Below are 144,179 nucleotides of genomic sequence, written 5' to 3' on the forward strand. Positions count from 1 at the left end.
AAACAATAAAAACAAAAATACATAATTATCCTCTAATTCAAGTATGTTTAAAATGAGGGCACTAGCACTGTGTAAGAATGGGGAAGACTGATTATTAAGTATAGACATATCTTTGTTCTAATTTATTTACTGATGTGTACATGTTTCACATTCTTCAATAAAGAAATTTAAAAAAAAAAAAATGGGGAAGACTGTGACATGCAGCATCTCACATAGAAAACACATAGACAACATCAACAAGGTTAGCTTTTGTCTTTTATCTTAATATGAGTGTAGTTGAATTGCCACTTATATATAAGTGGCAATTAACCAGTATACAATGAATACTAACTCCAGTGCTTTTTTATTTATTTAAATATTTGACTTCAGTTTAACATTTATGGTAATACTGTATCTATATTGAGGCAACTTTAAAAAAAAAATAAAGAATGTGTGTTTCAAATAAAAGAAAGAAAACACAGATAAATGGGACATGTTCACATGCTCATTGGAGCCTGACTGTCGTTTCATACTTCTTCTACTTCTGTACAATGGACTGCACTGAGCTCTGAGAGATATTCAATGTCTTTACAAAGGATGTGCACTATTGCAGAGGTTTGTGACTTTCTATAACCATGTATGACTTGTTTAGAATGCTCTTTCTACGTCATTTGACAAAGTTTCCTTTTTTTAACATCTTTGCTATATGACATCACAGAGAGAGAGATATTTATATTTACAATATAAATTGACAGCAAGTGATCCACTAATTCCTTACACAATTGGAGTCAATTAACTAGTTGTGTGACTTTTCAGACAATGCTTTGCACCTGTGTAAATGTGAGCTTGCAATTATGTAAGGTGTATGAATACTTTTTTAAAATGTAATCATTACTAGTTTTAATTTTATGTAATTTGCGTAAATGTTTTGGATTATTTCTTTAGATTTAACATAATACTTAATGCATTGTGAATTAGTGCCACATATCGTCTTCCAGATTCAGAATCTGCAAATAATGTGAAAAATAAATTGAGAGCTGAATACTTTTTCATGACATTGTGTGTATTTACTGTATGTCATTTTTGTATATAATGTATAAAGTATTATGTGTTTCTTTATTGTACATTTTATACATTATGTGTTGGTAATTATATATCTAGCTGTATTGATAATTTGTAATATAACACTGATACAAATTTTAAATGACCCATTATTATAGAAGTAGTAAGCAGATTACCTTTAACATCATTGTATGGAACATATATAGAAGATAGACTGTTTTCTAATGACATTATAGTACAGTGACTAGTATTCATAAATGACTGCAGGACAAGATCTAATCACAAGGCATTAGGACCAATCATTGTATTTACCAGGTTTGTCTTTCTATTGTTTGATGCCAGTTATGTGATTAATGTATTGGAGAAAGCAGAGAGTTTAAAACATTATCTTTCTTTATAGTGAACTGTTTTGGTTTATACTCCTAAATTACCTATTATTAAAGCAAACACATTGACATGTTTTGTGTGTTTTTATATGATAAATACTTTGACCTATACTTTAAATACCTTTAACCATAGTTTATTGGTACATCCTTAAATATTGGTTTCTGGTTTGAAACCAGAAAACAGAGAATATCAATGTAAATACCTATGTATATGGACACTCTAGTTATGCCACTGTGTTTCATTGTATCATCATCATCATCGACATTTATATAGCACCAGCCTATTTTGTAGCAATTTGTATATCATTTATACTCTCTACTGGTCTGTATCATAAGCTACTTACTAATATTTATGTGTACTTTGAAAAACATCATATGTTCTAGCATTCCAATTTCTACTATATGGTATCATATATTAATAAAAGGGTCCTAAAAGAAATTTGGCAATACGGTAGAGATGTTTTGTTGCTGTAAGTGGTTCCTGTGCAATCACCTGATGGAAATTACTTTTTGATTGAACAAACCTTTTTTAAAAAATAAATAAATAAATGGTACAGTATTTTTATCACATTACATCATTATCAAGAAAAAGGAAATGTAAATGATAAATCATGTGTACATAAAAGGTGTTCTAAAAACACTTAAAAAGGTATAAAATTGTTAAAGTCACAAAAGGTCTAAATCTATCAGTTAGCCCTTTAATTAAATTCTCAGAAGTAATCAGATGCAGAATGAAAAATAGCTGAGAGCACTGCTGAATAATTTTAACATTTATACCTGTAACTGTCAATCTTTGAAACGCTTTTTTAAATATGTCACCTAAATCATATGAGCTGGTACTTCTTCCAGTGATTCATGTAAGCTGTGTTCTAAGATTTACTGTGGAATGGTTCCTCTTCTCTTTCAGGAAATTTCTTGATCTCTTCTCTGTGATTAATTTCTCAGGATTGAACGATCATAGCTTTTTACATGAGTGAATATCACAATTCTTCTGAATATAAATTTTTCAAGTTATTTTTTTATACATATGTTTTTTTTAATGTGCTAACAAAAAGACACCCATTAATTTAAAATCTTGCATATATATTTTCTAACAGTTACTCACAATATATTATCAAAGTCTGTCCTTGCAGAATAAATTACTGATTGTGTGACTAGACACTGTGAAATAGAGAAATGATGAGAATAGATCTGGCTGTAGGCAAATAGGGGACATAATGACACTTTTTTCTCGGATTGAGAAAGCTGTTTTGAGTGATAAGTATTTTAGATCTGAACTTAAATTTTTTTGGAAGTGATGTCCTGTATCATATGATGTACTAACTATCCTTATTATATTTTTTTATTTTATTTATATACATAAATGTTTTTGTATAAAACCAAACAGATACAAAAATATTGAGTTTATGCAATACTGGGTAAATTGGGCAAAATTACTATAAAACACACTCTTATGCACATTTGATTAATCATTCTGAGACAGTTAATATAATAAATGGTTAATATAGTAGATTGACTTGTTCAGTAGAGATTATAGTGATACATTTCTCAAATGTACTTATGATTTTTTGTGAATGCTATCAAGTTCCTAAAGACGACAGGAGCTGCAGGCAGGTAGATGTTATATAAACTCTACTAGATAGTAATAATAGCAAATACTTAAATATAGGATAGTTGTTGTATATGTTCAAAATAGACCCTTTGGGGCTCATTTATAGATATATATGCATCTAGGTTTCTTTTTTGTAAAACATACATATTTATGTACAAATAAGTACATTTGTGCCCACCGCTAAATCATCATCATTTATTTATTTAACGCCAGAAAATTCCATAGTGCTTTAAATTAAATGAACCATTTGTGTCTATTTTCCACAATTAGCCCTTTAGAAAAAAAAGTCCATGAGCACTGACTTAGCCTTTAATTTTGTGTGTTGTTCCATACTTTGCTAAATTCTATTGACACATGTACATACAATACATGAGTTACTACTAAAATAACACTATTATAAGCTATCATACTAAGGGAAGAATCCATTCAGTCACCTTATAATAGTCAGAGGTTTTTGAATTATGAGACGCTACTTTCTAACAGATGAATATTTTCCCATGGGTCTGCTTGAGTACAGCAGAAAATACCTAGATGTCATAAGGTTCATGAGTGGGACACCAGATCCAGAATCAGACTTTCTTTCAGATATTAAAAATAAAAATACTGGTGTAAAAATTATAGTGTCATACTACACTATTATTCGGTTCACAAGCTTTGAACTGCATAAAATTATCACATCTGTTCATAAGTTTTTTATTTTTATTTTATGTGAATTTCTTGTTGCAACTGACAAATGTTTCAAATTGTTTTCATTAGCTCATTTGTGTTGGTCACCCATGGCATTTAATTCTTCAGTTTTGGAACCTTCATTTGTTATACCACATGGGATAATTGCGTTGATATTTGTAACACTCTATTTTCACAATACTTGTAAATAAGACATCACAGCCTATTTGTATACAAATGTATTTGCAAAGCATTTGTGTACAAAAGTCAAGGTATACAAACACAAAGAGGCTCAAAGCATATAAAACAAAGGGAAAGGATACTATTCCTAGACTGCTTTGTTTTTTGCATGGAAAACAAAAGAGACAAGCAATGTTTGCTAGAGCATAACATTATTTATAGGTCAAAATTCATATTGTGGTGTCATTGGATTTCAAATGCAATAAATATGTTCTTAAATCTCAAAAATGTTTGATTTGAAATGAACACGTGTCCCAGAAGTTAAGACTGACCTTCTGTATTGAACCTGCCTAGACTTCTGAATCGTGATTCAGTGTACTTTGCATACAAGTAAACTTTGGCTTGTAAGCTCGGTGGTGCCTGTACCTGTTACTGCCACTTTCTGCATTGCTAGATAGTGCCTGGGGCTTTTGAGCCTTGAGGCTGCCGAATATTGGTAAGCATTTACCATTATCAAGCTTTTAGAAGTGATGGGCTGTAGACGCCTTGTCTCTGGTTTTCACAACTGCGTTTTTGGGCACAGACTGCCATATAAAATCCTTGAGGGTTTCATTAAAAAACTTGCAGAAAAATAGATTTGCATTAGCCCATGTGCAGCATCATTAGAGATAGATGTTTCTTCTGCACATTTTGTGGTCAGCAGGAAGGGAACGCCTCACTATTGAAGTAAATTACAACTTTTTATAGTAACACTTGACATTGAGAAGACATTCAGTTCCTTACAGTGAGGCTATACTGTTATTAACCTCATGTATTTTGGTATAAGGTGATCTTTTATCAAAACTATTAGGGTAGTGAATGGGACCAGTGCAGATAAAGTACTCTATGATGTACACAAACAAGCTTGGTGGTTTGTATAAATGTTATTAAGCAGCACAGTTAACTTAAATGGTAGCTTGGAAAGTCATCTACTCCATTGTGGGTTAGTACTAAAAATACACATATTGTTTTTGCAAAACTAAGAATTTGATATGGTTGCCAAAGTCTGAATAAAGGTCCTGTCCTCTGTCAGTTCTATTACCACTAAATCCAGGGGAGGGCTGGCAAATTTTAGTCCAGTGGGGCACAGGGGCGGATCTAGGCAACTGCTCTACCCGGGGCGATTTTAAGGGGGGGTGATTTAGGCCCTGCCCCCTTTCTAATTTCTAAAGCTGCTGACGGCTGCACAGTATGTGCAGGTCCGTTCAGCAGTGGCAGTGTGCTGTCCCGCTGCTCTGATTGTGTTTAAAACACAATCAGAGGAGCCGGGCAGCACACTGTCAATGCTGAACGGACCTGCACAGTGTGCAGCCATCAGCAGCAAGCCCCTGCTAGGGGGGGTGATTGCCCCTGATCGACCCCCCCTGGATCCGCCACTGCTGGGGCAAGACTGAACTCAGCAGCCTATTATGAACATTTTAAACTAAAAATATGCAGGTGGCCCAGTGCCCCAGCCTACGGTAGCTCACTATGGGACCAGCCTGGGGGGCAGATGCCCCCTTGCCCCCCAGCCCAGTCTGCCCCTAACTAACTCCCTGCAACTATGGCCAAGGCTTAAATTAAAACTTTACTTTCAACTCCTCATTTTGGAAACAGTGCCTTAGCCCAGGAATTCATGATTTAAGCTTTCGGTAGTGAGCCCATCCTAAAGTCAGAACTATGACCTTCATCCATTATTAAGAGATCTAATAATATGTGTATATTGTTATATATATAAAACAAGAGACCAACAAACATCCTCTTTGATTAGTTAATAATTTCCACAAACTACGATATCTGTGACTTCAATCTAAACCTGGAAGACCTTTACAAAAGGAGGTTGTGTCAGCAGAACCCAGGCATAAGTCAGGTGGCCTAACTTGTTCCTTTATGGCTGTTCTTTTAGAATTGTATATTTATTACATTGCAAATTGTCCTATTATTATACATATGCTTTGTGATTGGCTGCAAAATGAGACATCTACATTCTTACCCTAACCTCTTCGACACTTTTGAATATTTCACTGATAGTGATAATCTAGTGTAGCCCAATCTCATGGTGTCATCTAATGAAAGTAGAAGATTGCATCAGTTTTATGGACTCATTTAGGGCCTGATTTGGAGTCAGATTCAAGTCCAACTGAACAGAGCAAATAGCACGTTTAGCCAAGGATCCGTCTCAGTTTTACATTCTGACTGAGACGGATCTCCCTCTTGCACCTACCTGCGCTTAGAGACGCCGAACGGGGAGGTTAGTGGGTGAACCTAGCAATGTATAGGCGTGTTCACGTACTTTACATGCTAAGCTGAGATGAAACCAGCCGCAGATAGGTCTCTAGGAGAGATAACTTTTGTGGGTGCTTTCTACTGGTGCAACAGAAAAAAAAAATTAAAAAAATGTTTAACCTTAAAAAAAATGTTTGCACCCTCTTCCAGAAGGTTAACCAACTCTAGTGCTGTTTGTGGGGGCAAAAGCACAAATTCTCTTTTTACATGAATTTCTTTATTCATTCATCTGCTCTACAGGGCCGCTGTGACTGATACACTTAAGTGTATCATCCGCACCAGCTCATAAGGCAGATAAAAAGGTGTGTTTGTGAAATTTGCATAGTATTCTGAGTTGCACAGATCTAAAGATCCATGTGACTTGGAATACTGTGTAAATTACTGGAGGCAATTTACACTTACAATTTAAATCAGACCCTCAGACTTAGGAGCAAATTCAGATAAATGTGCTAATTTGGACAAACCATGTTGCGATAAAAGTGATGCATATGTATTTTTTGTTTTGATGCAGGAAAAGTAATGTCTGCCTTTAGCGCACAAATAATTGACAAATTTACTTTTACACTGTGAATGAACCTACCACCTAACTCTATCTCTGTCTGCACTTTTTCATTTCCTCCTTCCCCATTGGGCTCTTAGTGGTTTCACCTTCTTTCTGGGTTTATTCCTAAATATATATAAGGACCTGAGGCGCTCAGATAGAGTTGAAAACATTTGAGTCCACAATGTTAGCAGGAAAAGGTGCATGCATGAAAAAGCACATTTACGTTATATGCTTAGTCAGACGCCTCTCACGGTACAACCAGTCCACAACACCAACATATGCACCAGGATTATGAAAGGAGCAACAAGTGCAACATAGAGAAAACATAGAGATGTGACTTGACAATCTTAGACGTAAATGCGCATGTTGCATTTCTATATATGTGCTGAATATAATAATTGTGGAAGTCTGATAATTGGATGAAGTAAACTAAATTAATATTGTTTTACCATGCGATTGTGACTAGTATACCACATGTAATGACGCAATCGCACTGATTAATTACATACACAATTACATTCACACTTACACTTGTAAATAATACACATATATTATGGTTCCAATCCACATTTATTTATTAGTAAAATGTTCTAGAGATTATTTATACATAAATAAAACTATAGTTAGTGTATTTATGGTTCAGGTCCTCTAAAAGGTAAAGAGTTTGTCTCATTTTAAAGCTTATTTCACCAGCATTAACCCGGTTTTGACAGAGTACCGATCGAATCTAGCGTTCAAAAGTATTAAGCAATATGAGATACTCAAAAGTACTTTGTTTGTGGGTCAGTTTGAACTGGTTATTCGGCGGGAAGACATGTAGACAACAATTGGGGGAAGTTGCCCCCCGCCCTTTGTTGAAGATCAAATGAACTCACCTATGAACAGTAGACAACTGATACATTGTTAACCCTGGGCCAATGAAGACCTCTCTGAGTGTTATCTGTGTAAATAGGGACATCATCAGTGTTTTTTTATCAACTGAAACTGCATATAAGAAATCTTCCCTGGGCCATTGTTCTCTTGTTTACTGACTGCAAAACTACATGGGCCTGGACCCAGGTGAAGCTCTAGCGAAACTGTAATGTATTCGGTTTTTAAACTTTCCTGTCTATTATAATATATTTTATGCATCATAATGGCTTGCTGATATATTTTGTAATTGAATCTCTTTGTGCCCTGGAACCACAATAATTGCGTTGGACAATGTTTATTGGTAGCGATAAAATGAACATAACAATTTGGGGGCTCAAAAAGGTACTACACTGCTCAAAGATTCACAAAACCTATGGATTTCAGTTTACAACAAAGGGTGTTAGACACGTCATATACAGGTGAGAAAGCAAATAGTTTTATGCCTTCATAACATCCAGTGTTGTCAAACCGAATATCTGTTTTGTGTAAATATGAGATGCTGGTGAGGACTTAGGGACAAGATAGAAAAAATTGTTTCTTTTTCATATCATTTTGCAATATAAACGTGGTTTGTTTGCTTAGTGTATTCATATGCTTCCCTGTATTGCCACATGTTTTACAATTGTATTGATAGATAGTCCTGTTGTATTTTATAGTGAAATGAATTGTTAAAACCTATGAGAAATTAATTCCACCAATTGGGAAAGTATTTTTCTGCGCGGAAAACAAAGGTGTATGTGTATGTGAATTGTGTGATTGTGAAAGTACTGTTTAAGACAGAGGTTCTGCTGAGGAAACAGGGTATGAAAAATGACCTCTGAGACACTGTGTTGAGAAGACAGTGTTTAAAAGTTGATGTTGTGGTATACGTACGTGGTTGGGTTTTCGTCAAAATCCCAATTGTGATTTCATAAGTTTGCAGATAATTAGTACCTGAAGGCTATGCGATCGGGCCGCATGTTTGGCATATGCACGTGATTGTGAAATTGTGGATGGTGAATAGTAAATTCGGTGGAAAGACTGATGTTCTTCAATATTCAGTTCTCCCAGTTCTAAAGTATTTGAACAGGTGTGCTGATAAGGCAGGATATTGCAAGGCTGATATATTGTCATGATCTGCCTACAGCGTATGCATTACATGCTGCTTTGCATGGCAGCTCCTGCCTTTTTGTCATTTTATTATTTGTATTTCTATTTTGTGTTCCAGCAGTACCATTTTTCCCCAGAGGTGCTGCTATTGTGCATTATTCTTGTGCTTAAGGAGTTAACCTGTATGTTCACTAATTATCTCATGCACCTGGGTGTGTCTCATTCCCCTTATATATACCTGTTCCTCCCAGCAGTCATTGCTGGTTATTGTTGTCATCCTGATGTCATATCCTGTGGTTCCACCTTGTGATTCTTTCTCCTACCCTGCTCCTGTGATTGTATGCTGCATTGGGATCTATCTCAGCATACTATCTGCTGACCTGTTCCTTATTTGTACCTGGGACTTATCCGTGTATTTCCCTGTGCATGCTGTCTGGAATATTACCTCACCTCCTATTTACCTGCATCAGCTGTATATCTGGTAAACTCTGCAAGATATTATCTCATCAACTGTTCACCAGCAATAAACATTGTTTGTTTTCTCCACCTATCCATGACTCCTCAGCTGTATTTCTACTCTGATTCGTGACAGTATAACCAGCCCAAAAAACAGCTTTGGAGTCAGGTGAAAGTTTTGTTTTATTCTGGGACCTTTTTTTTGCTGCAATCAAGTTTTCATTTGTCTTTTGCAACATGTCTGTTTTACCAATCATGGAATTGCCCCTGCTACAAACCTTACAAATGGACATTATATTGTTGCGCTCCCAGCTGGCCGGATTTTCCGCTTTGCTTTTGGACCCACTCAGGAGACTATCAGAGACGGTTTCACTGAAATCTAATGCTGTTGATTTGACCCAGCCAACTCTGTCTGCTGCTGAATCCGTGCCGCCAACACCTTGCAATAATACCATGTCAAATTTGCATTTAACTAACAACTGCAGTTTAACTAATGCCCGGTTCACAAGTGGGCCACGCCCCCATCTGACCGAAGTGGAGCGACAGCGCAGAGTAACCAACAAACTGTGTCTCTACTGTGCCAGCAATGCACATTTCTTGCAGGACTGTCCTGTCCGTAGACCACGTCAGCTTACTGAACCATCTCCTGTTGTTTCCTCTCGGCACTCCAAATCTGTTTATGCTCCAGCATTCCTGTTCTCTGCGAAGAGACCCAATCTGCCAGCTCCAGCCACCTGTCCTGAGGCACCCATTCCCTCTGTCTCCTGTGCCGAGGTGCCAGCCTCTGTCTCCTGTGCCGAGGTGCCAGCCTCTGTCTCCTGTGCCGAGGTGCCAGCCTCTGTCTCCTGTGCCGAGGTGCCAGCCTCTGTCTCCTGTGCCGAGGTGCCAGCCTCTGTCTCCTGTGCCGAGGTGCCAGCCTCTGTCTCCTGTGCCGAGGTGCCAGCCTCTGTCTCCTGTGCCGAGGTGCCAGCCTCTGTCTCCTGTGCCGAGGTGCCAGCCTCTGTCTCCTGTGCCGAGGTGCCAGCCTCTGCCTCCAGCTCTGAGGTCACATCATCTGCCTCCAGCTCTGAGGTCACATCATCTGCCTCCAGCTCTGAGGTCACATCATCTGCCTCCAGCTCTGAGGTCACATCATCTGCCTCCAGCTCTGAGGTCACATCATCTGCCTCCAGCTCTGAGGTCACATCATCTGCCTCCAGCTCTGAGGTCACATCATCTGCCTCCAGCTTGGAGCCTGCTGCCACTGTGTCCGGTTTCGAGTCTCCTGCCACTGTGTCCGGTTTCGAGTCTCCTGCCACTGTGTCCGGTTTCGAGTCTCCTGCCACTGTGTCCAGTTCCGAGTCTCCTGCCACTGTGTCCGGTTCCGAGTCTCCTGCCACTGTGTCCAGTTTTGAGTCTTCAGCCGCTGTCTCTGTTCCTGAGCTCCAGTCTGCTCCAGAGGGGGCGCTGCCCTTCCAGTCTGCTCCAGAGGGGGCGCTGCCCTTCCAGTCTGCTCCAGAGGGGGCGCTGCCCTTCCAGTCTGCTCCAGAGGGGCCGCTGCCCTTCCAGTCTGCTCCAGAGGGGGCGCTGCCCTTCCAGTCTGCTCCAGAGGGGGCGCTGCCCTTCCAGTCTGCTCCAGAGGGGGCGCTGCCCTTCCAGTCTGCTCCAGAGGGGGCGCTGCCCTTCCAGTCTGCTCCAGAGGGGGCGCTGCCCTTCCAGTCTGCTCCAGAGGGGGCGCTGCCCTTACCGTCTGCTCCAGAGGGGGCGCTGCCCTTACCGTCTGCTCCAGAGGGGGCGCTGCCCTTACCGTCTGCTCCAGAGGGGGCGCTGCCCTTATCGACTGTTCCAGAGGGGGCGCTGCTCTTACCGTCTGCTCCAGAGGGGGTTCTGTCCCTCCAGCCCGAGTTGCCAGTCCATGGGGTCCAGCCCGAGTTGCCAGTCCATGCGGTCCAGCCCGAGTTGCCAGTCCATGCGGTCCAGCCCGAGTTGCCAGTCCATGCGGTCCAGCCCGAGTTGCCAGTCCATGCGGTCCAGCCCGAGTTGCCAGTCCATGCGGTCCAGCCCGAGTTGCCAGTCCATGCGGTCCAGCCCGAGTTGCCAGTCCATGCGGTCCAGCCCGAGTTGCCAGTCCATGCGGTCCAGCCCGAGTTGCCAGTCCATGCGGTCCAGCCCGAGTTGCCAGTCCATGCGGTTCAGCCCGAGTTGCCAGTCCATGCGGTTCAGCCCGAGTTACCACTTGGTGCTGTCTGCCCTCAGGCTTCTCAAAGTGCTGTCTGCCCTCAGGCTTCTCAAAGTGCTGTCTGCCCTCAGGCTTCTCAAAGTGCTGTCTGCCCTCAGGCTTCTCAAAGTGCTGTCTGCCCTCAGGCTTCTCAAAGCGCTGTCTGCCCTCAGGCTTCTCAAAGCGCTGTCTGCCCTCAGGCTTCTCAAAGCGCTGTCTGCCCTCAGGCTTCTCAAAGCGCTGTCTGCCCTCAGGCTTCTCAAAGCGCTGTCCCTGGCAAGCCTTCTGCCCAGTCCGGGCCTGCTGGCAAGCCTTCTGCCCAGTCCGGGCCTGCTGACAAGCCTTCTGCCCAGTCCGGGCCTGCTCCCAAGTCTGCCGCCCAGTCCGGGCCTGCTCCCAAGTCTGCCGCCCAGTCCGGGCCTGCTCCCAAGTCTGCCGCCCAGTCCGGGCCTGCTCCCAAGTCTGCCGCCCAGTCCGGGCCTGCTCCCAAGTCTGCCGCCCAGTCCGGGCCTGCTCCCAAGTCTGCCGCCCAGTCCGGGCCTGCTGTCAAGCCTGCCACCCAGTCCGGGTCTCCTGTCAAGCCTGCTGCCAAGTCCGAACCATCCGTTGCCAAGGGTGCCAAGTGTGAGCTGTCATCTACCTTTGAGGGGCACCTTTCTCAATTTAGTGCTCTACTGAGGTTTTGTGCTTCTTATTTCCCCTCAGTACCTAGCCTTGCCAGTGACCCAAAGAGGCAAGTTTTGTTTTTGTTAACACATTTTAGAGGAGAGGCTATGGAACGGGCAAACCCTTTTGTTGAGTCTGATCACCCCATTCTTTCTGACTTACAACTATTTGTCGAGGCAGTGATCAACAAGTTTTCACCAACACCTCCCGCTATGCCTTGTTACGGGGCCTCTGTATTGTCAGCAGGTCCACCCATCTCACCTGCCCTAGAGATTTCTTTGTGCTCCACCCAATTGGTTCAAACTGCTGTTCCAGGGAATTCTCGCAAAAAGAGAAAGCGAAAGAAGAGAGCAAGGTCTACAGAGCTTGAACTGGCAGCTGGCATAGTCTCCTTTGCCCATCCACCCATGGACGAGGACTTTTCTGCCGGGCCCCCAATTCTGGACTATGATTCCGATGAATTCAGACATTTTTGGTAATTGGGCGTCTGGAATCCGCCCTTAAGGGAGGGGATACTGTCATGATCTGCCTACAGCGTATGCATTACATGCTGCTTTGCATGGCAGCTCCTGCCTTTTTGTCATTTTATTATTTGTATTTCTATTTTGTGTTCCAGCAGTACCTCTTTTCCCCAGAGGTGCTGCTATTGTGCCTTATTCTTGTGCTTAAGGAGTTAACCTGTATGTTCACTAATTATCTCATGCACCTGGGTGTGTCTCATTCCCCTTATATATACCTGTTCCTCCCAGCAGTCATTGCTGGTTATTGTTGTCATCCTGATGTCATATCCTGTGGTTCCACCTTGTGATTCTTTCTCCTACCCTGCTCCTGTGATTGTATGCTGCATTGGGATCTATCTCAGCATACTATCTGCTGACCTGTTCCTTATTTGTACCTGGGACTTATCCGTGTATTTCCCTGTGCATGCTGTCTGGAATATTACCTCACCTCCTATTTACCTGCATCAGCTGTATATCTGGTAAACTCTGCAAGATATTATCTCATCAACTGTTCACCAGCAATAAACATTGTTTGTTTTCTCCACCTATCCATGACTCCTCAGCTGTATTTCTACTCTGATTCGTGACATATATATGTTCTCCCAGTTTCTGTGTTAGGGGTCTTTGCTGTGTACGTCTGGCATTGCATAAGGTGTTAAGCTGTACCCAGTTGAGAAGAAGTTATGAGGATTCCGGTTCCACACAGGCACTAAACAAATGTGTGAGATGGCCAATATGACCGATGTACAGGTCAAAGTAGGCCGGATAGGGTCTGTGTTTGTGAGAAGAGACTGTTAGGTAAGTATGCAACGGCATGCTGTAAAGGTAAGTATGCAATGACATACAGTAAAGGTAAGTATGCAATGGCATAATGTGATCAGTGGTTCAAGATGTCCGGTGAATGTGTGAAACCCTTTCCCATGGTTGGTAATGTTGATCAAGAGGTACTGAGTATATTTAGAGATTAAAAAAATGTTTGTGAAAGCTAAGAGTTAAACTGACTGTTTAAAACTGTGGCAATAGGAAGGGAGCATGTAGCAGGATAGCGTGTGCCCAGCGGAAAAGAAGCAAGCACAAATGGTGAAAGTATAAACCGAATAAAAAAAATAAATAGCAAATGTAACTGATATTCTGTATTAAGTATGTAACTGTTCAGAGGAGGATGAGCTTTTTTCTTTTGTGTTTGTTTATGTTTGTGTGATTGAATCTAGAGAAAAAAACCTGCAATAGAAGTACAGGAAAAAAAAAAGGAAAGGCAGTAATTTAATCTAGTGAGACCAGTTTTTCAAACAGTTTGGAGAGAGGCTTCTATTTCATTCATTGGCAAGTTCAATATGTAAAGCGACATACCCCACCTTATGTGGATAATTACTAAAGTGCAGCCAGGGAAAAGAAGTGTGTCATGTATTAATATTAAAAAAAGAAGTTTGTTGTGTTCCTGAAATGGCTTAGATTCAGAAATCCTAAAAAGGAGAAAATAAGGTTTCACATGTATGTGCTATTAGTAGGTGAGAGATATCCATTGTGTAGAGACAAAGACAATGAGGCCATAGAGTTAGAACAATACAAAAGACTAGAGATAACAGTTGCTAGGGAATTATCTTGCATATGAAACAGTTGTTGCCAACGAGTGGATACAGTCTAAGGTGTTTTTTTTTTCCTTTTGTTTTGTGTTTGTTTTCCTGTTGTTGGTTGATAATAAGGATTGAAAGTAAAGAAATTAAAATGTTTGTTTGTTTTCTAATACTAACTAAGCGTTGTTTTGTTTTTTCTCTTCTTTAGACAAGGACAGTCAGAGAAATATATTTAGTAATTATGCGGATTGCAGGAGAAATGCAAAATTTTCCCTTAAAAGACAAGTTAACATTGGGTCATTGTAACACACTTTCTTCTTCTAGAGTGGCTCATGATAACTTATTTGGTTGAGATTTATTATTTAAAATGAAGTGTGTATATACTCTGCTTCTAATGTTGTTTTTATGTATTCCAGGAAGACACACATGGGAGACACAGAGTATGCGTTACAAGGGTTATTTTTGCCCTATTATAGCCACAAGTCCATCACAGGTTGTATAGTTATTGTGATCAGAGATACCGGGTTTCATACGAACTAAAGATGGATGACACAGGATTGGGTGGGTGGTGTAACTCCTTGTTAAATTTAAAAAGAATGGGGGAGGGGTCATAGATTAGTTAAGAGTCAAGAGGATTAGTGAAATAGTCGAGAGTCAATTCCCCGTAGTGTCCAATCTATCTGTCATCTTGCTGTAAATCTCCTTTTCTGCTTTCCTGCTATTCTGTAAATCACTTCATTAGTATTATTCTTTGCTGTCTTATTTTCGATTCATTATACTCCACTTCTAACCGTCAATACCCCAGTCTACTCTTATAAAGAGGTACAAAATACACAGCCACTGTACCAAAGGGTTATAGGCATAGACAATATCAGGACACAGGCCTGGAGTGTCTGTTTTCAATTTTCCAACTAAATAAGTATGAAAAATAGTTATGCTGTGTCCTGATTTTTTCATTTCTCGGTAACAGCACATGAAGTTGCAAAAAGGATGGATCACAGCCATGCAGACAAAGACATTTTTGACAATGGACATAATTAGGGGTACACACACAACACTGGCACGAAGGTAGCTAAGGGTTGAGTTTTTATGCTTACAGGAGCTGCTGATTTTTAGGCAGGAGTTTTGATGTGGAAATATGATTCAAGTTTTTTAGTTTGCATGCGGTATCTGCCCTCCCAAGTTCTGCCTAAACTACATATGTCTCCTGTGCAAAGTGTACAATGTGTGCCTCTAGATGCACAAAGGGTAGAAGGAGACAGGAGACTAGCTGAAAGTAAATTAAGCAGACATACAGATATGCATGACTGTGTGGAACAATAGAATAAAACTTTTGCCACAAGACCTGACATAAGTGAAAATGTAACATTTGCAAGTTTTTATATTTTTCATAGTCAGACAGACATGTACTGGATATTGTAATTACGAAGGTTCTATAAAAATTGACCCCTTCGCCCTCCTCACTTAGCTAAGTAGCTGAATTTGTGGGTTAGAAAATGTCATGTGAGTTGGCAGAGGGTAAATCAGTTGATATACACTGGTTTTAAGTACTTTTCTAGGATAGGGGGTGACGTTGAGATGACAGAGGAACTTTTATGACAATAGCAGGACATGAGTAGTGCATGAAGGACTTGTGACAGTGACACAGTTACCAAATGAAGTAGCTGTTATTTAATTTAAAGCCCATACATATGACTGTAATAACAGGGCGGATGAAGCTGTCAAGTGGGCAGCGGATTTAAATATGACAAATCCCACAAATTAAATATGACAAATCCCACAAATCAATGTTTTTTTGTTTTTTTCTAAATTATAACACATAAGAATGAGTTAAAATGTAAGATTTGTGTTCCCTGCAGTAAAAGGAAGTCTGGAAGGCAAAGGGATGTGGTCATAAGTCCTCTGGACTCTGGAGAGATGGACGAGGTAGGCCGTGGCTCCCAGAACATATCTTTCAGGACTAGCTGAAACAACACATGGTCTGACTCATCTGGGTAGAGAAGGTATGTGTAAGAGCATACTGGTGTGCACCAGACTTTTCTTCTCAGGCTAGTAGGAAGGCAATGTCCTGTCTTACTTGAGTGAGGAAAAATGTTGGGAAGACAATACCAATAGAGCCATCCCATACCCCTCCTACAGATGGACTTTTTCCAGGTAAAACAAATCAACTTCATCCAATTGCCACCTTGCAGGATTCTCAAGTATATACTGGTGTACTAGTGTAATCTATATCTGGTTAAAGGTTCATTCCAATATTTCTAATATTGCTGTGATTTTTTCTTAGTAGATATGGTATCCATAGAGTTATATAGAAAGTGATATGGGTATTCTTTCTTACTGGTAATAACTTTTAGGTAATGAGTCCATCGTATGGGCATTGATAGTAAGTTACATACTCTTTATCAGTCACAAGCAGTGGGAAAATAGAGTAAACAGTACTACAACAAATTGAATACAGTGATAGTTGAAACTAGATTGGAGAGGCCGGAAGCTTGGCCCACTAGTCCTCCCCACTATCAGAACCACTCCTAAGTCACCTTTTAAGCTATCACCAATTGAAATAGTTTTGACTTTTCCTGAGATGAGTTTATAATGGAGGGACTGTTCAAGATCTGGTAAAGAAAAGCAGATAGTGAGACAGCAACAAAGGATATTCAAAACACTGTCTCTTGATATGTTACACTAACTGTCATGATGTTGTACTGGGAGAGTATGTTATGGACTATAATTTCCTATGCTGAAGTTGTTTGACAGACAGGTACCAAGTGTTGATGACCAGCATCACATCCCTAGGAGTAGCAGAGAGACACTTGGACCCATTCCACCCACTGCAGAGTAGTCAACACCCGAACAAGGTTCAAATTAAAGCCGAGAATGACACTCATGAATCTGCGCATGGAGCAGTTAATAACACCTGAGCCAAGGACTTTCAAAGACTGATATCCCATCATGGAGCTGTGGTTTTCCTGTTTTTCCCTTTCCACTGTTTCTCTCATCCTTATCCTCTTTCTATTCAATTCAGAGGTAAAGAACAGCTTTGCTAACCTTGGAGCTCGGAGATAGTGTGAGGGGCTATTGTCTGTGGAGTATTGTGTCTGTAAGTACTGTGACCCCATAGTTGAAGAGAGGTGCATCCAGCGATGCCAGTCCAGTAGTAATTTGGACTTGATCGGGCATCCATGAGAATGACTATCATTCTTTGGTGGGTAATGTTTTAGACCAAACAGATTGCTGGGTATGCTATGACGTGTCTCAGATACTATATTAAGTAGGACTAGTTCTCTTTCCATTAAATATTTCTGAGGTACTCGAATTATGGGGTGGGGAGCCAGTAGAGGGAATATAATACAGCTAGGTTCCTTAGTTTGAAGTCTCCCTATATTTGGCAGACCGATCACTGTTTTACGTACAAAGAAACTTGAGTATTGGGAGACTGGACAGAATGAACAGACAATAGCCCTCCCCACTAGTGTTGATGAAAAACCTGTTGATGTTATTAGAGTGTATTTAACTAAAAAGGCTGAAGGAAAATGTAGATAAGATTATGCTAACAGACATAGGATGATGCTATTGGTGAAAAATTATTGTTTAAATGTCATATAAGCTAAAACATGCTTTGGACAGATAGACATGCTAGGCATAGGAACTTTATTAGAAAATTCTATATACACTTCCAGATAATGTATTACATATGTGGGTGAAGAGCATACAAAACTCCGAGATCCAAAGGTATATGTTCCATAGGAAACAGGTTTCTAGAATTTTGACTCTCTATAATGGTAACCTGATGAATATCCACAGACAGTGTGGTTGTACTAGAGGTGACATACATTACAGAGAATGAAACGTACTACTGAGATCCTGCAATACAATTTTAAGGTGATAGTTTTGTGCACTATCAAAGGGTGGCCGGTGGAAGGCAAATAATTGAATGAAGTAAACTAATTTAATAAATATTGTTTTACCGTGCGATTGTGATTAGTACACAACATGTAATGACGCAATCGCACGGATTAATAACACACATTTACATCCACACTTACCCTTGTAAATAATACACATATATTACAGTTCCAATCCACATTTATTTATTAGTAAAATGTATTAGAGATTATTTATACATAGATAAAACTATAGTTAGGGTATTTATGGTTCAGGTCATCTAAAAGGTAAAGAGTTTGGTCTAATTTTAAAGCTTATTTCACCAGCATTAACCCGGTTTTGACAGAGTAGCGATTGCATCTAGCGGTTGCAAGTTATAGGCAATATGAGAGTAATAATCTCCGTTTAAAATTTGATGAGTATCGGCGAATTGGAGGTTAACACTAGAGATGCGCAGGCTTGGTTTTTGTAAAATAGAGCCTCCTCAAACTTTGTAAATCTAATTACCGAGCCGAGCCAGCTCGGTAAATCTCCCGCTTCCTCGGATCTGACAATGAGGCAAAATGTCAATGTTGCATCATCAGATCTCGCAGGTTTTGGATTACATATAAATAACTCCTTCACCAGGAGATCCGGAGCCATTGCTCACACAGACACAGGAGGGGTAGTATTGGTCTTGTTACTCTCCAGACTCAAATCTCATTATTTCTATCCTGCAACACAACACATAAATCACTGATTTGCAGTATGTACTCTACTCACTTGTCATTTGCTGAAAAAAGCAATTATTTTATATTTTATCCAAATTGCACGCTGTTATTGTGTGTGTATCTGACACCGTTGTTCACAAAATTCACTGATTCTCAGTGTGTACTCAACTAAGTTGTCATTTGCTGAAAAAAAACCAGTTAGGCAGTAGAACACACTGTGTGCTCGGAAACGTCACAAATCACTGAGGAGAGTCTATCCACAAGTGGTATGTATGAGCCTAACCTTTCTGATACTGTACTCATAAAGAATCCTCCTTGCATCATTTCTGCAAAAGTGTGGATGAGCAGTTCTTGCCAGTAATAAGAAGAAGGCCATTGTCATACCTGGGCATAAGACAAACAAACTCAACGTCTTATGTGTGGAATTAATCCTGACAACAGTTGTCTATCCATTTGTAGCATTTTTAAAGACAAAGTCAGTAGAGGTATGGATTTTAACCATCTAGGAATATCATCCACGTTACAGCATTTGAAGTTCATGGCAAGCTTTTGGAAAAATCAGAAACTAAAGCAATAACAACAATCAGTCCAGCATCAGTTAGCTCCCTTCTCTCAGCAAGATCCCAGCATCTGCAATCTACACTGCCAACACCTTAATCATTAATATCCTCACTAGTGAATGGACAGTCCTGCATCCAAGTTGCTAAGGCTAGATGACTCTTCCCCTATCCAGGAATCCTCAGAAAAATCCTTGATCATTAGGCTGCGCTGCTGATCTTCAGCATAACAGCGGGGTGAATTCCATCACATTCCAACACAATCAACTTGTTGGTACAGAGCTTTTTAAAAAATGACAGGGACATGCAGGAGATGCTGTGTGTCGCCTGAAAAATTTCAGGACATTTTTGGTAATCAGTAACAGCATATAGGAGATTGCAGCAGCTGCAAGAAGAAATGAATTTGCCCTGCCACCAACTGAAGCAAGAGGTGGTGACAAGGTGGAATTCCACCCTTTAAATGCTTCAGAGGTTAAAGGAACAGTGAAAAGCCATCCATGCTTACTCCACAAGCCATGACATTGGGAAAGGAGGGGGAATGTACTTTAGTCCAGCACAGTGGAGAATACTTTCTGTGTTGTGCAAGGTGCTGGAATGATTTGAAATTTTCACCTGTGAAGTGAGTTCAGATTCTGCTAGCTTGAGTCAAGTGATTCCCCTAGTTAGACTTTTGGAAAAGCAGTTTGAGAAATTGAAGGAGGAGATGAAACAAAGCAATTCTGCTAAGTATGATGACTTGTAGATCAAGTACTTTATTCCCTTTGCCAGCATCCAAGAGTTGTCAACACATTGAAATCGGATCACTACATTTTGGCGACTGTGCTTGATCCTAGGTTTAAAAGCTATGTCTTCTCTTTCTTTCCAACTGACACAGATCTCAAGAGATGCAATGAGCTACTGGTGAGCAAGTTGACGGCTCCTCTTTCAGTTTCTCTGGCACCTGCTGCTAGGAAAAAACTTACTGTATATACTCGAGTATAAGTCGACCCGAATATAAGCCAAGGCACCTAATTATACCACAAAAAACTGGGAAAACTTATTGACTCGAGTATAAGCCTAGGGTAGAGAGAGAGTTTAATGAACAGTGAAGTAAAACATGAAGCTGTGGTCAGAGGGAAGGAAATCTCCCAGACATGGCATGAAGTCCCATTAATCCAAGAGGATGTTTTCCTTTCAGTTAACCATAGGAAAGAGGGCATTATCAGACCTACTCAGAGAAGTGTTGGGTTTTGCAAATAACCGCACCTGTGGTTGGAGAAATATATGGAGTTTTGTTCTTTTTGCTTTCTCAAGTTTGCTGTCTCCAATTGAAACTCCCCACAAAACAGTTATCTGAGTGAGTGCTCTCACTGTATTGCGTTTGGAATTGGAAGTGGAACAAGTGCGTTAATCCCCTCAGTGTGAGGAGAGGCAAAAACATGGAAAGTTCAGCTCAACATAAAGAGCGCACACAGCCCACCCCACATGCCACATTTACTGCTTACCCGGCAGCCATAGGATGTTCTTAGTACACTTGTTTTTTTTATCATGTCCAACTTCAACCCGAGGGGGGAGGGGAGGGGGATAGGGAGAGAGAGTTCATCCTTTTACTTACCTCTGCAGAGACTAGGTCAGTCAGGGTTCGTGTGCGCGGAGACTAGGTCAGTCAGGGTTCCACCTCCACAGTGGAACGCATGTTCGTTCCACTGCGGAACTTACGGCAACAAGCACCAAACTCTTGTAAGTTGATTTTTTCTTTCTCTTTCTCTTCAGCCCTTAAGCGGAACTTAAGGGCTGAAGCTATGGAGGCAGGCACCACCCTTGTTATGGCCGTGCATTGTGGTCCTGGAGTATCACTCGAGTATAAGCCGAGGGGGAGCTTTTCCAGCACAAAAAATGTGCTGAAAAACTCGGCTTATACTCGAGTATATACGGTAGCTTTCCCAAGAGACCCAGTGGTGATCAGGGGAGAACTGTCAAATTTTAGCCTGGGGGGCAAGACTAGACTCAGCAACCTATCAAGAACATTTTAAAGTAAAAAATGCAGGTGGCCCAATGACGAAGCCCAGGGTAGCTCAGTATGGGACCAGCCTGGGAGGCAGACATCTCCCTGCCCTCCAGCCCAGTCTGTCACTGGTAGTGATGCAGATAAGTCAGCACAACTTTTTGACATCTGGTCTGGTCTAAAAGAATTGCTCGAAATTCATGACACTTCTTTTGTAACTCCATTTGATCGAACTATCAACATCCAAAGAATGGTGGAGGATATTTTAATGACATTGTACAAATAGACATGTCAGACAGTCGCTTTACATGCTGGGAGAAAAAAAGGCAATTTGGAGACCATGTACAAACTCACTTTGCAATACGTAATCTGCTCACCATCCAGTGTGTATTCAGAAACACTTTTCAGAACAGCCGGAAACCTTGTCAGTGATCAGCGTAGGAGGCTACTTCCTAAAAATATAGAAAAGATGACGTTCATCAAAATGAACCACAATGTCCATGAGGAGGCCCTTTACCGGCAATTACATGAGATTTCTGTAATGGTGGATTCCAGCGGGGATGACTTAATATTGTTTGAGGATGATGTACATACTGATGAGGGTAAGGATGATGACAACAACATCTTGCCACTGTAGAGCTCATTGATAGCACTGTTAGCTTAGCTGCCTTAAGCCCATTAGTAGCTTGTTTTGTGGGGGCCCAAACAAACCAAGCACTTCAGTGTTTGGTTTGGTTTGTTAAACTGTACATGTCCTTTTTAATATTCAACAAAAGAGTGGGTTTGAGGGCCGAAGGACAATTTTATCTTGCACCACTTTTCTTTTCTGCCACTGCTGTGTGGCAATGTTTTATAGATGTGCCATAAACTGCCGTGTGTTTGTGCAGTTGCTCTTTCACTTAGCATCCAGCCAGATTGCTGCAGTTTTTGGCCTAAACTGGATGAAAATAATTTTGTGACCTGTGAAGTGGTCAAAATTGATTAGAAATGACTGGAATTAATGTTATTGAGGTTAATAATAATGCAGGAACAAGAAAATAGCCAAATAGCCAAAGTATTTGGCGTACAGATCCAAAACCAAAACACGTGAGGGTGGTTTTGGCAAAACCAAAATCAAAATACATAGTTAATACAGATCCAAAACCACAACCAAAATACGGGGGCCAGTGAACATATCTAGTTAATACATTTACCCCCAGGTCTACTTCAATTTCAATTATATAAATACGCCCTTACTGTAGTGTGCCAATGCTCACTCCCCCTTTCTGCCTCTCCAGTCTTTGCAAGTTTAAAATGCAACCAAATCTACATATGGACATATGCATATGATTTTTTTTTATTGCGCATGCACTACATGGATATACATATTTTAGGCAAATAAAATAAACGTATGCCTTACTCTACATGAGGCCCCTGGTGTGTATACTTTCCATTCATTACTTGGTCTGCAGCTGATAAAAGCTCTATTTAGGAAGATCTTTTCCACAAAAAACAAATGGTGTGAGAAGAAAATGGAAATATATTCTTTTTCCATTGCCAGTAGAAGTAGTGTTAATTGGACTGTATTCTTTTTTTCTCATTACGGATTAAGACACACGATATCAATGCTCGCAACTGGGGTTTTTTTTAAGTTCTTATAGAGGATTAAGGCACATAGACATTCAATACCAGAAACTGCTAACAGGTACACAAACACAGTAAAAGCATATCTATGCCAGCAGCTGTATTAAAAGTTATTATAGGTTGCAAGACTACATTATCTGCAATTTACAATGACACTGACATTTCCTTTTTGTATTTGTGCATATCAATGTCTTATGCATGTCCAATTAGATTAGCTGAGTGCATACTATTTGTGAAAACTAATACTAATATGAAACATTATGGAACCGAGGCAGCGGAAGACAGCTAATTTGATAACAAATTTATATTGTATTAGTGCCTAGGTGTAGTTTCTCTCCATTGTGAATTATTTAACACATCTGCATTGATATAATTCAAAAATATATTTCAGTTTTCACCTCAAATAATTTGTATGTATCTATATGAGAACTGCTTGCCAAGAGGACAAGCAGTCCATGAAAATTTACTTTAAAAACAGTTACTCAAAATAAAAAGTATTTCCAAGTAATCCAAAGTTATTATTACACAAGGAAATATACAAACATGAAGTGCACTATGGGCTAATATTGGGATGAAACACAATGACTAGCAATAACACTATAAATGAACCCCAAACTAAACTGATTTAGTAAGGTACGATAATAAAAAAAAGAAAAATGTACTTACCTCTGCTCCCTTGATCCTCTGTTCCGGTGGAGTACCTGAGAACATTTTTCCTGTTTGGGGCATGTGTTTTTCAATTCCTAACAGCATTTACAAGTCCCTTCTCAATTGTGCTTGGTATTCATCCCAGTGAATGGGGAAAATGGTAGACTTGTTCAAAAATGTATAATATTCATTATTACTGTACTTTATAGCACTAACACCTCCAGCAGCACTATACAACATAGACAAAAATTTATGGGCCTGATACATCAAGGCATGTATACTGAGCACAATCTGCGTTTGTTTTAAAATGTATGGAATTCAGGCAAATGAATGCCCGAATTCAGCCAGGAGCAAATCTGAAGATACATGCGCTGATGAATTTGGGTGTATGTCGGCTCAGCTCTACTACACAAAACCCTGCAGGATACGTCCAATACTTATATGGAATATAAATTTGCATAAGAACATGCAGAAAAAAAATGTCACCTGTTAATAATATAGGCATTAGCGATAAAACAGCTAAAAAAGTTCTTTATATACATATTTTTTTCCATGAAATACATTTATTAGGCTGTCCTTAATGTTTACTGAACATAAAATACATTTTTACAGTTGTTCCTGATTGCAAACACATGTTATAGCATACATAAGCAACTGTTGTTACTAGTAATCAGAGCTTAGACTAGCACTGTAGCTAGAGCAAGAGGTACAAAAGAAAATCAAGTACCTTTGAGATGGTCAAAGCTTGAATCGAACATCGCTGCATGTGCTTAAGTTTCTGACGCTCTTACTGTACATTGAGTACAGGCGAACGCCCCTTCTCCATCCCATTCCCTTCCTGAAATTGTAAGCTGTAGCAAGTGTCCTTTGTGCAGGGAGATGGATTGAATGTTGCTGCCTTTAGTTACATATGGTCTAATGTTTTGGAATGGGGCATAGCTTAGAACAGTTGAAGCCCCTTTCCTAATTTTAATAATCAGGCCCTATGTGTCATAACATTGATAAAAACATTATAGCAATGAAGTAATGAAGGAATAAGCAAATCTTTACATTTTATGACGATAGTGCGATTGGATGTGCACTGTAAAGTTTATAGCGTTAGTGAGGGAAAGTGATGAAGTAAGTGAATCATCAACCCTTACCCTTACGTGATGATTTTCAGGAAACTTATCAAAGTTTGGAGACTCTGAGTGTCTGAATGCATCAGGAAGATAGTTCCCAAAGGTAGGTGCAGCATGAAATAAAGGCTGGTCAAAATCTAATATCATATCTCCATTTGAAGAGCAAGATTTAAATAAATTCAAATGTAGTATGTAGCATTTTATTAAAAACATAGGAACGTTGTTTGTGGAGGTGCAAAGTGTGGAAGGCAATGTATTTCACACTGAAGAAATGTGACAATTTATCCTGTTTAGGTACGCATAGGTGCAAATCCACATTCTGATTGTAGGAAATGCCTTTGTAAAGTTAATATAAATATTGTTAGACTGACTTGAAATGCACATGGTACAAAGAGTAACAAGTTACTTAAAAGTCTACTTACACTTTAAGACCAGCTCCTTCATTAAATTAAACCTTTTTATTTCCCCCCATAAATAAGCTAGTTCTTGCTTAATTAATTAATTTTTTTATTTAACTGACTGACAGAATGAGGTGATGCTGGGAATGTGTATTTGTATACTGGGAACACCAATGTAAGTTCACGTTCTTCACCATTTGATTCTCTTGCTTACCTTATCCTAAAAAACTTTCTACATTTAACTAGGAACATCCCAATCCTCCTAGATTCGCCCATTAGAAGGCTCAACATTTTGCATCTACCTCTGAGACCATCATGCTAATATAGTTTAGGTTGCTAGTCCCTGGGCGCATGAACAGTAATAACATGTAAAAATCAAAGACTATTTATTGGATAATACATTGCAACTGTCATATACAGCTGAACTAATACACAAAAACCAGTGTTAGGTCGTTAGCAGCACAATGCATATAACAGGCATAAAAAACAAACATATGTGAACAATAATTGGGGCCAAATGGCATAAATAGTCCTAATGGTGCTAGTAGATCACCTGATAGTTAGTCTGATTGATCATGCGTGTGACAAGACTGGGTGATCAGCCCACAGGTCAAACACACACTCGTGGATATTAATAAGCAATGTCCAATGGTGAATCTCATGAATCCATTTCTCCTGGGTGAGGATATGCAGCAAATGGAATATTGCAGACAGTTGAATGTCCCCAAGTGTAAAATGGATATGTTCCAAAGATAAATCCTGGTTTAAAATTGGTGATTAATTGCAGACAGGTCCATCAGGTGAGCCCAAATGCGGAGACTGGTTAACAGACTTACCCTTAGTGAAGCAGAATGCAGTTCACATACACGTAGTTAGTCCGTAACCTAAAGCGCTCCCTTATGTTCTTGGGCCCGTTGACGTGGAGATGTTCTCGCGTCCTGCTGCCTGACGTAAGTGTCTTGGTAGATGGTATTGCGCATGCGGCCGTGATGCCGTCGCTCGTAGCGGCGGATTTGAATTGGGTTGTTCTCAAAGCAAACTTCAAAGAGCTGTATAGATGTGCAGATTCAATCCTACGCGTTTCACCTTGGGGCTTCCTCAGGGTCCCACGAGGCTGCAGTTTCCACATTTCAGACTTGTAGGGAGCGCTGAATCACCATCCGTTCTATCCATCATGCTAATATGCATATCAAATAATTTCCAATAATATCAGGCACAATTGTGCGCAGGAAATTACATTTATTTTTTTATGTATCAATATGTATTCATATAGCACCAACATATTTTCCAATGCTTTATCATTGGGAACACAGTAATAAAATACAGACTGGGCATTAACAGACAAATAGGTAAAAGATCTTGTAATGTATAGAAATGCTGTCAGTTTTTATGCTATATCTTTGGATAAGTACAATTCTGTGGTAGACAGTAAGTTTGTTTACACATATGGGAAGGTATCCTCTGTGATCCATTCTGTTGCCTTCACCTCTTTTGTGTAAAAATATAAATACACCATTAAACCCCAGCCACGTGCTAGCCTGGAATGTCTTCCATTACAATTGAGAGATCATGAGCCAGGGATCTTCCTTTTATAGTGAAAATCAGCCCCAGGCTTATCAGCAAAAGGGGCAATGCATCATTAAAAGGGTGCAAAACAGAATGCCCCCACCCCCCTCTTCCAGAGGACACTGGCCTCATGCTAAAAGTTCTAGGGCTCTTCCTGACTCTCATGGACTGTGGGGGTGGATTAAATAGTGTTACCAATATAATGGATTGTGGTGATTTATCACAAAAGAGTAAACAAAGAAACTCATGAACAATTTTCAAGTAAACATTAACTTGAATAAAACACTCCCCAATCTCACTCATCACTTTATTAAATATAAGATAAAACACTATTTTTCTCCTTGCTTCATCCATTATAGTCCATATGGACAAAAAATATTTTATTCTGTCTTCAATCTGAAAAATATGCATATAATTTCAACCCATCCATACACTTGCACTGACCACAATAAAATGATAAAGCAGGGGGTTCCCGTGACCCATTTTCAAGCAAATCAAACTTGGTCATTTGTAATTGGCTGCTGGTGATGGGGAGTCATTGGGAATCCTGACATTTATCATTTTACTGTGGTATATAGTAAACAATGATATGAGTAATGACAAGCAGGGCTGCCAAGAGGAATTCAGGGCCCCGGTACAACAAATTTGTGGGGCCCCCCCTTATAGTTGAGCATGCAAAAAAATTTTGCGCCGCCTCATGGCGGCGCAAATTTTTTCAAGGTTGTAGTTAGGCATTTGGGGGCGTGGCTAACATCAAAATCACTAGGCACTCAATTCGCCGGAGCGTCACATATGTCCAAGCACTCCTGACTTTCAGGACATCTACCACCACAGTGTAGTATACAAAGAATGCAGTGTGTACACAAACAGTTCAGTCTTGGCCTGCACCTAACATTGGGCACAACACTCACCAAAAATTGGTATTGTCCCTACTAGAATCACAACATTTCACACACTCTGCTGCTCTCTCCTACCTGTTCTTCTCACTTTCTCCACCTGTGGCTGCTGGTTTCTTTAGTTGTGGCTTGTCTGGATCCTGGAATGTTGAAGGACCTATTTGGAAAAAAAAATGGCTACACTTAGAAAATTACAGCCAGCCCCGGCGTTAAATCAATAGCACCCACAATTAATAATTAGGCATTCCTCCAGCCCCAACATTAAAATAATAGTATTCACATTTAATAAATAAACCTATTCCCTTCCTGCAAACAGCAATACCTATTTCCCGCAACCATCACTGCCATTAAATAACTCATAGTCACATTTAATAAATAGACCTCATTCTCCCCAAACTCATCCCCACATTCAATAGCCCCCAAACCACCCCATCTTAAATTAAGTCCCCACTATTAAATTGCCTCCCCATCACCCTACAAACAAAATAGCACCCATTAATTTGCCACCATCTACCTCACACTCACTACATTGCAACAAGCCCCCTGTGCACATTACTGTGCCCCTTCATCACTACACTGTGCCCCCTTATGTTCACACTGCGCCCTCCATGCTGCTTCCCCTCTTTTTTATTCACTCTGTACATTTCTCCCACTTTTTTTTCATTCTGTACATCTCTCCCCACTTTTTTTTCATTCTGTACATCTCTCCCTGCTTTTTTTTCATTCTGTACATCTCTCCCCACTTTTTTTTTCATTCTGTACATCTCTCCCCACTTTTTTTTCATTCTGTACATCTCTCCCCACTTTTTTTTTCATTCTGTACATCTTTCCCCACTTTTTTTTTCATTCTGTACATCTTTCCCCACTTTTTTTTTCATTCTGTACATCTCTCCCCCTTCTTTGTCACACTCTCCCTTTCTACTTTCCTTCCCTTGACTCTCTGTTCTTTACTTACTTGTTAGTTTCTTTCTTTTCTTCTGTGTTCTCTTCTTTCTTCTTGCTTGGTCCCCTCTGCGACGTTCCTCACTGACTGTCGGGCGTGACTTGATGACGTCACGCCCGACAGTCAGTGTGAAACGAGCAGAGAGGAGGGAGGGCGGCGCGATCAGGTGAATATGTAAATTTTTTTTTTTTTTAACTATCTAGCTCCCCCCACCAACGGACGGGTCGGACACCCCAAGCCCCCCCCCCCCCCCCTCCCCGGGAAAAAAAAAAAAAAAAAGAAGACAAAAATAAAAAAAAATTGCAATAAAGAAAAGTGTAAAAAATAAAATAAAATTCAGCGGTGGGGGCCCGGTCCGGGCCCCCTGGCATGGCCGGGCCCGGGTAAATAGTACCCGCTCCCCCCCCCTCTCGGCGGCCCTGATGACAAGTACAAAATGAATGAATTGTGTTTATATTACAGTATTGAAGGACTAATTAAGCAGGATGTAAAAATAAACAACAAAAAAATAAGCAATGCTATATAATGTGCACCTAGTGTGCACATAATATGTACATAGGAAAATGTCAGAGGCCAGGCCATAAAATATACACAACTCGCAGCACAACCACAGATGGTAGTATTAACAGATATTTTCTCCTACAGCAATCCAGTAAGAATGACTACAAGAGATGTTGTATGCTTCCTTTATAAGAGCTTAGACATGTGACAGACATGAGCCCCTATGATGATCCTTGATGATATTAAACAAATCCCACCAGGTGCTTGTTTAATACTTGACCATCCTGATCAATCCTGTTCACTGGAGTCCTTCCACTAAGATAAAATCCGACTGGATTGTAAAGCTAAGACAGACTTCTGTTTGTTTGTTTTCCAACACATTCTAAACTATACAATGAGCACTAAAACATTAGTAAATATGTTAGTAAAAATGCAAATCAAACAATATAGAACAAGTTTACTTTTGATATGTAATTTTACTAGCATGACAGTATGTATTTGTTATATATTATTCACAAACCAATCACAACAATGTATACTTCATTCACTTTATTTAAAAATAGGTTTGATATGTTTAGGAAATTTGCAAAGGCCTATATGTGTTTTTTTATACTAAAAACAAAATGAATCCTAGGTACTTAACAGATACAGATTTTGACATATGTGCATTTTCAACACTGAAAAAAAACAAAAAACCTAAAAGTTTTGTAACCTATTTTATCATTAATAATGACATTGAAAAAATGATTCATTTACACTTAATCTAATTTAATTATCTTACATTATACCGAAAAATAAAGCTAGATCTATTTTCATGTATTTAGAGTCACATATAGTATAATAGTTTAATTTGAGTTTTGACATTTGAAATACTTTATATTGTACTGTACCTCTTGACATTAGGTGTGTTTAATTAACCAGTTATATTGTACTTGTTTCTTGATTTATTTTCAGCACGACATCGTTTGGAAACAATCTATAATGCCACAGAGTTAAGTGAATATCGGATTTTATAATAGAATTTGATTTAATTCTGGCCACAGCAGTGTACGGATCATCCAAAACAAGATGGAATGAAATCAAATTATCAACTTGGCTTATAAAACAATTCTATGAATATTGACAAATTCGTCTATTGGTTTTGTACGGCATCAATTCATATTTTAACGCTCTGTCACCTAACTGGAGCATCCTCTACCGTTCCTGACAGTTCCTTAAAACTAACATGCTGTATGTCTTAGTAAATAGTGTGCAAACGCCGTTAATGAAACATAAACAAGTTGTCAAATGTAATGCTCACATAGATTATCTGCAGGTGCAATGCTAAACAATAAAACATATGAATGTTTGACAGAAGGGATACAGCAGATGCCTTTTGCTAAACAATTTTCATATTTCAATGTGACAAAATAGATGAAACACATAAAGACTAATTCAGTTGCAGATTGGACTCTAGAATGTATTCCAGGACAGTAAACAATTAGCTGCTTTATTTTCTTTCTAATAAGTCTAAATTACCAGATAATATCTACTGGCATCAACTTGGCTAATAAAAATGTGTTGATTGGATTTGCTATTTATCCAATTGCTATCAGGATCGACTTTGCATTTTGATTATCTCTAAACTTTACTTCATTTCTCATAAAAAAGCTCTTGTTGGTAATTGCCTTAACATTTATTTCAGGTCAAGTGGTTAACTGTGAATAATGATGTGTCAAAAATGTACAGTACTGCTGTCAATAGAGCAATTACGATTTAACTAGAGATTATTACTGCACCAGAGGACGTATGCTGGACACAAACCATAGAACAACAAAGGAAGAGGGGGAAAGGGTGCAATTGTTGGCTAAATGTATCAACATGAGTACTTGTGTGCAATATCAGTTACAATAACACAAATAAATAGAATTAGCTATTCCTCTGACATTCTGTCAGAAGCATGGATCATTATCTTCAACACATGTACATTTATTATATATTATATACATTTATCATGTACTCTCTTTGATTGATAGAGTAATAGCAAAACATAATTTTTTAAAGTTTATTACTATACCATGCAACGTATTATATTTGTGGTTTTTTTAAGTTATTTTTCTAGGTTATGTTTTAAATAACCTTTTTCATGATGTGTCACTCATTATACATGACACAACACATCTGAAATTTTATAGAGTGGTAATCATATTTCTGATGCAAATAATACCAACGCAAAGAATACTGACACTAAAATAATGCAGAGTAGGAACTAACCAACATTGTAAACACTGACATGCAAAAAATCCTGACAGCCTAAACACCTACATGTAAAAAATCCTGACACATACAAAATACTGACAGTGTGATTGCCGACAGTGAAAATGCCGACAATTACACTGCCGACATTAAGAGGGCAATGCGAGCGGATCTGGCGGCTATGCCGATACCGGACCTGCCGGCTGTATACTGTAAAAATTAGAGTAATTAGAAAAAGAAAAAGCATGGCGCCCCCCCCATAAACACTATTAACCCTAGTGCTACCAGGCTACTGTTAGCTTCCATGAAATCAGGAGGAAAAAAGGAGTGGGGTCCCCCCGATTTCATGAAAACCAGCTAACATTCCATACCCCACCTGTAGTGACAAGAAAAGGGTGGAACCATGTCCACATTTTGCTAACAGGGGTTACTACTGCTCTACTAGAATGTCCATCACGGTAATGCATTTTCTGTAACTTCTTATGCACCGCTTTCACAGTCACATCAGTGCATGAAAAGAACACTGAGACTGAAGAACAATTTGGGTGTTCACAGAATCCTGAGGAGAGTCTAAGTGTATCCATGAATACTATATGTGAGTCTGACATTTAGGATTCTGACACTGTAATTACAGAGCAGCCTCATTCCAATGCCTGAACCATTTGGAAATGTGAGGATGAGTAGTAGTAATGATGATGACTTATACATAGTTATTGAGGATGCTACTTTGGAACTTGCTAATGTGCAGCAAGATAAAGGGGATATTTGTGGATTTGATAATGATAAATGTGCTGTAGTTGATAATGAGGAGTAAGATAATGATAATGTCCAAGTAGGTCAGCCACCAATGGCACCACCTCATGCCCATGATAAGCGCATTGTCATGCCTTGGAAACAGTCCAAAAAATCCTCTTCTTGCCTATGGAAATATTTTTATTCCTACCCAGAAAGACATCTGTAGCCTTGGTGATGTCACAATAAGATGATCTAGGGACATTGACCATCTAGGCACCTCATCCCTGTTACGTAATTTACAGCAAGTTCATTCATAGTATGCAAATAGTTTATCAAAAGCAGGAAAATGATGTATAGTAACAAGAAGTCCAGCATCAGCTAGCAACAGAATGGATAGACACATGCAATTTTCCGAGTCAACACCTTATTCATCAACCTCGTCATTATTAGTATGTAGTCCAGAATCCAATTTTCAAATGCAAACTGACTCCTCTAAAGCAATCGATGAATCCAAAAAGGCATTCTTGTATGTTATAGCTGCAGCTGTTGCTGGGGGTGAAACTTCTATGCAGAAGAGGACCAATAAGAGTAAGCAAAGTTTGAAAAAACAATTGTCTGTGAAGCAAGCGTTTGCAAGAGGAACCAACTAAGACAGCCTGCATCCAGTTGCACAGCGGATCACTAAAGCCATGACAGCTATGTTAGCATTGGATGTGCATCCAAATTCCGCCATCAATGCATTGGGGGTTAACAGATTAGTTGAGGTCATGTGTCCATACTACTTTATTCCATCTCGATTATAGTTCTCCAGAACAGCAGAAAATGTCACTAAGTATCTACTAAATAGTTCAGTTCACTTCATGTCAGTGATAGTGCCCTCCACACAATTGCATTTAGATTAAAACACTTGGGAATTTAAAACAAAGAATTATATTTTGGGGTGTGCAACTCGGAGTCAAAGAGCACCCTGTGTTCTTGTTCACTAAATAGTTCAGATGTCAGTTGTACTGCCCCTCGCTGACCCACTGTTTAGCTTTGTGCAATAAAATAACAGCTATTTTAAAATACATTGCCTCTCTCACTGTGTACAACCCTCAATAACCCAGTTTATGAGTACACAATTACAGAAACTAGCCTCCCCACATGCTATAATTTGTAAAATGACAGCTGAGGACAGAAAGGAGGGCTATATATAGAAGATATTGGACCAAAACTCTTGCAGTTTTTACAAAAACGACATTTACCTTAATTACAGATCTGATGACTTGGTTGGACTCGATACACCAATATTAGGTTTGATTTTTTTTTTAACTCATAATTATTTGATAATGTAATACTACACCATAAGCACTTTCTTGTTTTCTAACTTGATATATATGACTTAATAATTTTGAGTAAGAGGATAGATATCGATATATGGTGTGGCACAGTGAGATGACACAATAAAACGAGGCCAGGGATATTTACAAATGTGCCTCTTTGTGTCAGTCAGAGAATGGAGTATTATGTGGAGTTGTTCCAATATTTGCAAAGAAAATTGCACAGAAAGCTGAGATATATGGATATAGTGATAAGTATAGTGATAAATACTCATAAACAGATTGGAGCTGAGCACCATATGGTGCTTGAGACTGACTGCTCAGTGAGGCCAATAAATGCAGAATCTGGTGTCTTTTGATTAAGGTTAAATATTTGTTATTACAAAACAAATAACAGATGAATGTTTTGTATTGAAAAAATTGCGCACTTCATCAGGAGTTACTGCTATTGAAAGGATGTGGGATCTCAAAGGGTTTAGAATAATATAACATTCTGAGGTGCTTCACTCTTCTCCCTTTTATGGATTTAATTACTCAAACAGTAATTTTTGCTGGAAAATTCCGTTGAACTGTGTTTTGGGAGCACACTGTGGACCCCATTGGATAATGGGCTGATAATATCTATCAATACAATGGGGACCCTTCAATTTTTTTTAATAGACATTCACTGAAGTAGTACTACAAGTGCCACATGAAATCTGATCTAAAGTTGAAAGTTCAGTGTGAAGTCAATTAATGGGATTGAAGAAGTTTTTGGGATGGATAAAGACTGACTGGAATGTAAAATTCACCTAAAGAATAAGTGGTATAACATTCAGCAACAAGTCCATATGAAAAGTTGGCAAAAATACATATTAAAGCTTATTCCAGTTATATGTATGTAAATGTAATTAATGTATAATTTTTTATAAAATTACTAGATAATGTTTATTAGAGTGAGTTAAAATAGTTCCTTAAAATGAATACAAATACTATAACAGACATAATAGTGATGAGCAAATTTGGAATTTCAAAGGATATATGTGAAGAATTTTAAACAAAAGAAAGTTATGTCAATTGGTTCACAGAGAAAAAGCATCCAGTCAGAAGATAGGAATTCATGAAATAGCTCATACTTCAATAACCTCTTGCATTAAGAAATATTGCTATTCTACTATACAAAAATTACAGGAATGCTCTTTTTTAGTTGTGCTAGAAAATCTCAATACAGCAGGTTTTTGGTCACATAAACAAAACACTCATGTGGCAAACTAGAGGGTGGGGATAAGGTTAGGGCTTGGTAAATTAGGGCAAGGGGTGAGGAAATCTGAAAGGCCTAACCTTGCTCCTTGTAGACATTTCTAGTAAAATGAGCTGCAAATTGATTTAATTTTTAAAAGCAAGTCTTCTTTTCAATCAAAGACAGTTTGTAACTTTTCTGTTAAGTAGAGATTCGAGCGATTTTACTCTGGCTATACAGACATGGCCTCCTTTAACTACCCTCAAATTCTCATGATACGTTCTTGCACAATGCTGTCACCCTTACATCAATCTGAATACATCATGCATCTGATGCATTTCCTACATGCCACCGTCATTTTGTGCAGTACATTGTTTTCAATCTTGGGTGTGTAACAGTCTATGAATCACATCCTTTTTGTGCCATGATTCTAAACTAATAGCAATAACCCATAAGAGGGTTGGCAGAGACTGTTAGTGCAAAGTAGAATAAATAAGTTTAAAAATGAGCAGCATGTTTATTCTCTATCCCCATGTTCTTAACCAGAATGGAATGAAGCCTCAGGTATATGGAGATTCAGGAACTGAATGGATGCTGTGCGATGATCAGCAGTATAGCCACGACTCTAGACAGTTGAATAGGCTGAGCAGGTAGTACTGTGAAGTGATGAACTGCTGGACTCAGAAGGACCAGGATAAACACTGGTGTAGAAATTCAGGAACAGGTGCTGAGTGATGCAGTATAGTCACAGGTCTTCACAGCAGAATAAGCTGAACGATGATGCTGTGAAATGATGAGCTGCAGGACTCAGAAGGACTGAAGTATACGCTAGTGTAGTAATTCAGGAACAGGACGAATGCTGAGTGAAGCCCAATAGTTACTGGTCTTAGCAGCGGGTAAGGCTGAACAGGCGTAGTTATGAAGTGATGAGCTGCGGAGAGCAGAAGTGCTGAGATCCACACAGGTGTAAAAACTCTGGAACAGGACCAATAATGAGTGAAGCTGCGCATGCGCAGCCCTTTCCATACCTCCAGTGTATGTTCCTTTAACTAAATTGGCAGATCAGGCAACCTCCCTATATTAAGCACCTGTGGTCAACACCACGTTGCCTGATCTTGGAGTCTCATTCCCCATGAGTCTCTGAAGGTGTTCCTGTGTTTCCTCGTTTATTCAGCCCAGCTGATTCCTGTGGTTTCCAAACCACTTCTACCGCTGTGGTTTCCAAACCACTTCTACTACTGTGGTTCCCATACCACTTCTACCATCTACTGTGTTTCATCGTGACTGTTGAGCTGATTCCTATCCGCTGCCTCCGTGCACTACAGTCTTCTAAGCACTTCAACTCTACCATGTATCATTGGGACTGTTAGCTGATGCCTATCCGCTGCCTCCGTGCACTACAGTCTTTCATTCACATCCACTCACCTGTTCATGATTGTGACTGCCAGCTGATTCCTATCCGCTGCCTCCGTGCACTACAGGCTTCAACCTGCAACTCGTCTGTGTTTCATCATCGTGACTGTTTGGCTGATTCCTATCCCCTGCCTCCGGGCACTACAGTCTTCAACCTGCAACTCGTCTGTGTTTCATCATCGTGACTGCTAGCTGATTCCTATCCGCTGCCTCCGTGCACTACAGTCTTCAACCTGCAACCCGTCTGTGTTTCATCGTGACTGTTTGGCTGATTCCTATCCGCTGCCTCTGTGCGCTTCAGTCTTCAGCCCTTGTCAACTCTCCCGTGTTTCCTTGAGTCTGCTCCCACTATTGCTACCCGCTACTCTCCGTGACCAACTGTTCCAGTTCAACTCTGCTCCGGTGTCCCATCGTTTCTGCACCTACTGGTTGCTATTGGCTACCTCCGTGTTCCCGCAGAGACCCGCTGCTGTTACTTCTCAGCGCTACTCATCCATCTACTACTGATCCGCTCTCCACGCCTTCCTGTGTTCCCTGCTGGTCTACCTACCTGTGCGCTGCACCTGCTAGACCACCGCTTCACCCATCCAGGGACTTTGGATCCTGCCGGCCTCCTGCCCTTCAGGTATCTCTGCACTCCTGTCTGACTGCCTTCTCCTGAACCACGGTATGCATACTTCCCATTGACTGTGCTGTGTATTGCATACCTTGCTGGACTGTGTTGGTTCTCCTCTGGAGTGTACTATCCGCTGAGTCTATTGCCATCATTGACTGTGTTGGTTCTCCTCTGGAGTGTACTATCTGCTGACTCTATTGCCATCATTGACTGTGTTATCTCATGCTGGATTACTTCAAGAGACTTTCTACATTGGCAGTGTTGTTCAGTCATTTATACATTTATATTGTGCATATTACTGTGAATCAAAGTCAAGGTGCCCGTGTATATATTGTGTTGCAGTCTCTCCCCGTGCACCTCCTCACATATATATTCAGTGGTACAACTTGCTAGTAGCAGACCACTGACTCCTGTTTACAGTTTCACCCGTTCCAGTATCCTCTCACATAGCAGTGGTACAACTTGCTAACGCAGACCACTGACTCCCCGGATACCTCCACTTGGATTCCATTCCTTCACTCAGACAGCGGTACAACTTGCTATCCGCAGACCGCTGACTCTCATCACCTCCTCGTTTCTGTTGGACATTCCTCCTCACTATAGCAGTGGTACAACTTGCTACCGCAGACCACTGACTACCTTCACGTGTCCTTTGTCCATACAGTTCCTCGTGTATTACTACTTCCATATTGCCAGTGCTGCTAGTCATAGACTTTCCTGAGCATCTCATCATCTGCTATTTCCTGTTCCGTGATCACCCTGCTACCAGAGTACCATATTACCACCTATACTGCTCTGGTAAGCCTATCACCTGGTGATCCCTGGGTAAAGACTCCTAGTGCCCGTGACATCCACCCTGTGACATAGTGAGATAAAAGCATCAAGTGTTGTGGGTAATTCCTGGGATGCCAATACATCTTTGATTCTTCAGTGAGACCTTGCCAGAAGGTGGCTACTAAGGCCTCATTGTTTCATTTAAGTTCCAATGACTGAGTTCTGAACTGGATTACATATTGTGTGAGGGGTTTAGAACCCTGACGCAGTCTGAGGAGACTAGAGGTGGCCACAGAGAAACAACCTGGTTCATGATTTTTTTTTCTAAATGCAGACATGAAGGTGGCAGCATCTTGCAGGATGGAATCATTCCTTTCCCAGAGGGACGAAGCCCATGCAAGAGCTTGTCCTGACAAAAGGGATATAATAAGAGCGACTTTAGAGCGATCCGTGGGAAAGTTTTGAGGAAGTAGCTCAAATTGGATTGATCAGTTATTCAAGAATCCCCAACAATCTCTGGGTTTACCATTACATTTTTGGGGAGTTGGCAACCGCACGGAAGAAGTAGGGCCGACAGCAACCGTGGGCTCAACCTTGGCTGAAGTAACAGCTCGAGGAGCTGGTAATGATGACAGTAGTGAGTCCAGATGTGAAGCTAAAGGTTGAAGGCATTGGAGAGTTTGTATTTGAGTGGTGTACTGGCGTTCGATACGATCCATCAAATGCTGCAACAAGTCCTTGGCTGATGGTTCTTGATCAGGATCCATTCCTATTGGTCAGATCATACTGTCACGAAAGCCAGATAGTGAGAATGGTCTTGATCTCTGCTTGAGTGGCAGTTTACCTCCAGAGAGGTGCAGAGTCTAACGGAAGAGAGGTATTCACCAGGGATTCCCACAAGTGAATATGGTCTTAGCTGCTCTCAACCGCAGGTCGCAGTCCTCTAGGGGGCTCAGAGCAAATAATTTGGAGAACCACAAAGTATTTGTAAAGCAGAATGGAATGTAGCCTCAGGTATATGGAAATTCAGGAACTGGACGGATGTTGTGTGATGATCAGCAGTATAGCCACGAGTCTCGACATTGGGATAGGCTGAGTAGGTAGTACTGTGAAGCGATGAGCTGCCGGACTCAGAAGGACCAGGATAAACACTGGTGTAGAAATTCAGGAACAGGTCAGATGCTGAGCAATGCAGTATAGTCACAGATCTTAACAACAGAATAAGCTGAACAATGATGCTGTGCAGCGATGAGCTGCAGGACTGGGATATGGGATACTGGTGCTGGTTGGAGAAGGAGCACTCTGCCCATTTTTTTATTTATTTTTTGTCATTGACACCCTTCCTATGAGGCACTGTTATTGTGTTTAAAAGAATGACACTCATTGGAGATATTTCAGGCACTGTCATGGACCCAAGATTGATAGCAAAGTACCCTATAAAATAACAGCATTATATAGGCAACATAGGCACTCTGTCCGTCTTGTTCAATTTTTTTATTTAATAAAAATAAATAGCACAAATATGTTTTCTTTATCTGGGGCTCAAATATACAGTTATGCTGGTGATGTCATTGGAGACAAAGAACCACTAAAAAGATTATGCAAATTGTACTCTTTACAAACACACAACACTATTTGTCTGTGTTTCCAGAAGAAACAGGAATATTAATAGAACATATCAATGTGAGTTTCTTTAAACATAGAAATAGGCACACACTCTGACTATTAATTTCAACATACAGAGGGTAATTGAATATGCAGCTATCAGCGCTAAATTACTTAAACATTTCCAGCATCACTGATTAGTTGGTTTGTCCATTTAGTCTGGGAGTCAATGACAATCACCATGTAATTTGTATAGCACCATCCTGCACTAGTGATTTGCTTGTGTGGCTGGCGTTTTTTTTTACTTTTTTCTCTTTTCTCTTTTTTTGCAAAATATGAAGCCAGAGGAGCAGGACAGTCACTTTACTAGAAACTGGGCAGCACCACCCCTCTCATACACCTTTGCAATGGTAAACGGATAAATCAAACAAATGTCACTGCAGACACATATAAACCAGGCATTCATCAATTGAACTATGGGGCTTTCAGATGAATAAAAAATAAATCATAAAACTTTATTAAGTTGCTTGGACATTTATAGAAAAACAGGAGCAAAACAGTGACAAAAACAGTTTGTCTGCAGGATTATTACTATTATTATTATTATCATTATTTAATCCACTTGATAAATGCCAAATTCACTATTATGTATTTTTTTCAGTCTGTAAATTAATGATAATTTAATATCATGCATGTATATTATATTCTAGCAAAGCATATGTATGGAAAACCAAACCATTGGATCTTCCAGGACCTTTTATATATACGTGTATATAAATATATATATATATATATATATATATATATATATATATATATATATACACATATACATATATATATATATATATATATATATATATACACACATATATTTTTATTTTATTTTTTTTTCCTGACAACATGAGTGTGTCTGCTATCAGAAACAAATATGTTGCTTAATGTCTCAAAGGGGAAGCTATAAAATCAACTGATTGCTTCATTATTATGTACTTCTCACTTGTAAATTGAAATGTTATGTTCTAGAAGGTCATGTCATATGCTGAAAGACATATGATACATTCTGAGATGCACTTCTTTTAAATGTATCAGATATTCACATAAATATTAGAAAATTGAGCATTCCTGCTCCTTTCTCAACTTTCAGTATTCTTTAAAAATCCCTTCATTTAGCAGATCTATGCATTTTTAAACCAAGGACACAATGTCAAATATATATTAGCAAAAATGAATCAAATAGGAATCTGATTAAAGGTTCTTAGCACAAAATGGAATTGAGAATAAGTATTTACTGAGCAGAAATATATTATCTGAAATAGTTGTTAGCAATCTATTGGGATACTTTTGGTTTATTGTAGGTATACCAACATCTTAATGTTAACAGGAAAGTGAACCTGCAAATATCTTTCTCTATATAAAGCCATCATGACACATATAGGATATTACAGATACTACCATTCTAGATTACCATGGAGCCAAAAAAAAATCTACCTATTTCTACACTTTGATTTAGATACAACAGTTTAAAAAACACAATAGGTCTGATGACATTTTACACGAATGCAACTGAGGCAGATCAGTATGGGGACACATATACAACAATCAAGAGCTGTATTATTAGCACCTACTAGAGAACAGGATAATTGCGAATTCACTTCTGAAGCTTGTAAATGCTTTCTTTACTCATCATGCATAAGACTTTGTGGGTATAATTGAATTTTTTTCTGCTACTTTAATTCATACTCAGTAGGGAATATTATATCTGCTGTATAATTTTAATGTGTTTTTCGGTATCAAAACAACCAAACATATTTTTGCTGATGACCTGTTTGTGTTTATCCATATGTGGGTGCATGTATGCCTGGTGTAAAGCTAGAGCATATGCTATAGATGCAGAGCTTGACTCATTTCAGGCACCTCCTATTCAGCATATGGGTGTAAATATGCTAGTTTCAAGGCCATCTTTTTTAAGCAGAAGTTATGTCCTACTTGTGTCCAAATCAGCATCAGGCCACATCTGACACTACTTACTCTCTACTTCTCCCCAACAGAACCTTTCAACTTATATCCCCGGAACCCAGCCTCTTTTTCTTTTCCTTTGAAGGACACAATATGGACCTGAGTCATTAATGAATGTATCTGCCACTTTTGTGTTTATCTCTCTCTCTACACAAAACACTCACTTCAGCCCTAAGCAATGCAGTCCCAGCCACCACATATAGTCTCTGACAGCCTGTAACTCAACTATGGCACACCAAGCAATTGGTGACTGTAAAAATGTCCCCTTGGTTCTGAGCCACATTGGAGGAAGTCTTACTCCTATGCCAACTTCATCCACTTGAAATTCATCCTATCATCTTACAATGTCGTCCTTTCACTTTCCAAGCATATATAGTTTATTTCTCTAATATCCACCCAATCTTCTAACCCTTCACCAATTTTCCACTTTCAATCCGCTTCTCTGCCCACCTGCACCCCTTCTCCCTATCTCCCTCACAGTCTCCATATTCATCCTCCTGGACCTCCCTGTTGATTTTGACATTGTTAATCACCCTCTTCTACTGCACACTCTTCATTCCATTTGCCTTCATGACACAGTTCTTTCCTGGTTCACCTACTATGTGTCAATCTGCTCCATTAGAGTCACTACCTCTGACACATCCTCTTCTCCACTCTCTTTATCTGTTGGGGTCCTTCATAAAAATGTATGCAAGCAGTTATCTAATAAACCTATGCAATAGTATAGGTTTATAGTGATGAGCTGGTTCATACAAATGATATACTAAAGACTAGTACCTTGAATCAACAGTGTGATTACCAAATAAAAAATGGTAAGAGAATATAAAAGACACAATATTTAGGTACTATACAAAATAATCAGCAGTTTAGGATAATCATTAAACAGGCTAAGGTCCGTGCAGATGAAAGACAAGAATGGTCCATAAGGAAGCAGGTTAAAATCCAATATACAACAAAATAGATTCAGCAAGCTAACACTAAAACAGGAATGAGAGTATACTACTGACAGCCTTATAAGGCCAATTGGAACATTTCCCAATAAGTCAGCCCATCCTTCACAATGTTCTCCAGTGATACTAAGCACCTGAATGTCAGGGAAGTTTAAGTAATTTCAAAGCAACCAGTAAAAACAGTGGAAATAGGCAACCTCTGTTCATAATATTGACACTCAGGAAATTGTTTTTAGCCCTCTGTCTCTGGGCCCTTTTCTTGGCTCCACTGTACACCTCTTCTCTTGGGGAACTAATTTTCTCATTTGACCTCCAATACCACTTTAGGCACCTAAATATCTAACCTTCTCTATTATGTCATGTAACCAACTGTCTCTCTGCCATTGCAATATGTATGTCCTAACAGAATCTAAAGCTGACATGCCTAAAACAGAGTTTATCATCTTACCTTGTCCTATAGCCATCAGTCCCCTCAAAAACCCCTCGCAGCCAATAAGATCACAATTTCCCCAGTCTCCCAAGCCTGCTAACTTAGTGTCACTCAGACCTGTAGCCTCCACTTTAGAAGTACAGCCAGAATTTGCCCTTTTATTACCCAAGATACAATCAAAAATTCTTATCCAGTTGCTCGTCAGATTCCACCTTGTCTCCTGCAACCTCCTTCTATCAGGCATTCCACTCACCCAACTATCCCTACTTTAACCAATCTTAAATGTCACAGCAAGACTGAAAATACTTTCTCGCCACTCCACATATGCTGCAAATCCCTACTCTGACTCCTCCAAAATCCAATTCAAATGAATCACCCTTACTTAAAAAAAAACCTTCATCAACACCACCACTTAATACATCTCAAATATCATCTCAAAATACTCTCCCTATCACCATCTACCTCTGACCTGTCCCATGCCTCATGTCTGATAACTGCCACTACCCACTTATGAATCCCCTGCCATGCCCGATCACACTCTCCCATGACATAATAGCTTTAAATGCATTCTTAAAACTCATCTTTTTATTATAATGTACCCTACTCACACTAAAGCACATTAACATCTGTTTCAAACTCCAATCTGAGCCACACACACTCTTCCTGTGATAAATGTGTCATCTTCCAATTAAAATGTAAGCTATCTCATTAAGAGGGACCTCCCTTTCCTTTTTTTTCCATATCTACATCTCGTAGTACTTTGTTTTATGTATCTCCTGTTGTCACACTGTCTGGCACTGAGGAGCACTGTGTTGCCTTACAAATCAATGATCAATGATCCCTAATACATTACATAATACATGATTTACAAAATAATTCAAAGACTAGACGTGCTGATTAAACAAATTACACACAGATAGCGCAGTAATGTAGATCAAGTTATTTACAGGACAGTGAGTGTAAGTGATGATAATGTCCAATGTGACGTTTAGATGGCCTGGGTTCAAGAAGAGAATGCTAAGGAAGCAGGCCTAGAGGTACAGAGAGTGAAATAGTAGAAGAAGAACGTGAAGATAGATGGCCCTGCTAGTGAGTGCTTACATCCTAAAGGAATGATATGACACAACTAGAGTGGTATCGATCCAGGAATTGAAGGTGATAGCTGAGGAAAAGGAGCTAGGAGGAGGACCAATAGATTTGAGTAAAAAGTGTGTTTTAAAGGCATTCTTAAAGCCTTTAAAGATACCTGAAAGGGCGTGTGAGAACATGCCACAGCAGGAGAGTAACCCGAAAAGTCCTTGGTCCAGCCCACTAATCTGAAAGCCATACAAAGTTTCTTGGGCTTTGCAAATTACTATTGAAGGTTTATTTGGACCTTCTTTGCTCTTGTGGTATCGCCCTTACCTGTCTTTGAGTCTCTGAGGCTCGCCTTCATATAAGCCGGTCCTTAGACATTCTAACCCGTAGCTATGGTTTGTAGTTAAGGTAGACGCCTCCTAAGGCACGGGAGTGATCCTGTTCCAAAAAGACCTCCATGACCAATGCCTTCATCTATGTGCTTACCTGTCCCATAAGTTCTTGCCTGCAGTGTCCAATTATGATGTCGGCAAACAGGAGCTCTTGGCTATCAAGTGGACAGTCAAAGAATGATATCACTGGCTTGAGGGTGTTACATACATCATCTTAGTATTTACCAACCACAACAATCTCTTGTATATTGAGTAAACCAATAGGTTGAATTTGAGGCAAGCACGGTGGTGACTCTTCTTCACCTGCTTTAGGCTTATTATCACTTTCTGACCGGGCTCAAGAAATATCAAGACTGTCTTGCAGCTTTTTCTCTCAATATTCTCCTGCTTCAGAATCTCTTCCAAATTTTCCTGCTTCTACCATTCTTGCTACTTTAGCCCAAGATCTGGGTAAGACTATTCATCAACTTCAAGACCAGGCACCTCCGGAGACACCAGCTGACAAGCTTTTTGTCCCTGATTATGTAAGGAAGGAAGTAATCTCTGAGTCGCATGACAATAAGATTTCCGGACATTATTTTACTACTTAGACCATTGAAAATTGTCTTGTGTTGTATGGAGGCAATCTTTGTCTGCCGACATCAGGGAAGTCATCCCCTCCTGTAAGGACTGCTCCAAAAATAAATCTTCTAGAAGACTTTCTTATGGTCCATTAGTGTCTTTACCCATTGCAGTCAAACCTTAGTCTTCGGGATATAATACTATCTTTATAACAGTTGACCGGTTCAGTAAGATTACTCACTTTGTCCCTCTATACAAACTTCCTTGTGCCCGTACCTTGGCATGCTTGTTCGTTCAGCACATTTTACGGCTTCATGGTCTGCCCATCGATGTGGTCTCTGACCGAGGCTCTCAGTTCGTCGCTGTCTTCTGGTAGTCCTTCTGTACCCTGCTTGGAATCAACGTCAGTCTCTCTTCAGCATACCAGGACAAACTGAAAGGTTAAATCAATCTGTTGAACAGTTCCTTCATTTATACATCTCAAAAAGTCATGATGACTGGGCCACTCTTCTTCCTTGGGCAGAGTTTGCCTACAACAATTTCTGTCACTCCTCCACTCAGGTGACTACATTCTTCTACAACCTTGGTCTTCACAACAGGGCTAATACCTTATCCTCTATGTTTTTGACTGCTCTACTTGACGTTCGCTATACTGATGCTCGTCTTAAAAAGGCTATGTCGCACACCCTGCTCTTTTAAAGTTGGCAACAGGGTGTAACTTTCCACATGGAACATTAGACTTCGGCAGCCTTGCAGAAAGTTTGGGCCTATGTGTCAAACATTGCACCAGCTAAACTCTCATTCTGGCTGCTTTGAACTGAGTATGCGCACACCTGGACTTTTCTAATCTTCCTACACTCACTTGATTGGCTAAGTACCTGTCAGCCTGTCTATATAAAGCACCTGCCTTTTTACTAATGTTGCCAGGTCTTCTTCCTTATCTGTTAGGACATCTCTTCCTCTGGCTCATGTTTATTGCTTCCACCTCATTGTATTCTAGATTTGGCAACTACACTGAGGACTATTGCTCTCCTCTGTATACCTGTATCACCTCCGCAGTCAAGATTCTTTGCTTCTCCTCTGATCCTGCTCCAGGGCTCCCAGCTCATCAGGACCTCAGCGCTTCATCAGCCTGCAGTCTATTGGTCTCTTCTATTAACTTCCTCTTACCTGCTGGAAATGCTTCCAGCATTCTGACATATCCTTACTTTAACCATTTTTTCCTGAACCTCCATCTAGTCTCGCTCATCGCCCCCTAGATGTCCGCGACCTTCGGTTAGAGAGCTGGTAAGCCCATATTCCCTTGCGGGGATCCCTGGTGAAAACCTCTCTTTCCGTTAGACTCCACACTTGTCTGGGGGTAATATCCATCTGAGCAGACTTCGAGGCCCATCCTGACTTTGATTTTGTGACACTAGGTTTATTGGACCCTTTAGCATCACTAGACAAGTCAATTCCATAACTTTCAGAATGAAGCTTCCTAGGTTCTTGAAAATACCTAATTCCTTCCATTGCTCTCTTCTAAAACCTGCCATCACTTCAAGCAAGTTTAGACCTCGTTAACCACTGAGACCTCAGCCTATCAAGGTTGACGGATGTCAGGAATTTTGTGGTGAAAAAGATTCTTGACTCTAAAAATTTCCAAGGGCAGATTCATTTCCTGGTGCATTGGAAGTGCTACGGTCCAGAGGAATGCTCCTGGGTTCCGAGGAGGCACTTACACACTGACCAACTTATCAAAGACTTCTTCAAGCAGATTCCTAAGAAGCCCAGGTGAATGAGTTCCTTCACCCGTTACTGTAACAAGCCACAGCGCTATTCGCAATGGCTCAGCTTCTCTCCCTCTGACCACAACATCACTTCTGGCCAGGGTGTCCCGGTCATATAGGCAATGGCCGGGATACTTCTTCTCTACTGCCAGCAAACGTGGCAAGCTGTCAGATAGCCAAGTGTGCATGCAAAGTTTAAACTAATTAATTATCAGCCAGCTGAGCCTGATTGTGACCACTAGGTTGCCCCATTCTGATGTGCCCTTTCCAGTATATATGGCAGGGACTGCTTTGCCTCCCTGACGTTTACAGGTTCTGTGTTACACGTTCCAGACCTGCTCCAGGGTTACCTGTTATGTTCTCTGCACTTTTGGACTGATTTCTTTTGTGACCTCGGCTAGTATATCGGATTTCTCTTGCCTGCTTCCTGCCTCGACCCTTGGCCTGCTCCTGTTTGCTCTGCTTGCTATGGACCCACGACCCTTTGATTGTTCCTGGATTTTGTCTCATTTGGAGGATTAACTGGAGTTACTCCTCCAACCACCTGTGCCAAAGTCTCCAAACACAAGCTCCTACTACCTAAGAGTGAAGTTCTGGGGGCCTCTGAGTGCCTGTGAGCAATACTCGCTCTATAGGAAAGGCAGCTGCTACATTTGAAGACCTCTATCGCTAGTCCTAGGAGTTCCAGTAGTTTGATTAGGGGTATGAATTGACACCGGCAATTGCAGTTTCTGAGCTCATTTCATTTGTTATAATTTCAAATGGTTTAAATAGCTTGCATAATACTGAAAGGATTTTCCAGTGTGCTGGAGTAAGGTAACATGCCCTAAGCCTATTTAATGGCTTAATGTGTAGTTCTTGATGGCTTGTCAGCCTCCATTCACTGAGGAACAGCAACAAGCTGAAATTCCACCTCGTTGCTACATCTTTCTTCAGTTGCTGGCATGATAGATCATATAATATTTGTTGATGCTGCAATGTTCTACATGCAGTCACTGAATGCTGAAAATGCCCAGAAATGTATAAGCCCATCATATCCTGCACTGACTCCTTATTTAGGAAACTCTGAACCACCAAGTTTATCATGTGTGCAAAGCATGGTATGTGTAGAATTTCACCCAGTTGTAATGCATACAATGTTCGCTTCGTTATTGACAATGAGGAATCCTGAGGAGTTTTAGCAAGGTGAACCATTTTGTTATGATATTCTTATGTGTTTTCTAACAGAATGACACTGGTTTTGCTTCTTAGTAAAGTTAGTGATACAGAGACTAGCTTGCCTGTTAATAACCTAGGACTGTTGCTAGCACTACTATGGTGAAATGATGAGAAGGAGGATGATGATGCTACCAGCGTTGCTGCTGGAGGCAATATCTACCCAGTTGGTTATCACGGTTATGTCATTTTTAGATTGACCAGCACCGTTTGTCCACATATCTGTAGTTAAGTGGATAGTTGGTACTGTTGAATTACTTTGTTCTTAACCTCCCTACAGCTGAAGAATTGCTTTTTGTAAAATGTAATCAAGATGGAATTTGGTAGCATGGACACATGATTTAGTAATTTGCTAAACCCTGATGCATTAATGGCAGAACTTGGACTTACATCTAATGCTAATATAGCTGTCATGGCTTTAGTGATCCACTAGGCATATCTGGTTCCTCTTTCAAACAATTTTTTCACAGACAATTTTTGTTTATGCTTAGTGGCTCTTGTGCACAATGATTCTTCTTGGGAATCATTACTTACATTAAGGAAGCCCATTTGTATTTGCAAACCCAGACAACAAATGTTCAGATTTTCCCCCTTTTTTTCTTTTTTTTGCGGCGGGGGGGAAGGACTCGGTCGTTGGTGGGGGGAGCAGGGTAGTTTAAAAAAAAAAAGCATACACACGTGATCGCGGTGCCGGCGTCCCTCCTCTCTGCTGCTCTGTGCTCCATTCAGACTGTCTGAATACCGGGTGTGACGTCATCATGTCATGCCCAGCATTCAGTCAGTCTGGAGCAATGGAGCACAGAGCAGCAGAGAAGATCAAGAAAGAAGAGAGAAGAAAAGGTAAGTGAAGGGAGGAATACGGGGGGCAGAGAGGGGTTAAAAAACGGGGGGAGGGCACAGAGGGATTAAAAATTGGGGGGCACAGAGGGGTTAACAAACGGAGGGGGCAGCATGACAGAGGGGTTAAAAAATGAGGGGGGCACAGAGGGGTTAAAAAAACGGGGGCAGCATGACATAGAGGGGTTAAAAAATAGGGGGGGCAGCATGGCACAGAGGGATTAAAAAACGGGGCGGCAGCATGGCACAGAGGGGTTATAAAATGGGGGGGCAGCATGGCACTGAGGGGTTAAAAAACGGGTGGGGGGGCAGCATGACACAGAGGAGTTAAAAAACAGGGGGGCAGCATGGCACAGAGGGGTTAATAAATGGGGGGGGGGGCACAGAGGGGTTAAAAAATGAGGGGGGGCATGGCACAGAGGGGTTAAAAAATGAGGGGGGCATGGCACAGAGGGGTTAAAAAATGAGGGGGGCAGCATGGCACAATGGGGTTAAAAAACAGGGGGGCAGCATGGCACAGTGGGGTTAAAAAACAGGGGTCAGCATGGCACAGTGGGGTTAAAAAAACAGGAGGCAGCATGGCACAGTGGAGTTAAAAAGGGGGAGAGGCATGGCACAGTGGGGTTAAAAAACAGGGCAGCATGGCACAGTGGGGTTAAAAATGGGGGGCAGCATGACACAGTGGGGTTAAAAAATTGGGGGTATAGCACAGTGGGGTTAAAAAATGGGGCAGCATGGCACAGTGGGGTTAATAAGGGGGGGAGGCATGGCACAGTGGGATTGAAAAAGGGGAGGGGGAGCAGCATAGTATAGTATGATAAAGGGGGCAAAAGCAGCATGGAGGGCGCAGTGTGATCATAAGGCATGGCGATGATGAAGGGGCACATTATTGTAATGTTGGAGCTGGAGGAAGGCCTAATTATTAATCGTGGGTGGCATAAATTTAACGCTAGGGTTGTTTGGAATTATCTAAATGTAGCCATTTTTCTCCAAATAGGGCCCCCAGCATTCCAGAAACCAGACAAGCCGCAAATAAAGAAACATGCAGCCACAGGTGGTGAAAGTAAGAAGAACAGGTAAGAGAGAGCAGGACAGTATGTGAAATGTTGTGATTCTAGTAGGGACAATGGCAATTTTTGGTGAGTGTTGTGCCCAATGTAAGGTGCAGGCCAAGACTGAACTGTTTGTGTACACACTGCATTCTTTCTATACTACACTGTGGTGCTAGATGTCCTAAAAGTCAGGAGTGCTTGGACATATGTGACGCTCCGGCGAATTGAGAGCCTAGTGATTTTGATGTGTTAGCCACGCCCCCATGGCACATTTGCCACGCCCCCAAATGCATGACCACAGCTCCGAAAAATTACGGCGGCGCAATTTTTTTTAGCATACTCGACTATAAGGGGGGCCCCATAAATTTGTTGTACCGGGGCCCTGAATTCCTCTTGGCAGCCCTGATTGTATAGAAGTACTAAACAGAAATGCATAAGCAGGTATTAGATCAAATTATTCTCATTTTTTAAGGAGTGATTAAAAATGCCCTTACAGAATAAACAGTATAAATCTTAACTAAGGATAGAATATAAATGATGTATGGGCTAAAAGTTCTGCACAGGTCCAAGGTTAAATCATTAGAAAAATTGTAAATATTCCCCGCACATGGAAATTATTAATGAATTACATACATACATACATACATACTTTTTAACAAATAAACTAGCAAACTAATCTCAGAACACTAAAGAGATATAAACAATAAAATATAGAAGACCGCATAGGTGTGAGATAAAAGTTTAGTGGGATGATTCCTTAAGGAATGTAAATGTCGATATGTACCGTATTTGGCGTTAAATTGTACTGTGTACGTCCAGAAACGGACTATACGCCAGTGAACACAAGTGCATCCAATTAGTCTTCGAACGCAAAGAGCACTTCTGACAGTCTACGATTTCATAGGTGGCATGGAGAGGGGAAAGGGCATATGCATGTAGTCAATGTACAGTAAGGGCGTGCCAGGGTTGATCGCATGCAACACATGCGATCACTCAGATACAGGTTTTTCAGTTGTATCACTTGTATCAGCTAAAGGTCAGAAGTAAGTGCCGATGATAGTGATGACAGTCACGTATACATGCTTGAACATGTATTTGAAATCAAGAACAACTGTAGTAATTCCTTTTATTTACAGCAGACATTAATAACATCTCGATAAATGTATTTAATGGGAAATAAGACACTTTTTTATGTTTTTCCATAATGACTATATTATTAAAAGGTGAAAATAACGGATATGTATCCTGCTGTGTGTTGAGTCTATTTCAATACGGCAAGTGCTGTATATGCAGAGTGTACCTACACCTGTATTCAACAAGAGATATTTCTTCAAATACGTGTCTGGTTTAATACGGTTATGTGTATGCCCAAATTAAACTCTTTTTTTTAAAAACACACAATATGCTCATTTTGCCTGCCTTAATGGATCAGGCCCTAAATGTTAAATTACTAGATATGTAAAATAAAAACAAGAGAACAAGTTTGTAGAAAGTAGTGTCCTATAAATAGGAACGTAAATCCATAAAATATATTTTTAAGTAACACTTTAATGTATTGTGAGGCATTAGAGGTCAGAGAATATATTCCCTCTATAATAGGGCACCTTGGTGGGTTCACTAGAGATTTATGTATCTTTGGGAAATAATAAAAGGTGTATGATTAGATGTAGTTGAAAGATGTATTAGTATTCATGTCAATTGATTACCTATATTTCTAAAGCCTCATTTAATAATTTTCTAGGGGAGTTATTAAAACTATCAGTAAAATCTTTATCTAAGACTATATAGGAATTCTTGAGAGGGTGTTTGACTGCACCAAATGTACCATTCATTAACCTCCACCACTTATATAATTCCCCTTAACACCAATATTGGTGTGAAAATTTATTGAGGAGGGGTGCACCCGGTCATATAAATGGATAACCTTAATGAACAGAGAAAAGAGACAATGACCTTAAGAGGCACTCATGAATGGGTATAAACAACATATATATCAGTATTATATTAATATGTTAACATTATTAAAATCATTCTTTATTGTGTATTGTGTTTGGAACGTACAATACACATACAATTTACAAATATTTACCATCACCTATGCTTCCAGACCAAATTCTGGACAGGAGAGACTTAGGGCGTTGAATATATGCCTGTATGTGTAGCGCAAATTGCATGATTTGCATTCTGCAAATGCCATAAAAAAACACAATTACCATCTCCTATGCAGAAAGGCAAACATCCACACTTATCATCATTATCACCATTTATTTATATAACGCCACTGATTCCGCAGCTTATGACTGCAGGCGTCTGAAGAGGTGTGATAGGGAGGACAGAGCGTTCTAATGTTCATGGAATTGCAAGCTGATGCACACCTGAACATAGGTTTGTCCTTTACAGCTGTATTACGCCAGTGGCCAGCACTAGCTCACTCTGCTTCTTTTTGCCTGATTGCGATTTCACCTCTGAAGCTGCTGGGTCGTTTCTTCATTGGTTTTGCATATGTTATAGGATGTTTTGAGTCTATTTACAAAAAAAGTTGTTACTTTCATGTGTACGTAAGAAGGAAGATTATATCTGCTGTATTATATGAAACTTAATAGCAAATGTACTTTTCCCTATGAAAATAAATATTTACAACTTTTTATTGCACTTATGATGTGGTTCTGTGTATGTGTTGGTGTAAATACTCCTGCTGTAAACCTGGCACATATGCTACAGAGCTGGACACATCTTCAGAAGCTTCCGACTCAGCATATGGGCTTATATAGTCTTGTTGTGTGTGCAAAAGTTTTGGGTTGGAAATTATGCCCAAGTTGTGTTCATCTCTGCATTGGGGTCTTAGATTTTTTAGATTTACCCTGAGATCTAGCCAACTCTGTTATATAGGGATTTCCCCAAATCTCTTACATTGTAAGCTCTTTTGACTCTCAGTGCCATCTTTATATTTTATTTCATGTGATTGTATTGTTAAGAAATAGGATCTCATCTGTATACCTGATCTGTATCTGCATTGCTTCCCTGTCACTTAACAAAGCCTGGGCTCTCATATGTGCTGCATATTCAATCTCTTGCTGGTATCTCCACATACTCAGCTGGCGTCTCATTCATTCAGCTGGTTGCTATGTAAATAGCAACCAGCATCCCTTCAGGTTTCACTTACTGCATAAGCTGTACAATCACTGCTTCAATCATGCAGCCTATATTCCAGCAACCTCTGGTTGGTTTTACTGGATTTATAAACTGCTTCCTGTTGTCGATCCAATGCTTGTAATAGTTCCTGCCTAACTTAGTGTGCATTGTATTCTGACCTGTTCTGTGCTAAGTATTTGACCCAGATTGTTCTAATTCCTTTCTTTTTCATATAACACTTTTTGATAAGTTTGGTTTTTTTACTTTACTACTGTTTAAGTAGTGGCTTTTATTATACTATACTGATAAAAGTGCCATTGTCTACTTATATTCTAATGGTGTTCTGATTTTCTTTCCTGCTTCAAGATGGTAGAGGCAATGTATCATTAAAGTGGATTTTGTGTGTCTTCACTTTGTGTATATTTGTCTAACACTGTAGGAATTCACACTGGAAAGTTCATGCATGGCTGTAATGGGTTGGGTTGGGTACGACCTGTCAATGCTGAACCTGACATCAGCCAGACTTTTGACACCAAAATATAGACAGCTGGAAATGGCGACCAGTCCAGTGTGTCTACGTGGTTAAAATTTTGACATAGTGACAGTCAACTGGTAGTGAAGTCAACAGTTCTAAGGATCCTCTATTTTCTCCTGCTCCTGACCTTGGCTTGTTAAATGAATTTGCTCTCATATCTCTACCTGCCCTAACCTCTGGCTTGTTTTAAAGAAACTGCTAATTTCTTCTGCTCTTGACCTAAACCTGTATGTTACTCTGCATTAACCCTTGCCAGTCTAGCTCTAATGATTTCATCACATATACTGATATCTACCACTCCTAGTGAAATGCTCTGGACACTGCTAAACAAACCTACTTCCAATCTCTCATCCATGCTCAGGCTTTTAACCCCGCAACCAAGATATTAACAGCAGAACTCAGAGCTATCATCATCATCATCAACATTTATTTATATAGCGCCAGCAAATTCCGTAGCGCTTTACAATTGGGAACAAACATTGATAAGACAATATTGGGTAATACACACAGACAGAGAGGTAAGAGAACCCTGCTAGCAAGCTTACAATCTATAGGAAAATGGGAGTTTGAAACACAAGGGCATGTGCTACATAATATTGCACAATGGACCAGCTAGAATGCAAAGGTAAAAGTATTGAGTGGGCTGTGTGTGTGGCAATGTTGGTCAGAGGGTTGCTGTCTTGCGTGCGCTGTATAGAGGATGGTAATAGGGTAATCTAGGGAAATTAAGATGGTGGTTGAGGAATATCATAACCTTGTCTGAAGAGGTGGGTTTTCAGAGAACGCTTGAAGGTTTAAAGACTAGAGAAAAGTCTTACTGTGCGAGGGAGGAAACTACAAAGTGGGTGCAGCCCGGAAAAAAACCTGTAACCGAGAATGGGAGGATGTGATGAGAGTGGAAGAGAGAGACGTAGATCTTGTGCAGAACGGAGGTGTCGAGTTGGGAGATATTTTGAGACAAGTGAGGAAATGTATGTCGGTGCAATTTTGTTGACGGCCTTATATGTTATTAGAAGAATTTTATATTGGATTTGTTGAAATACAGGCAGCCAATGACAGAGTGGCTCAGCAGAGGAAGGACGGTTTGCAAGGAAAATCAATACAGCCGCTCCATGCAAAATAGATTGAAAGGGTTCAAGTCTGACTTTGGGAAGAGCAGTAATAAGGGAATTTCAATAGTCGATGCAGGAGATGATGCGTGCATGAACTAAGGTTTTTGCGATGTCTTGTGTGAGATATGTGCGTATTCTGGAAATATTCTTTAAGTGTATGTAACATGATTTAGATATAGAGTTGATGTGGGGAATAAACGTCAGTTGTGAGTCAAGGATTACACCTAGTCAATGAGCTTGCGGGGTGAGATTTAGGGTCATGTTATCAACAGAAATAGAAATATCAGGCAGGAAGCTTCTGTTTTTGGGTGGGAATATTATTAATTCCGTTTTTGAAAGATTGAGTTTGAGTTGGCGAGAAGACATCCAAGATGAAATGGCAGAAAGACAGTCAGTAACGCGAGACAACACAGATGGTGAAAGATCAGGAGAGGATAGATAGATTTGTGTATAATCCACATAGAGATGGTACTGAAATCCAAAGGAGCTTATTAATTTTCCAAGAGAAGTGGTGTTGATAGAGAATAGCAGAGGACCTAGTACTGAGCCTTGTGGTACTCCAACTGATAAAGGAAGCGGAGCAGAGGTGGATCCAGAGAAATTAACACTGAAGGAGCGATGAGATAGGTAGGATGAGAACCAGGATAGGACAGTACCTTCAAGACCTAGGGATTGTAGCGTTTGTATGAGGAGAGAGTGGTCAACAGTGTCAAATGCAGCAGAAAGATCCAGGAGAATTAGAAGAGAGTAATGGTTATTACTTTTTGCTGTGATGAAATCATTGACAACCTTGGTCAGCGTAGTCTCTGCGGAGTGTTGAGAGCGAAAGCCTGACTGAAGAGGATCCAATAGGTTTTTTGCTGTAAGAAAGTGTGGAAATTCTCTCGAGAAGCTTGGAGGGGCATTGGAGCTGAGATATGGGGCGGTAATTTGCGAGAGAGTTTGGGTCAGAATTTTGTTTTTTAAAAATGGGAGTAAATCACTGCATGCTTGAATAGTGATGTAAAAATACCAGTAGGAAGAGATAGATTACAGATTTAGTTAGAGGGGGACTGAGCACAGGAGACAGGGACCTACCAATTTATGAGGGAATGGGATCAAGAGGACAGGAGGTAGAGTAGAAAGATGAGAAGAGAGCAGAAACTTCCTCTTCATTTGTGGGATCAAATGAAGAGAGAGTGTCAGAGGGTGCTACAAAGGATTTGAGCTGATTGCTTGTCGAGGGAGATGACACCATTTCAAGTCTGTTCTTATCTATTTTGTCCTTGAAAAAATATGTGTTTCACAACTACATTTAATTCACTTAGTTTCAAGCGGAATATTCTCCAAATGAGAAGAAATTCGGTCTTTTCAATACATCTTTCCAAGTGATAGAATCCAGGAAAAAAAAAGGAACAGACCCTACACACGGTTTTTCCTCAGATAAAATGATGCTTTTTGATAGAAAGTTTGCGCTAGTCGGTGTGTGTGAGTAAAACATGTACTTTTTGCATTTGCTAGTCAGCATATTTGCATGTTGTACTTACATTTGCTCAGAACTTAGCGACTATTTGACAGTTATTGAGGGGTTTTCCTGATATTTCATGATCATTTTCAGAGGTGGTTGCTCCAGTTTTTGGCACTATTTACTATGGTTTGCATTTTGTCAGCAGTTCTGAAAGCAGTCTGTCCCTGCGTAGTGCACTCTCCCCAGTGATACCTTCAGCTGCAACAGAGGAAGACTTTATTTCCTTCTTTGGTTATCGAACATCTATTGCGCATGTGCGGCTAAAGAGTTGCGCAGTTTCACACTATAGAGATATTACACTCTAGGGCGGCCATAAAATAATGTAGGATATGATTAACACCATGTTCAGATAGTGTTAGCATTTTGCACGAAATAACAGTTTTTCACAGCTTTGTAAATAGCTGTCCCCATAGAGATCTATGGGAACAGCAGTACTAAGTGCTAAGTTAGTGAATCTATGATTTCTTCGGCATTACTAATTTGATCATTTGACCCGGAACTTAAAATAGCCTTTTTACTGAAAAAAGTAGCATTATTGCAATTATTAAGGTTTTATAAATAGCCCCATTAGAGACAAATCCATGTTCAGAGTGTAACTAGATTGTCAGTGGCATTTATCTTACATGCTCCTTCCACCTAATATGTTCTTTTGTGGTCAGTTCTCCTTACATCTCAATATGGTAGGGCTCTGATAAATAGTAAAGATAAATTACTAAACACACTGAGTTAAGTTGACACTCACTCTTTCTAGATAATATGGATATTTTACAGTGCGTTGTTATTGTTATGCTGGGATTTGATGGATGTATATATACACTTTTTTCCCTTAATGTTTTCCTTTCTTTTCCATATAACACTTCTTGAGAAGTTAGATTTTTACTTTACTACTGTTTAAGTAGTGGCTTTTATTATACTACAAGTGCCATTGTCTACTTATATTCTAATGGTGTTCTGACTTTCTTTCCCGCTTCAAGTTGCTTTACATAGGGCGTATGTGTAAATCATGTGAGCAGAGGATGTATGTGTATGTAAAGCATATGGGCAGAGGGGGTATGTGTGTGTAAAGCATGTGTGCAGAGTGGGCATGTGTGTGTAAAGCCTGTGGGCAAAGTGGACATGTGTGTGTAAAGCTACTTGGCACAGTGGGTATGTGGGTGTAAATCTGGTGGCAGAGGAGGTATGTTGGTGTAAAGCATGTGGGCAGAGGTGGCATGTTTGAGTAAAGCATGTGGGCAGAGGAGGGCTAGTGTGCGTAATGTTGCTGGGCATTTCTGTAATGACAGTGCTACAGGGCCCCTTCCCTAGACTACAGGAGCCTTGTAGCATCAAATTATTGTATCCTCTAATGAGAATATATTAAATTTTTCCTTGCCTTGCACTTTTTACCCCCTAGGCATTCCCCCAATGACGCATAGTCACACCCCCAATGATATTTCCACACTCTTTTGGTGGTGCGCCACAGTGGCGGCACATAGCTTTCCCTTTCAGTGGACTATAGGGGGTTCCCATGAAGTTACTGTACTGGGACCCAAAATTTCTCTTGGCAGCCCTGGGGAAAACCCCAGGGAGTAAATATATCAAGGTGCGATTTTACAAATCCAGCGATTTTCTCGGGAGAGTTGAAACTCGCAGATGTATGAGATTTCATATAAAACATCACATCACTGTTACACTGCCCTGTCATACTGCCGGAGCTCCGGCAGCTGCCAAAACAGTTAAGAATAGATACAATTTTAAAAAAAAAAGTGTGGGATCTTAACCCTAGTGCTGCCAGACTACTGCTGTTTCCGTGAAAATCTGAGAAAAATTTTGTGTGGGGTCCCCCCGATTATCATGGAACCAGCACTAAGCAAACCAGCCGCCGTTGGTGGCACTATACCAGGGGGACATGTGACAGGGGTCCCCCTGCCATAGAGATTAACCAACCCCAGGCTGTTCAGCGCTGGGCTGGATTCCCTAGGGAGTGGGGTCTGCGGAAAAAAAATGAGCGGGCCTCACACTAGGGAGACCCAGCCCAGTGCCGATAGCACTAGGGTTCTTCCTACACCCCTGTTAAGAAAACAAACAGACACCATTTTGTTTTGTGGAACTACAAGTCCCTGCCAGCCAGGTTGCCCTAAATAGTGTGGGCATGCTGCTACTTGTATAACTACAAGCACCAGCATATCTACGGCAGTCAGGGCATGTTGGCACTTGGAGAACCACAAGTGCCAACATGCCCTGATACCCACGGCTGTCTGGGACCTGTAGTTCCACAAACCAAAATGTTAACAAAATCACAACTCGCGCATTACAACCAATAACATTTATTAAAAATAATAAACACACAATAAATACAGTAAACACCCTCTTTTACACCACATATTTTTATTAAAAATAATAAATCCCCAATATACTCACCAATGAAGTTTGCTTCTGTTGTCAGCAGGTTTCAATCCAAAAATGACTCACCGAAGTCCAAAATAAATTTGTATCCAAAGTCCATGCTTGACCATGTCCAAAATAAATTTGTAATTCCAAAAGTCCTGCTTGTAATGTCTTTTGTTCTTCTGCCCAGGGGGGGCATTAGGATGCTGAAAAAAATTGGATCTTGATACATTTACCCCCAGGTTTTAAATAAAGTTAGCGGCTGCAATTCTCTCATTACGCAGCGGGACTCACGTTAAAAGCTGTTTCTCTAACAATGTGATCACTTCAGATATAATTACTATTGGGTGTGCCATTAAATGTGGCTGTAACATTACTAGTGTTGGGTTGTGCATGTAGCCATCTTAAAATTTGGAGGTGGAAGTAATTAGGCACTTGGACCAAGTGCCCATTTATCCTGCTCAGAACTAGGCCAACAGATCTAAACATTCTTCATGATACTGCCCAGTTCAGTAACATCAACAGCTTATGTTGTTGGCTTACAGAATTTCAAACAATTAATTAAAATGATTTTCAGATCAAGTCATGGCAGTCTCGCTCATCCATCTCCACACATGAGCTGTCTACTGACAAATAGATAACTGTGTTAAGTTTGAATGTAATTTTGTATTTCATTGTTTATTTGCCTTTATTTTGCCATCAATGTAATATGTTGCAAATTCAACAACAGAATATTGTTATACAGGTGAAGAATCTATTCTACTGAAAGACAATAGTTGTTAAAGTCAACAACTCTATTGATAGCCTGTTATCCCTCTGACAGCCATTATAAAATAGATTGTGGAATGCACCCATCATTTATAGTAAAGAAACAGGAACTCTAAGTAGTGTTTGCTGAACAGTAATCATTTTCTGTAGTTCACAGAATAAATATATGTTTCAGTGATAGGGAGACATTCTCAACATACAATATACAAAGGTTAACAATAGGTATAAACTGGCATTTTACTCACAAAGCATAATAATTTTAAGAAAGAATTTCATTTTTCATTTCTGCGACATATAGTATAAAAAGTGTTTATTCCTCTCTTTCGCTGTATATTCTTTTTACTTTATATTCCAGACTACTTTTACTACAAAGAAAGCTTAATTTTTCCAAAACAAAAGGTTATTAGCATTGCTAAAGATATTTTCCTTTATTTGTCATTTGTAGTTTGTGTTAATACTCAACATATATATTTATATGGACACAGTAGTAGTGAAGCAGTATATAAATACGTTGTCAACGTACAGTAACCTATGAAAACTATTTATAAGTAATTTTGGTTGGTCCAGTGAAAGCAAAAAGATAATTAAAAATAAAGGTCTGGAATGGATTACTTGTAGGTGTTTAACCACTTGTGAGGTGTGTGCAGAGTATCTCTGATTCTTTTTTTTTTTTTTTTAATACAATGTGGGAAACCCCCTCTTGCACCTCGGTCTGTACATGGTGAGTCTTATTCATTAATAAACGCAAAATGAACATAATGTGCACTTTATTAAAATCGCACATGTATCGGTTACAGGCACATCCATATTCAGCAAGACACTGTAGGATATGTCCAATACCGAAGTCATAAAAGAACACACCGTAAAAAAAATATCAATAAATGTCACCTTATAATATTATAGTCATTAATAAAAAAAAATTACAAAATTCAAAATGTTGGTTTTTTGGGTTGTTTTTTTAAGAAAGTACATTTATTAGAGTGTTCTTAAAGTCTACTATACATAAAATATAATTTTACAATTGCTCCTGATGGCAAACACATGTTCTAGCATGCATACACAGCCGTCATCACTATTAATCAGCATTTACACCAGACTTGTAGTTGGTGCAAGTGATACAACTAAAAATCATGTACCTTAGAGATGTCAAAAGCTTGGCACGCCCTTACTGTATATTGTCTACGTGCATACGCCCACCCTCCCCCACCGTTCCTGAGATCGTAGGCTTTAGTAAGGGTGCCTTGCACTCAAAGGTGATTTGGACATGTCTGTCTTCTCTGGCATAAGATCTGGTTCGGGGCATGTGCAGAGTTACTGTGCACACAATACGCAACGTATTGCCATTTACTCTGCTCACTGTGACAGGCCCAGTGAGTGCAAAGGTACAATGTCTATATATATATATATATATATATATATATATATATATATATATATATAATTTAATAGCTGTTAAAGCATACATATCCCGAGCCCTCTAAACCCAAGAAAAATTTGTCTCTTGTTGCAAACCCAACCTAGGGTGCCATCCCTTGCTTGTAAAAATGGAATTATATCTAAAAGATTAGGTGCTGCTTCTGTGTTTTTAGACCTTTTGTCGGATGTTGCTATGGTATACTGAAGTAAAACTGCAAGTATTTCATAAGTGTCAAATTCTTTTATTGACAATTACATTAAGTCTATGCAAAGAGTCAATATTTACAGTGCTGACCCTTCTTTTTGAAGACCAATTCGGACTGGCATGCTGTCAATCAACTTCTGGGCCACATACTGACTGATGGTCACCCATTCTTGCCTAATCAATACTTGGAGTTTGTCAGAATTTGTGGGTTTTTGTTTGTCCACCTGCCTCCAGGATGTGGACCCAAAATTTCAATGTTTTTATCCCCGAGCCACTTAGTTATCACTTTTTCCTTAAGGCAATGTTTTCCATCATGCTGGAAAAGGCATTGTTCATCACCAATCTGTTCTTGGATGGTTGGAAAAGTTTCTCTTAGAGGATGTTTTGGCACCATGCTCCAAAAGTTTTTGTCTCACTGTGCGTGCAGATGCAACCGCACCTGCTTGTTGCGATTCCTGAGCAAGCTCTGCCCTGGTGGTGCCCCAATCCTGCAGCTAAATAAACTTTAAGAGAGGGTCCTGGCGCTTTCTGGACGTTTTTAGGCACTCTGAAGCCTTCTTCACAACTATTGAAGCTCTCTCCTTGACTTTCCGATAAATGGTTGATTTAGGTGTAATCTTAGCAGCAATATCCTTGCCTGTGAAGCCCTTTTTGTGCAAAGCAATGATGACTGCACATGTTTCCTTGCAGATAGCCATGGTCACAGAGAAGAACAATCATTTCAAGCACCACTCTCCTTTTAAAGCTTCCAGTCTGTTAATCTAACTCAATCAGCATGACAGAGTGATCTCCAGCCTTGTTCTTGTCAGCACTATCGCCTGTGTCAACAAGAGAATCACTGACCTGATGTCAGCTGGTCCTTTTATGGCAGGGCTGAAATGCAGTGGAAATGTTGTTTTTGGGATAAAATTCATTGTCATGGCAAATAGGAACTTTGAAATGAATTGCAATTCATCTGATCAATCTTCATGACATTCTGGAGTATATACAAATTGTCATAATAAAAACTGAGGCAGCAGACTTTGTGAAAAATAATATGTGTGTCATTCTCAAAACTTTTGGCCAATACTGTAATACTGTCTACATTTCAATTGTCAACCTAATAATACTTTTAACCATGTGAAGTGTAAACCTAATTTTGTGAACTTACTTACCATATACACAGCTGCAATTGTTTTTTTTGTGAACTTCCTCAATGCCTACCAAATGAATTTTGCCCAAATACCCTCTTGCTGTAATAAGTAGCATGACAGGTCATTTTGTTATTAGCTGCAGCAATGATCTACATGTGGTCACTGAATGCCAAAAATGCACAGAAATGTTATGGGCCACAGACAACATCTCCTGTATCGACCTCTTATTTTTTATGAAAATTTGAATAACCAAGTTTGCATGCAAAACATACTACAATCCTTATTAAAAATAGTGGCAAAGCACTGGATGATACGATGGTTATTTTAGATAGTTGAAGGTTATCTTTGATAAAGTCACAGAGGTGTGACGAAATGCGTCAGCGCGGGGTATTATTGATATATGAATGTGTGGAAATGCAGCCTGAGGTAGTCTTTTATATTTAACCCTTGATTGATGTGGACATTTTTCATAGAGAGATACACACACATACGGATAAGTGATTACACAGCCTTTACTTACCTGATTGATTACTGCATTTGGAAAGGATATGCTAAATGGGAGATCTGGTGTGAGAGGCATCTATTTTATTCGGCTATCTGTTTGCACGGAAGGATGCACAGTCCTGAAGTCAGCTGTGCACAGTGTGTGCTGATGAAATTTTCATAAACCATCAGCGTCCTAATGTGGAAAAATACACAGATGACCGTGATCGGTCCTGTCAAGTACTGTATGTCATTCTATTTACAAATTTTGGCTTGCTTTAAGAAGTTATATTTAGAGTTTGGACACTTCAGCCTGCATATTACAGTCTATCACATAACAAGTGATTTAGTTAGAGAAGGGGGCGAGCTGGCCACTCAACCCCTCCAGATACTGTTTGAATTGCTAACAATGTCCAGATCGTACTGATATTAGTATATATAATATATATAAAATAGATGTGATTTTTTTATTAGACTTGATTATCTAGTAATTGTTGTTCTAACCATCTTGGATAACCCCATCATCATATACATTTGTCTACATATTCTATATGTGATAGCAATATTAAATAAGTTTGTAAATATTAACAATATAGCTATACACAATATATTTTATTGATATTATGTTAAATAAATGTTTTTTATGATTATCAGGAATCTGAGTGTATTCTGCCATATCTGATTAATTTTTATTTGCTATAACCAAGGTGTCTGTTGCTCCTTATTGTGGTTTTTTATTAGATAGATCAAGGTGGGTTGCACCCAGAATGAAAAATATTGAGAGAAATAATAATAGCAATATTTTTAATGTTAGACAGCATGCATCATGGAATGTGAAGAGGTAGTAGTCAGAGGTCATTAGGTCATTAGTAACATCAGTAGAGATTTAGACAAATAGATAGCTGTAGTTGGGCTATCCCTAACCATACCTCTAACCCTAACCCTATCTTTAACCCTAACCACTAACCATATAATACCATATAATACTATTGACATTTGAATTGTCGACCAATTAATATTGTCAACCATGTGAATTGTCGTACTTAGAATAGTGTCGACACCTGAGGTGTCCAACCCAATGCAAATTGCTTTTTACCCTGTCCAACCCTCTACAATTGATTTTCTGGGCTGGAAATTACGTTTTTCCTCAATTACAGATACAAATTTGTTGTGCTTTGTTTGACTCTGACCCGCAAAATTTGGATCTGTCAAATCTCTACTCTGCTCATCTCTACTTTATGTTATAATGTTTTGTTGGTGAAGTTTCGGTTTATAGCTATTATTATCCTATGTATATTTTACAGTGAGTATGTCTTCCTATCACTGATACCAATCTTCGAATGGGGTACTTTTACTGTCCTGAAATTCAAAAAGACACAGCGCTAGAATATTATTTAGTTGATAAATTGTATGGCAAAAAACCAGGGCAGAAACCAAAAATTTATAAAAAGTGAGTGCAAATTAATACACAAAATACATAATTAAAACAATGACGCTGGTATAAGCTCTATAGACAAAAACCTCCTATATATAAGTAATAGTGAAAGAAAGTCACCCTTTCAGACTAAAATAGGACCTGTTATCGCTTATATGTGTGGACACATAAATCACATAATTCGATGTCCGAAATAAACATCATGCATGAAGATTCTCCTTATAAGTATTAGCAGCACTAAGATCGTACATATAATGATGGCTGTAAGAGACGATTATAAGATTAATCCGGATTCACAAGCCTATTGATTGTCCCGGAAAGTGTAGGGATAGGTGGTTAATCAACCCCGTTAGTACTCATGGTCTCCCTCCTAGTTCTCTGTTTTTGCAGTTCTCCGGTCTTCGCTTGTCCGCGACTCTTTGCTGTAGATCTATCCAAGATGTAATACGTGAGCAAAGAGAAACCTGCCCAGGCATAAACTCAGTATGAATTGGTATGTTCCTTATAGTAGATACAGTCCACGCATGTGTCCTCAGTGCGCACAATATTCCAGGTCTGTAGGGTAACTGACTGACGCATTTCATCTCTGTAGTGAGACTTTTTCAAAGCATAAAAGTGAATGTGTGCTCATTGTAAGGGCTCTCTCTTAAATAGAGGAAGAAAGTTGTAGCGGACATCAATCAATTGATTAATTAGCTCCCAGCTTTGTTAACAACCAGTCTTAAAATATGATTCACAGGTACGAACATAGATATAAGTATGTATATAAAACACACCTTATAATGCAATTCACAAGTATATATTGGTTTAAATAAATATGTAACAAAAGAGAAGAGAAGGGCAACCATCCATAACCATACTAAACACAATTCTACATACCCATCAATTATATTAAAGGGATGTATGCCAAAACACAATCATTTATATCATATATTCAATTTTGACCGTTTAGTACGACCTTTATATAACAGTAAATTAATAAATGAAAGAAAAAAATTATAAAAATAGAAATGTAATACAATAAAATAACAATACTATTTTTATTTTTGCTATTTTTTTTATTTATATCATATATTCAATTTTGACCTTTTATTTTGGCCTATGTATAACTGTAATTGTAATGTAAATTGATGAACACAGAAAAAAAAAGAAAGGGGAGGGGAGGGGAGAGGGAAAAAGTGGGCCATCCAAGATATCTGATCATACATACATCATGAACTCTAATAGTCAGAAAGAATATTATTGATCAAAAAAAATCCAATTTACTGTCCTGCCTGCCATTTACCATCTGCATGGGATGGTAGATCTCCAACAGTAGGTTGGAGGTCAGTTTTTGCATCTGCTGCTAATGATCTCAAGTTGGTTTAGAGCCACCAGAGCTAGATTGGCGGCAAATCAACTGTCCTTCAATTCACCTGACTTTCTTTTTTACCTGCCACCTATCACTCAAGTGCAAACAGATTTGCTCTCCCAGCAATAGGTTTGGGACTATTAAATTCGACTTTAGCAGCTGCTACCTCTGTAGTTTTGCTACTGTCTGTGTCCCTTTTGGTCTTAAGGGTCCTTGAAATATAGTCCCCAGAACTTGACTAGGAACTATTTAAAATGTTCCTCTCACACAACACAAAGCACAAAGTTAGTAGCTTTGATTTTTTTTCCAGAGTGAGTGCTCGGACCAAAGCCACAGAGAAAAAGTGGTCAGATGGTTTTAAAATAGGAACAATGAGAATTACTAACTAAAATTGTTCAAATAACTAAACTGGCACCAGAGCAATAACACCAATCATTAGACAGATACAAGCTACTATATATTGGAAGCTTGTGAGCAGATCCATCTTTTTTATTTATCTGTCTTTTACTGTCCAGTCTTGTTTTATTACTGTGTTTATTGTCAAAAGCTATAGTGTATGCTGGTACTATATTAATACATGTTAATAAACATTAAATTAGTAAATGTTGACTGATTACAAGCTTACATAGTATCTAAGGTTGAACAAAGACATAGTCCCATCATTTTTCATAGATTCTCATCATCATCATTTATTTATAATTTATTTACAATTCTAATTGTGTTGATCCAAACAAAGACATAACAAAAAAACACAGTTGTTTCCAATTTAGAAAGCCCATTCAGCCTATAACGACCTCTATTAATTATAGCTACAGATCAGAGGTATTATAAAAATCAAAATAAGGTATTTAACTAAAGAGTAAGCTTCATCCTATGCTGATAGTGAAACAATTTTCTTCCATCTATAATTGATGACCCATGTCTTCTGTACAATCCTTGGTACAAAAAGTTTGTTAGGCACATTTCCATATTGAGGTAATTATGTTTATATGTATTGATTAAATTAGCCCTAAGGTACCCTTTTAGCAAAGAAAAAAATTTTTTTTTTTGCAAAATTACTTTGTAATGCAAAATTTCCATTCATTTTATTACTATGATTGTCCTCCTCTGAACCCTCTTGAGTTCTGTTATGTCCTCCATAGAGTGAGGTACCCAAAACTGTATCCCATATTTAAAATGTGATCCCACCAGTAACTTAGAAAATGATAATGCTGTTTTATGCCACACTAGCTAATGTACCGGGTGTTGCCAGGGGTTTAAATATTCATGTTATTAAGTTATTAATGAGTTGGATGTAACTGTCAAACTTTTAAAAATAATTAGCAGTTTAGCAGCTCTTCCAACACACCTATGATGTGGCTGCCCAGCGGCACTTTTGTTGTTATTTTAAATGTCATCCAAATCCATCCAGTGGAAGGCCAAAAACAGGCTCCCTGGGTCAAGGTTCTGCCTGGCCAGGATCCAACTGGACCACCTCACATTGTTTTCATCACAATCAGTGCCATTGTACAGTGGCTACATGGTCTTTGGGCTGCTGTCACTGCCTGCACCCACTATCATGTCAGTGCAAGCACAGGAAGGCTTACTGTATCTCATTTCTCACACTATATTTTTTATCCCTGGTCCTCTCATAAAGTAGGTGATTCTCCTTCACTTTAGAACTGAATTCTCCTGAGGTGAGTGAGTAGTGAGTACAGATTAGTCTTTACACTCATTTTTTTAAATCATATTTATTATAATAATTTCATACTAACCCTTTCTATGATGCTGTATGTATGCTGTTGCATAATATTGCACGATATGTAAAAAGCATATATGATGATAGTGGGAGAATGGCTGTGCTGCTATATACTGTGTGAGGAAAGGAAATGATCATCACCCAGATAAACTGTACCTAGCTCATCACACAAACAGGGGATTTGTTACTATACTTTTTATCCCTGCACCGCCCATGACACACTTCATTGTGACTTAAAATGTGTTATAGTTAATACCCAGTCAACAGGGTCAAATGTATTTCATATATATAGTTATGTTTCAAATGTTCCTTCATTATGGTACAAATGTATATGAGTATACATTTTTGGTAACAAAAAAATACAAACACAACGATATATTTTAAACAAATAACTTTATTTATATAGGAAATTTAGGGTAAAATATAAACATTCTAAAATAATAAAAATACAACTTTTTTACATTTTTAAAAAATATTTTTTAATAATACAGTGGCAAAGGGGATGTCAACTGGGATTGGGGGAATGTCAACTGGGGTTGGGAGAATGTCAACTGGGGCTGGGGGGATGTCAACTGGGGCTAGGGGGGTGTCAACTGGGGCTGGGGGGGTGTCAACTGGGGCTGGGAGAATGTCAACTGGGGCTGGGGGGATGTCAACTGGGGCAGGGGGATGTCAACTGGGGCAGGGGGATGTCAACTGGTGCTAGGGGATGACAACTGGGACTGGGTGTCTTGAATTCCTCGCCAGCCCAAAAAAAAAGGAAAAAAAGTCTGCAAAGCTTCATGTTATGCTGAACACAGTTGTAGCCAGAGGACAGCATTTTGGAGAAACATACAGATATATTGTGAGTGGGGATTGCTTGGCAACAAACACTTATTAGGCCCATGATGTCAGACACTTGTTGAATTGCCAACTTCTTCTAGGCCTAGGGAAAATCACATTTGGGAAATAAATGCTTTCTGAGGACTACGCTTTTCAACTGCAAAACAAATTAATTTATATTAGACCACATAATATCAATATATTTACATTCTACTGCACAGGCCTGGGATTGGTTCCCTGCCTCCTCCACTTCAGCCTCCTGGTCCTCCTCCACAAGGCCCTCATCCATGGCATCTTCCGCCTCGGTGTCCTTTGCTCTATCCAGGGATTGCTCCCAGGATCAATCCCTGGACTCATCCTCCTGGAGTGGGGAAAGGGACACTTACTTCTGAGCCTCCTCCCTGCCCACATCCTTGACCTCCTCCATTGCCTGCATATGTTCCCGTCATAGGTGGTGTTGGTATAGGCCTAGACATTTTGCTGGAAGAAATATGACACATTAGTTTATTTCTAAAAGTTATCTCTGTCTCACACATACATACAGAGATCCAGATAATGCTAGATTACTATGTGAAATATGCAATACCACACATGGACCATCATCAGGCCCGGCGCTCCCATTAGGCAATGTTAGGCAGTTGCCTAGGGCGCCGGGCTCTGGAGGGCGGCACTGAAGCGGGGGACCCAGTAATAATTTATAAATAAATGCTCCCGCACGCTCGCCCGCCCCGCTCGCCCGCCCGCTCGCCCGCCCGCCCACTCGCTCACCCACTCGCTATAATGCGGTGCTGCACTGTAGCAGCACCGCATTTTCAAATTTACCCGGCGCCTGGCAGCGTCGTGACGTCACGACGCACGACGCTGCCAGTGTAGAGGAGACAGAGAAAGAAGACAGAAGCGAGGAAGAAGAGAAAGGAAGGAAAATGAAGAAGTTAAGGTGAGTACAGGAAAGAGGAGGCTACAAATAACAGGAGGGGGCGGGGGACGGATGCTATACATAGGGGGAGAGCGGAGGCTACAGAAAGAGGGTGGAATGGAAGTTACAGTAAGGAGGGAGAATGGAGGCTATACAAAGGGGGGAGAATGGAGGCTTCAGAAAGAGGGGGGAATGGAAGCTACAGTAAGGAGGGAGAATGGGGGCTATACAAAGGGGGGAGAATGGAGGCTATACAAAGGGGAAGAATGGAGGCTACAGAAAGAGGGGGGAATGGAAGCTACAGTAAGGGGGGAGAATGGAGGCTATACAAAGGGGGAGAGAGAATGGAGGCTATACAAAGGGGGTGAGAATGGAGGCTATACAAAGGGGGGGGGAATGGAGGCTACAGAAAGGGGGGGGAGAATGGATGCTACAGAAAATTGGGGGAAAGGAGGAGGCTGGAGAAAATAGGGAGACGGGGGATTACACTTAGAAATGTCCTTAAGTTAGAGACTATGGTGTCTTTGTACTAAAATAGTGCCGTGACAAAATGCAGCTATGCATAATGAAGCACAGCTTTAATTCACCTTGCTGGGGCTACTCTAGGATAGTTAAGGAACCATTTATGTGTTTTAGTATTTGCCCTCTATTTCGCTCTCCTTTATTGCCCTCTATTAGTATAATTAATTTTACATCTGCAGAATACATTAACAAATGCAAATAAAATAGAACGGTCTAGATTATCTGTCATTTAGATTACCTTTCTCTATTTGCATGTGTTAGTATATTTAATATATCATCTACAGAATACATTAATAGACAGCAACAGAGGAGAGCCAAGTAGTGGGCAGGGGGGCATGTGAGTAAAGCTGGTGTTATGTGGCTGGCATATGTGACACAAGCTGATGGGCAAGGGGTGACATATGTGAGAACAGCTAGTGGGCAGATGGGCATGTGTGAGTGAAGTTGGTGGGCAGGGTGGTACATGTCAGTGTGTAACAGGTGAGTGATGTCATGTTTTCTTTTCTTATGTTTGTTTTGTTCTGAAGTCTAGTATTTGGAGCCTCCCCTCTAGATATCCTGTGTTTGCTCCTGGGCAGCAGTGAAGCCTGGACTGCATTCTGCATCAGACATCAGTGCTGCGTCAGACATCTGGACTGCATTGTAGCCAGCCAAGAGGAGGTAAGAGTTATTATTTTTAAGTGTGTTAGTGGCTGGGAAATTAGATTTGTTTTTTATTGGGCGCGGGGGATGGGGGGGGGGCGGCAAACTCCCCGCTTTGCCTAGGGTGCCGGGCAACCTTGCACCGGCCCTGACCATCATGGACCAAATAAACACACCTCTACACCACTTTCATATGAACTTCCCCTGGGAGGTTTATATTTATCACATACGGATTCAGAAACATTACTATTACATAGCAGGTCGTGTACTTTGTCCAGTGCAGATTATTACAAGCCATATTGCTTTGTAATGGATCAGATATAATAGAAATTTTAGCTTGAAAGATATTTAAAAAAATGAATATGAATTGTGAACTTACGTCTCGCAATTTTAGCCCTCAAATCGGAGAGGAGCTCTGGCTGCCTTCTCCTCAGGTCTCTCTTCATTGCATATGTACCGAGCGATTGGTCTAAAGCAGCAGTCCATATTTGCTGTCGGTACCCCACAGTTCAACACGGGAGTATGTAGTAGCCTGCGTGTTTGCAAGTGAATGAGACTTTTCAACATTTTCATCACTGATTGGTTCTCAGGCCAAGTATGGGCACAGACATGTCAGTCATGGATCCCTTCTATAGCATATTTAAAATAGCTGACTTTCATTTTGTCAATTAATCTTAATAATCATTTGTATCCAGGGAATTAGGGGAGTGAGATTGCCTAGCCGTTCATACACAGGCAATCACAGGAGAACGCAACTGTTTACCCTACATAACAGCTAGAGCACAGCCCTGCCATTTTGTGATCTAGGATATCAGAGTAGAGGTTCTAAATTATTGGTATAGATTTTTCAGGCATAACATGGATTTCCACTTGTGTAATATTGGTGAGTACATGGCCATATGTGAGACAGTTTAGAGGACATTTAATGCTTTTTACTAATATCTGCCTTTTTGCCCCTGTTTAGAAATCAACACTTTCTCCTGAAATGTGCCTTGTTACTTGGATTGCAACTTGTGTAATATTGTTGAGAACATGGCCATATGTGTGATAGTTTTATAGGACCTATAATGCTTTTTACTAATGCCTGACTTTTTACCCCTGTTTAGAATAATGGCAGAGCCACAGAAACCAGGGCCAAGTTAGGGCTCTGGCTCCTACACTTGGGCGTCAAAGTGGAGGCAGTCAAATTTTAATCAAGAGTTGAAAGTGCTGGTACATCTGGTGGCAGAGAGGCTGTACTCTACCAACTGGCAGCTCTCCTTCCAAGCAAAATTGAGAATCTAGGAGGACATCACTATGCAGGTAGCTCTAATTTACAGAATGGGGACTTAGGTAAAAAAATTGTAATGTTTTATTTTTGGGACCCAAATTTGTTTTACCGTTTTTTTAAACTTGAGCAATCTTAAAATCATTGCCCAGGGTATGACAAACCAACATGTTTACGAACTTTAAAAATGTGTACATTATCTTTTCTACTTTTCTACCTGTTTTTAAAGTCTTCAAATTAAGTATTAGCAAGCACTGGGTAACTTTCTGTTATTAGTCTTTGACCTCTATAGACAATACATTTAGATCTATATCTATGTCTGCACAAGTCTTTGGAAAATATTTTGGATTCTATACATTGCAACATTCTTATCTTTCTACATTTCACAGAGTTGGCAAAACTTTTAAGTGTCGCCTGAAGGACAAACTCAGAAACCACCGCAGGGGACAGGAGGCCAGCAGCCTTAGACCTCAGTCCCTTGGAGACCACGGCATAGTCCTCCATAGATGAACAGTTGGTGCAGGGCGTGTGCAGGATTAACACTGGAGCTAGCCCACCTCTAACCACAACATTATCCCCCAGAGGTAATTTACAGATCACAATATCAATGACAAATGTTTTGTTTACAGAAATCTAAACGCACCCAACAACAATAGCTGTTTTTCAAACAAAAATAGACAGTTCACATTTTAGCACTTGTCAATTTTAAATAAAACTCCTAAATACTTGCCACTTATAGGGCCACCTAGCAAGCCTATTGTAGAATCTGACTATGGTCTTCAAGATTACTGAGTATTTTTAAAGAATATCACTTAGAGATTTCAAAAGGATGCCAAGGTAACATTCCACTCAAGACACTTATATGCTGGTTTTTAAATTTATATGTTATCAGATCTTTTAATATTTTTCTTTAGAAAAGATGACCCCCTATAAACACCGACTTACATCTAATAATAATGTTTTGATATCTACTAATATAATGCAAAAACGTGGATGTTATTCAGTCGAACATTGATGTTTATGATTTTCTTTTTCATTCCATTATGATAACTGAAGATGCAGATACAGTGGAAGAAGAGGAGGACCTGGTAGAGATGATCCATGATATGGAAAAGCCTCAGACGAAAGAGGAAGCAGAGGGCAGTGAACAATCTTTACACCTCCAGGAGTTTTTCAATAGAATGCACAACTCTAACTAAGCCCTAGAAAGCACCACTCATGACATAAGCACAAATGGTTCCTAATAACCACGTGTCACCATGTGGCCTTGCAGATTTTGTAATCTCCTTGTACATCATATAGTATAGACATACTTACAAGTAGCATAGCTCTATTCCCAAAGTTTATGTAAAAAAGTAAAAAAAAATCTAACAGTAAGCATGAGATGAAAGTTATGAAAAAAATGTAACTAATAAACTGATACTACATAGGCATACAGAGAAGACGACATAGACAACATTTTTTTGAAAATATTTAAAGCACACAAACACAATGCATGTGTATGCAAGCATGTCGGAACTATACAACACGCACATACCATTTAAAACAGGCAAGCATTGGTAATGTTCAGACTCAGGTGTTAAAAATGTAAAATATGTATTAAAAAAAAGAAAAAGCATTGACAATATGAACATTCGCACAAGTAGGAAGTGCTTGTAAAATATAAAATAATGCACCTACCTCTTTGGTATAGAACAATGCTGTACTTCTTAGCAAACTCTAGTAAAAGGCAATCCTTTTAACAATATAGCACCATAGTCAACTCCCTCTGGCAGTTCTGGTGTATAACGGGATGAGTGTGTGCAGGTGTGCAAGTATGCAGGTGAATAGCTTATTCTCCCAATGGATGGCGATGTTGTGACAGCTGTGTTTGGTAATCACTATCATCCGTGAGTTAGACATGATCCCAAGCAAATGCAAAACTTATGTCTGAAAAACAGCGCAATGCTGAACACGTCGAAGCTTGAATCGTAGGGAATGACTTTATTGTCTATTGGCTATGTGCATCCACCCTTCCCCACCCCGTTCCCTCCATGAAATTGTAATCCATCGTAAGTGTCCTTTGTGCTTGTAGGTAAATCAGACGCTGCTGCATTCTGTGGCGTTTGGCCGGGTTCTGTGCATGAGCAGAGTAATTGTGCGCATTATACACAAGGAATCACCAGTTACACTCCTTAATGAATTAGGCTCCTCGACAGCAACCTCAGCACACTTGCACAAATTGAGTCTCACTGCGGGTCCAAAGCTGGTTTTGTACTGATCAACAAACAAGTTGACCTTCATTCTTTCACAAGTTAGAGGCAATATGGTGGTTAAGAGCATATAATATTACCGGTAAGCTAGCTAAAAATCCTTTATGTGATCAGAAAACATTGTTGTCTGTAGTATACTACATTATATTATAAATCACAAAACATTGTATATTTTTAATATAAAAATAGCAAGCAATAGAGAATAATAGGTGAGTTGTTCTGGGGCAAATGGAAGCAAACACTTTTTTCCACTATGGGTAGTCTTGATGAACACATTTGTACTAAACATACATATTTACATAAACATTCTTATTTGAAATGTGCAAATGGAAATTATGCATTAAATAATCACTTAACAGAAAACTGGGATCTAAGACTACCAAAACAAGATGAAACAACGAAAAACATCATCATTCTCTTTCTGCTAATATGTCAACTATTTTCTGTTTTTATGAGTTTCATTGTCTCATTGACCATAATCCAGTTTATACTCCTCACTTTACTTACATCAATGAAGGAGATTTCCATGCCCTGGCTAGTGGGTGTCTGGTGCTTGGAAAATAGACTGTATTAATTTCTGCTCCTACACATTGGGTCTTCCTACTTAAAAATACCTCCCATGGGTTGCATTGTAACTTAATAATCTTATGTTTTGGACAAAATTAAAAATTTTCATTCTAAAAGCAAGTTGACTACTGACAATAGCACACTACAATAGAAGCCCCAGGTGCAGAGATAAGGAATCTTGGATGTTATATCAGTAAGCGTAGTGAAAGTTTAACAAAAGATTTTAAAAGGCATCTATCAACTTCAAAGGCATCAGCTACTGCTCACTTATAGCATTATACAACAGGTAGTGGACTGACAGATATGAAAGTTAGAGATGTAATAAAATCGACAATCGTTTGAGAAGCAACAAAATTTAAAAAAAAAATATTTTTAATCTGCTTAATATCAAAACATCACAAGAGATGTCTCTTTAATCGTACTTTAGAGAATATCTAGATCAAGCAGTCAAGTAATGCTAAATTTTATGATGAAGTTATGGTCAATTCAATTGGAAATAAATAATATTTTCATTTACTTTTTGCAATTAAATTAAAGGAAACATTATTTATAAGAACCATAAGTAGAGAAGTTGAAATAAGCGAGTAGTCACATATTCAGAGTTAGATAGTGGAAGAAATAGGGTTCTGCTAAACTGATGCAGGAAGATTGTGAAATCAAATGCAATATTATGTGAAACAAATTGCATCCATACAACTTTTTTCTCTTCAGTGCTTCATTAGCAATGATTGGCACATCAATATTATACCAATAATGACTATACGAGTATTGTACTCTGAAGTAATGAAATACTGATTGTGCACAGTAGTATTCAAATATACATATAGCTGTCCTTGTCTACATATATTGTTGAATAGTGCTAGATACACATTGTGTTAGTCTTCAAATACATATTTGCCCAGAAATATCCACATGTAGTGAGCTCAGTAGTGCCAACAAAAACATGCCAAGGTGTCAAGATCTGCCTTCAGCGGCAGAGCAGCATCTTCTATGGAGATGCAGCTTTCCCTTTTGCATCTACTCTCTTTTTGTGTCTGGCTTGCAGTACCCTTTTTACTGTCAAAGGTGCTGTTGTTTGACCATTGAACATTCCACCTCACCAGTAGGAGCTAACCCCCTTCCCTAATCAGCACCTGAACCTGTTCCTCTGCCTTTATAACAACACCTCTCCCAGTAGTCTGAGGCAGTTCATCTGTTGCCTTTATTGTAGCTGGTTCTTCAGAGTAATCCTGTGTCCAATTCCTGTCTGACTTCTTGGTATTGACCCAGTGCTAGGTGCCTGCTGGCAAAACCTTGAGTACTGCCACCTGTGGTTCATCCAGTGCCTCGTGCCTCCTGAGTCAACCAGGTATCCTGACACCCGTGGTTCATCCTGTATCTTCGGCCTTCCCTGCTTCTCCAACCTCTGAGCCAGACCTGGTAATCTGGCTACTCTGTACTGCCTCTATTGACTGTGTTACCATTTGTGAATTCCTGTGTTATCCATGCTATAACTGCCAGTCCTGATGTTTTGAATCTGCTGTCTTGAAATTAGTTGCCATTTATCATTTTACTGCACCATTCATTACCTGTGAATCCTGATTAACAAAGACAATTTATTTTCACACTAATAATCTTCATGGAGTTCATTCTAGGAATCCTGACACAAGGCTATGGTCAAATACATGTGGGCTTAGTTTTACACAGCCAATGAACCATATGAAAAACTGATACAAAGCTATAATAAATTACATCCCAGACCCAGAATTTTTCAAAACAGAACTTATTCAAATAAACAATATATAATATATAAAGCATTTTGTGATTTGTTTAGAATATCTGTGCACAATATAGCGACCAATGTACACTGTAGAGTGCATTCAAGTGACCATCATACAATGCAGAGAACATTTGAAGAAATCAATATACAGTACAGAGAGTATCTTAGTGGCCAATATACCATACAGAAAGCATCTTAGTTACCATTATATTGTCTCTAAATCTTAATGGATATGCAGACTACTAAATATCTAATAGTTATGCAGACCCCAAATCCAATGTGTCTATGGAAACCAAAAACAAAGATTGACAGGACCACAAATTTCAACAAATGATACACTGCAGACCTCAGATCTCTAGCAGTAGCAGGTAATCATTGCTACATGCATTAGTCTATCGTCTGACTCAGCTCATTTTGCCCTCTCCTCTGTATGGGAAGTATTACAACCCACTAAACAGCTCCTGACACTCTAATTGGTGTATAGTGTTAGCCATCCGCAACTCAAAGTACCTCAATATCCCAGCACTCTAATAGGTAAATGAACAATTTTATCCACATATTGGAGTACTCCAGTTTGCTCTAGCTTCAGATGGACCCTTCCTTCTACCTAACAGCAACGTTAGTTGGGAAAGAGGAAATTTATAGGGGAATAGCAAAAGCCACTCTATGCTCTTATCTACTGACAATACTAAAGTAGCAGCTGCTGCACTGGAAATTGGTACTCGCCATTAGATGGCTCACAAAACTCTGATTGTTGAATGGCTAATACTGTCTACCAATCAGTGACTAATGTAGTTACTAGCCAGCCATATATGCAATGGTGAGGATCTGAGTATGGTATCTGTTATGGTCAAGCTGTGACTCATGCATGCCTCATTATTCCATCTTAAGCCCTACTTGACAAAAAAAAATAATTCAATAATTCAACAGTGAGATATCTGTTAGCATTGGATCCTTGCTACATGACAGGGGTATGTTTCCACCCTGGAATAGATTATAAGATATGAGCAAGGTGCTAATAGTTTGGTCACAATATGGTTCATTGCTAGATTAAATTATTTTTTTAATTTCAATATGCTGCTGAGGCACACTTGACCTTCCATTATCCAACTCAATCTTTGGCTTCCCACTTGCTTTCAAAAAGCCCCTTTCATTATTCAGTCACATGAGTGGACAGGTCACTGCCTGTCACAAGTTCATAAGTAATTTGTGATACTGTCAGTATTCAGATGATATGTTTGGATGTTTTATTACAACTTCACCCACTTCAAAACTAGGGCCAAAGAGATGAGCATGAGATAAAGTGCAATACCAAAAAAGTCTTTCTTTTAAGAATACTAAAATGTAAAAAAATTGTTTAAGTATAATATAACTTTAAGTGTAACAACAAGAATGCACCAATTGGTCTTCCTCCTTCTTCTGCAGGAATGAGCTGTCTAATTTCTGGCCAACAGGTTGTCATTGGGCATATTGTTCATTCAGATCAGACCTGCGGCATTCCGACACGACGGTGTCCCCTACTTCAGTTTCTTTGGCTACTGCTGCTAGGAAAAATGTTAGCTTTCCCAAGACAACCAGTGGTGATGCAGATAATTCAGCAGAACATTTTGACATTTTTGTCTGGCGTAAAAGAATTGCCCAAAAATCGTGACAGCTCTGCTGTAAAATGAACTACAAATTCAACTGGGAAGGCCATTACCAGCAATTACATCAAAGTACAGAGACTTTTGTAATAGTGGATACCAGCGGGGATGAATTAGTATTCTGTGAGGATAATGTACACACTGATGAGGGTGAGGATGATGACGACAGTGTAAATTGAAGGTTCTGGGATCTAGCTGAAAGAAGGAATCTAGCTGATGCTGGCATGCTTGTTAATATTTTGGGTAAAATGGCATATTGGCAATTTTATGTTTTTCGAATAGTAAACTTTCACCTTTATTATAGAGGTGTTTTTTTCTTTAAAAGGTACAATTTTTTTTTTTTTTTTACATTTTTTTTTCCCTGACTTAAAACCACTGTGCACTTGAAAAAAAGCTTTATCACATGCTGTAGAGGGATTAGTATCATCATGACTGAGACTGAAGAGTGACAAGAACAATGTGACTGAAGACTGGAGAGTGACATGAACACTGCCACCCCTCCTTTTTCTGTATGAACAATGCACAGAGCAATGTGACTGGAGAGTGACAAGGACGCTGCCACCCATCCTGCTTCTGTATGAACAATGGCACAGACAGAGCCGTAACTAGGGTGGTGCGGGCGGTGCCATCGCCCCGAGCGCAAGCCCAAAGAGGGCGCAGCAGCCGCCCGCTACCTAGCTCTGTTGGCAGTGATAAAAAAAGCCTATGACTTCCGCAGTGGAACGCATGTGCGTTCCACAGACAGGAAGTTCGGAATTTGCGTTCCAAATACCAAACTTCCTGTCTGTGGAACGCACATGCGTTCCACTGCGGAAGTCATAGGCACATCTTGAGTGATGCACCGCTGCTTCGTGTCTGCGCTCTCCTCCAGGTCTGCTGTTTGTCCCCTCCCATCTATGCAGGTCCTCATTTGTAGGGTAAATAATCTCATTTTCATTTTCATTCTCTCTCTCTCAGGAAATGATATACAATGTGCTGAGATATGGGTGTCGCTAGAATTCAATCCTAGCACCTCGAATGCTGCTGTGTTCGTAATCTAATAGCACAGCATGCAATGTAAAGGATGTTCTGAGTCAGATACTGCACATAGCAGCTTTGCATTGGTTCAATAAAGCTATGGAAGAGGGTATGTAAATGTTGGTCTGATCAAACAAAAGTGTCTACTCACAGAATTAAAAGTATGCTAAAATTTGGTGTTCAGAGTAAAATCGATGTAAATAAGGAACATAGTCCAAGCAGAGTGATGAGGAGTCTGGCCTGGAATATACTGAAAATGTATTCCTGGAAATATTCACTTCCAATAAATTAGCAATATAGAAGAACTATCACTGTGAATGGTAAATACACTCTGGAGGACATCTGAGAAACACAAAACACCCAATGACCCCTGCAGAACCAGCTTTGGTTCTATCGGGTGCCTTGATTTGCAAAAGTGCCTAAATTTGCACTGCAAATGGTGGCTTTTGCGGAGGATCAGAAAGCGACACAGGCTCAGGGGAGAAGTTGGGTGGAGTCAGGGCATGCTTTGCCAAGGGTAAATCTAGTTTTGCAGAAGAAGATTTCCTTTTGTGGAGCAGAGGTTTTAGATAAACGGTTGGAGGATCTCTCTCTCTCTCTCTCTCTCTCTCTCTCTCGTTTCACAGACAAGGATAAGGCATCACAATTTTTTTTCACAATATATTAAAGTCACTTAAACCTACATCGACCGATTATGCAAATAAAACACACAATTTAGTATCACAATTCTTATTTGAGTATTAAGTGCATAAAATATTACAATTCCTATCACTATATATTTTTTGCATACTTTAAATAGTCCAGAGAGCCGGTTGTTAATTTATTGGAATCCCACCACTGTGTGTTTGTATGTATGTGTATATATATATATATATATATATATATATATTACACATACATATACAAATTCTTTCAGTAAAGTGCTAGGCACACCCACATTAGGTTGGCCACACCCACTTGTCAAATGCCACTCCCACTTAGATGGGGGGGCGCCGGTGCCCTGTCTCGCCCAGGGCACCAAAATGTCTAGTTACGGCACTGGGCACAGAGCAATGTGACTGGAGAGTGACAAAGACGCTGCCACCCATCCTGTTTCTGTATGAGCTATGGCACAGTAGAATGTCACTGGAGACTTTTAAAAACATTGCCAGCCATATTATTACAATTTTGCTTTCAGCACTGAACATTGCCACATCTCTTGTTTCTGGGTGGGCTATGGCAAAGTAGAATGTCACTGGAGACTTTTAATTACACTGCCAGCCCTATAATTTGTCTTTCAGCACTGAAAACTGCCACCTCTTCTGTTTCTGTGTGAGCTATGTCACAGTACAATGTCACTGGAGACTGCCAAGTGCACTGCCACCCCTCCTATTTCACTTTCATTAGTACTTGAGGAATTGTCATAATATTACTAACTTTTAACCCTTGTTTGTTTTGCATTAAAATAAATGCTGATATATTCTTACAAAGTGGTATCTCTTTCTTTGATCAAATGTATTGTTTTACTTATTACTGGGGTTAAGGGTAATGCCATGTAATGATCTTTTGAAGTTTAAAAGCCCACACATGCAGGCCTCGAAGTTTATCCACTTTCCTATAACTGCACTAACAAAAAAAGACACTATAATATACTGTACACATACAAGTTAATAAGGACCAATGTGGATATCAGATAAATTAAGAAGAGGGTGAAAATCTAGAGAGGTAAAAAAATAAGAGCATGAGTTCAGTCAGTGTAATTGTCACAGAAAATTTGTTATGATAGAAACATAGAAACATAGAATTTGACGGTGGATAAAAACCGCTTGGCCCATTCCGCCTGTCCTATAGAATGTATCATTGTATTGGAGGACATCAACAAATAAAAGTGGCACAAATAAATTATGTTATTTATATATACACACACACACACACACACGCACACACACACACACATTGCTTTATCTTTGTTCTCTTCTCTTCATGGGTATTTATAAAGCTTACATATTTGTCAGTGACTTGTATTTATTTATTTTGCTTCAAGTTATTTAATGGAATATGTAAGACATGTTGCTTTGTACTTAAAATGTGCTCATGAACAGGTGACATTTGGTATAAATATCATAATATCCTCCACAGAGAACAGACCTTTACTTCCTAAACATTGACATGATATAAACAAAATTAGATAATATTTCAAAATAGACTTGTTTTATTTACTTCATTGACCTTATGCTTAATGCTAAGCATGTAGCTAATTAGTGAGAGATTTCTACTGGTATTATATCAATGTTATAACTCTCTAACATGACCATTGTTAAGTATCTAGGTCAATAAAATGTGTAATTTTCTGAAACAAATGCAGTTGAGTAATGAATAATATGTTTGGGATATAGTTAGCTTATAAATTGCCAAATTTCGAGATGTTTTAATTTGATTTGAATTTCCAATTCAAATCAAAATAATAGTAAAATAAAACACAAAAGATCATAGTTTTTCATGTCTTTATTAAACAAATCAATCTCCCATTGACAGAATTTTTTGGAAAACCTATGTGGATCCTAAATAATCAGACTTATTAAGATGATAATTTGAGCCAGATGTTACAGTAAATGAGATGACAACCAGATTAGTTTGAGAGGCATTAATTTGCAGTAGATCCTGTACAAATAGAGAATTTACAATACTGTTAATTTTTTTTCCAGTTAAAAGATATCTTAAAGGATGCACACAAAGAAAACTACCATAAGATAACAGGATTTGCATGTCTTCTTTGACTAATGTCTGACTGGCTTGGTTAATAATAAGGAGACATTAAATAACAATGTTGTTGTTATTATTATTATTATTATTATTATTATTTTTATAACACTAGTGTGCATGTGAGTACACCAAAGAGAACGCTACTGTTCTGTAAAAAGAGCAATGACCCCTATCTTAGCAATACCTTGATGATTAGGAAGGCTCTAGCAAAAAAACTTTTGGTATAAATAAGCTACAAGAAACTACTAGTTAAAGTCGTTATGAGAAATTTACAAAAATGCAAATATTTAATAATATAAATATTGAAATATTAATGGAGCTAGGTGAAATCATGTGCCAAATATTCCATCAAATGCAAAAACAAGGTTTCATTTCAAGAGGCTGAAAGGATATATTTACAGACATTCAAACACATATGTAACAAATACTTAACGTCCTCTCACTATCATGACTAATTTTTAGGTGTATTGGTAGTATAGGTCTGCCTTTTTACACCTTTGTAAATGTTCCCTATTGTTATTACTTTTTCCAACATGTACCAAATTAATGATATTTGTTGTGTGATTTTGTGTTTAGTTTGCTTAATTTAAATATACTTGTATCTATTATTAGAATTTATAATCATATCAAAGTAATGTTACAAATAATAAAAATAGCAAAAGTAATAGCAGTAGAGTCGCAGTAATAATAGTAGTAGTAACAATAATAATAATCATAATAATAATAATCATCATCAATTAATTGTACAGTGCTTTTCCCAATATTACTCAAATTAATTTAGCATTCACAGAAAAAAACATATGATAACCAAATAAAATTCTGCCTTCTGAACCAGCTGCACTTGGCCCACTTTTTTTTCTGGGAGACTCATATAGTAAACATTGCAGTTGTCTAGTTGTGAGGCCACAAAAGTATATATGTGTATGCATTTTCTGTGGGAGTAATGCTTAATCCAGTTTATGTTCATCAGATGAAAAGATGAAGGCTTGATCATGGCCTGTTGTTTAAATATGTTACAATCAAGGTAATACCTAGTTTCCACATATGATTAGTGTTTTGCAAAACACCACCAAGTTTAAGTCCTGTTGGTTCACCCAGCTGCAGTCGTGTCCCTTATCAGAATTCAGTTTCAGTCAACTGGATATCATCCACTCCTGGAGCTTAGCTGAGTATGATATTGGGTTCTTACTAGTACTTACAATAGACGGGTAAAGTAGAGTATTCTATGCATAAGGTGTAATAATCCAAGATGTCTGATTATTTCACTCAGTGGTAGTGTGTATACTGAAAATATCATGGAGATAAGATAGAGCCCTGTGGAATGCCACGTGACATGGCCCCTGTCGCAGATAAGTGTACTCCCTTAGTCTCATGGAAACAGATCTGAAGAGAGAAACTTTATCATCAGTTAAGACTAGCACTGACAGTACAGAGGTCCCCCCCTAAAGAAGGTATGGGCTTCACTGCTGTGAGATCCACAAACTAAGGTCCTCTTCCCTGTCCCCTGATGCGACAAGCTGGTAACTGTCGGATACATGTTACAATGGAAGTATGAAGAAGATGAGTCAGCTGAGCCAGGGTCTCGTAAACAAATGAACAGTGAAGCTAAAAATCAGGAAACAGATAAAAAGTCAGGACAAGCCAAGGTCAGGAATGTGAAGTTACCAAACACAGTATCAAGTAAAGGAGCAAAAGGTGCTGGTAGTAGCAATGCTGGAGGAACTAAAAGCATGGGGACACTACAACAAGCAAACCTACAGTGTGGGATACCCATGTCCTAATGTCAATCAGCAGTAGCCTGTTCAGCATAGTCTGAATTTCCTAAGAGGATACTGGTAACTTGAAATAAACACTGTAGAAGATTCTCTTTCTTTCTTCCAAGTTTTAATCCATATGGGCAAAAAATTAAAAACCCAATAAGCATTGAGTACTTTTTAATCAAGAAATGGCAGGGACATCTTTTCCATTGGGCATGATGGGCAGGTGCCCGGGGGACCCACGGGCAAGGGGGCCCCATAGGCACGGCTTTTAATGAGAATAAATAATCCTGCAAAAGAAAAAAACCTGCAAAAAAAACCTTCAAGGGTCACTGAGCAAGTACATCTATCAATCTCTATCTCTATATTTCTATATCTATATCTGTATCTGTATACAGCTATATATCTATATCTAGGGGCCCCGGTGCATTGCTTTGCCCAGGGGCCCATAATGTTGTTAAGATGGCCCTGAGAAGCGGCAAACATACTGAGAGGCCAGGAGAACTGTCGGCTTCTAATCAATACAGAGCAGCTTCACTTTGATTGGTCAGAGTGTGGGAGAGCTGTGCTGTATTGTTTAATAGTGGTAAGACTCCACATGGGGTCTAGCAACAATGAACTACAATGAACAAAGTAGTTCATTAATAGATTTTAATAATCAAAACACTTTATTTGAGATTTAACTCTTAACATGAGGCACTGTATCCCCTTAATGCACCACAGCATGTTAAATAAATGGCAACATGACATGCCAGGTATATACAATATACATAGGTCTCAAATAGTAATGTTTTTAATGGAGTCAGTCTCACTCATGGTAAATAAGTAACAGACTACACTATGAGATGGTTAGTCATAATATAAATGCAAAATAGTTTTACAGTACAGTGATAATAGCAATACATTGGACCTGAATGAGGTATCAGTTAAACAATGGCTTCTAAATTGAAAATATTGTGTAAAGGCCTCTCCAGTATCAAAAGGCATTTTGTAATGTAGGAGCATTGGAGTAAATGCCCCTTTTTGTCTTATTGGCTGAAACTAACACTGTCTTTTTCTTGTATGTGCTGGATCATGACCTTCAAGGTTATGTAGTGAGCTATTATATTTGCATTCACATACCACACAAGGCTGGTTCTTTGGTATAATTGTGCTTTCTTAACTTTCATGCTAAACTGCAAACATTTAAAACTAGGGGCAAATGCACAGTTTCTAATGGTAGTATTTAATAATGTGTAGTAGATCACTTTTACTAAAGTGTTGGTTTCACCCTCTACTTCCTCTTGTCACTGATCATTGCTAATTATTGCAGAGATATTTTACAAAACATGTGACAGCCCTCTAATAAGCAACAATGATCAGTGAATGTACCTTGTTGTTATCAGTTATTACTGTTAACTGCAAGGAACAGTGGTTGCTATAGAAAGCTCAGTGAATGGAACCTCTTAAAAGCTTGGGATGAGTATGCTGTCCAACTTGAAAATGAAATGTAAATGGATTGAAATGGCCCCCAGCCAAGCACCCTCTGCTACCAGATAGGGAGCAGTGAGGTGAAAGGATATACAAGTGGGTGGACATACAACACTCTACTAGGTATGAAACACATTCACAATTTTGCATGGCTGAACACCATTTGAGACACAGTATGTAATGCAAATCATTTGGTTGTTCTATGTTGCATACTTTCAAGCAAGAACTCTGTATCACATTCTACATGTTTTGTACCCTGACTATTTGTGCGATCATTTGTTTAATTAATGCAATATAGATTTTTAGAGAATAACTGTCCTTTTTTAATATTTGTGGTTTTTCTTGTATATGAGAGTGGGCTTAGTTAGACCCACTCCGCTTTATCCATTTAAGGGTATAGTGCAGGGAGAGGCAGATAGGATTTTGGGACTAAGTGTTTCATTTAAAATTATTACAAGTGTGATTTGTGACATCAATGATCATCTAAACAGAGCTGTCACTTTTGAGCCCATATGAGAGACTTTGAGAAGTATACCATTATTCTATGCATTTTGTGCAGTGTATTTGAGTTGTTTCTAAGGAAGCAAAATAGAAGATTACATTTAAAGGCAAGTTTTGAAAGATAAAATTGTTAATATATTAATATATATATATATATATATATATATATATATATATATATATATAAGGATTCATGTGAATTGCGTTTAGTGAAAGTAGTAAAATTGTAGGTTAATAGTTAGCACGAATAAGTGGAAATAGGGTTACTCTTAGAGATATAAAGGATTACAATTTGTATATAAACTGTTCATATCCTGACAAATAGGTCTCTACAGTTTAAAAACCAATTTGTAAATTATTGTTTATTGCTATTTGTTTACAAACTACCCTCAGTTACCCCTTTAAACAAAAGTCATATAATTTTGCTAGAAAAAACTTATAAATGACTTTAGACGTCAATACCCACCAATACATGTGTCAATGTGGCTTCTAATAATCCATTTGGTGCATTGATATATTATTTGTATGTCTGTGGTCCTAAGTAGGTGGGCAGAGGGTTCCTTAATCTCCCTCTGGTTTTGTTATTCCATCAACATTACCTGATGAAAAGCTGACTGAACCTGACTAAGGTGGAGGCACTGCTTAGAAGACATGATGGTAAAAGGTGAATATTCTATAAAGACATAAACACATACACCTGCACACATCCTATCTGGGAAAAGTTTTTTACATGAATATCATATTTCATTACTGTGACAGGATGGGTTGGGACCAGCATTAACTCACCCACCTGTCACCTGCAAACTATAGACTTTATTTTTATTTTTTTTAATTGAGTGAAGGACTTAAATTTCTTTTATGCCCATGGTCTATGATATTTTCTGCCTGCAATGACATTATTTCTTGGCTATATATAAGTTTATTGGTGTCGCTCGGCAATAGGAGATAAGGGATTCGCACACAAGGTTCTTAAATGTAGCAAATTGGAGCTGTACATGGCTTCGCAATTACAAATGTTTTGGCATATTATCTCCTACTATTCCCTCCTACTGTGAAAACAGGAAGTTCAAAGCCTCTGGAGCCCCTTCCAAGTCACAAAAAGATGCAACAGGATAAAACAGTGAGTTGTTCTTAATCAACTTGGATACGTTCTTCATCAACTGCTTTGAGCAACTATTGTTCTCCCCTGGACTCTGCTAGACTTCTGGGCACCATCGTATCAGAGGAGAACCCCACATGGAGCTGACCATCGTCTCCACCCATCTCCAACCCCATGGCATCTCCCAAACAACCCCAATACATCTGAGCTCAGAATAACCATGCAGTGTGAGATTTTCCTGTAGCAATTCTGAACGAGTTAATAAGTGTCCTGCATAAGAAAATATTGTTATTCTTGGATCGGAGAGCAGTGTTGAAGTTCTGATTTCTTCCTTCTAATCACATCTTGTGCTGGACATCCTGTATCAGGGAAACTCTGCTGTTCATGATTATGTCCTCCTGGTGTGTCTAGTAGTGTAGGGTGACTATGATCCAGACTCCTACCACAATGATAGAGAGCTTAAAATCAAGAATCCGGAACCAGCAAGACACAAGTATTTGGCCCGGGAGTTGCCATTTAAGTCTATGAAACGTACAGCTTGACAGAGAAACTTTGTAACTGCAGCTTGGCCAGACACTGAAATCTTGGCCTGGGAACTGGCTATAATGCCGCCAGACCCAACAGCTCTGCAGGAGCTGACAGGTACTTACACACCTGCAGCATTCTATGTAGTAGAGCACAAGAGCCCTTCAAACTAATTCAACAAGGCACATATCGTGAGATCAGTGCCTTGCTGAATTCGGGTGTGCGCAAATCCTAAATATGTGCAGATAATAATGAATGCGGATTGCGCTCAGATTTTGTGCTTTGATGAATCAGGCCCATTGGGCTTAGCACAATTTTACCCTATTTCTTTGTATTGTTATTTATGCATTAAATGCTTTATAAACAAGGAGGTAGAGATTTATAACTAAATGACCACCTTGATAAATACCCAGATGTTGAAACACATTACTTAGGAATCATTTCTGAAAATAGAGGACTAGTACTGGAACGTTTTACATAGGTTATAAAGGAGAGGAATATCACTGAGAGTTAAGGAAAAGAAGAGATATTGAGAAGTCCTGGAAAGTGATTGATCAGCATATAAATGTTTTATGTTATATGAGTGCAATTGGAACCGCACAGATTGGGCGCTTTAATTATGGAACCTCAATTTTGTTGTGGATTGTTTATTCAAGTTACAAAGATGAAGGTTTTGGATATGTACTGGATTTGATCCATAAGGTTACATTTCCATAAGTTTGCTGGTGAAATTGATTTTCACAATATTCATAATTTTAAATACATACTTTTTGAATTCTCCAATTTTGGAGACATTATTTTCTCACCAATGTATGTGAGTTTATAAGGTTTAAAATTCAGTTTAATACTTAGTACACTAGATACTTTTATTTTTCTTTTTTTCTTCAGTCAAGAGGATGGCTATAATTGTATAGGTAGTTGCATACATTAGCATTGCTTTAAAAAAATCTTTTAAAAGAGGGACTCCACCCTTCCTGGAATCCCTATTAAAATGATAATCAGTCTGGGATAGCTTGTGCATGGGCTAGTTATACCAATATTAAAAGTGGGGAGAAATAGCCACTCAGGATTAAAATGCATCAGATATCATGCTATCATTGCATTTTAGTAGTAGAATCATTTAGGTTTTGGCTGTGATACAGATTATTAATAATAGTATATCTAAGTGAGACAAACATCCTCCACCACATTTTAGACATATGCAAAGCATATATATATATATATATATATATATATATATATATATATATATATACAAACAACAGATACCACAAACAAGGGGGCGCATAACCCAATTCTGTATAAAAAGTCACTGAACAGAAGTAATTTACACAAAGTTCAATGTACAGGCGGCAGCCAGTTCCAAAACAGATGGTAAGTCTGAAAAATCTAGAAAGGAATAAAGGAAACACGGCGCCACATAGTGTATTACCACAATAATTTAAGTAGCAATGTGAGAAAAGGTAAGGTGTGATGAAATAGGTGCACACTCAAGAATATTATACAGCTCTCCAGCACAGGAATAAGACCAGAATGGTGATTATAAATATGAACACGTGAAAACACACTATATCCAATGTCAGAGTAATCACCAATAATAGTATATCTACGTACCAGATTGTAGAACTTTAAGGTAGATAATTATAAAGGAATGGTGTCTCCAATGCTGCAGAATTGCTATCAGTATCGTCACTCATCCATATGGACTGTCTCATAGAAACTGGAACCTCAGCGTCATAGAAGCAATAAAAAACTCAAATAGTGTAATACTGCATGAATCAGAATTTAGTAATAAAAGGTAAGTATTACACTTACATAAAATCTCATATAAAATGCATGTTATGGTATCTTTATGGCACTCATCTGGGATGCATTCCGAGACGTAAAGACAGGAATCAGTCAGTTGTAAATAGGTCTCCACGGCACTCCCACCATATTAATACCGCATAATCCAAAACGGATAGTGAAAATCCTCAATTACTCCTTAACGCGTTTCGTCCATGAAAGCAATGGACTTCATCAGGAGGAAAAATCAGTAGAATAAAACATAATTGCAGAGCTCGCTTATATACTATAAAAGCGCCATATTGGGACTCCAACACATGCTGCGTCTACCCACGTAGATGTGATGATGGAAAGTGGGCGTGTTCCGTAGGCCAGCACGTAATGTCAAAAATGGATGTATTCCATTGGCCGGCTCATGATGACGACCATGAATATATTACAAAGTCCGGCACTTGCGCATTAGCTAGCTTAGAAACCAAAGTCTCATATCGGTTAATTAAACCTCATAAATGCTAATATCCACAGGGTCGAGGTAGAAATATAAACCTCTTAACATGGATGCATACCCTATATAGTTCAACCAATAGAACAAATAAAATGACAACTTACAAAAAGAGAGTGACTAATACAATGATGCTAATATCAATAAGTGTTAACAGGAATAGAGGCAATAATGGACAATATGAACAATATTCCTCAACTGACCAGCAGAAAAAATACATAAACATATGCACAATGTAAAACAGTGACCCGAAACGTATTTCGGGTATAATAAAGTGTAATCAATAAACATATCAATTGAAAAAAACTCAGAGCCCACAACAATTGGGATGAGATCATCAACTGGGATAATATTATAATAGATTAGTGTAATACCACACGCCTCTATAAAGAGACCCTGTATATAATAAAGCAATGTGAAAAAATATATATAATCGAATAACTAAAGGTCTAATGAGATCCTGACAATGACACATTTATTGTAAAAAACAAGGCAGAGATATTATTAAAACGGGGCTATCTCATAGCTATCATTAAGACCAAAGGGTGTGAATGTATTCAATGTGAATATCCAGTACATTTCTCGTTGGGATAATTTCTTGTGCAGATCACCACCTCTAGGTCCTAATTCCACCTTCTCTATAGCCATAAATTTGATGCATAGAGGATCTGCTTGGTGTTTCTCTGAAAAGTGTCTAGACAGTGTCTAGTGACTGAGTACTTTGTTCTTAATATGTCTTACATGTTCTTGTATGCAGATTTTCAAAACTTTCTTGGTCTTTCCTACATATTTAAGACCACAATCACATTCAAGAAGATAAATAACTGAAGACGACAGGCAGTTAAGAAGTCCTTTAACGTGGAACTTGACACTGTTGCTGGATTTAAAGAAAGTCTTACTAATAGGAAGTGAATATTTACAAATACTGCAATGATTGCAACGCACACTCCCCTTGGTATTTAAAAAAGAAGGAGCAGCAATAACAGGACACTCTCTGAGTCTACTAGGCGCTAGAATATCCTTAAGATTGCGACCTTTTTTAAAAACAATGTTGGGTTTAGCAGGAAGTACCTCATGTAGTATCGGGTCCTTCATTAGAACACTCCAATGTTTGCTAAGGACAGCTCTAGTATGTCCTTCTTTACTATTATAAGTGGTAATAAAAGGAACAGAGAAGTCCTTATTATCAGTTTTAGTATGTTGAAGAAGACTAGAACGTTCCAAATTCTTAGTCTTCTCTAGTGCTTCCACTAGAAGAGTTTCTGGGTATCCCCTCTGTTTAAATCTATCTGCATATAGGTCAAGTTGAGCATTACAAAATGTCACTTCACTACAGTTACGTTTAATTCGATGGAATTGAGAGTATATTCAGCTTGCATTTCTTAACATGAGAGCTGTTGAAATGCAAGTAACTATTCGTATCAACAGGTTTCATGTAGTTACGAGTTGTGATGGTATCTCCTTGCCCTAAAAGAATCAGATCCAAAAATTCAATCTGAGTTTTATCATATTTCATGGTGAATTTAAGGTTAAAATCATTATGACCGATATACAGAAAAAAGTCTTGGAGACATGTGACGTCACCCTTCCAAATCAGGAGGATATCGTCGATATACCTCTTGTACAGTACAATGTTGTCAGAGAAATTATTAGATGTATATATAAACTGCTCCTCCCACATGCCCATAAAAATGTTAGCAAAATTAGGTGCAAAAATTGTGCCCATGGTGGTGCCACATGTTTGCAAATAAAATTTATTGGAAAATTGAAAATAATTATGTGTTAGTATGAAATGAATAAGAGTACATACAAACTCTTGATGTATAGTAGATAAACTATTATCAGTCTCCAACACATGTTTAACAGCTGAGATTCCTTTGTCGTGTTCAATTGAGGTGTAAAGGGCCTGAACGTCAATTGTGACCCAATATAGGTCATCAGCCCATTTATAATTTTGAAGGGTCTGTAGAATATGCGTAATGTCTTTAATATAGGATTTCAGTGACTGTACATGTTTATGAAGAAAAACATTGACGTACTTTGAAACATTGGAGGTCAATGAGTCGATGCCCTCGACTATTGGCCTCCAAGGCGGATTTACCAGATTTTTATGGATTTTTGCAAATGGTAGAAAATGGGCAAAACAGGATAATTAGTCATCATAAATTGGAACTCATCTTTAATGATGATATTTCTATGAAGTGCACCCGTTAGTATGTCTCTGAATTCCATAACGAAACCAATAGTAGGATCAGTATCAAGAGGGGAATAAGAGGACATATCTCCAAGGAGCCTAGAGGCTTCATTAGTGTAGTCCACCCTATTTTGTAACACAATGCCTCCTCCTTTGTCTGCTTGTCTTATAATAATTCCAAAGTTGTCACGTAGATCTGAGACTGCCTTATTTTCTTGAATATTGAGATTGTGGGGAAACCGTACTTTGCTTGCTCGTTCACAGAGGTCACCTGTGATTAAATCTTGAAAAATCTCAATATGTTTACTCTTAGACTCAAGAGGAAAATACTTGGAAGGAGGTTTTAACCCCGACTTAGAATTCATTTCAAAATTAGTACCAAGGTTTACATCTTTCTTGGCAAAATGCCTTTTAAGAGTTATCTTTCTGATAAATTTGTTAATGTCTAAATACAACTGAAACTTGTCAGGACCTTTAGCAGGTGCAAAAGAAAGTCCTTTTTTAAGGACTGAAACTTCAGATCTAGTGAGAACATGGGAAGAAAGATTGAAAATCTCTTCTTTTCTTAAATTATTATTATTAACTAGACATGTCTCCTTCTTTGATTTCTTACATCCCCCTCGTTTGCCTCTTGTTCTGAGTGCCTGTATAATATGCATATTTATATAAATGGAATATAACAGTTCTATGGTGTATATGAATAGTACCCTACTATAATTTGCAAACTCTGTTGTGACAATAAGGACCTGATTGCTGTTCAGCTGTAAGTCCATTTGCATGCAGAATTTTGCATGAAATAGCTCTGCGCATTCTCAGAAATGGACAATACACCAATGAACGCCATTGCATGCAATTCATATCTGGATTCAAATGACACTTACAACTGCATGCAACTTAAAGAGAGGAACGAAAATGTTATGATCCTTTATAGATAGTTGCAAACATTAGCATTGCTATAATGTTTTTTTTGTAAATGTTATGATCCTTTATAGATAGTTGCATACATTAGCATTGCTATAATTTTTTTTAATGCTATGAACTTTTATATGTATTTGCGTACATTAGCATTGCTATAAAAAATGTTTTAAAAGTTATGATTTGTTATAGGCAGTTGCATACATTAGCACAACAGTTTTGTTTCTAAGTTTAATATTTGTTATCAAACAATTTCTACCATTACATGCTTGATGGCAATTACATTTTTTATTATATTAAAAAATGTTTCATCTTTTTTTCCCACACAGAACCTTAAAAATTAATATAATATAAAATATTATCTAAACAAAGGGAAAAAACAGATATTTGCACTATTCTGCTGCTTATTCTAAGAACATTCAGTTTAATCATCTAAATTTATCATTACACCTTTTGTAATGCTCTGTTTTATCTTAAGTAGTTTTGTTTTACATGATTAAACTAAATCCTTAAAACAAATAGAGAACATATAAAGCCTTAGATTAATAAACTCAGACAGAAGTTTTGGCTATTGAATAAACAATTTCAAATGAGATCAAAACCAAACTTACATTTCCATAAATTAAACTAAAATTTACAGTTGAGTGTTACCCTGAATCAAATGTATGATTAATCACCCTATCATCACAAACACAAGTGCACATCCAATAGATTTTAAACAAGGGATAAAAATGTACTAACATGATAAATATATAAAGATGCAAAGCATAACAGGTGGTTATGCACTTTAAATTTTGCAAAGACATCATTAAGTAAGCCACTACATTTAAATCCTCCAAAATGTACAGACAGTGACAAGTAAAATTCAAATGTGTCACTTATACTAAGTTATGCTCTTTCCCATAGTGATACACTGAAAATGAAATTTGCCCTTCTAATTAACATGTTTTTATATAAGGGTTAACTCATAGTTAAAAAGGGTAACTCATAGTAAAATAATGGGTCACATACTATATTGAACAGATTTTGTTAGGAAACAATTCATTCGTGTTAGATATATTATTTATTTAAATAATACATCAGTTTTAATGTGTATTTATTTATTTTTGTACTGTTTTGCAATAATGGATTTACTTGCTTTTTAAGCTAAAAGTATTGCATATTTCTGGAAGATTAATGCATTGTATCACTATACAATAAAAAAGCTCACGTAGCCTTGAATTTTGTGTGCTTATTTTCGAGTGGCAGTATTTCATTATCTGCCATCTTCACATTTAATCTTTAAACAGTGCAACTCATATAAGATAAACAATGCATTGGAATGCGCAAAACACTGAATGCTATTAACCATTATCCATTAAATCTTTTGGGTTATGATCTTTTGAGTGTACATATCTGCTAATGCTTCTTTTGTAAAATATGCTAAATAATTTATTTTATGTTTACAATGTATATACTTAAAGGGATGTAAATAGCCAGGATATAGTTACATAAATAAATAAATTCCACAATATACGTGATTTCTGAGGAATTGGAAATAATTTGGTTGTGATTGTTAAAATAACCTGCAACTTTACTTCATTCTTTTTACTAGAGCTTTAAATTATTGCTTGCTGAGCTATTAATTGTTCACCAACTACACTCTCCAACATCTACTCTACTACATTTTTGGACTAGAAAAATGTGTGGGTGGCAAGGATCAGCCAATAAAAAGAAGAATAATATTAAAATATTTAAAAAAATTATACAATGACATTTCTTAGCTGTGCCACAAAGAACATAGTCCTAGATTCCTAGGTGTTTCTATACATCTGTATGAATGCTACAGGCCTCATTCTCACTAACATTTATTTTTCATGAAAAGCATGAGTACAAAACAAGTGAAAAGACACGTGAAACACAATACGATGCAAATTTTATCAGCACTGATAGATGTAGCAAACTTTAACATGACACCTGGCACATCACGCTGCCATTATTGTAACATGCTGTCTTCCCCTCACCTGTTACAACCTCACATAACCGCCTCCAGGACTTTGCCTGTACGGCTTTCCGCATGTGAAACTCCCTGTCATTCCTGACCATACCTGCCACCAACCTCAACTCTTTCAAGATCTCCCTCAAAACTCACCGTCTCAACTTAAGACAATTCCCTCCTCATGCTCCACCTGCTCTTACCACTTCTTTCCATTTAACCCTATTATCTCTACTTTCTACCCTGCCCCATTCTAAACAGCCCCCTCTTCACACTCCACCTAGTTCTTCCTCTCACTTCCCTCCACCCTGATCATCTCTGTTTACTTCCTTAATGTTCTTGAATGTTAACACTCACAATATTACCCCTCTCTACTTTCTATCTCCTCATCTTCTTTGTAAGGTTTCCTTTGTTCGAGTTGAGTTATGTAGTTGCATGTCTCTTGCATTGATTTTACTGACTTTATTGTTTCTATTACATATCTATATTTTGTTCTGTTTATTTTTTATTGATTGTGTGGATTCTGTGGCATCACATAAATAATAAAAAGGATGATGATGATGATAATAGCTTGGCACACCTAACATGCGGTTAAAACTCTATTGTCCTGATAACAATATTATTTTAATGAAATCTCATCCTTCTGACCCTGAAAATAACACAAAATGTATTTTACAAATAATTACCAAATGGCTAATCATGTAGATATATAAATGGCTTTAAACTATGAATACTTTAAAAAATATTTTAATAAGATAAAGATCACATTCTTACTAAATAGTGGTAATAGTCATGCTGATTACAGAAACAGTTTATGAAATGGCTGAGATTGAGACTATAAACCACAGTTTTACAACTATACAAGAACCAGAACAAAAGCACAATATAATCAAAAAACATTCAAACATCACTGGAATTCAACTGCACTGGTTATCAGTGCCTCAGCATAATACTGGTGCCTGCCCCCGCTAAAACAAGGGACAGATTTGACCAGATGAGATCTCCAGCAAGAAATAGACTTGGACCAGGTTGACGTTCCCATATGTAAACTTCCTGAAAGAGATGACACGAGCCTGCAACCTGGATAAAGGACCTCCCCAAGTGAAAGGCAGACGGGACAAATAAGGAACCAACATAGAAAGCAGCTTAGCCCTAACATTGAACATGTGAGTGTACCAATATATCCATTTAACTGTGCTGTACTGATAATGATGACTGTTACACTTTTAACCCCCCCTAGCAATATGTACTTTGAAGAGGAGATTGAATGTTTATGAGATTTTTATTCCATTGCACCAAGGAGATGTAATACTCATTTATTTTAAGTTACTATATCTAAATAGGTAGCTTTCCATACTCACAATTAGGACAACCATTTTTGTCAAGTGTAATTCCAAAATGACCAGTTTTCAATTTAGATTGGTGCAAAATGTATTCAGGCAGTGACCATCATCTGCCAGTCTATGGACTAATGCACTAATTGTTCACCATAGGGGAATATGTACTATTTGGCCATTTAGGAAAAGGAACCAGTTAGGCCTGTTTTTCTCACCTCACTGGTTATAATGCATATTCCAACACACCTGGTGATTTGTGGGTTGTAGAATGTCGGAGGTTGGTGGCAGGACAGCCTAATGCTAATGTCATGCACGTGAAAACAATAGTTCCCAGATGCTTCCTTGGTGTTAGGTGGTAAAAAGGTGTATACAACTAACAGCCCTGACATTAAATCCCACCTTCAAGATCATTCCGATCCCCTAACCATCGGATGATGAGGTACTTGTGTACTAGATCACTAAGACAATTTCACAGTTAAAAATATAGAAAATTAATAAAAAAATCAGAGAGTCCACAATAATTATTAAAAGTTGTTAATAAAGTCCTTAGCACTTACCAGCAAACGTTCTGTGTGTACTAACGTTCTGACTTTCATCAGGTGCAATTTAATTTTGATTGAAGCCCTTGATCCTCTCTTGGTCAGCGCAGTCTATTAATTGAAAAAACACAGAAAACACGGATTTCTAAATATCTAAATTTTACAGTAGTCGTTGTGGCAATTTATAAGTGACGGTATGGAAATTTGGAATTAGCGGTATGAAAAATGTAATGGGAATGTACGTGAATGGAATTTGATTGTTTTAGAATGAAGGCAGTGGGAGAAGTGGTGTTTACACTCCCTCTTCAACTACTGTATAGATTATAACCACTTTAGGGGCCTAAACATAGGCTGGAGGCCCGGAAGTCCTGGAATGGGCCTGATGAATGGAGCCTGCACTCTCTCTCCATTCATAACCCTAGGGATCCTTACCAACTTTTCCTATAGCTGAGAAACACATTTTGGGAAGCTTGTCCCACACACATAAACAATCTCCCTGGGGCTTTGATGTACACAAGACAGAAAGCCTGGGACAGATACCTCTAAAATTCAATGCATCTATCAGTAAGCACACATATATATATATATATATATATATATATATATATATATATATATATATATATATATATATATATATATATTGCAGGGGCATAGAAAAAAGGATCATGAGAGAAGATAATGCAGAAGTTTAACTAAGAGGGAAAGTGTGACAGGAGAGACAGCTTAAGAATTGAAGTGTCAAGAATGCAGCCACTATTGTGAGAAAAGCTAATAACATTTTATAGTGATAGCTAAGAATATAAGGGAATTTATAGAAAAGGGGGAGTACTAAAGATATAGCATAAGAGACAGAGAAGTGGGACAGCTATAGTGAGGGATGTCTGAAGTAAAAATCTGCTTGAGAAACCTATGGCACTTAAGATGTTATGAAACTACGAAGCAGAGAGGGAGGGCATGTTTTCAGCCGCAATGATGCCTACTTAATGCAAGAGGGGCATATACTTCCATCCTAGAAATATCCCAGTAGCCAATGTGTCAAATGACTGGTAATTTTTTTTGTATAATTTATAATTCATATTTAATGGATGCATATCCTCCTTGGAGTCTTAACAAATCCTAACAGATGCCATGTGTATGTCCACAAAAAAATCAAGCTATCAAATTCCATTTACTTATATTTTCCATATATATATATATATTGGGCAAAGTAGGTTGGTCTGTGTTGGTATGAAATACCACCAGTTCTCTTTACTTGGAAGTGGATAATTGGAACAGAGATAAGTATCATTAGAACTCGGCTACAAATCAATACAACGTTGTGAAGAATTTGCGATATTTCACCTTAAAATGAGATAACCAGCTCTGAGACAGTCGAGCCTTAATAAACTCCACTGGAAATACAAAAATATTTGTGCAGACGTCGTTTTTTCCAGCAAGAGCTTGAAAACTCTTCTCTTGAGACGCATAACTTCTATATCTGCTGCAGCTATGCCTGCACACACTGCACGTTAACAGCCTGAGATACAAAACACCCTCTCTGGCTGCAGATCTGCTATTTTATCAAACTGGAAATTATTGCAAGTCTTTTAAACTACTATTGCTATTCATCACATCTGTTCAATTATCTTTATTGAACTGTTTATTCATCACTATCTAATTATCGTGATAGTATTTTTATGAATGAAAACCTATTTAGAGGTTTATACATTTACAGCAATACATGCTCCAAACATTAATATGGATGCTAATTAATGGTTTCATATGTGATATTTTGTTGCAAGCTGTGATTGTCTTTGAAGTTTAATATGGTATTGCTTACTGGTATACATAGAGGTTTTATTTCATGTATTAGTCCATTACTAATTTTTACTTTACTCTTCTGCAGAATAGTTGTAATGTTTTATGCTTTGGTTGGGGTGCTGAGAGTAGGAGGCAGGTACAAAGTACTGGGTCCCGAGCTGCTGTAGTGGGAGGAGCAACCTGGTTTCACACCAATCTGGTGTGAAAACACCCCTTCAGGGGCTAAGGAAGGAGCCCCAAGAAGTTGTTGACCCAAGGCCAAAAATTCCTTTTGACAAGCCCCACTTGGTATAATACATGGTATGGTTGAGAAACGTGGCACATTACACAAGTACATTATATTTTATATGAGATATATTTGTATGAGTGAGACATTGTGATTGATTAAGATGTGTTTGTAGCCTACCTTGATTTTGACAGATTAATAGCATTTTGATATATCATATGGAGTGAATCTTATACTGGTTTAATATAATACTTTTATTTTACAGTAAATATGCTAGTTTATGTATAAGATTAATTAGAATGTTCTAGAAGTTATCAATGATATTCTGACTCCTAATTAATACTTTGGGGTTTCAGAAAAGATGTTTAGCCAGTGGGTCATGAATTTAGAACAAAGCACTACCATATTGTGAATCTCGTACTACGGAATTTTTTGGAGGGATTTGCATGGAATTCCTTAAGGCTTTTTAATAGTTTCAGCATGTGGGTGTGTTCTCTATACAGCGTTGCGGAATTAGTGGCGCTATATAAATAAATGATGATGATTTGCAATCTCCTTTTTGTCTGTTGTGGGTGAAACAATAGAAGCAGAGACAGGGTCTAGATATACAGGAGCAGAGTGTTAGGGATAGAATGAGAAGAGTAAGGGGTGAGGCACCCCAAGTCTATACCACCATATAGATCAAGGCATCACAATTAAATCTACATTCCTCACTCGTTCTGAGTGGATGCAGCGCTTGAGAAACTTTCTTTCACCTATTCGATGCTAGAGTTTGGGAATCTCTAGACTCAAAACAGCTCCCAATAAGAATCAGCCTCAGAAATGAGTAAGTCCTGAGCACAGATAAACTGTTTCTTGTTAAAAAAAATAATAAATAATAATAGTTAACAGGATTTTGCGTGAACAATACATTTTAAATTAATTAGCAAAAATAAAATACTAAAAACAAATAATTTTGACAATGGTGTTAAGTATGGGTAAGTTATTTACTTGTTTCCTATTGTGAACTAATTAACACAGAACAAGTAATGGTAGTTGTAAGTAGTCCTCAGCGTAATTATTTTATTAATTTTCCACTCACTATGTCCATGTAATTGCTTCTACATCATACTGAGAACGCACACTGTTATAATAGCTCAACAAATGTTTTTTTAAATTGGCTCAAGCAGTCAACAGCATTGAAAGCCAAAACGGTAAATGACTTTACAGTTCTGCTAGATCTATAAATTTAGAGATTTTTCAAATAAGTGTACCACAGCTTTTATTTTATTTTTTTATAAAAAGCAAAAATGACACAATAAAGTAAAAGCACATTGGCTGAGAAAGCAGAGATACTATGATTACAATGAGTCCATTTGCTTTGAACTAACTGTACTTGACTAGGATAATGTGCTGTATGGCAAGCCCACAGGAAATCCTTTGTGTTTAACTTTTAAGAAAAGATTTTTAAATCATTATTCGCACAGCCTACAGTATATTGAAATTTAGGTTGCAAGCAGGACAAATTGAGCCTTTTTTTATACTTGTAACCAATTATTTGTACTGTAAAATGTACAATACTGTTCTTTAGAATGTTTGATCAAATGTACACATTTACACAGTATGCCTTTCAGTACAGAGTTTAGCGTATTTAAGATTTAAAGATTACATTTTTTAGAGTACTGATAAAGAAGCTATACTTAAAAGTTTATTGTACCTTTCTCCTTTGTTGAACAATATATATGTAAGTGGTAGGTTTATGACTCACTGGAGACCCATAATTTTTGTTGCCACAAAATGGCTGTCTTATTGCCCATGTTTGTATGTTTCTTTGAAACTATAAGTTAAACAAATGTCTGAATATATTATATATCATATAATCAGAGGAAATACTATGGGGAATCCTGTGTTTGTGGTTTTTTTTTTAAAGACACAGACCGAAAAATATTCACCCATTTCAAAGGGGAAGGAAACAGGAATGTGCAAGAGACTAGGGACTAGATTTACTAAGAATTGAATTTGATGCCGGTTTAGTGGTCCAAACCACTTCAATTACTATAGGGCGGTTTAAGGCTTCAATTTAAAATTACTGGCGATATATGACGGACTGAAAAAGCAAAACCACCGGCGGTTTTGTCCAAACTGTCGGCAGTCTGGATGAAACCGCCATCAAAACCGCCATCCAAAAGACAGGACAGGACATTTTTAATACTTGCTTCAGAATGGCTTGATAGCTTAAACATTCTACTTGAACTATTTTGTCATTCAGAACATAAGAGAAATCACCATGACATGTAAATTATTTTGGGAATCATTATTTATTGATTAAGGGGCAAAATGAATTAAATATAAACTTATGAGGGTAAAAATTTCATTATATAAAAGGGGATATAATTATTTAATTATTATATTATTCAGACAATATGTAATGAGAAATTGTGCAACATAAATAATTTTATCCACTATTAACCATCAGTTAATAATATTATATATTCACATTTTCCACATAATATAATACTATAATAGTGTCAACTTAAAAAAATATAAAAAAGAAACATCCGCATAAGTTAAAATTAAATTAATTTTGTCCCTTTAATCAATACATAATGATTTTCCAAATAATGAAAATGTCAGTTGTGCTTTCTCTTATGTTCTGAATGGCAAGATAGCTCGAACAGCATGCAGTTAGGGCAATCTCGCCACTCACAACCAGCTTTTTCATTTCGGCTGTTTGGATGGCTGTTTTGCGACGGTTTTGAAAACCGCAGCTTAGCAAATCCGGCTGTTTGTATGTTCATCATTGTTAAAAATGGGATGGCGGTTTGTTAAGTGGTGGTGTTGAAAAATTTAATTTCTGGCCATTTGAACAGTGATTTCAGCTTTAATAAATCTGGCGACTTCAAAACCGCTGGAAAAATAGCCAAAAAGCGGCAGTTTGAGCAAACCGCCCTTCAGTAAAGCTAGTTCTATATATAAGGAGTAAAGTCAAAGGGTGACACCAAGGTAGCAGACTTGGAATACTTAGGAAATTGTCATGTTGTGGACAGTGAGCGACATGTGAGGAGAGGTGGTGACTGTGTTAACATATCATTAAAGATCTTAACTTTGTCTGACCAATGGACCTTGCAGCTACTTATTAACTTTGATGGCTGTCTGCTGATTTCGTACTGCTTTGATTGATAGTACTTCCATTGACTTTTTTGAATACTTTTGTACTTGTGTTGCTCATAAATTAAAAGTCTTATTGTTAAATGGTGTCTATATTTAACAAGAACTGAGGGACCTGAGAGTACTGGTGAACTTATTTAGTTTTAAGGAAAATTAGGTTACTAAAGGTGAAGATCATAACTAGACTGGTTATATTTACTGACCTACTGTTGTCATAAGTAGACATTATAAGATTGCAATAGTTTGAGATATCTAAACAGTGGAAACAAATTGTATAACTGTTCTCTTGCTAGGCCTTAATGTCAGTAGAACGCTTATGAATAAATTATTTATTTACTATTCTGCCCACTTGTTTCTTTTCCCCACGCTTTGGTGGAAGTAGGTAGATCCCGACTCTATCATGGCTTGTAGTAAAATGTAATATATAAGTGTTACTATATGCCTGGATGCATTTGTTTAGAAACATAGATTCATGATCCGCTTCAGACTGCCTGGATTATTTTTTCTGTATAGTACATTGATAAAATACCCAAGTTGACAATATTCAAAGTTGTATGACGCAATGCCATACCATAGCAACATTTTGTAATAAAGGAGATAAAACAGTGTGACCCTGTTGGATAGTGATAGGCATGGTATGGCTTTTACAGGTCTTAAAGGCTGATTGCCAGGGAGACCCAAGCTTATGCTTAGAATGATAAGTCTTATCCATATATAGAAAATCAAGCATGAAGATCCACATTTTGTGAATTCTGTATTCTATATGTTAGCTGGGAGGAAGATTTGCAGGGTGCCACTGTGATGTGTTCCATCAACAATGTGTGGGGCAATGGAGAAAGTGGATACAGCTTACAGGTCCTGTATCATATAGAGGCCTGATCAGGTATTAAGCCATTCCCTTTGATACTGGCCATTTGGTTATGATACCCTACGGGTACCTTAGGTATAAAGGTTTCTTCCAGCCTAAGCTACTCTAGTGTACACATAAAAAATAATTAATGTACCCAGCCAAATTCTTTTTCCACAATATTATTAACAGGTGCCCCTGACATCTATGTACAGGTATTTTGCTGAATTATATTTATAGGTCTATGACAATGATGGTCAATTCTTTTGCCTATGTGGTATGTTTTGGGTAGGACTGGGAACACAAAAGGCCAAATGCTACCTGCAAAATATGCACAATTTGTCCAAATATATAATGAGTCAGTTTGAAAATTTCTATATGGATCTATCACCATCTTCAAAATATATGTGTGTGTCTCTCGAATGTGACTTCTCTGTGTATAGTGTTAGCCCAGTTTCTTTTTATATTAGTACATGCTTGGTAGACAACACTTAATCAGCATTTTAGGAAAATAGTTTAAAAGAAAGATTATTACATCTTCTATACATTATCCATTTAAGAGCATGAAAAGTTCAGAGCTGAAATTACATATATATCTTCCTGTTCCATTTTGGATTAAATGGATAAATTGCTCACCATCAATGTAACATCGAACAGAACAGACAGTTTAAATATAATCTTACTCTTGCTGCTACAGTACATCCCCATTTTTAAACGAAACGTATATTGTTTCCAGGGGCATAAAGCTCTCGAATACCTTATGTCTTCTAATAATTTGCAAACTCTGCAACTGTATATCTTGTGTTAGGCTGCTTGTTATGTTACTAATACAGGAAATTAAAGCAATAAAACAGTCTACGAATGATAAGGAATACCAATGCAGTCATTTCTCTTATGTTCAAGAATTACTCTTCAAAAAAGAATTACTCTTCAAAAGTCCTTTTATGATAGTAATATTAAATTCTTTGAAGCTTGAAGAATGTGTTGAAGGTCTCAAGTTACCAAGATGTAAAGCTCAAATATTCCTTCTGCTCATACATTTATTAAAACTGAGTATGAGGTAGCAAGTTTTAAAACTCAAAATACAATACAGTTAAATAATATATGACCTGATACATTTTAAATCCACATTAGAAAGCACAATGTGCAGAGATTTAGCTTAATGCAAAACAAAATCTATTTTACCACTGTCTCACTTTACAGTATTTGCCCAAATGCACTCCAGATGTGGTCACTCGCATGAGAAACTAACAACAGCACAATATTGCGCAGAAAGCCAGACAAATACTAAAACTGTCACTCACACAGCATGGTGAAAGAAAATAAATTAAATCAGGCTTATGATGCAGTGCTTTATTTCTGAACATTGTTGGCAAAGACACAATTGTTTAAAAGACTAAACTAAAAAAAAAAAATACAGCAAGCATATTATTAAAGAAAAACAAAGGTTTCACCGAAGAAAAAAAATGCTCAATATTTCTTGATTTAAAGGGATATTATATAGAGTTAAAGCTATTGTTTTACTTAATGTAGTGATACATGTACTTAATGTACTTTATTCAAATGTTATAGCAGTAACACATGTAGTAACACATTGAGAACTGTTATGACTATAGTAATCTGTGGAATAATTAGTAAATATACCCCTAAGTAATGTTAATTTAGAAAAATACTTGATGTTATGTATTGTACTATCCACATAGCCAAGATCATTGTAATGCTATTTGTTTCTATATACAAACACAATATTTAGATTTGGAGCAGATGTTTTTAACAGTCCTGTCTGAAAGTTATTGTTTCAGTAAATGACTCCTTGTCTCTCTATTCTATAGGAAGGGCTTCTTAGAATATAATGTTGGCAACAGGGCTGCAAAATCATTACGAGACTGTCATACAATGATTATATTTATACAAATACCATACATTTAATGTGGTAACGGTCCTACTGCATCCTGCAGCTCTGCATCACAGCATGTCATACACAGAAAAACTAGTGGTTATGCATATGAAAGTTATCAATCGATATGTCAATTCAACTCTTTTATAACAATTAGCACAAACGGTATCATGGCCCTAATCAACAATGCCTAAATAGGTTGATGGACCTGTATCTGTTACTCAAAGTAGGAATTTGTGCTATATGAAGGCACATATATTCTATTCTCTGAAATTATGGACTTACTTTGTTTGAAAACCAATAGTAGGTAGCTGTCATCTCAAATTTGCACAAACCATCACCTGCCAAAAAATCATGGAACTGTCTGGGATTATGTTATCTGTACCCAGTATAATTAGTTGAATTATAGTAGTTGACAGGAGTCATATTTCTCACATGCAGTTTGTGAGACAACATTTTTTTTACACTTAATGTGTGTGCCTCCTGAGTGGCAGCTTTCTTATAACTGATTCATCAAACAAATAGTTGCCTATTCCCGCAGTCATCCTCCTGGAGCTTGGTGTAGGTGGAGCTTAATGATGCAGTTTGCATCATCAAGCCCTCACCCCCACTACGCATTGTCGTGAATTCCGGTATTTCATAACAGGGGAGCCACGATGATTTAATGGTGTCACCATCCTGCACTTGTCACCTAAAATCCCCATTGGGATCTCCCAGAGGGGATGATTTAAAGCTCAGCAAGTATGAAGGTTTTCTTTTGTAATATCATTTTGTATACATACACAAGTTTGAACACAGATTGCTTTGCGTTGACACAAATGTTTTTCCCGCATTACATTTTTATTCTAAATAAGTTGGAATAGCATAAGAATGCATCATCCCTACTTTTAACTTTATTATTACTGACACTAGCATTTCATCTTTGTTGTATAATGTAACACATGTAACCAATGCGGGGTTGTGTGAGCCATTTTTGTCTGTATCAGATTTAGTCTTATTGCTTGGTGGTAAAATTTCATCCTCATCTGAACACCTTTGAGCATAGTATCAGAGTATATGTACATCCTCACCATCACACTTAGGATGACTATGACATCATAGTACTACTGTCTCATCATGCTTGTCCTCACACTACTGCAAATAGTCACTGGCAATTCATTTTAATTTCAGAACGTGCACACTCAAAAGAATGTGCACATGAACATGCAATGCCTTGCCCCTACCCAAATTTTACTATGGGTCTTGGTGATGCACTGTTCTGCCCCTGCCCAGAAACAAGCATTTGCACTTAATATATATAGAGTTAATCTATTGGGTAACATCTAAATCAATAGAGACAGTTTTGGCAATCTATACCTGCTTTCAGATGTTTCATGGAGTGAATATTTTCAGATTGTAGTAAACAGGACTCTTTTAAATGTGCCACACTGATTTTTTTGCAGAGGTAAAGCCATCTTTTCTGATTCTTGTTAGTTATACTATAGTTATTGCTTGGTAAACTGTTAGCGACAGTATTGAAATGAATGTATGATGGGATAAATATTTTTGTGTATGGAAGCAGTGACTAATGTAGAATTAATATTTAGTAGATGCAACTTCTTTATGAAATACTGCTATCCACTATTGTTACACTGTCTTAAGTTTACATGTATAACTTTGACTACAGTGCTACAAGACTTTATTAGGCAAATGTGATAACATTTTTTCATTGTTACAGGTTAAGACTAATAATAAACATTTATTAAAAAAAAATTAAGATTTAGATAAACTCCTGTTTAATAGTCAACGGAATGTTGTATTTTTATTATTCAGGAATTTCAATATTATTTGGTTTCACCATTTTTCACTTTTCTGTGATATATTTAATAAAGATGAGCAGTTCGGGTTGGTTGAATTCCTACATGATCTAATGTTGGGGATCCGATTGAAAACGAGTCGTGGCTCGGTATCGCGCGCCAAACTTGGACCTCAAAACGTAATTTCCAGGAATTTTTGTTTTTGCAAAGGACGCAATATATTTATAGTCTTCCCTGGTTTTCTCAAGTGCCATTTTAGAAGAGACAGTGTGTAGGGAGGAAGCTAGCTGCGGTGTGGTGCTCTCTTCAGAAAATAGCGTTCAGGGTGAACAAGGGACATAGAAAGCAATACAATCATTTCATTATTGTAAAGCAGCTCTGTAAAGATTAGTCAGCTAAACTAGTTTGCTGATCAATTGCTTTTAATTGTAATTTTTAATAGACTTTACACGGACTAATGGTTACTGGTTATTGTATATTTAGTGTAGGAAACCAGTGTGCTTTTGCTTTCTGACTATTAGCAGCAAAATGCAAAAAACAAATAGATTTATTGATTTCTTTTTAAATTTTAAGTTTTTCTTGTGAAAGTAATCTTGCATAGGGCAGAGGCATTTGAAGCTTTTTTTTTGGAAAACAATGGGTGTTTGCGTGTGAGATTCAGCAGCAGTTGCAAAACCCAAAACAATGGCTAAATTATTATTATTTTTTAATCTTTTTTATTTTTCAATACTTGTCAGTTTTGAAAGGGTCATTCAGTGAAATTTATATTTAAAAAAGGGTGAGGGTCAGCACGTAGCTGAACACCCCAAAAAAGACCTATATATTGTAATCTTTTCTATTTTGCAATACTTGTTTATTTTGAAAGGGTCATTCAGTGAAATCTATATTTAATAAAGGTGTTTGCGTGTAAGGGGTTTTATTTCTGGGCATTTTCAGCAGCAGCTGAAAAAAAATGTCCTCTGTCTTGCTACCAACTGAAGCAAGCCCATTAGATAAATTAAAACAGCCAAAAAAAATATTGTAAGCTGCAAGAGATATAAATAGTGAAATGCCATGCACACAGTACATTTGGAACATTCACAGCATGCATTATGGAGAGCAAAGTGGCAGTAACAATTAGATATCATTAGATGGACAGAGGTATCAGTAGATATTTAGACAAGTAGATGCCGAATTGTAAAGAGCTAATTTGCTTTCGCTATATAAATAAATGAAGCTGCTAAGAGATATAGGTGGCCTGCACCCATACTACAACAATTTCAAAGACTATGCACATAATAAATTTTTTGATGTGTAGAGCATTCATCGGTAGCCAAGAGCAGGGCTTTCCTAACCTTTTTTACTTATATGCTCTGTGCTGTAATGCTGTCCATCTGAATCAAACCCGGGGACTCGTCAATATTTGTGGGGAGGGAGGGCTGAAAAAATTAATTCCTCCGGGGTAAGCTTTGTCTAACCCGAGTGTAAAGGAGACTGCACAAGACTTGCAGCAGAAGTTGTCCCTAAGAAGGGGTGTTAACTCCAGGGCAACCATGACACCTCATACTGCCGATGTGTCCCAGCTTGCAACAGGCAGCCGGATTGCACAACTGTAATTAAATTAACAGGCAGAGGTCAATGTATGGACAGTGGTATGAATAAAAGTAAATAGACAAAGGTGGCCTGCACCTATACTGCAAAAATTCAAAGATTACGCACACAATACATTGTCAGATCATTCATCCGTGGTACCAGTTCCTGTTCATAAGCTTTTATTACATTGAATTAAGTCCTGGGGGCATCCGAGTACCTGTGAGTGCATCAAACTCTATGGGAGAGGCGGGTGCTATAGTTGAAGACCTCTCCTGCTAGTTCTAAAAGCTTATAACAGTTACTACAAAGTCATAATATTGTAAAGGATTATATACTGGAACCAGTGGTATAAAGGCAATTTGACCTTCCATTGTTTGGTTTTGCTATTAGTTGTTAGCTGATTCCCCACCATTTTTGTTTAAATAAAAATTGGGAAATTTTGTCAAATTTACATTGGTGTCCATGTGGTTATTTATTTATTCACTTACAGTAACAGTAAGTCTTTACATGCGAAGGAGGTTTGGGTGCAATAAAAGGGAGATATCAACACTATGCAGTTTGTTATTTTGGGAATTGAGTCGGAGAAAGCAAATGCAATGATGGCAAAGTTACAAAATCCTTCATTAAGACTTGCTGCAGAATTTGGTGAAAATTGAGACAGTTGTTAAGGAATCATTAGAAAATAAACTGGAAATGACTAGAAATGAATGTTAATGCTATAAATAGTAATACAGGAGCAAAAACAGCTCTAAATGACATTTCCTACCTATTTTCCACAATTTGTAATTAAATCCAGATCCAAAACCAAAACCTTTTACACTTTTTGGGAAAAACTGGTAGCAAAGCCGAAACACGTACATGGTTTAGAACTCAGATCATTCTCTTTTCTCCTTTAATCATCCCTACTGTTGGTTTTCTTGCGTGGTGTGGTGTACACATTGGTCTAAAGTTGGTAACTCTATGCAGAACCTTTTATTCTATTTTATTTTTACAGCTTAAACAAATAAAAGACTGCCTAAATACTCTTCTCTGTGCTTATTTAGAATACATTTTATGTTATGCTACTGCAAGACAGCACAGAAAATGACAAAGAAAACTGGTGAAACATTAGTTAATAATAAAAGAAATTTAAATTTACTAAACAATAATCAACTTTTCTTCATTTTAACTGCTGACTTTTAAAACAAGTTTCTTGATAGAGAGTCAATTTAATAATTACTAACTAATTACTCAGTTACTATTCTCTAATGCAAATGTGCAATATTGGACCTTTGCAAAAATCGTGTTGTGTTGCAGGGTGGATAAATTTATGATGTGAGGAAATCTTTAGAGTTGAGAAGTGTGCACGTCTTAATTCAACTGTAAATCACAGTGTAAAAATTAGCCTACCAATGTTTGTGTACTACATGGAAAAATAGTATTTTCCTTGCATGCAAAAAAATTCACACCCTTTACCTGGATTTGTTCCTACATCTAAATTAGATCCTTAGGGGTATATTTACTAAACTGCGGGTTTCAAAAAGTGGAGATGTTGCCTACAGCAACCAATCAGTTTCTAGTTATCATCTATTTAGTGCATTCTACAAAATGACAACTAGAATCTGATTGGTTGCTATAGGCAACACCTCCACTTTTTCAAACCTGCAGTTTAGTAAACATACCCCCTAGTGTGGAAAATGGGTTTGCAATCACCCTAAAACATGTTTTTATTAATTATGCATTACAGCCTTTCATTTCCACACACTGGACCTGATTCATCTTCAGACATAAGTCTCTTTGCATGCTGTATCTTGCGTGAAATAATATGCTAAGAAAAGTACTTTACACCAATGAACGCAGTTGTCTGCAATTAATGTCAACACAAAGGACACGTACTACTACCTACTGGAAGGGTGGAATGGTGGAGGGAAGGGACCGAGGAATGTAGGCCATGTACTGTACAGGAAGGGCGTATGCAGATATGGCCGATTCGAGGTCTAGGTCTCTCTTAAGTACCTTTTTTTTTTGCCGCATTTATACCAGCTACAGGGCAGGTGTAAATGTCAACTGATAATGATGACTGCCACTGCATCACCTTTATATTAAAAATTTGACTTATGTGTACAAAACATGTGTATGCAAGTAAAAAAATAAAAACAGATTGCATGTACAGTAAAAATTAAGAACATCCTATTTAATTGTTTAATTATAAAAACATATTTTTATTAATGATTATAGTATTATGAGTTGGTCATTTCTTTTTTAAAATATTTTTTATTTTGCAAGCGTTCTAATGGGACTTGATATTGCACTATACATGTGTGTATCTTGCTCTGTCTGTTAACATACAACAAGTACTCTTTAGGCAGAGCATACTTGTAACCAAATGGAAATGTATCTTGATATCCCCTTGAATTTGAATATGGGCGCATGTACGCTCAAGTTTCATATTCATTTTAAAAACACATTTAGCATGCAGATTGTGTTCAATGTTGAATCAGGCCCACTGTACGCAGCTTTGAATGACACAGGAATAAATTGTCTTTTAAGATTGCTTCTTAGATATGTTACACTACCACCGGCATGCGTCACTTTTTTCATTCATTTTTTTTCAGCTGTTTCTGGGACAAACTGAAAATATTTCTGGTGCTTAAAGTTAGCATAGCTGAACAAATGCAATATATATGCACATTGTCTAAGAAGATAAGGCTCTACCAACAATACTGAGTATTTCCATTTTAAAGAAGCAGATACTTACTTTAGCATTCCACCTGTGCAATGTTTTCATGAAAATGAAGCATTAATGGTGAACTAAAGATTTCAAGAGATGAAACAGAAAATGTCTCAAGAGAAGAAGTTGGGAGAAGTCTTGTCTACCAGTATGAAAGAAATTGCAAAGGTCTTTTCTACTCCACGTCTGAAGGCTAAATGAATAAAATGCAGCAAATGGTATCTGATGTCAGATAAATGGTATATTTGTGATGTCGGATATCTTTGCTCTTGAAGTCAAAAGCGGAAAACTTTTTTTGGCCCACCTATAAGAACCCCATTGGTTCTTGGGCAGTAAACTTTAGGTATAGTGAAAATCAACTAGGGAGAAAGATAAAGGCCAAAATACACACACACACACACACACACACACACACACACACACACACACAACTGACAGTGCTAGTTGAATTAATCAATATCAATTTGGTAGATGATAAAAATTGAATTGTCGATATAAAACCACAGTATTCAATTCAATTTAAAGATATTAAACACTTATATCTTACCAACTAGCTGGATAGAGAATACACTGTATATTTATATTTGCTTATTGACATAAACAATTGATAGCACATATTCTTAATTTACTTATATCAAGCCTGTTCATCTTTGGACATAAGTCCCATTGTATGCCTATCTTGCATGAAGTTGTTCTGTGCATGTGCAGAAACTGACTTTACACCAGTGAGCGCAATTTTATCTAATTCATGTCCAAATGCAAATTAAACTTCTGACTGCCTAAGACTTACAGGGCGGTACGAGGTGGAAAGGGGCGGACACAGGTAGCCAAAGTACAGTAAGGGTGTGCCAAGGTCGAGTGCAGACAAATTTGAAGCTACAGGAAGTGCAGAATAATAATGATGACTGACATGTATGCATGCCATAACACGTGTTTGCAAGTAAGAGAAACTATAAAAATGCATTTATATATTTCAAGCAAAAAATAAAAAAAAATGTTTTACATATATTTTTATTAAGGGTATATAATACTAATAGTTGTAAGTTAGTTTTCTAAAATACTTTTTCGCATGCGTTCTAACGGGACTTTATTATTCCCATATATGGGTATAAATACATTCTGGTTATACATTATTTGCATGCGGCAAAAAATGTATAGCCAGAATTTACTTATACCCATATTCAAATGGAAATGTTTCTTGAGATCTGCTTGTATTTGAATATGGGTGTATGTGCGTGTAAGTTAAGTCTAATTTTTTTAAAACGCAAGTTGCATTTAGTTTGCGTTCAAAGATGAATCAGGCCCATCACATTCAAAGCAAAATTCACTTGATCAATAGCACTGTAGCAGGGCCGTAACTAGGGCTGTGCGACAGGGGCGACCGCCCAGGGCGCAACGCTGAAGGGGGGCGCAATTGAGGAATATTTTAGGTTAATTTGGTTAAAATTGAGGGCTAGGGGGGCGGCATTTGTGTTTTTCGCCCAGGGCGCTAGAATTCTAAGTTACGGCTCTGCACTGTAGTAATACTGTACAACGCAATAATAAACAAGGATACTTGCCCCAGGTGTATGCCAATTTAGTTCAAATTAATTCTTGGACAGCATACATATATGAATCCAATCTTTATTCATTTATTAATGTTTACAATAGTTGGAATATGCATTTAAATAATTTACTTGCACCTATTGGTGTGTAACATTAACTTAAAACTTGTTCTTAATCTCTTCTATTATTGTAACATTTATTTTGATTTTGTCTCTTTTCTTTAAAAGTCTAAATAAAATGTATTCATCTAGGATGCATTCTAAATCATTATGTAAATAAATCAGAGAAATGAGATTTGACAGGTACAATCTCCTCATAATTATTTAGATCTTCAAAGATAAACATAAAAAAGTAACTTTTTAACTAAAAGAAATTCTATTTTAACTATAGAAATACAATTGTTCTGATTTGTTATTGCTTAATACCTCCACTAGAATTTTGCAAAGGTGGATATATTGTAATTTAAACATCACACATATATCTTCTGACAGAGATTGAATGCCTTAGTTTTTTTTAAATAAAATGTTATACTATTATTATCAGTTTTATTACATTTTATGAACATTATGTTAGTTATCAAATGAAAGAAAACTTTCAGTTCTATTTTCAAATCATTTCACATTGTCTGAACTATGAGCAATAAGACCAATGTCATTTACTATTGTTAAAAATATTGGAAGTGTTAATCTAAAAATAAGGCAAACTTTCTGCATTATTTGCTAAGTCTAATTGTCACAATCTGCCTCCTCCTATGGGGATTCTGTTTGCCTCCTGCAGCACCGGTCTGCTAAAAACTATGTTTGGACTTTGCCACTATGTGAATTTGGCCTGCAGTACCCCTCTACCACCAGGGGTGCTTCTGTCTCATCATTGTACATTTCACCTAACTAGTAGGAGTTACCTCATTCCCTAATCAGCACCCACACCTGTTAACCGCCTTTATAAGGCTGCCTCTCCCAGTAATGTGTGGCAGTTCATTGTTGTCTTGCCTACTGCTGCTGATTCTCCAGAGTATCCTGTGTCCTGTTTCAGTCTGACTTCCAGGTATTTACCCCTGCTTGTTCCTCAGTTTTCTGCTTATTTTCTGACCCAGACCCAATCTCTGTTCTTGACTAGAGCGCCAGCCCATTCCCTAGTTCCTTCATTGCTCTCCTGGCTTTTGACCCTTTGGCTTGTTTGACCCTCCTATATTCTAAAACCCATGGATCAATTCAGTTGCTCGTACCGCCTGGCAAAACCTCGAGTGCTGTCTACCGTGTGTCACACATTGCACCAGTTACCCTTCATTCTGGTCACTGTTCTTACTTGTTTCCCTTGGTTCTCACTCCCTGCATTCACTTGCTGGTCTAAACTAAGCATGCGCACACCTGGTCTTTTCAAAACTTCCTGCATCCTTTTGATTAGATAATTGCCTGTCAGCTCTATCTATTTAAAGTAGAGATGGGCGGGCTCGGTTCCCCGAGAACCGAACCCGCCCGAACTTTGCCTATCCGAGTACCGAGCAGAGCAGGCTCGGTACTCTCCCACCCGCTCGGATTCCCAAATCGAGGCCAAACGTCATCGTGACGTCGTTTTAATCTCGGGGCTCGGTTCTCGCGATATTTGAAAATTATAAATATACGCCTCCACAGCAATCCATCACCATTTGACAGAGGGAGAGAGCAGGGTGTATTCACAGGCTGATTAGAGCAGGGACAGAGAATGCAATTCTGATTACAATTCTGATTACAATTCTGATAACAATTAATAGAGAAAAGAGGAGGATAGAGGAGTCTTTTTTTTCAATATTTGGCACTACAAGTGCCTTGGGGTGTCCCCCATTCTTTTGCATTAATATTTCTGGCTGTCAAAAGTCCTGTTTGTCAGCAATCTGAAAAATAATTTTAAGCACTCCCAAGTGCTTTTGGGGTGTCCCCCATTCTTTTGCATTAATATTTCTGGCTGTCAAAAGTACTATTTTTCAGCAGACTAAAAATATAATATTTAGCACTCCAAGTGCTTTTGGGGTGTCCCCCATTCTTTTGCATTAATATTTCTGGCTGTCAAAAGTCCTGTTTGTTAGCAATCTGAATTTTTTTTTTTAGCACTCCAAGTGCTTTTGGGGTGTCCCCCATTCTTTTGCATTAATATTTCTGTCTGTCAAAAGTCATATTTGTCAGCAGTATCTAAAACAATTTGTAGCACTACAAGTGCGTTTGGCTCATAATGGATTCAAAGCAGTCCACATATGAGCAGAATCGGCAACCAGGTTCTGTCACCAGTTTTGATGGTAGTGTTCCCAGTATGTCATCTGGGAAAGGCGATGTCAAACTACAGTCTTTTGAAATCAGTCAAAAAAACACACATCAAATTTTTTTTTACCGTGTTGAAGCGCAAAAGAAGTGTAACTGAGGAAATGTTAACTGCCGATAAAAAAAAATTGCCAACACATGCCATTCTACACACGCAGTGGCAAAGAAAGAATGAGGCCTTCGCCTATCTCTATTAGTGGCAGATCAAAAAATGTTACTGAGCCTTTTTCTTGTACGGACACTCGTGACAAAGCAAAACCAAGGAATTTGGAGTCTAAAAGTGGGGCACAAGTACTGTTACGCGTGAAAGCCGAGCTGCAAGAAAACAGTAAGGCATTAGAGGATAATGTATGCTCTGAATCAGAAATGACACCAATCCCTGGGGAGAGTCCATCCACCAGTGGTATGTCTAATCGTGAGCATTCTGTTAGTGACAGTGTACCCATAAAGAAGGTTCCTTTCAGCAGTTCTGCTGATGTGTGCCTTAACAGCCCGAGTGTAGTCGGTGATACACCAATTGAGGATGCCACTTTTGAATTAGAAGAGGATGAGGGGGAGATTTGTTTAGGTGACGAGGGCACTAATGATGATGTTGATGATTATGATGCAGACAGATACCAAATTGCCTTTCTCAATTTTTATTTATATTCTAGACTCTATAACGGCTGAATAGTTTACTATTTTACTCCTAGTGGAGAAGACATCTGATGCAGACATATACCAAACTACCTTGGTCCATTTATTTTTACTTTCTAATTCCACAGTCTATGCAGGCTGCTTTTTTTCTATTCAACTACAAGTGGAGGGCAGGGGGGCATAGATAGCCACCAAACTACCGTGGTCCATTTATTTTTACTTTCTAATTCCACAGTCTATGCAGGCTGGTTTTTTCTATTCAACTACAAGTGGAGGGTGTAATATACACTCAAAGACGATGGCTGCATTGCCAATAGGCAAAGATGAAGAGGAAGACAACCAGGTTTGTGTGAACAATTAAGGACGGCCTACCAGGGATTAAACTGTTTTCTTCCTAATTTATAAGCTTTAGAATTACCTTACTTATCAAAGAAACAGGTGGAGCACTAAATTAGATTATTTTATGCCCAAAAACATTGATTTTTAAACAAAATTGCAAAACAAAACAAAACAAAACCAAAACCAAAACACGCAAGCGCGGTTTGGCAAAACCAAAACACAACGCTAATCCAGATCCAAAACCAAAACCAAAACACGAGGGTCAGTGAGCATCTCTAATTTAAAGCTCCTGCTTCTCTATTAAGTTGCCAGACCTTCAGGTCTCCTTACCTGTGAGGACACTGTTCTCTCTGGCTCCCGTCTATACATCGGTATCCTGTGATATTATTGCAAGAACCTCGTGCCTCATCATCAGTCCCGTCCTCAAGCTATTCGCTTTCCAGGGATCTCAGTGCATCAGTTCTCTGCAGTTCACCACCTCTCAGTTGGTATGCTGTGTTACCTGTTCCACGATCAAGATCTATGATATTATTGCAAGAACGTTGTGCTTTATCATCAGTCCCTTCCTCAAGCTACTTGCTTTCCAGGGATCTCAGTGCATCAGTTCTCTGCAGTTCACCACCTCTCAGTTGGTATGCTGTGTTACCTGTTTCAGGATCAAGATCTATGATATTATTGCAAGAACGTTGTGCCTCATCATCAGTCCCTTCCTCAAGCTACTTGCTTTTCAGGGATCTCAGTGCATCAGTTCTTATTACCGTCTACACATCGGTATCCTGTGGTATTATTGCAAGAACCTCGTTCCTCATTATCAGTCCTGTCCTCAAGCTATTTGCTTTCTCAGGATCTCAGTGCATCAGTTCTCTATAGTTCACCACTTCTCAGTTGGTATCCTGTGTTACCTGTTCCACGATCAAGATCTGCAGTATTGTTGCAGGAACCTTATGCCTCATAATCAGTCCTGTTCCCAGCTATTTGTTTTCTAAAGATCTCAGCACTTAGGTTCACTGCCGTTCACCTGAATCTCTGCATTTATCGTCCAGCAGTCCTGCTCCACTCCTTGGGTCCATCTCACCTTTCTCTAATCCCACTTAGAGGGCTGCAACCTGAAGCTAGTGTGGGGATCTCTGGTGAATACCTCTCAACTGTTAGACTCCACAACTTTCTGGGGGTAAGTCTATCTAGAGTGGGGCTTCGAGGTTTACTCCAAACTCAGACCCTTTGACACCATGGTTCATCCAGTACCTCAAGCCTTGTACCTCCTAAGTAAGGCAGGTATCCTGCCATCTGTGATTCATCCAGTGCCACGTGTCTCCTGTGTAAACCAGGTATCCTGACACTGTGGCACATCCTGTGTTTTTAGCATTTCCGCTTCTCCAGCCTCTGAACTAGGTATGGTATCCAACTTCTCTGTTCTGCCTCTACGCATTGTTTTACCATTTGTGACTTCCTGAGTTATTCAGCTATATTGCTAGTCCTACTCTTTGCATTTGCTGCCTTGAACTGTGTTGCCATTTACCATTTACTGCATTATTCTTTGCCTGTGACTTTCTGCCTAATAAAGATACTTTATCTCTCTTGATTAATAAATATATTGAGGGCAAGTTTACAAGTAAACAATATGTAGATCAGCTACACATTTTCAACAAATATTACATGGGAAACAGGTAGGTTTGACATTATGTAAGGAGGCTTTATGACTTCAGGAACAAATAAGACTGATACAGTAGCCAATAGAAGGAGTCACAACAAGAGAACAGCCAGACAGGGCAGGGTCAGGAGTTCAGAACAGGTAGTAATATATTGAAGGGTCAAACCAAAATTGGGTAATCAGTCAGACTAGGGTTATACTGTATCCAACCTTTTTCGACTTGTGTAACCCTTTTGAACCCATTTCTATAAATTGTCCCCCTTGTTTTTAAAATAGCTGTTTTTAAATATTGACACTTTTGTTCACTATCTTAATGTATAATAGTGTAAATGAGGAAATAAGTTTGAAAAGGAAAATTACTACACTAAAAGTACAAACCATAGATTTAATTTTAAAATATTCGTAACACAAGTATTTCACGAAATTTTAATTTATTATTAATAATAATATTTATATGTCTTTTCTGAAAAGTCTCTAATAACCGTTCTACAGATTACTACCCGATTGAAACATTGTTAGTGAGATCAGCCATCCTTCATGCCTCATCATCATCTAGTTCAGGGGTGTCCAACCTTTTAGTTTCCCTGGGCCACATTGGAAGACGACGAGTTGGTTTGGGCCGCACATAAGATACACTAACACTAACGATAGCTGATCATCCAAAAAACCATAGAAAACATAGTTAACATATATATATATGAGAAAAAAAGTGATATATATATATATATATATATATATATATATATATATATATATATATATATATATATATATATATCACTTTTTTTTCAAATCCCCCTATACTTACCTTTCAATCGCCCTGTTCAAAAAATCCTCTCTAGTTATTATACTATAATCACTTTTTGTATTGTTTCCATGCAATATCAATAAAGTGCATTTAAGCCAGGCATTGTATATCAGGGTGCCATGACCAGGCCTGCGGTACCTGACATATACATCACTGTGACCCCAAATTGTGACCTGTTTTGCTAATTACACCACTATGTTAGTTAAGGGATAACAACTTATAATGTGCCAAAGAGAATAATATAAAATGCCCCACTAGTATTACAAGTAGAAGTATGTAGTAGGGAGATAAGGTCCATGATGCTCCAGGACCAGGTGACTTGTATTCACTGGTCAGCGTCTCTTGAAATAATAAAAAAAATCCCCCTTAACTTACCTTTTAATCGGCTTGTTCTCCTGTCCTCTTCTCTTCTTTTCTCCAATTCTGTGCTGCTGATTGTTCTTCTCGCGCGGGTGACTCCTTTGTGCTGCGCTCCGCAATGGATGTTGGGCGTGATGACATCACGCTCGACATTCACTGCAAGCACCACACGGAGGAGGAGACAAGGAAGGGAGCCGGAGTACCAGCTGACGTGACCGCGTGACCGCAAGGTAAGTATTTTCTTTTCTTTTTTTTTGCAGGATTTTTTTTTTCCATTAACAGTGCTGCCCCCTTGCCACAACCAAAACTCCTTCTGGGCCACACTTACAGGCGTGCTGGGCCTGATCTAGTTATTTATATAGCGCCACTAATACTGCAGCTCATCCCTCAGGTCTCAGCAATCCCTCATGCCTCCTGTCTCATCCATCCCTCATGCCTCCTGTCTCAGCCATCACTCATGCCTCCTGTCTCAGCCATCCCTCATGCCTCATGTCTGGGCCATCTCTCAGCCCTCCTGTCTCGGCCATCCCTCATGCCTCCTGTCTTGGCAATCCCTCCTGCCTCCTTTGTCAGCCATAACTCTTGCCTCCTGTCTCAGCCATCCCTCATGCCTCATGTCTCAGCCATCCCTCATACCTCATGTTTCAGCCATCCCTCATCCCTCCTGTCTAAGCCATCTCTCATCCCTCCTGTCTCAGCCATCCCTCATGCCTCATGTCTCAGCCATCCCTCATACCTCATGTCTCAGCCATCCCTCATCCCTCCTGTCTCAGCCATCTCTCATGCCTCCTGTCTCGGCCATCCCTCATGCCTCATGTATGGGCCATCTCTCAGCCCTCCTGTCTCAGCCATCCCTCATGCCTTCTGTCTTGGCAATCCCTCATGCCTACTTTGTCAGCCATAACTCTTGCCTCCTGTCTCAGCCATCCCTCATGCCTCATGTCTCAACCATCCCTCATCCCTCCTGTCTCAGCCATCCCTCATCCCTCCTGTCTCAGCTATCCCTCATGTCTCATGTCTCAGCCATCCCTCATATCTCATGTCTCAGCCATCCCTCATCCCTCCTGTCTCAGCCATCCCTCATGCCTCCTGTCTCAGCCATCCCTTATGCCTCCTGTCTCAGCCATCCCTCATGCCTCCTGTCTCAGCCATCCCTCATGCCTCCTGTCTCAGCCATCCCTCATGCCTCCTGTCTCAGCCATCCCTCATGCCTCCTGTCTCAACCATCCCTCATGCCTCTCCCCTCCACCGTTTCTGTTGAAATGATAGGCTGCACGCTTTGCTTTCCTGCTCAACAATGGCTCCTGGGTCCTTCATTCATCTCCTCTGGGCAGCTGGACATCGGCAGGACCTCCTCCATGGGCGCATCATTCATGATCCCACATGATCTCACAAGACTGAACGGCAACAACTTAAGAGCGCAGGTGCAGAGAGCCGCAGCCGCGCCTCGGCTCTCTGTGTTTACAAAAAGTTTAGACCAGGTCACCAGATGTTCACAGCCCTAATAATGGAGCGGTTGGGACCAGTCCGACGCCATTATTAATTATTTTTGCCATACCCCTGAACCGCCCTGAACATACCCCCAGGGGTACACGCACCATCGGGTACACGCACCATCGGTTGCACACACCCCCAGGGGTACACGTACCACCGGTTGGGAAACACTGCTGTAGTCAAAATGAAAATAGGACACAGATACAGCAAAGACTTATGTTTCAAGGATACTAACATTTGCTAATTTGTTCTGTTATAATTTAAGATAGTATATAAAATCTCACCAATTGTGTTATAGTAGCTAGTCACACTCGGTGTGATTTTCTGTGATAAACATGCATGTGTTTTGCAAATCTCACTTGAAATAAGTATATTGGGACCTAACTAAAGTCTGCGAATGGTTAAGTAATACAGGTGTTAGGTCAGATTGTTAGCAGTAAAGTAGGAAACTGCAGGCAACACAAGATAAATGATAAGCATCCATTTACAATGCCGCCCAAACAGCAATTGCTTATATTATAATATTTCCAGGTAGATCAAAGTTATTTATAATTTAGTACAAAGAAAAAGATTTTTATGTTGTGGTACACGCATGACAAAGTAAATTACATCATCAACACATACAGTATGTCACTAGTTATAAGTCTTTGTTATGTTTTCAGAGTAGCACATCTCTATAAAACTTAAAATTAATGGTATTAATACTAACTGTCTGGTGGTGAAGATAACGTGGCTGGACTCAATCAATAAATAACAGTTGGAGCCACCAGTCGCAGTCAGATTTGAAAACAAAAGCAAATTTTTAGAGATGGGTAAAGATTTCACTAGAACAAACATAATCTTTCACAGTGTGCCCATGTCTGGACTGTGACAGACAAAAATACACTCTTTCCTTTTGTTGAAGTCGTATAATTAGATGAACGAAAGTACATTGGTTTAATATTGGTTTGCCGTGCGTGTTGCGAAGCGTACGCCACGTAACACGTGGCGTGATGCGATTGCACGGTAAAATACGCACGCACACACTCGCATTACAACATTTAGTTATTTATACAATTCATATTGGTTCCGTTACACTGTAATTTATGAGCAGATAGCATTTGGTTTATTATTAGTTTATATAATATGATTATATGTACATTTTAGTGTTATTAAAGGTTTAGGTTATAGGAAAGGTGTCATGCCTGATATCATATTGAAGCCCTAATCATCAGCAGCTGTCCGGTGCAGTCAGCGTAGAGATCGCACATTGCATACTTTAGTTATTGATATTAGGGAATAAACCTTTGTATGATGCTGGCTATGAAAGGAGCAGACCCCCTGGAGAGACGACCCCCTCCTTTGGATTCCTTAGATTGAATCAGCCTATGAACTGTTTACCCTGAAGCCACCCTGTGCCTGGACCTATGGAAGCAAGCTATGTCATCTCTATTGTTCACAATGAAACACTGACTGTATATATTAGCTGCATCCCCCATCAGGGTCAGTCAACTCTGACCACAGTTATCTAACAGATACACTGTTCCATTGAGACCCATGGAAGCGCAGCGATTGCAGCGGTATGTATGTATGTAACTTTTGGTATTGGTGTGCTGTACTGTACTGTATTATAATATGTTAACGTATTGAATTGTTGACTATTTACATCTGCTAAAATAAACCACCATGTGCTTTGGACACACATACAATTGATTGAGCAATGCTTATTTTAAAATGATATAAATACTTTAATACTTTGTACAATTGTTCTTCAATTATATTGTTAAGCCATAAGCAAGCTAATGCAATATAACAGCCTGGGGAGTTCATTCCAAATGTTATGCTGCTAGGGTTAAAATATTTGTACCATAAAAGCCGAATTGCTTGTAAAATAAAAATGCACGTGCAGGCTCTGATTTATGCCATAATGCTACTACATTATCTCATACTGTTTAATCAGGTGCAACACATTTTTAAACTGCTTCAGTTAAAGTTAATTTTATGTTTGGAGCACATGGGTATAAAACTACCTATAGTCAAAACGTTGTACCCATAATTGCAAACTCTTGAATTTAACCTAACCATTCAACTGGTCATACTGTTGCAATGGTATTGTCAATAATCAGGCTTATGCCCCTGGAAGCGGAGGGGCAACCAATCATATAACTCTTGTTTGTTCAGGCTGCAAAGAATCTCCTCAACATAGACATGAAACAATTTCTAATAAAAAATGTGCGGATGTTTACAGAATATGATTCTAAGAAGTACACATTTAGGTCATGTGACACATTTAAGGGACTGTACACTGAGTTTAGTGTCACCTGTGAACTGTGCATAGAATTGTTTAAATTGTGACTGTCTATAACTTTAATCCAGAGATAAGAGGTTACTGGCGATTTTGTACCTTGACAATTTTTGTCTCATGATGAAGTTATAGGGAGCTAACAAACAGAGCTCTCCAAAAAAACCTTTTACTCAGTGCCACATAAGATGTGCTCCTGAACAGACATGCAATTTGTAGGCTTTTATTTAACACATAACAAAAACTGGCATGAATCCCCTCTCCTGGACAGACCACTCAGCTGTGCACACAACATACAGTAAACTCCTCTCCTTTTCATTGCCATGTTTGTGAATAGTATTGGAGCCATAAAGATACTTTATTAATTAATCAGCAGCTGTGTGCAATTTTTCAGCAGTAAAGAACTGACTTTCTATATGTATGTAAAAGTCATTATTTTCTACAACTGTGATCTTTCTTTTGCAAGAGTCTAATGATGTTTTATATGAACTTTTGTTTTTATTTTAAAACAATGATTCCTTCTAAATGTTGGTGTCATCTGATTGTCTAATGAGAATGGACTTGTAGTAATATTATGTTTATATTTGTCAATAAAGCTCACAAACCACTTTTCCAGTAAGGAGAAACGTGTTGAAGTGGTTTTGAGTTCATGAAACCAGAGGCTGTCGCTCTGTTTAAAGGATTGTAAATAAGGAATTATGTGATGTGTCTATTTATTTGAAATCCTTGTGACGCAGTAATTCTTCATGTGAAAGAGTAAATTTTTACACAGCATTGCACTATGGTTATTTTTTTAGATTTTGTTTGGAGATGTTTTCTACTGATTTGAATAAGAGGGATTTCATCTGCTATTATAGCATAAGTTTACAACATAATGGATAAGCCATCCATTTAGAAGAGTACATGGGCATTGCTTGAAAATGCACTTACTCATCTCAGTCAAGTGAGTTTATAATTTAATACTAGTTATCCATTATGTAGATATGAAGAAATACAGAGAGCACTATTGTTTTTTTATTTTTCAGCACATCTACAAAGAAATTTTCAAGTTTCAAGATTTGACTGACCACATCAGGAGTCAAAAAATGAATTTCGCTGAACGATATGCAATTATCACTATAGAGGCGAGTAAATTGCAAAATACACAATGATTGCTCGTTTTCAAAGATCTACACAATATTTTTTGTATTTTTGGGGGAGTTTTCTTCTATGCTGGATTTTCTATGAATGAATGAAAGAATAGTTATTTGGGATTTTTTCTGGGAAACTTTTGTTGATCCTGACTGCATTTGAGAATCAACAAAAACAAGAAATATATATATTTTTTTTGCAGTTCATTGATCTATCTACTGTCCAATATCCTTATTAAATGATGATCTCACTATTTGTTTTGGTGACCAGGCTAAACAAGATCTTAAACTCTGTAGTCCCACTGACTTCATTCCAGGCTATCAAGTAAGAGACAACACTGGCTATACCATATACCTCATCATACCCCACACAAAATCAAATCAAATATTTGTCATACACATCACCAAACAGTACAACCATTTATATGAGGCTAACTGCAAACCTTTGTCTCTACTAAGGCTGATATCATCAGTGGATAAGTATGCTTATCTCAAAGATAGACAGTAAGAATGAACATCTTACCAAGACTGCTGTATTTTTACAGACTTAAGTTAGAGTACCCTTTAAATCCCTCAAATTTATACAATACATTGCATCAAAAATCATCTGGACAAGAAAATGGGCTATAATAAACATCTGCATATGCCAAACTTCAGAAAATACACTGGCATACACTCTGCACACAAACATCTAAATGGATATAGAAGATGCAAAAACATTAAAATCTCACCCAAACAACTCCTTTTCACTATTAATCTGGGACATATGTAATAAATTATTTAAGACTGCTCCATACTCCTCTCCTCTCATAACCATATGGATTAACCTGCTATTTGTAAATCAGAGTCCTAAATTGTAGGTTTTTTTCAATATTCACAGACCTTGAAGCTAGGTTTGGTCTCCCTAATGCCAACTTCCATCAATGTTTGCAGATCACATACTTTTACAATCCCCCCCTCACCAATTACCCAGCATTTGACCACTATTTAATCCTTATATTATAAAAACTTCTTTTAATTGTGTAACCTTTATAGTATATAGCAGTGCAGAAGAGAATTGAGATCTATATATATGATGAGATTATACTAATTATGTATTTACTGACTGAATTGCAAGTTAGTTGTTGTGGGTAACATACATTGGCATATTTTCTTTGTGTGTGTTGGATGTGTAGGGCACTCTTCATTTTGGAATGATGTACTTTGTACACTTTGTTTTCAAGCTTTTACCAATTAGATTAGAATATAAATATTTTCCAGTTCAGGTATTTTCTACATTGTTTAAAGATTTTAAAGAGATTTAATAAAGCTATATTGATTCTATATGAAGTGATGACCTTTTCTTCCCTCTCTTCTCTGATTGGAGAGAACATTTTTAACGGCGATTAAGGAAATAATTACTTATTTTCCTGTAGGCGTTGGTGGGATATACAAGGAGTCCTTCTGATGGTGTACTATAGATCTCAAGGTCCTGAACAAATATACACCACCCCCATGTCTGCACAGGTAGTGGCATTATGACAAAGAATACTAACAGTCAATTATTTTCTCCAATGAATTTAACACTTTTTTGCTATACCTCTCATAGAAAGCTGTCACTAAGAATTTATATTTAGTGTGTGGGATATTGAGCACATATTTTATTAATTTTCACAAGGTGACCAGCGCAGTCCCACTTACTTCCACTGGGCATTAGCAAATGGGTGTTGGGTGTTTTCTAATTCCAATAATATATATATAGTATATGCATTGATCTACTTCTTCATACATAAACCACAGATGAACCTTTAACTCTATGATATTAACTGTTCAAGCTCCTATCATGTACAGTCATTAAACTGAGTCTTAATATAGAAGAGAGGAAGTTTCACAACCAGTAAAGGAAGTGATTCTTTACAGAAAGAGCAGTCAAGATATAGATTTCACTACCAGGGAAAGTTGTGATGGCAAATTCAATTGACAAGTTTAAGAAAGGGTTAAACATATTTTTAGCGGAAAGGATATCCAGGGTTACTACTATCAATTAATATGAAAGATAGAAATGGATCTAGAGAGAAATGGGACTCCAATATTGGGTCAAGAGAGATTTTCCCGATTGAAACAGATTGGCAGTTGCTTTATCTGGATAGATTTCTAACATAAGAGAGGGATCACAAGAGATCCAAAATAGGTTGAACTTGATGGACCGGTGTCTTTTTTCAACCTCATCAACTATGTTACTATATTACTATGTGATATGGCAAACTTACCCAGGTCATAGGTATTAAGAATATGCTATGGCATTATGGTCATTTTGTTGGAATTGTCAAGCTTCTGTATTTATCCCCAGTAGCTAATTGGTTTGTATACTCATCAAATCCTCTTTCAACTTGGGAAAGAGGGTTTAATGAATATATAAACAAATTAAGTACTATACACTGTGGAAAGAACAGAATTGTATCTCCACAGCCAGAGCTGGATCATCCATTAGACAACGAAGGCATCCACCTAGGGTCCACTCAGCACTGATTGTATTTAAGGTTACTCTAACCTATTTATATGTGTACTTTTTTGACAAACAGAGGGGGATAAGGTGGCCCCACCCTAAAAAAAATTGTCTAGAGCTCCATGGGGTCTGAATGAGGCTTTGTACACAGCATAAATGTAAATTTGGACCAACAATTTGTGCAAGCACCCCAAGATTTCTGCTAAAAAACATAATTTAGGGGATAAAATGGCCACTTTTGTGCAGGAGCAGTATACACAGGCAGAGAAAAGATGTTCTATGGAGTGAAGACATTACTAAAATAGTACAAAACTGTTTTGTGGAGTAGTGCAGAAAGAAAAAAATATTTTGAGGGATAAAGATTATTGTAATGATATCAAAGGGTTTCTTTACCATTCATAGCCCTGTCCCCTCCACAAACATAAATTCTTTAAACCAGTGGTTACTTTTATTGCCCCCTTCAGGCTGTGGTGTTCCTGGTATTTAACAATATTTAAGTAATCATTTAGCTATTTTGCCATCCCTGTAGCACCAACATGATGGACAGGGTTCCAAAAGACCTGCCATTATACCAATTTAATTTTAATTTAAAAGAGATGCCCTAAAATTCTCGTTATCCAGTTTATTAAATGATTCTAAAAGCATTTTTTTCTTTCATGATCTGTCACAATATAAATGGAATAAAAAATGAAACCTCCAATAAAAAAATGACCGACTCACAAACACCAACTGACTGAAATGAATTGTCTATAGCCAAAAGTAACTTGGGTTCCAATTCACAAGTGTTTTCCACACTGGACACTTTTAATTATGTGCTGGAGAAGGGAAATACCAGGGAATCCCGGATTTCATCATTTAGTCCCAGTTTCTCGCAGAGTGCGGGTATGATGTTTTTTGTTGGAAATTTTTTAACCCTTTAGACTATGTCAGGTCAAGAAAACAAATCTTATTGCAGCACTATGTTGCAGCCTATACATATATATATATTTTAAAAATCCTATCACAACACTACAGGCAATACTTCCATGACCATATATACAAAGATGCTATCTGTCCCGCTAACCCACAATCAACCAATATTAACCCATTCAAAATATTTGCTAATCAATACAGATACTGTGTCCGATGACCAAAATCCAAGGGTCACATCCACAGTGCCCAATCAATTTGCCCCCTGATGTTGTGTTGTGGCATCAATTTAAATTTGTGTATAATAACCTAAACCGTTGGAAAAGAACCCATCCAGCATTGAGAGCCGGACAATTCCCAGTCTTTTCCTTAAATTTAACTGCACTTTCCCAACATTCCAGGGACAACCAGTAAGTCTCCTCCCCTTAGGCTTGAACAAACATCAAGTACAATCATATCCACTAGTGAATTACTTTCATATATTTCTTTTTCTATTCTCTTATTATTCATTCATTTATTTCATTTTACATACTTTTACTTTATGTATTAAAGCAAATACTTATATGTTGTTTCTCTTCTTTTTAAAAACATAATTATAGCTTTAACAGCATACAATGTACCAAAACAGGATAATCAGGCAGTGAAAAACATCCCACCTTTACCCTTTTTTGACCTATACTGTGTGGGATCTGTGGAGTTGCTACAGCGTGTTCTTCTGGAAAGAGGGGGAGGTGAGTGTGCCATTTCCTTTTATACGTATGACCTTCTCTACCAGGCATGATGCTGCTCATCCCTTCATTGCTCCCCTTCCTCTCCAACACACATCAGTCCTTCCTTATATGATTTTCCTGCCACTCGCTCGGGAAAAATCCTCCTTCTCCTCTCCTGCCCTGCAAGTCTCACTATCCCTCACAACAGTAGCAGCACCTGTTGCAGGCTCCCTGCTCCTGTCATGACTCAATGGTTGATTCCTAGCAGGTCTTTACCAAAAAGTCACCTTCTCATCCTCATCTGCACCACTGTATCTCCTTCCTCTTCCAGCTCCATTGCCACCTGCATCTCTATTTAAAAATCTGCTGACAAAATAACTCATTAATTATTAATATTTTTTTTTTAGCCCTCCACAATTCCTCCAATGCCAAGCAGATGTTAAGGCCATCCAGGGAGATGACTAAGGCTATCCATAGGAGTCCCCATTTAAATGATATACACACAAACAAACAGCGGTCTGATTAAAGTTATTGTCAACTTGTGTCCTTGCAGGTTTTAACATTATATACGTGTGAATGTGATGTAGGTTAGTCAGCTCAAAATATAAAGAACCTACTGATGTGATGCATGGCTGTAACTGATAAATGGGACATCCAACTATTTATGATGTAGGATAACACCCTGATGAATGAATTAAAGAACTAAAAGCACCAACATCTGCAAGTTATTTATAATAATTTACAAGCGTTACTATGATGCTTCATACCACTCTAACAATTTAACATGATACAGGTATATGCTTCCCTTTTCTGGTAAATTGTATCATACTAATGTAATCACACTTATGTATCTGGACTGCCATAAAATCGGTTGCAATAGTATACGCTAAGAAGATTCAACCGTTATAAGACTGGTGAATAAATGAATACACCATCATATGGTTAAGGTGCAGGACACATTCACAAATGAGAAAATGTTAAATCAGTACTGCACATAATGGGCCAGATGCTCAGAAACAGATTTACACCAATGAACTCAGTTGCATGCAAATCAAGTCTGAATGCAAATGACCCTTGCTACTGCCTATGACTTGAATGGCAGAATGGGGAAGGATTAACCTAGGCAATGTACAGTAAGGGTGTCCCGAGGTCTGGGTTTCTCTTCACTATGTGTTTTTTAGCCGATTAATTTGCACCAGCTACAAGGCAGGTGTAAATGCTGACTGACACAGCATTATCTTTGTATTTAAAACTCTATGTGTGCGTGCCACTAGATAACACAGAACAAGTATATGCAATTAAGAGAAACTATCAAAACTGATTTTATGTACATCCTGATATATGTATTTAATGTAAAAACAAAAATGATTTAAAATATTGTTAATAATAATTATAGAATTATGAGTTGGTAATTTATTTTAAACCAAAAATGTTTTTGCATGCTTTCTGACGGGATTTAATATTGCACATATGTACTAGAGATGGGTGGGCTCGGTTCCCCGAGATCCGAATTCATCCGAATTTAGCCTATCCGAGTACCGTGCCAAGCACGCTCGGTACTCTCCCGCAAAACGTCATTGTGACGTATTCGTATTTCTGAGCTCGGTCCTCGCGAGATTTGAAAAGCATAAATGCCAGCCTCCACAGTAATCCTCCACCATTTGACAGAGGGAGAAAGCAGGGTTAGGTCACACTGGCTATATCAGCGCAGGGACAGAGCAGTAACTGGACACATTATTGTTTCTATTCAATACCATTCTAATCTTAATACCAGTTGTTACAGCAGTAAGAGGAGGATAGAGGAGGGTTTTTGTTCAATTTCTGGCACTCCAAGTGCATTTGGGGTGTTCCCCATTCTTTTTCATTAATTTTTCTCGCTGTCAAAAGTAATATTTGTCAGCAGTGTAAAAAACAATTTGTAGCACTACAAGTGCTTTTGGGGTGTCCCATATTCCCCAGTGCTTTACTGTAATTTTTCTGGCTGTCAAAAGTCATATTTGTCAGCAGTATCTAAAACAATTTGTAGCACTACAAGTGCTTTGGCCTCATTATAATGGATTCAAAGCAGTCCACATATGAGCAGAATCAGCAACCAGGTTCTGTCACCAGTCCTGATGGTAGTGTTCCCAGTACGTCATCTGTGAAAGGCGTTGTCAAACTACACAGTCTTTTGAAATAAAAAAAAAAAACACACACCAAAAATTTTTTTGCCGCGTTGAAGCGAAAAAGAAGTGTAACTGAGGAAAAGTTAAGTGCCGATAAAAAAAAAATTGCCAACATGCCATTCTACAAATGCAGTAGCAAAGAGAGAATGAGGCCTTCACCTTTCTCTATTAGTAGCAGATCCATAAATGTTACCGAGCCTACAAGTGGTGCACAACTACTGTTACGCGTCAAAGCCGAGCTTAAAGATAACGATAAGGCATTAGAGGATAATGTTTGCTCTGAATCAGAAATGACACCAATCCCTGTGGATAGTCCATTCAACAGAGGATGTCTTATTGTGAGCATTCTGTTAGTGTACCCATAAAGAGGGGCCCTTTCAGCAGCTCTGCTGATGTGTGCCTGAACAGCCCGAGTGTAACCGGTGATACACAAATTGAGGATGCCACTTTGGAAATAGAAGAGGATGAGTGGGAGATTTCTGTAGGCGACGAGGGAGCTAATGAGGAAGTTGATGAGGATGAGGTTGTTTGTGTAAGTCCTGCACCAGTGGCAGAAGTTCTGGCACGTGACAAGAAAAAGGCCATTGTCATGCCTGGCCATAAAACAAAAAAATCCACTTCTTATGTGTGTAATTATTTCTACCCAAATCCAGACAACAATTGTATAGCCATTTGTAGTGTATGTCAAGCCACAGTCACTTGAGGGAGGGACCTTAACCATCTTGGAACCTCGTCTATGTTACGCCATTTGACGAGAGTTCATGGCAAAGTGTTGGGAAAAGCTGAAAGTTCTTCCAAAAAAATTACAAGCACTCCATCATCAGCTAGGACCCTCCGCTCACCGACAACCCGACAGTCATATAGTCTTTGGTTTGCCCACTTCCACTTGTCCACATATCTGTGGTTAAGTGTACAGTGGGCAGAATGGCATTTTTCAGCGCAATCTCTACATTTGTACACACTTTTTGGTATAGTTGTGGAATAGCTTTACAGGAAAAATGGTGTCGCGATGGAATTCTGTAACTCGAACACAAAACCTCAATTAACTGTGAAAAACCAGCTGTGTTTATTGTGGATATTGGACGCAGATCTAACACGAACATGGCAGCCATGGCGTCTGTGATTCACTTGGCGACTGGGTGACTGCTGTCATATTCGCTTCCCCTAGCAAATGATTGTTTCACAGTTAATTGTTGAAATGTAGGACTGCTCTTTTTATTGGCCTTCCTCTGGGTTGACGATTCACCCCCAGCAGCAGCAACAGCAGCAGCAGTGGGACTAACGCTTTCTTCAGAGGAATCAATTATAGTGCAGGAGTCATCCAGCCTTAAAAAGTGGGATGCAGGTCTAACTCTGAGCGCTACTGAGGATATTGATGAGGATGGTGTGGTGGGTGCATTTTGTAGCGTGACAGCCCACTGGCTTGGTCATTCACCTTCACCAGCAGGAACAGCAGCAGCATGTACACCACTACATAACATTTGTCACAGGCAGGCCACTCTTTGTATCACCGGCTTCACTAACAGGCATACAGTTGACAATTTGCTATGACTAAGATGTGATTGATACATGGCTTATACCACTTGGACTCTCCCCAGGATATGACATTTCTGATAACGCCAACAATATAGTGCGAGTATTACAGCTGGGTGATTTCCAGCACATTCCCTGTTTTGCTTACACCATCAACTTGGTGGTGCAGAGCTTCCTACGAAATAACCGTGAGGTGCAGGAGATGCTTTCGGTGGCCCGTAAGATTTCAGGCATTCGGCCACAGCATGGAGGAGTTTGCAGCAGCTGCAAGAGCAGTTTAACTTGCCCTGCCACCAACTTAAGCAAGAGGTGGTAACTAGGTGGAATTCCACCCTGTACATGCTGCAGAGGATGGAGGAACAGCGCAAAGCTAGCCAAGCGTATTGCACAAGCCATGACATTGGGAAAGGAGGGGGGATGTATTTCACTCTTGCACAGTAGGGAATCCTTTCAGTGCTGTGCAAGGTGCTGAAATCATTTGAAGTTGTGACGTGTGAAGTGAGTGCAGATTCTGCTAGTTTGAGCCAAGTCATTCCTTTAATTAGACTATTGGAAAAGCAGCTTGAGAAACTGAAGGAGGAGATGAAAGCAAGCAATTCCGCAAAGTATGTTGGCCTTGTTGATCAAGTACTTAATTCGCTTCACAATGATCCTCGAGTTATTAAGATCTTGATCTTGGATCAGTACGTTTTGGACACTGTGCTTGATCCAAGGTTTAAGACCTACATTGAGTCTTTGCTTCAAAATGAACGAGATGTGAATTTTTGCAAGGAGCTATTGCTCAGCAAGTTGTCTGCTGAACTGGGCCTTGGCTTGACGACGTGTCCTCCTTCAGTTTCTCAAGCAGCTGCTGTTGTAAAAAATTGAACTTTCAAAAAAGAAGCAGGGAAGACGCAGAGGGCAGACCAGAACAGTTTAACATCTGGGCTGGTTTGAAGGATTTTTCTAAAAAATGTGTGACCTTGCCCATAACTCCATCCAATATGAGTATTAACATGCAAAGGATGGTGGATGATTATTTTCAAGAGGTAAATGATATAGAAATGTCAGACAGTCCCTTTCCTTACTGGGAAGAAAAGCAGGCAATTTGGAAACCCATGTACAAACTTGCATTGCAATACTTAAGCTGCCCACCCTCCAGTGTGTACTCTGAACGAGTGTTCAGCACAGCAGGCAACTTAGTCAGAAATCACTTTAGAAGGTTACTTGCCAAAAATGTGGAGAGAATGATGTTTATAAAAATTAACTACATCTTCCATGAGGAAGGCCTTCACCACCCAAGACATCCAAGCACTGACTGTTCTCTAATGGCGGATTCAAGCGGCGATGAATTGATAGTCTGTGATGATTATGTACACACTGATGAGGGTGAGGATGAAGCTGAAGATGATGACGATAACATCTTTTTAAAACTTTCTATTTAAGCGTAGGGTCCATTTCAATTAATATTGTACAGTCTATAACGGCTGAATTTTTTGGTATTTTCTACAAGTGGAGTGGGGCCTATAGAGACAGAAACTTAAATGCCTTTGTCCATTTATTTACATATTTAACTATAAGTGTAGGGTGTAATATACGATAGCTGCATTGCCAATATGCATAGATGGAGAGGAAGACAATCTGGTTTGTGTGTAGAATTAATGAAGGCCTACCAGGAATTAAACAGTTTTTTTGATAATATATTAGCTTTACAACTACATTACTTATCCAAGAAACAGGTGGAACACTAAATTTGGTTATTTTATGACCAAAAGCATTGATTTTTGAGCAAAATAGCAAAACAAAACCAAACAAAACCAAAACCAAAACAAGCAATGGCGGTTTGGCAAAACCAAAACCAAAACCAAAACACGACAGTAATCCAGATCCAAAACCAAAACCAAAACCAATACATGGGGTTCAGTGAGCATCTCTAATATGTACATGAGTATTCTGAAGTCTCTTCTGTCTGTTAACATATGAAAAGTATACTTATACCTAGATTCAAATAGGATTGTATCTTATGTTCATTTTGTGTGGTTGCATTGTATTTTACAATTTCTGACTTACACACTTCGGGCCTGATTCATTAAGGATCTTAACTTGAGAAACTTCTTATTTCAGTCTCCTGGACAAAACCATGTTACAATGCAAGGGGTGCAAATAAGTATTCTGTTTTGCACATAAGTTAAATACTGACTGTTTTTTTCATGTAGCACACAAATATCAACTTTAAATTTCAGTGTACAAATAAGCTATCAAGTATTTGGGTGCTACATGAAAAAACAGTCAATATTTAACTTATGTGCAAAACAGAATGCTAATTTGCACCCCTTGCATTGTAACATGGTTTTGTCCAGGAGACTGAAATAAGAAGTTTCTCAAGTTAAGATCCTTAATGAATCAGGCACAAAGTTAGCAAAACTACCCTGGCATTGTCTGATGAGCATTGGAGCAGACAGGACCATATAAGAAGGGTGGAGCAGGATTTATGGAGAGGGCACAAAGGGGATTATAACTGACACAGGTTATTGGATTAAACCTAGGAACACAACAAGTATAAATATTATTTTGTTAACCTGCAATTTAATATGCCCATTACTCTTTTAAAGTAACTGCTTTATACTGTGAATGTTTCTACTACTAGCAGAGACAGGAAGACAGCCTCTACAGCCACAGTACATTAGTACATGCCTCCTATGGTTCCCTTCAAAAATCCTAGATTGAGCCCATATTTGTGTCATCTTACAGGAGGGACCGCACTATGGCCCTTTTTTCAGACATTCAATTTTGGGGCTCAGCAAAATGAAGGAAATTCAACTTATTTTTTTAAAGGCAAATTTATAAATGACTGATATTTATCTTGTTGGTAGGTCTAATGAAATAGAAAATAAGTTAAGATCCTTAATGAATCAGGCCCTTCTTCTATATTTTTATTTCACTGTTTTTTATGTTAGAATACACATTTTGAATACATATCAACAAAAGTAACAACTTGTTTCTTTGAAGTGTATTTATAAAACCAATAACAAACCTCATTTTTTTGATTGTGGCTAATAATTGGTCATCCCTTTGACACTGCCTCTCTGTATCATCATACAGCCACGGATTTTATCGAGACACTGAGAAAAATTTAGAAGAGACCCAGGAAAAACAACTACATGAAGCATGCTCTGTGGCTCTGACTAGAGTAAGATGTTAGCTTCTAGGATTTGTAGATATTTATTTGAATCCATACTTCTTTTCACCTGGACAATATTTCATATACCACTGGCTGCCACACATCCCCAAAGCATAATAAATCCACTCCCATGCTTAACAGTCGAGAAAGTCTTCTTTTCTTCAAATGCTTCACCAGTTTTTCTCCAGATGTTTTTTTTTGTTTTTTGTGCTTGTGGCCGGAAAGTTGACAGAACTTTGTTCCCAAAAGTTTCTGGCTTAAATATTCTTTTGCATACTTCTGAAAGTTGACTTTTGCCATGAGGTCTAAGATTAGGTTTCCTCCTGACAACTCTTCCTCTGATCATTTTTTTAAGCAACCTTGTAATGTGGATCTGAGGACCATTAACTAAAGCCTTCTGCAGGTTCTTTGCAGTCATATGTTGGTTCTGCTCTGCAAATCTGACTGATACATAAGCTTTTCTATCAGATTTGTTTCTGGTTTTTCCAGATTTTTCCTACTTCTCCTTAAGTTCCATTTCTTAATGAGCTTTCTGACAGTGAAAATTCCAAGCTAGAATCATTTAGATGTATTTTTATAGGCTCCCCCTGGTTTGTTACAGTCAGTTATTCTTATATACAAATCAGTCAATGGCTTAGAGGAGCCCATGATCTTTGAGAGTAAACACAACATACTCAAAGGTTAGAAGGTGAAGAGTGGTTATTTAACTCTCTAATTGCCTTCAACTGTTTTAAGAGTCAAAAAGGTTTTGAGGCTTTAAACAAAAAAAGTATTAATAAATTAAATAGAAACATTTCCAAACATTTACCCATTCCCCATTCACAGTTTCCTTTTTGAAGCTGTTAAACTCAGCAACTAAATAGTAGTTCTGCATTACCATGTTCATGTTTGTACACTGTAGAGACTGAGCTACATTATTTTTACTTAGCTATTTAGTGAAACATGCAACTTGACCACAGTTGCCAAACTTTTAGCTTACTCCTTGGAAACAAGAGTAGAGCTAAATAGAAATAGCACACACAAAAAATTATACAATCATAGTCACCATGGTTCCTTTACAAATTACAAAAAGTGCAGGCCCGCATTGTTTTTTTGTTGTGAAGTCCACCAACTTTTCCAAGTAGCTCATTTCAAACTGTACTCCCACTTCACTATCTTTGTAAATACTCTCATAAAATATATCTGCAACTAAATGTGTGGGTTCACTTTTACTCCAGAACAATGTAAAAAGGAAGAAATGTATCATACGTGTACTAACTACTTCCACCTCATCGATTTATACTATTACATATTTTTTTCCAATATAGCCTTTATATGTTTTAAATCAATCATGAGAATGAGGTAATAACAGGACTATCTTATATACTGTATATTACATATATTACTTTTCTGTTTTTATGATTTTCATTAAATTTGTCAAAGTGTGTGTTTTATTCAATGCAACTAGAAGATACACAATACCTTATATGTGCTGGAAAAATTCAGTCCTTTTGCTATGAGAAAAAGGCTGTGCAATCACATGCACCAACAGTATTGTAGGTATCACCCCCATGTAACTGCACCCTCTTGACCCTTTTATTTCATTTAAATAATCTAAGCCATACTTGCCAACTCTCCCGGCATTTCTTGGAGGCTCTTGAATTTCAGGAAGGCTACCAAATTTCGTGGAGCAATCTCGGACTTCCAGAAGACTAGGCATTCTGCAGGACTGTGATGGAGGCGGAGCTTAAGGATGTGATTTTGTGTCATTAAGCTCCGAACCCTGCTATGAAATGCCCATTATTTTTGGCATTTCCTAGCAGGGCTGGGGCTATGGTGATGCATGGCATCACCACACCCCCTCCTAACCCCCTACCACATGACCTCCTCCGGCATCTCCTGGAGGAGAAATCTGAAAAATTGGCAAGTATGATCTAAGCTAAAACTAATTTATGTATGTTGGTGCCTAATCCATATTCAGCAAGGAACAAACTTGCTTTGTCTAGCTCCTTCCACAGGACAGTGCAAACATTTTTCATCCTTGCAGACATCACCATTTTGTCCTGCAAATCCACATATCTTGCTGTAGAACCAAGTGCATTTGCGCAAAAGTAGGCTAGTGACATAAAGTTATAGCATTTTATAGTCAATAGTTAATGTGGCGTACAAAATTGACAGTTTGATCAAGAGTCGCACAATAGTTGTACTTTGTAAAACTGATACTTTCACGTCTATATGCAGTTCTTTTACTTAGCAGTACACATAGGTGTCTCCTCACACCTTTAAGAAAATGTCACAGGACTTAGCACATGCACTAAAAAGTGTTTTATTTAGAGAGCTATAATGATTGGATGACAAAGAATAGTCTCCTATTAAGAACCATTTTCTGTTTTACACTTTGTCAAGGTAATATCTAGATACCTCTCCTCATAATTCATGCAGTTTGTCTACTGATCCTTGATTGCCTGATTTTGAGAAATAAAGCTGCACATACATCACAGTTGGCAACTGCTCACTAGGACCACTGAATGACAGTCTACTCAATTAACCAAGACTGTCAATAGTCACTTAACCAATCTCAAGCAGCTATCATGGACAACTGTGTGTTATTGGCTGGAAAACTTTGGGAGGGTGGAACTCATTTTTCGTGTAGCCCTACTCCCCAAGAGGCTTGAGCGCTATGTTTACCAGGCTGAGGCTAATTCCCATTATAATAGGTGGACCCCAACATGCTAGTTTCCCTTTAATAATTCGATCGGCCCAGTCTGTCTAGCCCAGGGCTGGTTTCTACATTAGCAGGGGAGCCCATGCTTGTTGTTGTAAACTAGGATATATAGAGATGTTGCTAGTTATAGATTTTTGGGGGGCACAAACATTTTTAAAAATATATTTATTTACTAAAGACAAATATGCAAGTCTTCATCATCAACACCTAAACTTGCACCAGGTTTCTGGACACACAAAAGATAAGTCTCCTAAAAGGTGCATCTAAAGATCAGAGAGGGCTGGCAAATTTTAGTCCTAGGGGCAAGACACGACTCAGCCTTTTATGAACATTTTAAAGGAAAAAAATGCAGGTGGCCCAGTATCCCAGCCCACTGTGGGACTGGCCCAGGGGGGCAGATGCCCCCTTGCCCCCCAGCCCAGCCTGCCCCTCTAAAGATATTTGCAATTCTAAATAGGATTTATCCCGAAGAGATGTGCTTCGCTTACATGTACACTCCTTTGCTGTGCTCTGCTTGCACATTAACATCCCCAATCTGCCTCTCCAGGATCAAGGGTCCGCAAGGGCAAGTTCTGTGAAAATCAAATTTCGGGTGCAAGTTTTAACACAAAACACATTTTTTACTTCACACACAAATAGACCCTAAATTGTTAACATTAAACCTTGTGTTTTACATACTTCTAAAGCAACACTCACCAAGTTTGCCATGCCCCAAAAGCATCTGATTATTCCTATTGCTCAATTTAAACAAGGAGAGCTGTTGTGGATGACATTCTAGTATTTACAACTCTCTGCATGTCACATTGACATTGACATTGTTTGGTTAAAACAATCAAGCAAATCAGACTAGAGTGCAAAATACCAAGATCATCAGAAGCTTCAGGGACCCAGCGGATCTTGCAAACATCATATAATAGTTATATAAACTATTACATTTTATGTTAATATATTAAACTCCATCTACACATTACTGGACTTTAATTTTTGGGCAAAGCCGTTCTTTATTTGAAGCATAAATTAAGCAAGAGTAATGCCATATGGTCCAATCACAGCTCAAAAGTGCATCAAAAAGGCTTTGTGTTCTCAATGTAAAACAACATAATATAAAGTACTCATTGAACAGGCACCCTGCAAATGAAATCTAAAGAGTTACTTGCTTTTATTCGTAACCGCCAAAATCAGGGTTTACCATATTTTAAAATCTGGACCCTCCTATTCATGGATATCATAGGAACCAATTATTTTTCTGTCTGTTTATACCTTTGAACAAGTTTCCAACTGCATTTCAGTCATAGCTTTCTTATAACATTATTTAACATTTTTAATATCATTTGTTTGCTGAAAGAGCTAAAAAAGTGACATAAGTAAATTTGAAAATGCATCCTCTGCAACATAAGAACTGAAAGTATAATTTTCAAATAACTTAATAATATACTTAAGAAAACCTTCATGGATTACTACCTTTGAAATATCTTAAATTGTCTGAATCATAGTGGTTGTCACAAATGTACTAGAAGTTCACCTAAGAAACTGTATCATCTAATTGTGTCGACAAAAACTGCCAGTAGCAATAGCACATTGACATACATCACTTATCTGTTTCAAAGTTAGAAAAATGTCTGAGAGCTATAATTTAATCTGCTTTCAGCAGCAGAACATTTAAAACATCATATTCTCAAGAGAAGAAAATATGGTATTAAAATATCTGATTGTTCAATCCAGCATTTGTGGAGCAAGCCATGAACAGCAAAACATATAAAATTCAAGTCATTTCCAGCCAAACAAGTAAACCTGTATCTGTCAATCCAATAGGGCAATATCAATATTATTAATAGAGAATGCATGAGACATATATATTTCTAATATACATTTTAAAAAATATTTTACAAAGACAAGTAAAGTATATTTTTATCCACCATTGGAATAAACCACATTATAACACAGCAGAACACCGAAACATTTTATTTTACTGTCCATCTTGCGATAGTGAAGTGAAAGCTAATTGCTGATTGATTAGTTGCTTTTTTCAGTGCAAATATTGCACCTAAATTCAATGTTATTAAATGAACCCTATTAGGTGTAATGTCACCCAAGACACGGAATAGTTAATGCATGATTAGCATTTCATGTTGGATACATTACCTTTCAATCAGCTATTTTTGCTTCAAAAAAAGAAAATGACTAGGAAGAGAAAGCTACCTTTTGTCTTAGTGTCACACGTATACTTTTTAAGTAATTATCTGTGTTGGCCAAGGCTTGAGATGAGGAAATCTTCCATAAAAAGCCTGTCAAACTATTTAGGCTGCCTAGCATATATTCATGAATTTTGCAAAGTATTCAGCTAAACTTGTACTGTCATATCAAATTATTTACTTGTGCAAGAGGAGGAAAATAAAAGCAGTGTTCACTCGCAAATTCAAATTGTGATGTCCCTTTTAGTTCACTATCAATCTTTTTTAATGCATTGTTTTATTTTTTGCAATGTCTTGTTACAAACATAGAAGGTTGCGCTGTTGATTCAACACAAAAGGTAATGGATAGTAGCTAGGTATTCTCTAGAGAAACAGAGAGAGGCACTGGGTAAAGTTATATAAAAACATTTATAGTAATGCAATCTCCAAAATATCAAACATAGTATAAAACATTACATGAAGAAATCTGTAAAATAAAAAACACATATATCACATGTGCAACACAATAAAATATACTCCAATCCTGGAGTTAAATAAACCAACCGCGGCTGTAATGAAAAATCAATTGAGAACTAGAATGCGCAATAAGAGAAAAGTGTGGCCAACACTATTTAACACAGTCTCAGTTGTAGAAGCACATCCAAAAATAGCGCGTCCGCTATAACAAATCAGTACATCCCAGACATAACATAGTTGAGTAGAACCAGGAATATAAAATCCTCCTTAGATAATAAATGATTGAACAAAATGAGTCACTCGGTCACTGGTTCAAGGGAATCCAAATTAGTAAACATTAATCTGACACGGCCTGTGTCCTCATAGCTCCCTCCTTATGTAGCCGAACAGACTCCACATGGACCTCACAGATAATGCAGGGTTCCAACGGTATAGTCTTTTCACTTTAGACTCTAGCGTGATCTACTATTACGGATTCATTCTCCAGGTGCTAGGGAGTATCTATAGTGTACCTATTATTTGGTGGTTCATTCCTCCTCAAGAACAACCTGATTCTGACTGACAAATGGACTCTACAACATACTGGCTCTGTGACAATCTTTGCCTTTTACGTGGTCCAACCATGCCCCTGTAGGAGCTCCATCAAACCAGGGTTCCCCCTAGGCCCTGGAGAATGCTGTTCTATCCCCTCTCCTCCTTGGAACCTAGGATGGCTCTCTTTAAGACCGTTGCCCTTTATGCCTAAACTAATAATCTAGATGATATGTCCATCGCTACACATTGGTGTGCCTTGAAGGTGGTCCTCCAGGGAAAGGCTATACAAATAGGCGTTCATTTGAAAAAGCAATATCTCCATCATAAAAAAAAATTGGAATTACAGATAGCGATCCTAGAATTCCAGAATAAAATTTGGCCTTCCATTTAAATCCGTTTCTCCCTCATCTCATCCATCCGGATATCCTCCACTTTATTCTAGCCCTCTACCAGGGACCAATGGCTAGGATTTTAAGTAATGGCTTCCTCTCTCTCCCTCTCCAAATCTCTAATGGCACCAGGCAGGGCTGCCTTATCTCCCTGCTTATGTTCGCACTGGCCATCGACCCTTTGGCCCAAACAATTAGGTCTGCCTTAGACTTCCCGGGGATCACTCTCCTTTTAGCTTCTCATAAATTATGTTTGTTTGTAGATGATGTGTTTCTGTTTGTCATCAGCCCAGAGACCCCGTTGGTGGCCCTACAACTAATCTTGGACCGATATAGTGCTGCCTCTATTTATTAATTGAATGTTACCAAATCTGAAGCAATACCAGTGACTATCCCATTGCCTTTCTTGCACTTTTGCAGTGAAAGTTCACTTTTGTGAGGGTACAGCAGTCCTGCCCTATCTGGATATTCATATTACCGCTGCCACCGCTGATATATTTAAAGACAACTTTGATCCGCTGCTTCTACATCTCACTTCTTGGGCCAAGAGCCGGATCAATTATGAGTCCTGGCTGGGTCGTATATAGCTCATTTTAAGATGATGCTTTTATCTTTTTCGCATCATACCCTACATTGTCCCCAAGAAGTACACAGATCTTCTTTATAATCTCATGGCAACCTATGTCTGGAAACTGAAACATCCACTTATGGCCCATCAATGTATGACCCTCTCTAAGGGACAGGGTGGTTTAACATTTCCTAACCTAGCCCTTTACAAGGAGGCCTGTATACTGACCCACCTCAGGGATTGGTTTCCCCTCCCTAACACTAAACCATGGGTGGACCTCAAAAGGGCCTTGACCTCAGTCTACCCTCTGGTAGACTTGATTTGGACCCCCAGGATCGCCTGCCCATCATCCACTTACAGGCTCCTTTCCATTTTGAGTGCTATGCAGATCCGGGATAGATTAATAGGCTGACATGAGGTGCTGGTACTCCCTACCCGTAATATCTCCCTTCAAACCCTCTTCAAACTTATCCCAGACCTTAATCTCACTATTTTGCGCACTAAGAGACTGACCTCTCGTAAAGATTTACTTGCTCTGGACCTTCTTTTTTTTTCTCCTCCAGGACCCTTTTGAAATCCCTTCTAAAGATATGTTTAAATATGCCCAAATTCACTGATGGGAAAGGTCAGTTTTTAAGCCCACCCTGTCTTTAACTCCAGTCCAAGTATTGGACAGACTGACGAAGGGTTCTAATATAGGAGGGATAACCTTCTGTTACCAGTATCTCCAATCTCTCATCCTACTGCTCATGGCCCCTTCTCAGACTCGCTGGGAATCGGACCTTAATCTCAGCCTTTCTTCCCAGCAGTGGGACAATATATATGTTGCCTCCCATCATTTGTCTAAATGTATCAACCATAGCGATATGCATGTCAAACTTCTTAACAGGTTATACCTCACTATAGCCAAGATCTACATCATCTGGCTCTCCCAAACAAAGTTTTGTTGGCACCAAAATACACAAGTATGCCCACTCATATAATCACTCTGGAAAGAGGTGCTTGATCTTATATAGACACTCAGACCCAGTTGTGGTGCTGCTTCACCTCTACTCCACCTCTGTCCTTACACATGACCATTACCTCCTGGGGCATATTCTGTTGGCCGTGATAGCTCAAAATTGGAAGCACCCTACCCCTCCCTCCTTGTCCAGAATCATCTCTAAAATCCAGCACAGCGTCGAAATGGAGACAATAGATATGCCCTACTATACTTCTGCTTCAGACGACATCATGATATTGTTAAAGTGTCACAAATATGTCACGGATGGTGTGGGTACATCTAGAAAGGTATCACTCCTCCCCTACTTCTTCGCCTTTAGCCCTACTTGAATCCCTCCAAGATGAATAGTGGTTCTCTTACGACTCTCTCTGTAAAAGTCTGCATTATTGAAACCTGCACTAAAATGTCATTAGTTTTTTTGTCTATTCATTTTCTTGTCTTCTCTATTCGTATATGCTGCAGATGGTTATTTGTTGATATACTCACTAAGCAACCACCCCTCTCCTTTTTTTTAATCTGTAACCCCAACTTACCTGTCAATGTTTCTCAATAAACATTATTGATGGAAAAATAAAAAGATATATTTCATATGCACAAATGGTGATATATACTTATAAGAATGCCTTGTCATTATGTCAATAATAAATATATATATATATATATATATATATATATATATATATATATATATATATAGAAGGAAAAGTAAAGGAAGGAAGTGGAAGCGGGGGCAGCAGATCTTTAATTGTAAGATAAATTGAAATGGTCAATATCTAGCAATATATAAGATTATTTCAAAATTTGTTATCAGTATTAAAATAATTTAACCAGGTGAGCCATGTGTTATTAAATGTTTTTGAAGAATATTAAGAAAACTTGTGATGCATTCCATTTTGCATTTCATTTCATAGACATAGAAATAACTCTAATTTTACCGCTATCCCACTTGTGATGCATGGAAAAATCACTTGTATGCACAAGCTCAAGAGAAGCAATTGCAGGATCAATATACAGATGAAGTTTAAAGGAACAGATTTTGATTTCCTGGTTCTCAATCATGGTCCTTGTTGGCCATACAACCAACCCCTCTAGGCAATATACTGTATAATAAGTGCTATGTTATGGATGTGGAGCAATTCTGCTTTCAGATTCATTAAAGTTATATTTGAAAGCATTCTCTTAAGTTTAGCTTCTATTTGTGCATTCTTTGGCTGAGACAAAGTCCTTTGGGGTGCACCTGAGGTCTGGTTTCACTGCTCTAGCTTAGTAAGGGAATGTGTCATTAGCAGTCAATGCCTATATTAAGCACAAATAAGTTCAGCAAGATGAACTATCCTTTGTTATGAAGAAGAGACTTAATATTTTATCACTCAGTGGCAACAACACAGAACCTACTCATACATAGAGTATTAAGGAACATACAATTATTTTGGCTGCAGTGTATATTTATATATATATATATATATATATATATATATATATATATATATATATATATATACACATTAAATATATATATGCATTACATATAAATAATACCAGAAAAGACAAGCGCTTAATATTGTGGTAATTATAGATGCTTCCTGTATTTTAGTGCAAGTGCATGTGTACCAGAAGTGTAAAAATGTCCATTTATATCCATATTGAATTTTTCTCTCCCAAAAAAGTCTTCATTATGAGACCTCAGAGTTGAAACAGATAAAGAACCGAATAAGTCAGATAGTGTTGTACAGGGTCGGACTGATCGGGCTGGGGTATCCCCTGGTAGGCTCCGACCCTGATCGCTCCCCTCTTCGTTGGTGGGGTGAGTGGGTAACTTAAAAAAAAATACTAATGTGACCACGGCACTGGCATCCCTCCTCTGCTCTGTTCGCACTGAATGTCGAGCGTGATATCATCACGCCCGACGTTCAGTAAGCAGCTGCGTAGAGAGAAGTTGGCAAAAAGACAGAAGAGAAGAAGAGAAGAAAGAAGCTGATAGAGAAGGTAAGTGAAAGAATGGAAGCAAGGGGGAGGTAAAGGCAGCATGGCAGAAAGTGAAGGGCAGTGCAGACAGCATGGCAGAGAGTGAAGGGAGAGTACAGACAGCATGGCAGAGAATGAAGGAGGAACACAGACAGCATGGCAGAGAGTGAAGGGGGAGCACAGACAGCATGGCAGAGAGTGAAGGGGGAGCACAGACAGCATAGCAGAGAGTGAAGGGGGAGCACAGACAGCATGGCAGAGAGTGAAGGAGGAGCACAGACAGCATGGCAGAGAGTGAAGGGGGAGCACAGACAGCATGGCAGAGAGTGAAGGGGGAGCACAGACAGCATGGCAGAGAGTGAAGGAGGAGCACAGACAGCATGGCAGAGAGTGAAGGGGGAGCACAGACAGCATAGCAGAGAGTGAAGGGGGAGCACAGACAGCATGGCAGAGAGTGAAGATGGAGCACAGTCTGTCAAATGTTCTGAGTCTAGTGGGACAATTCTGATATTTGGTGACTGTTCTGCCCAATCTAAGGGTCAGGACTGATGTGTATAAGTTCTCTGGACAGTGCTGCAAAATTAGTAGCGCTATATAAATAGATGATGATAACAATGAGGTCAAGACTGTGTACTCTTTATATACAGACTACATTCTTTATATACTACACTATGGTGCTAGCTGTCCTTCGTGGGCTGACCACTCCCCCTCTAGTGTCTGGTATCGTCTCTATGAGGGCTGGCCACTCCCCATCTGGTGGGCCCCTAGCGTTGCAGTCTCCTGGTGGGCGCTTCATGCCCAAGTCCGACACTGGTGTTGTATTACTTGGTAACTGAGTAGTGCAGTAGTATATGTAGGAGGGTGCGTACCAAATTAAAAATTGAACATGGTTTCTCTGATGTCTGGCGTTGTTATAATATTCTATGTCTCTACTGGTCCCTTAGAGTCTTGCCATTCATAAAGAGAGATAGTAATAGAGCACAACAGCATAGTATAATAATTTTTTTCAGCAGGTATATCAATTTTCATTTTTTATATTTAACAAGCTTTAAAAATACAGAATGAAATAGCTTTTTTTGTACTATTATTCACAACAACTGGTCCAATATTGCATATTTTACTTAATATATTGTAACAATAAATGTATATTTTATTTTTAAAGTTTAATGTTTAAACAAATTAAAAGCACAGCAAAATAAAAGAACATATAATGGCTTATTGGAATGTAACAGAACATGAATTTGCACAGCAGCGTTTTTTCATTCCTGGAGCTGTAACCAATGTTGTAAATGGTGTTCACACATCCAGAGTAGGGACACCTATAAACACTCAATGGTCATTATATTACATACACCTTTCTAGTACTTGGTAGTAACCTCTGAGTCATAAAAGTCTGAATTATTGTGGCATGGATTCAGCAAGGTGCTGAAAACATTCCTTAGAAATTGTGGTCTATGTTGATGTGATAGCATCATGCAGTCCCTGTAGTTTTTTAGGGTGCCCATATTTTATGCTAATCTCTAGTTCCACTACATCCCAAAGGTCCTCTGTTGGATTGAGGTCTTGTGAGTTACCAAAACAGCCAAACTATTAGAAAGAGCTGTAAAATTGATAGAGCTAGCTGCAAGACCATCAGTGGAAAGTGCAAATATCAGAGGGGAGCCTGCCCTAGACAGTCAATAACTTGCCATGGGCCCAGTACAAGCTGCCAGAGAAGCAATCCATGTCAAAAGAGAAAGCAAGTTACCAGCCCAAAGGAACAGTGATTG

Source organism: Mixophyes fleayi, chromosome 1 (assembly GCF_038048845.1).
Source record: "Mixophyes fleayi isolate aMixFle1 chromosome 1, aMixFle1.hap1, whole genome shotgun sequence".
In the NCBI taxonomy this organism is placed as follows: domain Eukaryota; kingdom Metazoa; phylum Chordata; class Amphibia; order Anura; family Limnodynastidae; genus Mixophyes; species Mixophyes fleayi.